This window comes from Vanessa atalanta, chromosome 24, assembly GCF_905147765.1.
Source record: "Vanessa atalanta chromosome 24, ilVanAtal1.2, whole genome shotgun sequence".
NCBI classification, from domain to species: Eukaryota; Metazoa; Arthropoda; class Insecta; order Lepidoptera; family Nymphalidae; genus Vanessa; species Vanessa atalanta.
In genome coordinates, this window is record NC_061894.1 from 1336062 (window position 1) to 1480240 (window position 144179).

General features: G+C 32.9%; 4 protein-coding genes and 1 non-coding gene across 6 annotated transcripts; 1 reads left to right on the top strand and 4 right to left on the bottom strand.

Annotated features, from left to right (window-relative positions):
• Positions 1-5546: 5546 nt before the first annotated feature.
• Positions 5547-85289, bottom strand: LOC125073347 (serine protease inhibitor dipetalogastin). 2 transcript variants are annotated; one of them, XM_047684138.1, is made up of 12 exons: positions 85174-85289; positions 39137-39281; positions 10584-10724; positions 9948-10095; positions 9117-9278; positions 8542-8685; positions 7809-7973; positions 7376-7537; positions 7015-7140; positions 6488-6664; positions 6141-6299; positions 5547-6010 (listed from the first exon to the last, which is right to left on the bottom strand). In XM_047684138.1, the coding sequence occupies exons 2-12, from the start codon at positions 39183-39185 to the stop codon at positions 5932-5934; spliced, it is 1512 nt and encodes a 503-aa protein (XP_047540094.1). In that variant the 5' UTR covers positions 39186-39281; positions 85174-85289; the 3' UTR covers positions 5547-5931. The 2 variants fall into 2 exon arrangements, with proteins under 2 accessions (XP_047540094.1, XP_047540095.1); XM_047684139.1 differs by having other exon boundaries at positions 5548-6010; positions 6488-6543; positions 7038-7140.
• Positions 85290-93918: 8629 nt separating this feature from the next.
• LOC125073307 (facilitated trehalose transporter Tret1-like) lies at positions 93919-108771 on the bottom strand. Its single transcript, XM_047684084.1, has 10 exons — positions 108606-108771; positions 103556-103788; positions 103016-103169; positions 102322-102491; positions 101438-101561; positions 100761-100850; positions 99993-100051; positions 99022-99180; positions 97981-98163; positions 93919-94216 (listed from the first exon to the last, which is right to left on the bottom strand). The coding sequence occupies exons 1-10, from the start codon at positions 108640-108642 to the stop codon at positions 93989-93991; spliced, it is 1437 nt and encodes a 478-aa protein (XP_047540040.1). The 5' UTR covers positions 108643-108771; the 3' UTR covers positions 93919-93988.
• Positions 99673-99744, top strand: Trnam-cau. The gene has a single exon. It is a non-coding gene; the product is annotated as a tRNA-Met (tRNA).
• Positions 108772-121412: 12641 nt separating the features above from the next.
• Positions 121413-128443, bottom strand: LOC125073413 (facilitated trehalose transporter Tret1-like). Its single transcript, XM_047684233.1, has 8 exons — positions 128353-128443; positions 127552-127781; positions 126769-127089; positions 126357-126486; positions 123783-123869; positions 123217-123434; positions 122556-122738; positions 121413-121688 (listed from the first exon to the last, which is right to left on the bottom strand). The coding sequence occupies exons 1-8, from the start codon at positions 128411-128413 to the stop codon at positions 121440-121442; spliced, it is 1479 nt and encodes a 492-aa protein (XP_047540189.1). The 5' UTR covers positions 128414-128443; the 3' UTR covers positions 121413-121439.
• Positions 128444-132429: 3986 nt separating this feature from the next.
• LOC125073484 lies at positions 132430-137428 on the bottom strand. The gene is made up of 2 exons (XM_047684333.1): positions 137353-137428; positions 132430-134142 (listed from the first exon to the last, which is right to left on the bottom strand). The coding sequence occupies exons 1-2, from the start codon at positions 137426-137428 to the stop codon at positions 132593-132595; spliced, it is 1626 nt and encodes a 541-aa protein (XP_047540289.1). The 3' UTR covers positions 132430-132592.
• Between the last annotated feature and the right edge of the window lie 6751 nt (positions 137429-144179).

A 144179-nucleotide genomic window follows, 5' to 3' on the forward strand; every position in this document is an offset into this window, starting at 1 on the left:
CGAGAAAAAAAAGGATATAATTTGACGAATACGAACGCTTTTTTATTATTTATGTGTGTCCACGTTGTCAAAGTTGGTTTCCATATATTTTTCTTAGACATAAGACCGTATGCGGTTTGTCAGTAAATCGTTGAAAATCTTACTCCATGATATGAATAACTTTCGAAGACGACTGTGTAAAGAAATGAATGTAAAGGAAGTTTTTGAGGTAGCTCAGGCCATTAAATGTAGATTTCCTGCTGTGTGACATTTAAAAGCGAGTCAAACTTTTTCTCTAGAGTTGGGTCAAGTAAGGTCGCTATATAGCTTCGACCATTTTTTTTCTGTTCAAAGACAGACCGCGAGCAGAGTTGAGAAATAAACTCCTCCAAGTGTGCGACATTAATAGTATATCACTTTTATTCTTTAACAAAGTTTAACATAAACAAGTTGTTATATTATTATACTTATTAACATAAAAAATGCACATATTAAACTTTGTCTACACAACTTATCGATAATGTTTGTGTAACGTGACTAAATCAAATATTCATAAAGTCTTTCACTTTCTGTTTGATAAAAATATATGTTTAAACTTGTATTATCCTTGTAACCTCAATATACAAACAACAATTATATCATACAAACGACTATACGCTATTTACACGGATGATTAGATGAAAAAAATGATAATAATTGAATACTGAATATTTTACCGTTTTAGCCGTTTTGGCGCCACAGATAAAAATAATTAGTCATCAGATATTCTACCGCCGTACTGCATTGGTATTGTTGTTTTCCCGTTTGAAGGGTGAGTGAGTCAGTGTAACTGTAGTTACAAGACATTTCAGTTTCCAAGGTTGGTTTCGCATTGGCGATGTTAGGAATGGTTAATATTTCTTACCGCGCGTGGGCGTGGGCTATGGGCGGTGGTGACTATTTACAATCAGGTGGCCCATATGCTCGTCCACCAAATAAAAAAATGTATATAATTTACAATGTATATTTGAATGGTATGGTAAAATATTTAAATGAAAGTACAAATTTCAAAATGATAAAAGAACTAAAACTTGATTTTAGAAAACCTTTTCAGTCGCGAATTAAATTTTTATATTATCATCAGTCATTAGAACGTAGGCCCCTTTTTAATTTCTTTATAAGTCTGAAGTCAAAAGTGAGTACTGTTGTTTGGCAGTAGAATATCTGATGGTACTTACCCAGACGGGCTTGCACAAGGCCCCTCAAAGTAGTCAAAGCTAATCAAGACTTGATAAAAATTTACTTCATAGTGCAAGATAAAATTGATGTGGAATCTTATAGAAACGAATACCTTGCTCCAGGAAGGATGTATTAACACTGCGAAGTGTGAAACTAGGTGTAATCTTTCCTCTTCGTTTTTATATAATGATAGTCAGAGTTTCTTTCAAAAAGATTTAAATTATTGTGAATATATATATCGTTGTTGTAAACATGTTATGAAGCAACTTTTGACGACCTCCGTGGTTGAGTAGTGTGTACACCGGTTTTCATGGATACGCCACTCCGAGGTCCCGGGTTCGATTCGTTTTAGTAAATGTTCATTAGTTTTCTATGTTGTCTCGGGTCTGGGTGTTTTTGGTACCGTCGTTAGTTCTGATTTTCCATAACACAAGTGCCTTAGCTACTTACATTGGTATCAGAGTAATGTATGTGATGTTGTCCAAGATTTATTTATTTATAGTATACTTTAATAAAACATCCCGAAGAAAGTCTCGAGCTGCATTATAAACAGACCGTTTCAATATCTGTAACGTTACACCAAAGCAAAATGCCATAAGACATAATACTACGAAAGTAACCAAAGTATACTAATCGAGCAGTATCAACATCGGCTAAATGTCTAACTTTTTTAACCGCGTCTGCTGCGGAGCTGAATCTTCCTATTAGGTACAATAGATGAAGACACCGCTGAAGTTTAGAGTCCAATGCTATTTTCAAAAACACCGTCATACATCAAGATAGCCACCGTTTAATGATATATTATAATTTTGCTTTCTAACATTTGGTAAGATAAAACTACACGTTTTGTTTTTTGAGCATTCAAAGCTTAATTAAATATTTGTAAACTAATTGTGTTAGCAAAGCATATAAGTCTAGATGATCCTTTATTTTTACTATATTTGATTTTTGAACGACATATTTGTGTCATGTGACATTGTCAGACAAAAATATATGTTTAGAACAGAAAAATTGTTTGCTTAATTCTAGCCTTTTATTGAATTGATGGCTGCACAGCAACTTCTCCTCGAGCATAAATTTGTAAGTAATGTGCTGTTAAAAATCAACTGGGCAAAGATCTTTTTTATTTAGTACTTGATGATTGATGTATCATTTCTCTTTAAAGCTCGACATTTGTGTATTTACGTTCTTCTCACAAAGTTACAAATCACGAGGTTCCTTTAAAGATATTTAGAGCTAAATTTAATCTACATTTCGTCTACTAATTTTACGAATATCATAATGAATATGTATCAGGTTCAAATTTATAGAAAAAATAAAGTGCAAATAATGTTATAATTATTGGCACAAAACAGTTATATTAAATGTTTTTTATCAGTAAGCCCGAAAACCGATTCTCCGATATTTGACGGGCTTTGTCGTTTTCAGCAATATATAAAAGTATATCTTTAGGACCAATGGCTTTGATATGGATGTTTACATACATATTCATACTTGGTAAGTAATCATTTCACCAAACAGTTTTGAACAAGAAACACGGTGTTGTGTTTAAAAAAAAAAAAACTACATTTATTATTTGTTTGTTTTGCAAATTATGTTGTGGAATAATATAAAAGTTTTTTTATGAAATTGGTAGGTGGATTCGCTAATATAAATGGTCACCACTGTGGTGATAAATTTAAGCCATTCCTTTTATCTCTAATATGCTGCCAACCTTGGAAACAGAGTTGTTATATCCCTTGTATCTCTAGTTGCACTGAATTACTCACCTTCCAAATCAAAACAAAACAATACACAGTATTGCTTATTGGTAGAGTATATGATGAGCGGATGGTAGCCAGACTTGCTACGCTTGCACGAAGCCCTAGCAAACAGTTTCTATGCGATTTATTTGTGTTTATAGTCTCTTGTTTGGAGATGAAGGTAAACTAAGGAAACCTGATTGTGACGTGTGAAATTCTACCATACGTGTATCGATCAAGACACATTGGAACAGCATGCTTGAATAAGCTCTGAAACTTCTCTTCAAGATTAGAGGACTATTTCATAATTTTTTTGCAAATTATTACCAAAAATGGCTAGAAAATTCTTCCGTTAAAATAAACTTTAAATACCTATCAAGTCTTCTTGAAAAGTTTTTTTTTAAAAGAAAAAATATTTTTTAGCCATTATCTTGAGATGGAATGACGCTCTGCACATGGGGACATTTACAGAATTCTTAAATAATCTTAAATGTCTGATACAAGAACTGTCTGTCTATTTTGAGCCTTGCGGATCTCCCATCGAGCTAATGGAAAGGTTTTATACAAATTCACTTAATTTGAATGTATATTTATCAGGGAAGCACCACTGAATTTTTATGTGCTTAATTTGTCTCTATAATTCATCTCATGCTCGACGGTGAAGGAAAACATCGTGAGGAAACTTGCATGTGTCTAATTTCAACGAAATTCTGCCACATATGTATCCACCAACCCGCATTGGAGCAGCGTAGTGAAATATGCTCCAAACCTTCTCCTCAATGGGATAGGAGAGGCCTTAGCCCAGCAGTGGGAAATTTACAGGCTGTTAATGTCTTTGTGTTAAAATCTCAAATTTTGATACGGTGTAAGATTGTAAAACACTTGTATTATAAAATAAATGAAATTATTTGTTAAGCTGAAGACGACGGGATGACGAGCAATTAATGAGGAGATAAAATGAAGCAATCGGATGTTTATTAACGCATATGCGTTCGTACTTTGAAAATATTACTGTTAATTATGTTAAATCGTATTATCGGTATAAATATTATATTATTTTAGGTATGACATCGAACATGAATTTCTAAGAGCGGATCGAAAACAATAAAATTAAAAGAAGAAATCATTCATCACATAAATAAATTAAAAACAATAAAAGATACAATAATTAAAATTATAACACGCGTAATAAAATAATACAGATCTTATCGTAGTAAAAGAGTTTCAAACAACGAAGGGCTTTCATATTTTAGTCAATCTGAGCAAGATACCGTTTCACAGTCTACAGTAATCTCCAGGTGACATTCTGCTTTGGTTATTTGCGTATTTGCACAACTTATCCGAACATGATGAAAAGTACACATCATATTTGCCTATGTTTATATAAATATTATATTTGTCGAAATAAAGTTAATAATAAATACGTGATATCGTCATCTTGTCGGCTTTTAGATACACATCAAAGGAGATCAATAAGGTAAATGTTTGCGTTTCTTGTCCACATTGTTTGCTAATGGCATTGCACGACTCTTGTGTTTATTGTTTTATGAATAAGTAAATATTTCGATCGAATAACTTTTTGATCAAACGAAGCGATATTGAGCGAACTGACTAAGCCAATTGGATATCGTATCGGAGCTTATACAAATCTGGACACGACCAATCCTGTCACGATTTGATAGCGTCAGAATTTGTGGTGGTGCGTGTGACTAGTGTGGACAGAATTGGTTTATATTTTATTTTTAAGTGAATATATATGTGTCCTGATAGAGTGTTGCGCTACAAAAAAAACTAAAACAAACGAACCAACTTTATTTTGGTAGGGCGTGATGGCGATGCTTGACACAACCAAACGTCATGCTACTTTACTGGGGCGCGTGTACTTAGTGGCCAACCGTTGGCCACTATTTTTCCACCTCATTCTCCACTTTGACAGTTCATTTATTTGAAAAAAAAAACAAAGGTTGAAAGCATAAATAACGAAGTGGACTTTTATCAAAGTACAAATTAAATATTTTTCACACCCCGTCAAAGGATAAATCATCATCGAAGGAAAAAAAATGCCATTATTATTGAAATTCATTTATTTATGGTTTGTTAAGACACCGTATACATCAAGTATTTGAATATGATTGGAAATATATGGGGAATATTTATTAAAAAGTCTTATATTATACCATGAGTATCGAAAATAATCACGACGATAATAAACGTCGATGATCATTTTCTAAAGTGAAATACACAACGCCAACCATTATATTTTTATATAAATCATTATAATACTGATTTTAATACGATGGCCGGCTTTAAACTAATTAAAAAATAAATAATTAAAAGTAAATCTTGTAGTTTATCTATGCTTTGTGACAGTTTCAGTTCAAAAATTAAGATGGCGGAACGTCAAACACTATTTTTATTTACACCTCACTAACTATTCAGATAATAAATAAAGCAATAAATATAAACAGTCAAATCTTATTAAAGGATTCTAAATCTATCTTATTTTATATAATGCTAAAATAGAATAACAATTTTGCCGTTAAATGCACAGACAACAAAAAATCTAAATGCAAATTAGAGCTATCATTATTTATAAATGCAATTACTGACATGTTTTTTACTGTATGTTTAAATATTAAGTATATTAGACTACATAATTTATAAATAACGAAAGCATTGAAAAAAATATTAAACTATTTCATTCAACCTACTCAATTCCACACTTAAATATCACTTTATAAAATTCCGATTGGCGCCATTTTGTGACGCTTAGCCGCCATTTTGAACACATTTGTACTGACATACACCGATATAAAAATGACAAACAATCGAAAATGGAAGACAATTTACATTGGTCTCTACTCGAGTAAAGATAGCTTATTTTATTTATGTTGGCACTAATTTTAAAGTGGACGCGTAGTCCAAAATGCATCGATATGTGAAAGCGAAATATGTTGATATGACTTTAACTATTATAAGTTAGGGATGTAGTTTATCGATAAAGATAGTTTTTCGGTTCCTCTGCGATCGGATCCGTGCATGTTCCCAAATGTTTCTGTTGTACGAGACTTCTGTAAGAACACGAAAGGGTTAATATTAGATATGTTTTCAATACTTTACCGCTTTATCTGGGTTTATTTTTGTTGAAATTGTGTTTTATAAAAATTTTTTTTTTTTTTAAATAAACTAAACATAACAAACCGTGATCTGCAATTCTCCATCTCCAAGAAGCATCGGTTGGAGTAAGTCTTGTCGTCGGTACCACAGACAGGATCATATTCCGGAGGGCAAACGCGTGCACAACCTGAGTACTGGAAGCGCGAGAGACAGCGCTTGAGAGGTACTACGAAGACGTGCTTCCTAAAAAGACATCACAGTTTTATGATCTCCTGGTACTCGATTTATTGAATGGGAGTAAAATATTTAACAAAATATTTATTATTTGTCAGTTTAATATTAATTTGAAATATTAATAAAATGAAATAAATACTTTAACAAAAAGTGTTTATTATTCTAGTACTCGTTGATAATGTACTCAGCCAACGTACCCACAATTTTCCTTCTTCATAATACATTCATTTTTGTAGAATCTGTTATCAGATCCGCATACAAAGGCCGGAGTCTCTGGACATTCTTCATGACAGAGCGCTGTTGTCCTGCAATGTGCTGCGGAAACTGAGACGACGTGCTGACCGCAGGTAAGTTTACGAAGTTCGCATTCTGATCTGTGAATTTAAAAAAACCTTCGTCAAAAAAATGTCTTCAACTTTACAGTCATTTTTCTCCAACTCTATGTCTTTTCACCTTTTCTTTAAAGTCCAAATAATGTTAATATTTTAAGAAGTACGTCAAGTAATAGAAAAATGTAGAAAGTCGTGACAATTGTTACAATACAACTTGGAAAGTTATACATTGAAAGAACTCTTCGTAATTACATTATTTGTGTGATCTAAATAAAAAAAAAAAAACGTCCAATTTCGAAATACTGATTTGTTTTTGAAATTCGAACAAAAATTTTTGAGAGTGTGGCTATGTAGTTGGATATATATTTATTTTGAACAAGAAAATAGCTGACTTGTAAACATTTCCATCAGATCCACAGAGAGGTTGTTCAAGTGCATTGTCACAGTTTTCAGGACAATCGGTCTCCATTCTTGGCAGCAATGTGCAGTTGCCAAAGTGTGCCAGCTGTACTCCTTTCCTGTAATATATATTATCGATATAGAGTAATGTAAAATCACATCAATTTCTATAAATACCAGTTAGCATAATTGGAATTAAAAAAAAAAAAACATTAAAAGTAAACAGATTAAATTCATCATTATGAAATTCAAATATTAGGGTAAGAATATTTTTTAATTACTGTTTTATTTCCGTTTATAATAATAATGTAATATTAAATTTCACGCTAAGCCGAATATAAATAACAAACTTACAGGCAAGTAGCGACCTTCAAGAGGCAAGGGTTGGTATACACGTTGGCATCAGTACCGCAAACCGGGTCGAACTCACTGGGACACTTCACTTTGAGGCACTTACTCATCTTCGACTTACATTTGTCCATATCGACTTTTTTCACTATCTTCCTATTAGTGGCTCTGTAATAATTTATAAAACGATGCAAATAATTTTTTTGTAAACGTAAAGACTGAAATATTTCAGAGTTGTGTAATAAAAATACCTATATTTTTTTTAATTTATGAACTGTATATCTGCAGTGAAGCCTTTATGCATATAATGAAAACTTACCACGTGTTTATATTTCAACCAATCAGCAATAAGGCAACGATGTGAAATAAGCTCAAACATACAAAGAAAGAAAGCTTAAGACTAGCATGAGACTTTAACAGTCTCAACAGTTCAACTTACCCACAGTTTAACATTTTCATTTCACACTCGTTCCTATAAATGTTTTCATCGGATCCGCAGACCAGCTTCTCCTTTTGTCCAGAGCAGTCGGTAGGACAGGAATCACCTCCAGACGTACGTTCTTGAGATACACAGAACGCCATTGGTACCTCGAAGACGTGCTTTCTGAAAACATTTTGAAAAGGAATTATAATTTCTGATGAAATAAAGATTTCTATTGTGATATAAAGATTTTTGATGTACAGAATAATCGACTTAAAATTGCGTTTTTTCACACACACTTAATTTTCCTTTAAAGACGTCTAATGAGAACCTATATTGGTATCAAATTACATGACATCAAAATCGTCAACCAAATCCTCAATAGCTTAGAGAACTTTCTAAAGAATAACAACCAAATTAATGGGTGGCAATGCTAGAGTTTTATATTTTCATTTTTGTTGGTGATATTTTCTTGGTGTTTTTGTCATTTCTTTTTATCTTCATTTGCTTGAGTGGCGTTTCAATATTGACTGTATTATTGTATGTATGTGTGACGATGTATCACACTCTGCTATTTGCTATGCTTCATCATTTTTTTTTTCATTTGGGAATATTCCAGTTCAGTTGACTGATATCAATTAATAAATAAAACTATTTACACATGAATTATAGTGAATCTTACACAATGATGTAATTATACGCAAGTATGTTTTCAGTTTTTCTTGCTACAAATACTACACTAGTAACTCACCCACAGTTAGTTGCCTTCATTCTACAAGCATTCGCGTACAGCTTCCCATCAGAACCACAAGTTGGTCGAGATGCTCTCCAGCATGATTCGCGACAGTGACGTGTCGTTTGACAATGTTTCTTACTCGTTTTTACAACGCCTTGTCTGAAAATTTTCTATATTATATAACGGACAAACTTAAACGTTAAATTCAAAAATGGAAAATGGCTTCCCGCCAAAACAGATGACGGAGCAGATATCTGGATACAATAAACCATCAGTACATATATGCAGTTAACAAATGTGATAATAAACTGGAACATGTTTTAGGATTTAAAAAAAAAGTGAATAGACTGAATTAAACTGTAACTCTAAGAAGAAATATGAACAATAATTTGGTCTGATACGATACGTAAATAATGGAATATGGAAACAAATGTTTCCCGAAATACAATTTTCTAAATTTACGAATCAAATTCAGGTCTTTATTATCATCCAAGATGATTGTGAAAGGAATAATGCAATAACAATAATAATTACTATTAATAATAAAAAGAAAGGAGAAGATGTAGATATCAAATATACTTCCAACTTACCCGCAAGTGAGCAATTTCATCTGACAAGTGCTTTTGTAAACATTTCCATCTGATCCACATATGGGTCCATCAAACGGCGCTTGAGAGCAGTCGACTGGACAGTTCTCTCTGTGTGCGCTGATGTTGTTACAAGCTCCCAAATGAGACAAACCGATGCCAACTCTATCAGTAAAACAAACAAACTATTTAGAATCGTTTTAAATGATTTCCAACTTAATAAAATAACAATTCATTGATTTTATCATATAAATGTAAGAGGTCTGTTAGTTGGAACTGTGCATTGCCTTGCCTCGGAAAGCCACGTAAAACCGTTGCTCTTTCTCTTTCCGGTTCTGTGAGATTTGGCGACCCATCAGATTATGAGAGTGAGGGGATAGAGATTGCACATATTTGTTTGTTCACACATTTGTGCACTATAATTTGTCTTGCGTTGTTGGCTGGTCTCCCTTGATATTGATCGACGTGGCCGAAACAAATTAAAACGCCATATATTATTAATCATATCACTATAAAAATAGCAAGACTTTTTTTGCAACCTTTACACATTAATATCTTCATCACTTTTCTCTGAATTAATAATTTAATATATACATCCAAACAAGTTTGACAATATCACATCTAACGATGCCATATTGTTTTTTGATGACTAACGAAAAAAAACTAGTTGAAGAAAAAAGCTAAATATACAAAAAAATGAGTCAGACACAAATCTCTATGGTTGTATCAACAATAATCGGAGCAAACAATATTGAACTTTAACTTGTTTGATTAGAAAGGCAATTGCCAAATTTTCTTCTGGTCTTTACATTAAAGTGTAATAAATTTTCTCACCTGCATATTTCTACTTGTAGCATACATCTGTTTAGGTAAGTTCGTCCGTTGGTTCCGCACACAGGGTCACGTTCACCGGTGCAACGATGTTCACATTTAGAGCCCTGTGCACGGGAGCAGGAGCCTTGATCTGGAGCTAATCTCACACCTGTAATAATTGATATAAATAATAATGAATTACTGCCACCACTAAAATATACCCGAATTCTATGGAAATTACTGAATTTAGTGTTGATGAAACAGAAGTTGTTCGTGATGAAAATACAGTTTTAATCACAATTAAAATCGTTAAAAATAACCCGAAAATCCATATTAATATCCCGTTTGGATGGCTTTATACGAGATATCCAAATAAACTTTATGGAGATGAGATAACTTTGGATTCAATATCATTTATATTCAAGATATGAGAGACCCGTGATGATGATGATTTGATCGATTATGACGACCACATTGAAGAGAAACGAGCCATCTGCACAGGAATCTATATTAAATAAATCAAAAATCTCATAATTCGACAATTGTAAACGTTGAATTTGTCACCATAGTATCAACTGTTTAATTTGCCACTTGAGTATAACCACCGTATCATAAAATAAATAAGTTAAGAGGGCAGTATTGCCTGAAAAAACCTACCTTTTCCACAAGTTTTCTTTCTCATTTCGCAAAGTGACGGGTAAATGTATCCGTCTGTGGCGCACACGGGCTCTCCTTGCAGTGTCGGGCCACAGATTCGAGGACAGGAAGCGTCTCTTGCTCCGTCACACCATGACGCAGCTAGAATAAAAAATATCAATTAAAGAAAAACCTCTTGAAACACCTTTCGTTACAAAAACTAGCCTTATCTATAATAGCTGTATACATAAGGCTTTGTCTTCTAATATTCTAGGCGTTAGCCTAAACTATTCTATTGTTTAATTATATCTTACTACCCTTTAAAAGGTTTAGAACTTCAACTCCGTACCGCTGTTCCAATACGGTTTGCCGTGAACTCTCGTGTCAGGTTTCCTCACAGTACTTTTCTTCGCACATGCATTAAGCGGCGCTCATCCTGGATTTGAACTAAGAATCATCGATTAAGATTCTCGTCTTCTAACCACTGGGTCATCACGGTTTATTTTAAACGATCTCATAAATTACAATGACAGAGAATAATTGAAGAAAGTATCATTAGAACGATTCCTTTCCTGCGGCTAAACGATTAAATACTTTCACAGATTATGTCGAACGAAATTGTATTACAATTCGCTTTTATTATAGATGACAGACAACAATAATATAACAATAATATTCCGAGATGGCCCAGTGGTTAGAACGCGTGCATCTTAACCGATGATTACGGGTTCAAACCCAGGCAAGAACCACTGAATTATCATGTGCTTAATTAGTGTTATAATTCATCTCGTGCTCGGCGGTGAAGGAAAACATCGCGAAGAAACCTGCATGTGTCTAATTTCAACGAAATTCTGCCACATGTGTATCCACCAACCCGCATTGGAGCAGCCTGGTGGAATATGCTACCAAACCTTTTTCTCAAAGTGAGAGGAGGCGTTAGCCCAGCAGTGGCAAATTTACAGACTGTTAATGTATTTAATGTAATTCCCCCCTTAATGACACAAAAAAATGAGTACTTCTAAAGTGTTTATATCTAATTTTAGCTTACGCTATCTATGTCTATAGATTATAATGAAAATAACTTTAAAAAGTAAAAAAAAAATAGCCATATTTTATAAAGTCAGCTTTAAGTTACTTTAAACAATACAAATTTACGATTTAATCACCGATGTGTGATAGATCAGTTTTTTAAAAGCACACTATGACTTATTTATTTATTGATATCAGCTAGGCATTGATCACACGAAGAGTGCAACTTCATCATTATCAATATTATCATTAGTAGTAAAATATTAACCTATACTTACTCGTATAAATAAATGCGAAAGTAACTCTGTCTGTCTGTCTGTTTCTTTTCAGGAGCTAAACTAGTGAACTGAATTTAATGAAATTTTTAATAAGTAAGTTTTAACTCCATAGAACGACATTTACTTTTTACGCCTAAGCCTTCACTTGTTTATAGGGTTGATCATCAACCAAATATAAGTACATACATACGTATTTTTATATAAACCTAATTAAAAGACAATAACGTGCTCCATCTGATTGCATTAAAAATCGCTCGAACAATAAAAACATGATCGAAAATTGAATAAAACAAAGGCGTTAAATACCTTTAAGAGCTTCTTTTTATCAAACAACTGCGTGGAGACACGCAAAAGCCCCACATACAGATCTAAAACGATAAAACATCCCGGCGTGCCATGCATTGTATTCATGAGGCCATTAAAACGGCGAGAAATTTTAATAGTTCATTTATCGGGGGAATTGTTACGCTTTCATAAATTATTAATTTTGTTAAGTCAACTGCACACCAAATATGTGACGCTTAAATGCCGAGGTATTCCAGTGGTTCTAACCACTGGAATACCACACCACATGAATATTGAAGGATGATTGCGCGTTCAAACCCCTTGAGCTCCTTTGTGTTTAATTTTTATTATTTACAGTTAAAAGGAATTAGAAGGTCAATTTTAAGTTTATCGATCCTAAAGTTTTGTAGATCGTGATGAGTGTTATATCGCTTATGTTTTGATGGATTCATCACGTTTATAGCAGTGAAGAAATACATTTTGACAAATGCTGCATGATTTAGATAAAAATCTGCCACGTGTGTATCTCACGGTAGAATCAGCTCCAAGCCTTCTCAAAAGGAGATAAGGCTCAGGTGTGGACCATTTTGGGTTATTTTCACATGGACATTTCTAATGCTTACATCGGTTTGAGTCCATGTTCTTCGGCTATAAATCACGTATTATAATATACCTATTGCACTATCTTAAAGTGCAACTACATCGTTTTTGTCCATAAAGTCAGACTTGGATGTTAAAGGTTAAATTAAAATGCGTAAAGTTGGAATTTAAACGCCATTAAAGTTATCTCCGTATAAAGCAGCTATTGTTTGATAACACGAGATCCTTATAGAGGCAATATCTGAGCAAATTGATACAGTCTGGCGCTTTGTCCGCCTGGGGCCAATAAATACGCGATTACCATTTATTTTAATATCGAACAATAAATATATGAAATATTTGTTGTCGCTCACGGCTTGATTTTAAGAGTGTTAGCCATAAAAATCCTATATCCTGCCGTAGGGCTTCAGTTTGCTTTACACAAAATTTCATTAAATGTGATTCAGTGGTTTTCCAGGAGAGGGTTATCTCTACTAGGAAACCAGATAGACAGACAGATTGAAAGAGTTACTTTGACATTTATAATATTATTATAGATTGAATTTTTTTAACCGTCGTTATTATTATTTTTTTATTACTTTATATGTTAATAGTTATCACTCCCAGTTTTTCTGTATGACAGATTTATCTGTATGAAGTTAATTCAATTGACCTAAATATAATAACTCAATGCACTATCAGTGTCTTATAGCTAGTCTTTACATGTAAATTATTATAGGACATTTAAAGACATTGGGTCATCGTTAAATTGGATTTTTAAATACAACTACTAAATAATGGCTAAATTCAAATCTACTATGGAATAATTGAAGAGAAATAATAGCGAATTGGTTTTAACATAACATCATCAGTTGTCAGCAAGTGTTTACTTATAATATTCTCTATATTACGAAACTTTTAATACGTCACTTATCATAAATCAATAGAATTACACCAGAAGCCTTCACGCTAAAGACAACATATATGTTTATTACAGATCATAAAATTGTGCGTATACATTGTTAGAGTTACACAGGGGACTCAAACGCAGGCAACGCCTAGTAAGAAATATATAGTTTCGTTAAGCTGCCAAGTATTGTAAATAATAAATATTTATTATAAATCCTTTCTCTTGTGCACAATGCTTTGCACGATGCAGTTTATTGTAAATTCAATATCGATCCCATTCTCTAAAGATTTATTACCTTTCTATATCAAAGTGTAGTTAACTATTCAATGCTATGAAATTGATGTGAAATATTTATTAATATTATTTATAACCATATATATATCCAGATTTAATACATACACAAAACACTAAAGTTACAAGGGACGTAATATCTTAGTTCCAAGATTGGTGGCGCATTGGTGATGATGGTGAGAATCTCTCCGTTCGCCTTTATACTAATTTAAAAAAAGAATAATCATTATCGTCCTTACTTTTAAAGGTTGATTAGCGGGAGTTTAGGTAAATAATGATCTCTCTTTCTCGCATCATCAATTCGAACATTCGAAAAAAGAAGACAACACATTATTTGAATAAAAATTTATAAATACTGTATATTATTTTTATTTGTAATAGATGGAATTGTAATTAACTTCACACGGTACCGCTAGATGTCGCTGCGCAATAAATGAAATAATCTGCTAGGCGTGGTAAGTGTTGAAATAAATAGGATGCTATAAATTATAAAATAAAGTGATAAGTTAGATTTCGCTTCATTAATATATTCTGTAATTAGGTACTCGATATATATTATATGAAATGATAGTTATACATAACAGATAAATTATAGTTTGTCATTAGAATAAATCTTTATTGAGAGTGATACATAATTATAATAATATCTTAGGTACGTTTACAAGAAACTAACATTAGTGTTTCATTTATTAGCTTAAGCATTATCAATCTTCTCACCATTGAAATAAAGTTTAAAATTGTCCTTGCGGTAAATACTAGACTAGCATCCTCAAAAGGTGTTTATTTCAAGGAACGATTTTTAACGCTTGTTTCGTGTCCCCATTGAAGTTAGAAAATGGCTTGCGGCGCTCTCGGCGACGAGGGAACTCCATTAGTATAGCGATCTACAGGTTTGTAAACGTACAGTGAGACGCAAATACGGGTTAGAGTTTTTAATTTGTTGGTAAAGTTTGGGAATTTAATTAAGGTATAATAATAGGTTTTTATTATTAAAATTAAGAGGTTTTTGTTTACTTTAAATTGTGTTAGTAAAGTAATTCGTTATCATTACCAAATTGCTGTATAAACAATACATAATGACTTGTAATTTGTAGGCGTTCGTTATGCAAAACCGGACTAAGGACGAAATTTGAAAAAATATATATTAAAAGATGTCTTCATTTTTGAACTCCATTCAATCAAAACTTTAAAAGTGTAATTTTTAAAATACACCAAAGCAATTAAATATGGAATACGACGTAGTTATTAATAAACGATATGTGATGAAAACGCATTGTGGGCGATGTCGCGTTGATTTAATAATTATATTATTATTTCAAAGTCTTAGAGTTTGTTTGTTTGTTGACAATTTGTCATTTGTCTCTAATACTGAAATCTTATAGTCTGGTTTTACATACGATAGCCAAATTTTGAGAAAAGTTATCTATACTAATATTATAAGTGCGAAAGTACACTGTCTGTCTATTTGTCAGTCTGTCTGTTGCTCTTCCACAGCCAAATCACTAAACCTAATTTGATGAAATATGAAACGAAACAAATTTGAACATACATACAACAACATAGGGTACTTTTTTATATCTAATTCCTGACTAGTAATTCATTTACTGTAACGCTACGACGAAGATAGTTTTATTTTGATCACTAAGACTTTATCCTCGATATCCCATAAATATAAAAAGTCTAATATTTGATACGATTTTTTGTATCTTCTATTACATCTCAAATATACAGGTTTATAACATTATTACAAATCGGTTTAAATATATTACCAAACTAATTTAAAAAGTCTATATGATTCTTGTATCAGTTTGATGTAAAGGAATTCTTAAATAATCCGGGTTTTCCCGTTCACGTATAGATGTAAATTCTTGGAAAGTAAATTCTCAGTAGAATACAATTATTTGTCAACTGTCTTCAACGGTTCTCAAGTTAATGTCGTGCATAGCGTTCCGGATTCTTGCTAAATGCGTTTACTGTGTCTTCAAGTTCAGTGTGATTTATTAAACTAGATTTTTTTAATGGTGGCAACATTGCTGTCTTCCATTATGAATGGCAAAATTGTTCTGGTTAAAGAATTTTTAAATATTCTTTTTTACTTTATTATGATAACTTTTGCGGTCGGTATGTTTATTCTTATAGTTTCGCATCGTATATCCGTTTGTCACATCCTATATCTGCAGAACATTTTGCAAGCAGCCGCTGTAATTTCTATTTAAGTAAATTTTTGTTCAACAATTTTGGAGACATTATGTAATTTAATTAACGGATTAAATCAAACTTATTACAGTTATTTATTTTAAATTCTATTCATTATCTGTGCAAAAAAAAACTTTTAGGGAGAAAAAATAAACTTATATTTGAGCATACAATTAAGCTCAATAATATGTTCTGTGTAGTGGTCTAGGCTTCCTCGAAAAGAGATTTGGTCTAAATCTGCCATGAGAAAAAAAACATCCCATAGAGTTTTGATGTTTTTTTTCTCGATAGAAAAACGCATTACGCGTTTTCCCCACGTGGAAGTGGGGGGGTATTTGGGACTCGCCGGTACCCTGGACGCCGATTGCGCCCCGGTACACTCTTCGGCGGGCGCCACGGGATCACTTATGCATGCTACCGTGACGTCCTGACGTATAGAGTATTGACCTACGGTAACGCCTAACCAACACTGAAACTTAACAAAAAAATAACATTAACTCTATTAGTAACTTACTCGTAGTAAGAGCCCAGCACCTCGTGGTCCGTGGCTTGATCTAGCCTCTAGACCACACATTCAAGTTGATTACCTCGGTGGTCATAAACGATCAATCAATATGACAAACTATAAGAAACCGCGAATGAAACCGCAAGGAGTTGCTAGTTAACAATGAATTGTCCAAATCGTCACCAACACCCATATACATTGGTATTGTAAGAAATATTAAACATCTCTTACATAGCCAATGAACCACCAACCTTGGAAACGATGTTATGTCCCTTGTGCCTCCACTGGTTTACTATTACAGCGACGGAATATATGATGAGTCACACATCCAGCCGGGCTTGTACAAGGCCATATCGCCAAGTCTTATTTACCAATGTTGGTGGCGCATTGGTGATGTAAGGATTGGTCAATATTTCTTACTAACACGTCTATGAGCATTTGTCATAAGGAGTCACATTTGTATATGTGTGCATTTTCCAAAACTAGAAGAAATAAGTTATTATTTCCTTTATATAATATATCAAGCCGACATTACACTCACTTGTTTTATCTAAAACGATAAAGTTTTTCAATTATTTTTTTAAGTTTAAAATAAATTTAAATCGAGAGTACCTTTTAGTTGCGTTGCGTGTCTACGCTGTTTTAATGGTGGTTTGTCCTTGGCTTTTTACTTTAGATTAAGAGTATCTCTACTCGGTATAAAACAAAGTCGCTTCCCGCCGTATGTACGCTAAATCCTTTAGACTATGCGTCTGATTCGGAAACGATTTTAAGCAATACAGCATTAATTCTTATCCATTTAAGTACCTTAAATACATTGTGCATTTAATATAATAAATAAATAATAATAAATAAATAAATATTGGACAACATCACATACATTACTCTGATCCCAATATAAGTAGCTAAAGCGCTTGTGTTATGGAAAATCAGAAGTAACGACGGTACCACAAACACCCAGAACCAAGACAACATAGAAAACTAATGACATTTTTTCTACATCGACTCGGCCAGCAATCGAACCTGGGACTTCGGAGATGCGTACCCATAAAAACCGGTGTACACACTACTCGACCACGGAGGCCGTCAACATCATATAGATCAATATAGCCCTTTACAGAATGTAATTTAATTAAATAATTTCGAAGATTATTAGAGATATAAATGGTGGACATAGCAGTGTGTATTGTCTAATGAGAAAAGACTGTGAACGTTATCTGTAAAGACATTCTGTAGTATATTTAGTATCAGCATTGAACCCGAAGCCGGGGCCCCACTATAATAAGTGCATATTAGAGAAAATACGAGAATTTCAACTTTCTCATCCATAAACACTTTATTTATATCGTGTAGTGGAATTAGGCGAAATATATCAACGACACTGTTTGATGAGCCCTTTCGTGTTACGTTATGAAATCAAATGTCAATTGATCCATTCATCTTAACCCTATCAACCTTGAAGTGTGAATGGAATGGGGCCATATCCCTATCAAAACACAGAGTGCATGTGCAGCGTCAAACATTACTATAATTTATACTATTATACTACTATATATATATATATATATATATATTTTTTAGCAAACCAGTCTGGGTGGAACTTATCAATCATATTCCACCAAACAATACCTAGTATTGTTGTGTTCCGCTTTGTAGGACAATTGGCTTATGTTATTTCATCTTAGTTCAGCCTTAATGCGGTCTATGGGCGGTGGTGGATGGACCACTGACCTTCAGATGACCCATTTATCCATCCGTCTACCTATTTCATAAATATGTTTCAATAACATTAAAAGTAATACCAATAATGACACTGCCTAGGCTTGAAATTAACTAAACTATGAAGAGAAGGTCGTGAATATCCCACGGGTGGAAAAAGGGTTTTAAGGCATGGGATCACTCAGATGCAAGTTTGAATAAAATCGTAGCAGAATATAATTGAAAATAAAACATTAATTACTCTATATAGAAGCAAATTTAAGAAGCGAACATATAAATACACATATCTATCCTTTTTTATGACATTCTTGAGAAAGAGCTAACGATAGTTTAGAGGTGAGTTTCCCAAAGAATGGACTCGATACGAATTTAATATATACCCGGAGACGTATTATTTTGTAAGGTACTAATTTCAGAACATTTAACCCATGTTTTTCTTTTATGTAAAAATAAATTCGCAATGTTAAATCAACGAACACACGTACACCATTTACTTTTATGGATTCCATAATAAGCAGAGATAATTTATGGATTCCATAGAATCATTATACCATAAAGGCTAATGATTTAAGCATTTCACTGGACACAGGGTTGCTTGAAGTATGCATAGGGTTGTAAGCGATTAAAATGTGATTTGACATAATTTTAAATAAATTAGTAGACTGCTTAACTGTTTTTACGAAATAAGATAAAAAAACGACGAAAAAAATTGACAAAATTGATATAAAAAATACTCAGCAAAAATATTGTACTTATTATTTTAGTGACAACACAGTTTGCAACTCCGCAAAGTTCGAAGAAATGTTTTATTTAATTTAATCTCTCGTTTCGATTATTTAAATTTTAAAAATGCTTGTTAGATATTTTATTTTAACAACGATGGCAACCCTGGCTGAAGATTCGTTGTTAAGTACTCATAAAAATAAACGAAACAAAAACCACTTAAAATCACTTTTTAAGTTATAACCTCTGTTCGTTAAAACGTCATATAAGATGTAGTACAAAGCGTTTTAAAATTAAAATAGTATTAATATAAAAAATGTTTTATAAAAAAATTACAACGTGCTGGTTAGTGGCCGCCCTCTTGTTTTAATGACGTCATAAATTTTATATTACTTGCAAGAGTAAATAATTATACGGAATTTTTTACCAGTATTTTATTTTTAGGTAGGATATGTAACATATCTCATATGTTAATAGCGTAAGCCGATTTTTGTCCCAGTGATTACGGGGCGATAGCTGCACATAAAAAATCGGTTTTGGTCTCATTTTGAAGAGCTATGCAGAACAATAAAGAGCATTCATGATTGTATTTTACTAAATTGTTACGATTTAACAATGAATTAACTTTAGAGAGTGGATAAAAGGTACTGACCGGTTAGAGCGGTACTACGGCTGTATAAGAAAAAAAAAATTAAAAACGTAAACAAAATTTAAGTAAATTGGCTTTAAAAATTTCTATTAAAAAAAGGTTCCGTAATTTTCGCGCCAAATGTAGATGAGTGACTGGCAGTTACAATGAAATGAATTCAAAACAAAACCATAGGTTTCGAATTTCCTAAAAAGTCTGTTGAATAAACGCGAAGTTTCGCGTGAGACCCACTCGTATCTATGTATACATTTAATTGACATACTCTGTAATTAAAATTATGGACAAAACTAAGCTTATTGTAGGTTAATTCAACACTGCAACATGCCGATTCAAAAGCTACACGAGTAAAGAAAATTTAGATTTTGATTGACTCGTTGTTGAGTAGAAACGATGTCAATGAACTCTCACTTGTAATTGAGGACCTGTCAATGTCAAAGTCAATGTCAAATGTGGAAATAATGGAGTCGATTGATGATTTTCCGGTCACAAGTACAATTGTAAACAATGTTGACCCAGCCGTGCGATTTCTATTTCACCAACGCACGTGAAAGTAACGTCTTGTGTGGCATGCAAATTTATTTTATATAAAGCGGTGTCTCGACGTAACGTTAATGCGTATACCACATCAAATTCGATTAAATAAAATATAACCTTTATATAGCCTTTATCTCCAATGCCAATTTTCAATGTACATATAATTTTTAATTTCTTCCTCAAATTATATGATAAAATATAAAAAATAAATTAATCAGTCACAATATACTTAATGTCAGATTTTCTAATGATATTATATATAGAGTAATTGTATTTTTTTTTGAATGTTTGGTGAAAAAAACGTCAGGTTTGTTTGGTAGCCCAATGTTGGGCAGAGTCTCCATTTTTGTCTGTGAGAAATGATATTTATAAACACGATGATGTCTCTGACCGAGTTTTGATTTTGATGGAGGAACGAAAAAAATACATCGTACCTACGGAGAACTCCTTGGCAGATATACTCTATAATTATTTACTGGTCCCACGCAGGTTTTAATTCAGGATCTCGGGATCTGCAGGCATTTCTGGTAGCTGCTTGACCAATGATGCAGTTACATTTGTGAACTTTCAACGTACTAACATGAACAAAAACAGACATCCATCTCAGTAACAAAAAATCAAAATCATAGTAATTTAACAACAAAATTTACTCCTTCGAAAGACTTATTACAATATCTTCCAACTAATTGTCCTATCTTCATATATTTGCATTTATTAGCATCATATATTCTAAATTATCAACACAAAGTTTATACTATACTAATATTATACATACGAAAGTAACTCTGTGTGTCCGTCTACTGTCTCTGGTGTTAATTAATACTACTATACATAAAGTTGCAATTTTAAGAAGACATTCGCTTGTTTATTTATTGTTATAAAATGTATATATATGTCAATTTATTGGCTTAAATTGTAGTGTTATTATGTTATGTCTATATCCTTACATAGGACACAACAAAGTGGTTATCCGCCGCCTATACGCTTTCATCTTATAAACTTTGCAACGGATTTCAATGCGGTTATCATCAATGAACATAGTGATTCAAGAGGAAGATTTATATGCATAATATAATATAGTAGTTTACTTTCCTAACCGGAAATTTAAAAAAAGCTATATTTTTTTATTTTTATGTAAGTTCTTTAATATAATTGTACGTGTTAAGCTGGGCCGACTAGAAAGCTGAAATTTGGAACGTGAGTTTACTTAAGCATTAAGCATACACTAAGTAAGGGTTTTTAAAGATTTCAACTTTAAGGGAAGGGGACCTTTAGGGGAGATGATAGGTGCTATTTTGTACTTAATCTATCGTATATGAAATGTTCTCGTTTCTATTCCGATCCAACTTCGAAAAATCACAAACAGTAAAATTTAAGTGGAAATAAGTGGTTTAGTGCAATAGTGTCATATTATAAATAAATATATATTAATCATGAACTCTTTGTAGTGCACAATTTAGCTGAGTTACTTACAAATCTCATGAAATATGTAAAACTAAGGTTTGTTTATCGATTTTCCTTCTTCCGTTGGAATAGACTATACTTATTTATAACGATAACGATACGATCCCGATTATATTCTCATCGAACTTCAACCGAACAACAACTACATAGTTAATTGAATAGGAAAACGGCTGAACGGCAACGATAACTTTTCGATTCGATTGCGTTAAGCTGACAATTTGTTCCTGGAATGGCCCCCTTTACGACTAAATTTACAATATGATAATTCTTAAATTTTATCAGCTTATCTGTACGAAGCTTAAACCAACGGTCACGGTGAATAGTGACTTCACGATGTGTGAATAAGAAATAACTTTAGAATGTTACTTTAACCGTTTTCTTTGAAGATGGAATTAGATTCGAAGCGGACGGTTTTTATCAAAATGAAAGTAATCTTGAATGGATACCGTTTTATTGAATCTCTAATTGAATTTGTAATTTAATTCATTGTCAATAGTAAGAATGGAGCTAGTTAAGAATTGTGTATTTTATACTAAGCTATAAAAACTTAGTCTCACTTAAGAAATGTGAATTTTATTGTATAATAGTAATGTTCCAATTTTGCAAACTTTTTTTTAAGTTATTGGCGGATTAGGAAGCAGAGATGAAACTATTTATAAGCCGTAGTTATTTTCGTAAACGGTTTTTATTTCACGGACATCGGTTATTATTTAATTGATATTTATATTTAAATAATAAGCCATCAAAACGATATATTAAGTTTTATTTTTTTTATAAACGAATAAAAAACGGATGAGAATAGAAAAAAAGATTTCCACTGAATCGTGTTATGCTCAAATTTCCAATAATGGTGGGTTTAGATATTCTACTGCCAAAGTACGTACTACTCAGAGTTTTTGTGTTCCGGTTTGAAGGTTAAGTGAGCCAGTGTAACCACAGGCACGAGATATAACTTCGAAACAAGGCACATTATATTAGTTCTCAAGATTGGTGGCGCATTGGCGATGGATAATATTTGAAGGGGCATGGTCTATAGGCGGTGATGACTACTGACTTTCAGGTGAACATTCGTTCGTCCGCCTACCCATATCATAAGAAAAAATAAAAAGATCTACGTGTTTCGTTGGTGGAAATTTCGTGGAATTCACCGAATGCTTATTTTTAAACTTGGCGACATTATAGCTTATAATTTGGCATACGTATATCCTGAAAACACATTTATTCCTATGAAGATACGCACAGACCGCCATACAATACCTTTATATAGCAGCCATATCCTAAACCATTCAAAATATCATTACAAGCCGCCATATTATTACAGGCAATACAATTTATTTCAATAACGAATGTCTGAACATCCTTAATAAATGGCCGGCAAGCATCGTGGGCGAGGACATGCGCGGGCGCAGGCTTCGATCCCCAACTACTATTTTGAATTTCATACGGAACCTGTTCGACCAGAACGAGATACATTGACATGGGTTTGATTCGCACGATTTAAGTGTGCCGATTTCTTCTCTACTGCATTTTTAAATGATTAAAAAATGGCTTCGGTTTGCAAGAGTACGGATAAAAGCTCTGATTAAAAGTAATTAGGTAAAATAAAACTTTCTCTATTCAGTGGAAATACTTGTTAATTTATAAACGTAATTAGTTTACTAAGATTCTTTACTTGAGTAAAGCGCTTAAGAAAAAAAACCTCTAAAGGCAAAAGACCACTTGGTTGTCTGCCTGTCCGTTTGTCTGAAAATCTATCATGAAATTGGGTAGCATGCCATATTTCTTAGAAAAAAACCGAAAACTGGTAAATCTTTCATTATTATTTGGTGGTACAGAACCCTCAGTGCGCGAGTTTGATTCGCACTTGTCGGTGCCTTATCCCGCCTTGTAAGTCAACCCGACTCGCATGCCGTGATGGCATGATGCTCTCTTATTTTGTCATACCCCTTCCCGCTCTCTTCGTTGCGTGTGACTGTCGCCTGCACTTATATTCTTAAATTATATGTTAATAGTTATTTATTTACTAACATAATTATAGTAGTCAAAAATGACAATCAACGTGAACGATTACAATTCATAGCATCTCATCTCTCAGCCGGAGGACGTCCACTGCTGGACATAGGCCTCTCCCAAAGATTGCCACAACGATCGATGTCAATGTTTTGGCCAATTTTTGATAAGTGACAACATTTTTAAATAAATTCGTATTGTAATTTTTTTGAAACGTCAACGAACTGTCAACGAGGGAATACAAGATGGTACGTCGTGTGCTTATAATGATATTGGCTTACTTACTATTCAAATAAACAGAGTAATACATTATATCACTGTTTTACTGGTAGAACAATTGCTGAGTAAGTGGTGGCCAAACAGCCCAGTCACCGTTTTTCTTAAATAAACTGTAAATTATACTAACCAGCAAAGTCAAACAATAGAGAAATAATTCCCAAATCTTTGACTTCGCTCAGATTGAGACATTTTTCACCCTTTGAGAATAAAAATTTGTAAATAAGTTCTTGAAGCATTTTCGTCACAAACTGAATTCCAATCGGGCGAACCACTTGTTCTACAAGCTTGTAAAGAAATACAAATAATAAATCATAAAGACTATGAATATGCCGTGAGAAATAAAATCATTGATATAAAGGTCATTAACCTCAATCTAAAACTAGTTTTACCGAAACGCCGAAAACCTTGTTTAATTATATAATCATATAACGTGACCTGACGTGACAAATATTTGCATATATTATACAATTTAGCTCGCCAAAGGCGTATCCACAATTTAATTTGCATAATAATAGCACAAAATACATCACATAGTTTGAATGGAATTAATGAGTAATTAGATTTTAAAATAGTATACGCTTGGTTTTTAATTTATCAAAGGGTCTATTACTAAGTCTATGATTGTGCAAATATACCACCCTCATAATCCGATGGGACGGCAACTTCAACTCAGGTTGTACGAGCTTTTCGCGGCACGGAAGTACACACTTTCAAATTCCATTCGCGCTGTTGCTGAAAAATATTCGTTAGCAAAAACCCAATCACTTTTTAACGGCCCGACCTGGAGTTTAAACCCAGGACCTGTATCCTTATATCAAGACCAAGGCACCATGAGTGTATAACAGTAGTAGATTATTTTAAAGTTCTTGTTTACCGCATCACGACCAATAAAAAACGGAATCTTTTGTCCGACTTATTATTTTTGCTTCAAGTGCGATGGAGGAGCCACGCAAGAGATCGGGTTGCAAATTTTAAAGTGTTATTTGATAATATGTCTGGAATCAAATTATTAAAACATAAATCAGTAGATAATATCTAAAACAACATACTTGAGCAAGCAAGATATATTCGATTTTTCCGCCCACTTTGCTGGATCTAAACTTGTAAGTTTTTTAAAAGGATTTATCTAAAACGATCTTGACAGACATACCGAGGATTTCACTTGACATTATTCAGGAACGTTAAGTCATACTTCCCAAAACATAATATGAACACAAAAAAGAATACCAAGATTTTATTGCGTTATCCAATTATGATTTCTGAATCCCAAAAATAAACCGAAATGTTTTGGAAAAATGTAGATAAATGTTCTTTTAAATCTGTTCAAAGAGAAAGGTCTGCGGTTCGTTTTGGGTCAAGAGTAATAAACAACTCTGTAAATCCTGATATTTGTAAGATTTTAAAGATTTTTTGTTCAAATATGTGATGTGCTAAAAACAAATAAAGGCTAATATTAAGTTTAAATAATAACTGTATTTTAGAATTTCCTCAGAAGAGACCAATTGATTTGCTTGTACATCCTGCCTCGGTTTATTTGAAAATGTTTTATCACGAGAGAGTAATAAAAGAAATTGGAAAAGGAATAACTGGTAAAGTACCTGACGATAACACATGCGTATTGCATTTGCTCCGTCAACGTTAACTAGACTTTGACACTAATGTAAAAGGAAGATGTTTGCCGAAACTTACACCAATCTTAACAAATTACAAAACAAGCTAAAGGATTCAATCAGCAATTGAATAAACTGCCTCGTTGCTCTAATTGGTTCAAACCCAGGTCGTGCCAGATTCAGATGGTCAGATTTTTCTGTCGAAATATCCTCAATCCAGGACTCTGGAATGTGGAAGCGTGTACATTCATGTGTCGAAAGAAAATAAAGCTGATGGTCCTGAGCCTGAACTCTTTTCGGTCGTGTCGAATTTGCCGTTTCATTGAATTAAGACAGTGAAGGATTAAAAAGTGCACTCATGTTGCACACACACTTGTACACTTGTATATACTGTGTAATTGTCTGGTCCTTTGAAATTTGCCTCCTGTGCATGTTATTACAATGGCCCATTTAAAAATATTGATCTTTAGACATAGAATACATAATGAGTTAGTTGTGCTCAGACACTTTATGGGACAAATATTGCAAGTGTAATGGCAAAGTCATATATGATGAATTATTCGTGAACTAAACTATAGAGTTAACACATCAACGATTTTAAATATGACATTTCATTTAAAGACTCAGTTCAAAACTTTTAATTCTAGCATTCGAATGTGAAAACCGTGCGTATTGTGAAAATACTAAAAGAATGCAAGTAACAGTAAAAACGTTTTTGGTAACAATGACGTGTATCGAATTATCGAGAGCTTGTGAATTGGAATGAGGCTTTCGAGGTTAAGGGTAAGCACACGTTTGTTTTAAGAAATGATTTTTTAATATAAATTTATCAAAAAATATTATTAACGTCTTTCATATTCGTGGATATCTTAGACAAAATGAACGGTGCCTATTGGCTAATTATTGTGCACGTAATATGGAATACAGTTCTAAATTCAAACCAGAAGTTCGATTTGTAAGAATACAATTCATATCTCACTCGTGAAATATTGACGAATTGATGATACGCCATTTTGATACGTGTATAATTTAGCTAATTTTACTATAACTTTGAAGTACTCTGTAAAAGCATCATTAATATGTTGTCGTATATCATATACAACATATATCTTCTAATGATTCATTGATTACAAGGATATCATGTCAATCTGATCATGTTATGGACATATTATTGTGTTAGAGTTACTTTTTTTGCACATTGTATAACTATAATTTATTAGAATAATTTAATTAATATTTTTTGACTATCTCCGATTGACTATTTTTAGAATATGTTGTAATGTAATATTTTAATTTTGATTAATACTGGCCGAACGTCCGATAATGGCCGGTAAGAAAATTTTAGTCTTGAAATCGAACGCGGCGGCAGTGTTTTGTTATAATGCTATTTTTTTCTAAATAATTAGAATTCAAAGGAGATTTGGAGAATACGGGATGTATTGTGAAACACGGATTAGTGGGTAAAATAAATGTTAAAATTGTGTTAATAAATCAATCAAGGATATCGTTGTTTGAACTTGCGACCATCCTAAGAATTGCTACAAGAAATATTCAACATAAATTACCAAGTTTCACTTACTCATTAGATATAGAATCGCCAAACAGCAATACTTGGTATTCTTGTCTCCGATTTGAGTGTGTGCAAGTATAACAGGCACAAGGGACGTAATATAACGTGACGTAGTTGGCGGCGCATTTAAAATTAAAGGAATGGTTAATATTTCTTACAGCGCCAATGTCTACGGGCGGCAGTGTATTACTTAAAAAAAATGCCGCACGATTCCAACTGCTGAGACTTTTGGATCATTAGAAATTTCTAGAAATAAAATTAATATTTCTTTGTTTTTACTGCTATTAATCTGAATCAGTTGAAACTTATTCAGTTAATATAATACTATCAATCTAGGGCGTTGACGCGAGTCGTAGATTATTAAAAAAAAATGGCTATGAAATGCATTCTGGATATTATTAGCTGGTATAAAATAAAAAATATTTAAGGTCATCGAATTAAGGCTTCTTTTTTGACTCGAGCATAAAAAAATATCGAGCTTACGGTATAGGTTTATTTACCTTTTAAAACTTGTAATTAAATGACTAAAAAGCGCTAACGGAACGTTGTTTTTGTAATTAATTATTTTATGGGCTTTTTTACGCCAAGTTCAATAAAATACAATGAACTCAGAAAGGTCAAACTCATAAATTTGTATGAAACAACTAAATTACATGATTGACTGTTTGGTTGTTTAGTGGGTAGCTGCTGTAATGTAGTTGATTACAGGGTCCTGATTACAAATCCCGGGTCGAGCTTGAATACAAAGTTAGACGAGTTCTTCTTTCGAGAAATCTCAGCAGCCTGGAGTCTCTAAGGTTATTCCCTTGCTTCAAAAACTTGAACCCGTTAGTCCAAAACATGGGCAAAAATTTTCTTAATTTATAACGGTAATCAGACGGTCCCGATTTTATTTAGTTCTAACTTCGACTTCACAAAAAAAACCCTTAGCTTAATCATTACTGAGGACTAATTCTAGTTATTTATATCGGTTAAGCTACGATCTCGATTCGATTTCGTATCGATTCGATTGGGATTAACTTTAAATTTGTAAGTAGAATTGGGTTTCCTACATACTGATAACTTTGCCGATTCATAAATTTAAGGCATATGTAAAAAATACATTTATAAAAAAAGCATATTATTTAATACAGGATTATATAGATGATAGAAAAGCATGGAGCTGATACTTGTTGACTTTCAGGCAGGATATATTATATACATATATAATTGTATTTAGCTAACATAACTTTGTGACCAAAGAAACGCTGGATGGATTGTGTGCAAGACGATATGACTGGAAAGAATGTTACTTGTGAGATGATGTCGGATAGAGAAGTATGGAAGAAGAAGACATGCTGCACCGACCCCAAATAAAATTGGGATAAGGGTAGGAGGATGATGATGGCTAATATAACTTATTATTTTAAATGTTGAAAAAGAGTAACTACTGAGTTTCTTGCCGGTTCTTCTCGGTAGAATTCGGTGGTAGCTTCACTTAATATAGTTTGTAAAATGACGATTCAAGAGTGCTTGTAAAAGCCTACTTGAATAAAGTTTATTTTGATTTTGTTCGATCGTGATGAATTTTCCGTAGAGGGAAAAGAGAGTACACACAGTTAGTTTGGCTATTCTTTGCTAAGACTGACCGCCGTCTCCGAAATCGGAGAGGAAGGCAACATCACACGATAGAAACAAAACTTTCTCTTTTAAATTTAACGAATGAGTATTTATTATCGCTTTTCTTAAGCAAAAAAATGTTCTTGCATTTTGTAGGCTATCGTTACGGTAACTAGTCGGGCCTACTTTGAGTTTGATTAATGAACTCATAATTTTCGTAATTAACATGGTTTCAAATGTAATTTCTCGTTTATCGTTTCATGTTTACAGTATCAGTTGATCTTGTAATGCAATCTCAATTATAATATTTTGAATTTTTTAACCAGTTTTTGTTAATTTTCGGTACATTTATCCTAGATTGTTTAATATGATTATACTATATATACCTCGATTTATAAGTGATTAATTAGTACTAATCATACGTGTTGCTTTGTGAAAGTTAATAAGATCGCTATCTTTATGTACAATTAAGATACCGATAGACACTAAAACTCGATGAGACCTCTTACAACAATAGTGAAAGTTAATTAACGCCTTAACTCTTTAGAACTGAAATGTAATATAATCTAATAATTTTAATATGAATAATATTATCTTCTACTTAGAATAACCGCTTTGAACTTGGCCGGCGCACTCTTCCGTGCTTTCTAAATTTCTAAATTTTTATAATGCTGTAATTTCAGTTTCTGAATTATACCCTGTAAAAATTAGCTTGATATTTTTGACAGATGAGCTAGTGATGGGAAGTAGTAGTCCAAAAATAACGTTTTAAAATACTTGTAACTGTGACGAAATGGTGAATTGTGTGAAATTCTTTATTTTTATTTAATCACAAGACATAAATTATTACGTAATTCAAAATAGAATTAAAATTTTTTTTACCTTATTTTTCTAAAAAGAGTTATACCAGCCAAAGAGACCCCAATCAATAGGACTCCCGTTCGTAACAATGACTTAACAATGATCTTTAATAATGTTTTTTTGTAATCGATATTTGTAACAGTTACAGTCTTATATTCGTATCCCATCCGTCCGACCGTTGTACCTAACATTGTACAAGCGTCTATTATTTTCAGTGTTCCTGAATTTTACTTTGAATCAATAAAAAAATTTAAAATTTTCTGATAACGCTTGAATCTTTAGGGACTTTTGTGCTGCATATATTTTTTTAATATTTTTACAATCATTAAATTAAGGAATATGTTCGTCATTGCAAAGCTATGTCGATCAAAAAAATTTACATCTGTCAAAAAGATCAAGCTAACTTGTACAGGGTATAGTAGGAAGTCTGTAATGTCAAACATGACCGTGCCCTCATACGAGACAGCTTTCGATGATCGTAATTCACAACTGCATCGCTTGTTGACTTTGAGAAAGTCTTAACGCACGTAAGCCAATATACACCTAATCCTCACAGATTAAAACTCAAAATTGTTTGAAATGGTTATGTTTTGTGTGCTTTGTGTTCAATAGACCTTCATTATTTGACTGTTAAATTATGTTAAGAGAAATTGCAAACACGTTAGCTGTTATAATATTGAATACGAAGGGCTGAGCTCGATCTAATAGTTGATGTGTGAACTTTAGTTTCTTAGTTAACCAAGCCACTGCCAGTGGAGTGAATCTTACAGGATATAAGTTTGACTATACCAACTAAAGAGATCCGTCATAAGGACTCCCGTTCGTATCAATAACTTAACAATGTTTTTTTGTAATCGATATTTGTAACACGTATGTATTTTTGAAATATTGATCTGACGGACGGAGTAGAAGCGTCAATAGCGCAATAGTTTAAGGACCGCCTTGCAATGTAAAAAGTCGCAGGATCGATGCTGAATTCCCGATCACTTGGGTTATTGTCGTCCCCAATACTAACACAAGGGTAATCTTAAATGAACGGGTAAATAGAAACATTAGTAATTCTTAAAAAAAAACACATTGCCTAATTGTTTAATAATTAAAATATGCGAACTTTTGATTATACATAATATGACATAGATATATATATATATTTTTTTTACATTAACAACCTGTAAATTTCCCACTGCTGGGCTAAGGCCTTCTCACCCTTTGAGGAGAAGGTTTGGAGCATATTTCACCATGCTGCTCCAATGCGGGTTGGCGGAATACACATATTTCAGAATTTCGTTAAAATTAGACACATGCAGGTTTCCTCACGATGTTTTCCTTCACCGCCGAGCACGAGATGAATTATAAACCCAAATTAAGCACATGAAAATTCAGTGGTGCCTGCCTGGGCTTGAACCCGAAATCATCGGTTAAGATGCACGCGTTCTAACCACTGGGCCATCTCGGCTCTCGATATATAATATATATATAGACAGTTCCGAAGACACGTTAGCTTTGAATCCACAAAGATCGCTAAAAAATCTCGTGTTCTAACCACTGAGCCATTTCACTTTTCCCAGAAACGTTATTACGACATTGAACTCAGATATTACAAAATTTCTCCTCGATAGGATGCACTCTCACTGCGTCGTTTCTAGTGTCTCTAGTTTTTATTAAGTCTACTATTAGCTTCTTAGTTTGTCCAGGAATGCTGTTTAGTCACTCCTTATAGATCTCGAACAGCGCTTGCTATTTGCACCTTTCTCATATCAAGTCTTGTCGAAGCTTAAATCTCATGTCAACAAAAACATCGCTTAACACGATACATTACTCAATAAAACATACAGATGATAAAAAAGCGTGGAGTTCGAATTCGTTGTATTACATGTAGGATTTATAATTGATAATTATGTAAGTTGAGTAACAGTAACTAATGAGTTTCTTGCCGGTACCTTTCGTTGGAACCTACATTTAAATCACTAGCTTTACATTTAATACAATTCTGTAACATGAGGATTCAAAAGTACTTCAATGAACTTAATTCAATGCAGAATAATTTGATTTTAAATAAAGTGTCTTCGTTGTGTTTAAAATTAAATTATCATGTATATGATCCACTGCTGAAGGCAGACCTGATATTCCTTGGGAGGAGGTTTTAGAGCTTATTTCTCTATAGTAATCGATGACAGGTTTTGTGACGATGTTTTTTTATTCATTAACAACGAGATCAGAGAATTATAAACAAAAATTAAGTATATGAAAAGTTGGTAAAGGTTTGAACTCGCAGTCTTTGGTTAAATTCTACGTTATCTAACGATTGTGATATCTCGGCCTTTTTACTAAGTTATATGGCTATAATATTCCATTGTTATATAGTCATATACTTAACTACTTGAGACAAAATAGTTCCCATCGTTTTATTTAATTTATTTTAAAACAAAATGCTATCTCTTTTTAGAATATATTTCATGGATATCAAGAATATGAGTTTATAGTAGGTTTTTGAAAATCGTGTGAACATAAACATAAATACATAATGTTTGTCGTGTTATATATGCAATTTATATGTAATTATACTAATTTAAATAAAATCATAGTATATATGTATATAAAATTCAAGTCTAAAATACATAAAAACACAAGCCCCAGGCTTTTATCGATCCGCAATATAGCTGTATAACTTAAACTTCCCAATCGGTTTCAACCTTCAATATTGTATTTAACTAACATGACTGTATTTTTAGATGTAGAAAAAGAGTAACTCCTGAGTTTCATGCCGGTTCATCTCGATTGAATCTACATTCCGAACCGGTGGTAGCTTTACTTAATATAGTTTGTTAAATGACGATTCAAAAGTTCTTGTAAAAGCCTACTTAAATGAAGTATATTTTTATTTGATTTAATACGATAACAATTACATACAAGGAGATTTCTTGTTTAATTAAAAATAATCATGTAGAATAAATACACTCATTACATTTACAGCTTAAACAGGTAATCGGTGATCTTATCTTAAACTTGGTTTTTACACGATTTCGTATTTAAACAAATCTAGAACGAACGGTAACTATACTTTCTTTCAATTTACATTCCTTCGAGTCCTTGTGACCAATTCTTGGCAGTTTCGTATAAATTTAACGCGATGTGCTGTCCGTACACTTGTATCTCTTCCATACGAACACTATATTATTGTTAAAAAATAAATAACGACAGTAAACCCGATTAAAAAGATTTGGAGCCGCTGCTCTTAATAATCTTTTGTTTAATCATTGTTAATATGATGTTAAATAATATTTGCTTAGTGGTAGGGCTTTGTGCCTGTAAATTTCCCACTGCTGGGCTAAAGGCCACCTCTCTCTTTGAGGAGAAGGTTTGGAGCATATTCCACCACGCTGCTCAAATGCGGGTTGGTGGAATACATATGTGGCAGAATTTCGTTGAAATTAGACACATGCAGGTTTCCTCACGATGTTTTCCTTCACCGCCGAGCACGAGATGAATTATAAACACAAATTAAGCACATGAAAATTCAGTGGTGCCTGCCTGTGTTTGAACCCGAAATCATCGGTTAAGATGCACGCGTTCTAACCACTGGGCCATCTCGGAAAAAAGGGCTTTGTGCATGTCTGGGTATGTACCACCATACGTACCACTCATCACATATTATATTTATCCAAATAACAATACATGATACTATTGTGTTCCGGTTTGATGGGTGAGTGAGCGATTATAACTACACCCTAAAGGTATATAATATCGTAATTCCAAAGATTGTTGGCGCATTACGTTATAAGTTGAATATTTGTTACAGTAACAATGTCCACGCGTAGTTGTAGGTAGTGTCCTACACATAAAAAATAACGTAGATCAGTGTTTCTCAAATTTTTTTACGTCGAGAAAATTTCGTGGTATTATGAAGGAACACTCAAAGTGACTTCACGAAGCACCGCTGCTGATTGACTGTCTCGTCTTACTTGATTGTCCGTGTTTAATATAACATATACAAATATACACCAGATAATCAATTTTATTTTAACCGCAAAACGTGTCAAAATGCTTAATAAATTCGACGGAAATATCGAGGTATTCGTGGCGATATATAAATATAATAACTTAAATATTGATGGTAGAATTTCATGATTAAATCTCTCTTAACTCATTATAAGTATTAATCATTAGAAATTATTAATAACATGACGTCATATGTATACCGAAAAAACAAATTCTTTAACAATTAAATTAAATAAGCTACTTCGTTAAATTTATTTTAATTTATTCATAATTCCATTATCAAACATTATCTTTTATTTCTTAACAACTCTAATAATTTAAAATCTAACAATGTTCGTTGAAAAAATGTTATAACAATAACTCTAAATAATGAAAGGGCGTGTTTTGAAAAGAATGAGGTTAGACGAGTCGTTTTATAAACGTGTAGTTTAATAATATTAAATTATGGAAACAGTTTAAAATGCCCAGTGCTACCATATATAAAAAATATACGGGACATTTTCAAATAATATTTATTTTAGGAAACACATTTTTTTTAATAATTACGAATGTATATTTCTACTATTTATTCGTATGAATTTAATCTACTTAAAAAATAACAATTATGAAACAAAATTTTGTAACTTGATATAAAAAAAAGTACTTTGAAACTTTTAGATTTAAAAATAATATAATATCAATTAAAAATGAGCAAATAAACTTGCATTGAATGCCGCCTAGCGATGTGAAAGTCTGACAGGTGACAAGGTTAATCCTGGCTATACACTCAATTGGATGGGTAAATTTAATTAAAAACAGGCCTTGCTAGATTAAAAAAAGAGTTTCAACTGGTGATAAATTTAAAAAAAAAACTAATCTAATCTCAAAACATGGACACACTACTGTCAAAATGTTAATATTCATAGAGCTACAGACGGAACGCAACTGCATACTAATCCGGTTATCTTCACAATTACCTAATTTTGTTCGTACGTGGCACATTATCCCAGCTTCACTGCACTAATCTATTTTAAAGCGGCTATCTTTTGACGTAAAAAAAACTAGTATAATTATGATAATCTAGAGGAAATATTTCGAAATGCTTTTTCTTTCATTGTATTGCTGATGTTTTTCTTGGTGGTGGGGCTTTTTGTAAATCTATCTGGGTAGTAGTACCACCCCCTCATCATATATTCTACCGCCAAACAGTAAGACTATTTTCTGGTCCGATAACATTTCATAAAAAAAAATGTTTGATATCAAGGTATTCCATTTACTTCTAGGTGTCTCGTGTGTCGTAAAACAGCACGCCATTAAATTTGATACCTTTCGCAGTAGCTCAAGTCTTATAAATACACACGCAAGTGGAGATACCATAATATAAATATAATTATATAAATAACAGCTGATATCAAGAAAAATTACGAAGTTTAATTAGTGAAATGGCGTTTAGGAAGGTACACAAATGATCACTCAATCCACTTCTATACACCACTACTTAGTATCATTAATTTCCAGCTTGAAGGGTACCAGGTACAGGCCTGAGGAACATACAACTTCTAAGTTTCCAAAGTTAGTGGAACATTGGTGATTTAAGGAATATTTAAGACTCCGATCCCAATTAAGAAAGATGCGGAACAGTGTAGCAATTTGCTAGTTCGCATTTGGAGTCAGCACAATTATTCTTCTTTCTTCCATGTCCATCTCTAGTCATGACATTAACTCCTTGAAAATATCATCCCTCACACAGACCATCTTCATTTAATCGTATAATACTCTTCCTTTAAATCTGTTTACATCGATGTTATGTATAATATGACAACGCAATCACAGATCAGCTCGTAATAATTCATATCGAGACTAGAAATCAAATCGACAGCAACCAGTATAAAATTATCTCCGACAGCACTAGTTGCTCCCATAATGTAGTACCTGATGTTATGCAAAGCTTAACTTATGCGATAAGTCCAAATGTATTACGGATAAATCTTCATCGTTTAACATAAACTTGACTAGTTGGCGAACCAGTCGCTAGATTTTATTTATTTTTATCTTACAACATTGACAGTATTTTGTGACTGATCGATTTGGATAAATTTTCATCGCTTAGCATAAACTTTAGTTGACCAACCAGTTGCTAGATTTTGTATGTATTTTTTTTTATCTTGCAACATGTACAATATTTTTAGTCACGCTTAAACGCTTATAAATATTATATAAGTTTTTCATATAAGGCTGGTTTATGAGTTACTAATAATCTCAAACACTGAACAGTTGGTGCTATAGACCACTAGAGTTTCTCGATAGAATCTACATCACGGACCGGTGATTTTACATGTAATATAATCGTTTAAAATGTGCGTTTATTCTAATTTTGTTTTTGGAATTATTGATAAAATACTTTTTGAAAGAACCCTTAATGATATGTTTTTATTTTACTTTTAGAATGTTATATTTTAAATATAACGTATTTCTTGTTTATTTATCGTCTCATACCAAAGACATTCAAATCTATTACAATCAGATGATAAATTTCCATCATTTATCATGATCCAGACAAGTCGGGCGACTGGTTGCAAGATTTATCGTGTTTTTCAAGGAAATATCTTGTCTGGATTTCTTTGGTAGATCTATTTATCCTGTACTGTTTGTTTATGATTTACTCATTGATAAGAATAACTGTAAAATTGTCTGTTTGTATTAAACATGTTGTCGCTCGTGGTTTCGCTCGCGTTTAAGGGTTTGGTCGTCGGGTGCTAGGCATAAAAAAGCCTATGTCCTTCCTTGGGATGGCAAGCTTGGTTCTTATAAGATTTCATCAAATTCGGTTAAGTTATTTTGTCGGGAAAGACCAACATTTGCATCATCATTTTTTAAATGCAAAGAATATAATATGATATAAGACTAATAGAAAAAAAAACACATGGTGCAAAAAACTGGTGTGATCGTTTATACTTTACAGCTATCTACACTCAGACAATCTTTAGTGGATGAAGTTTTAAAAGATCAGATAAGTGTGTTAATTTTTAATTTTAATTTAAATTATTGAACAAAATACAAAAATAAACGTAGAATTAAATATAACCTTATTTATGAAACATAATTTTTAATTTACTGTCTGGGTAGGTACCACCCACTCATCAGATATTCTACCGCCAAATAACAGTACACTTTATTGTTGTGTTCCGGTTAGAAGGGTGAGTGAGCCAGTGTAATCACAGGCACAAGGGACATAACATCTTAGTTCCCAAGGTTGGTGGCGCATAGGTGATGTAAGGAATGGTTAATATTTCTTACAGCGCCTTTGTCTATGGGCGGTGGTGACCACTTACCATCAGGTGGCCCATATGCTCGTCCGCCAGATATATATATATATATATACATAACAAAAGGAAATATGTATATATTTTAATAGATTTCATACACCATGTCTATAATACCGTTATAGTTTATTCGCTAAAAACAATAGTGTAACATGCACGTGTTACAACGTATCGTAATACACTGAACAGTGATAAAAGCGTACAGTGTGCTCATTCATTTACACATACATCTCCATTCATTATTTGTTTCCGTTGTATCGATATCTACGCTAAGAAAGAAAAGAGTAAACGAAGTAAGCGCTTCTTAAAGGTAAGATGCCGTATGCCGTGACCGTAGCCTAAATTACTCCTTATTACATCAGCTGTCTGCCAGTGAAAGTCCCGTCAAAATCGGTTCAGCCATTCCAGAGATTAGCCGGAACAAACAGACAGACAGACAGGCAGATAAAATATGAAAAAGATGTTATTTTGGTATATGTACCATGTTTACATACAAAGGCATTTAGTAAAAAGCAGTTATTTTAATAGTAAAAACAAACACTCCAATTTTATTATACGTACAGAAATACGGGCCAATGGGCCACGTGATTGTAAGTGGTGAACACTGAAAATAGACATTGGCGTTTATTTTGTTTACGTCATTCGGATACTAAATAAATAGTGTTTCTTAATTTATAAATTAATTCAATAATCAAAAAAAAAACAATTGACGGTGCATATTTGCCTGGCGACAACGTTTTTACTAGATGTAAACAATTATTCAACGTTATAACTCTTGCGCACGTATGACACTAGAGCGAGAGAGATAGATAACTGTTAACATTATATAAATAAAAATTGTAAATTTCAAGTAATAAAATAATTTCTATGAACTAAAATAGATAAATAAAAAAGCCGAATATGTTTTATACCTCTCTATCCATTAGTCAAATAACCATATAATCAATTCTTCAACCATTGATAAATCACTTGTAAATAACAAACATAACAGATCGAAATGTCACATTAACGGTCATTGTCGGTGCGCGTGCGCACGTCATCGATCACGTCCCATCGATCAATTATTTAGCATGATTAATGTTAGTGTCGGTTGTTTGTAAAAAAAAAAGAGGTTTATGGTACGATATATCAATAATTTAATATAATAATCTAATTTTTTTTTTTTTAATCATATCTATATGTGTATAAACAATCTAAGCTTTTTTTTAATATAATCTGTCCGATTTTTTAGTTCTTAAGTTTATTATTAAAATAATGCATAAAATTTCACATAAAAAACGATATCGTATTTGATAAAAAAATGTTTTTTTTTTAATTAAAGACAAGTGTGTCACCAGCATAACTATAAAATATCAATCATGATTAAATTGAACTCATTTTAACTTATTAAATTACAGTTAGTAAACTCGTTAACACGGCTTTTAATACAATAATTATCATTATAAAATATAAAAGGGTCAATAACTTTAGTATTTTTATTTGGGTTCTTGGAGACGCATCTTTACTTTAAAAAGAAAAATATAGTTATTTAAAGACATTTACATTAACAAAACAAATATTTAACAATGAAAGATAAAGGACACAAAGGGAAAAAGTTTTTAACAAATATTAAAACTTTCAGCCGCTTTCAAGCGCTGTATTGGATAAAAAAAATCTAATCTAATTGTTTTATACAACATGCTGAATTAGCTATTGATTAGTTTATCAATAAACTTTAAATTAAATTAATAACTTTAGGTTTGAAGTGCACAAGAGTGAAGCCAGTGGAATTACAAGACAGAGACACGTAACATCTTAGCGCCCAAAGTTGGATTAGCATTGGTATTGTAAGGAATAGTAAATATTTCGTGGCAGTGTGTCCAGTTCCAGTCAAGTGACCCATTCTGCCATTCACCTTTATTATTAAAAGACACACAATTTCCCTCGATCTTTTACAATCATTGACTAATGAGCGAACAACAGTAAAACTTAAATATATATTTTTTATGATTTAGGTAGACTAGCATATGAGACAATGACGCTGTAAGAAATATTTATATACTTACATAGCCAATGCGTTACCAACCTTGGAAACTGTCATGAAGATGTCATGTCCCAATACAAATAATGATACGACATTAAATACATATATATATTTCAATGTTTTCTTTTTTTAAATATAATATGTCACAAATAAACTCACCAATGATAAGAAACGTTGCAGTCGCTAGGAAGTGAGATCTGAACTCCATTTTGATCACAATAATTTAACACTATTAGTTTTATATGAACACTAATATCTTATAACAACACTTTTGATTATGGTCAGTCGTCCATGGTGTTTTGATCTGTAACAAAGGAAAGTATGATAAGTATACTTCAGTACCAAACACGTTAATAGCGCAGTGGATTGCAAATTGGATGTAATGAGAAAGTTACGGGTTGAATAATGATTGTTTTCGGCTTTTAGCCCAAGTTTAACACAACAATATTTATAAAAATAATTAAAATACCACTTTAAATGTCGAGCTAGGTGATAAAGAGCCGAGATGGCCCAGTGGTTAGAACGTGTGCATCTTAACCGATGATTTCGGGTTCAAACCCAGGCAGGCACCACTGAATTTTCATGTGCTTAATTTGTCTTTATAATTCATCTCGTGCTTGGCGGTGAAGGAAAACATCGTGAGGAAACCTGCATGTGTCTAATTTCAAACGAAATTCTGCCACATGTGTATTCCGCCAACCCCCATTGGAGCAGCGTGGTGGAATATGCTCCAAACCTTCTCCTCAAAGGGAGAGGAGGCCTTTAGCCCAGCAGTGGGAAAATTTACAGGCTGCTAATGCTAATGCTTTAAATGTTCGAATGCTGGTCAATGATCTACTCCGCTCTTGAGAATATCCATATTTCAGCCGAACCAACACGGCTCCGTGCAGGTCGTGATCAAACCTGCATGTATCGGATACAAATATGTCACATATGAATCCATCAATCAGAAATAGAGCAGCGTGGTGGATTAAGCTTAAAGCCTTCTCCTCAACCAAGGCCAGAGGCCTAAGCACAGGATTCGGATGTTACTTTACTTCTAGTTTATTCCAGTCAACGCAAGATATATATATATATATAGCTCAAGTTTATCCACATACACAGTTGCACTCTTTGTCCATGACTCTCTTAAGGCATTAGACTGCTAACTTATACGACCGGAATCAGTTTAAGCGTAGAACCATCGGTTTAAGTTGCTTCACAAACCACAAAAGTTCCAGTCAAAAACGCAAAACGGCTTGAAGTCAAGGCCTTAAAGTCGGCAACCTTACGAGGCAGTACTTGGTATATATGTTACTGTAAAAGCTCGAACTAAGGTAAATCTTAAGATTTTCCAGTAAAACCTAAGATTTACCGATTATGAATGGCAAATGTCCATAAATCTTTGGGATTCGAACTTTTACCATCATTCACTTAGTAAATCTTAGGATTTACATGTTAGGTTAGGTTAGGTTGGAATGGTAAAAGTCCGAAAAAGTCGTCCATTTATAATAAATACTTACATTAACCAACTCATGTCGGTAAATCTTAGGGTTACAGTAACATATACATATTCACAAGAACACTATATTTATTAAATTAAATTTTCGCAAGCAACGTGTATGTATAAGTTATCTAATTATAAAACTCAATAATATAACTGGCAAGCGAAAGCCGAGTTTTCTCCTAAACTCCGATTGCATTCAAAACACTCAGCCGTAAGCCCCATGCGGGTTACGAGTAATCCATCACTTTCTCTCTTGATTTAAACAACGAACGTTACAGTTTTTCCTGGACGACTTCTCACATTCCAATTAGATCAGTCGTGATGTGATTTACATTTGCTGTGACGTCACTGAAACTGAGCCTGGGCTTAAACGGCATTCTTGAATTTTGATATTGTTTAGGAATCTAGACGGTCAGCTTACTTTGTATAATTAATAAGTTGTGATTTTAATATTTGTACATGAGAGAGATAAGTGGATACTTGAAATTCAAGCTCTTAATCTCGAAGACACTTCGTAGGGATCGTTCCCTTGGTCTTCACAAATTTACGACAATGGATGGGTGATATTATTTGTAGGATAGAAGAAGGATAGTCTTTCGTTCCACTTACTTTAAAGCGTAGTGCATTAACGATACTCATGTTATCCGCGGCCTACACGAGAAGGGAAGTACGTTATACGTCAAAATCATAACATTGACAGTTATCATCGTTTCAATATACGCATTATCAAACATACGCTACAATATTTTACCGCATAAAAAAGGGGTGATTGGGGGTTTAAGGTATAAAAAGTAGTTTCTTTCCTTATTTGGGATTCCAGCTTACTTCATTTTAGTTTAGTGGTTTAGCCGGTAAACGAATTACAAGTTTAAGCGCTAATCAATCAATCAAAATATACTTCGTTCAAGTAGGCTTTTACAAGCACTTTTGAATAGTCATTTAACAAACTATTTCAAGTGAAGCTACCATCGGTTCGGGATGTAGATTCTACCGAGAAGAACCGACAAGAAATTCAGTAGAAAGATTTTCGTATTTACAATAGTATAGATTATACATTGCTTGGCAACCCTGACACCTTTGAACTTCCGTTTACAAGTACCATAGACTACACTTGCAAACGTAATGACGTCTCTCTCAATAAGGATTCAAAAAAAGAACATGATAAGTTGAGCTGCATTCGTTATTCGATCACTAATCCAATTACGGTAATAGCATTTTATAGGTGGTCTAGAAGCATTCGCAAGCTGTTGATTGGCTGGATAAATATATCGCAGAATCAGATTATGTCGTAAAGCAATCGATTCAAATATTAATATATTATATATAAATAATAAATATTGGACAACATCACATACATTACTCTGATCCCAATGTAAGTAGCTAAAGCACTTGTGTTATGGATATCAGAAGTAACGACGGTACCACAAACATCCAGACCCAAGACAACATAGAAAGCTAATGAAATTTTTCTACATCGACTCGGCCGGGAATCGAACCCGGGACCTCGGAGTAGGCGTACCCATGAAAACCGGTGTACACACTACTCGACCACGGAGGTCGACAGTTTGCGTCGATCGCTTTACGAGAATACTCATATAAAAAAATGGATTTTGTGATAAGTATTAAACTACTACTACTACTAAACGTTGGAATGGTATTATAGTTATACCATTCCAACGTTTGACGACTAAGGTGGTATGTCTCGCTCACTCGCCATTCAATTCGGAACACAGGAATTTAAATACAAAGTAACAAAGTAGCAGGCTGTAAATGTACCACGGCTGGGCTGAAGGCCTTAAAGCTTGTTACACCACGCTGCTCCAATGTGGATTGATGGATACACATGTGCCAGAATTTCATTAAAATTAAACACATGCAAGTTTCCTAACGATAACACGAGATTACAAACACAAATTAAGCACATGAAAATTCAGCGGTGCTTGCCTGGTTATGAACTTGCAATCATCGGTTAAGATGCACGCGTTCTAACCACTGGGCCATCTCAGCTTAAAGACAAAGGAGAACGTCAATTATTTTTTCTAACCTTTCTATCATTTTATAATATTATTTTTATTTTTTTATTTTAAAGGGAGTAACAGTTACGTAATAAAAAAACTAAGCTAAGCATAAACCAATTAAGTCATCTCAAATTATACAAATAAATAAGACTTACAAAAAAAAAACGTAAAAAATTTAATATCCACTTTAAATTTTAAGTCGAATATCAATCGAGTAACAACAACAAAATTGTGTGTTATTTCTGACGGTACATTTTTTTATATTTTAACAGATATCTATTTTTGTTCTTTTTTTGAGTCGAATATATAAGGAATATGACTAGACTACAATAGACTGCTATAAACTATAGACTATCCTGGATATTGCTGATTTCGTCTGGTGCAGTAGCAATGACGACAGACGGTGTCATTAAAGCTTCACGACGAGACATGCTTAATGCTTATCGTACGGTTGTCAGAATAATGACGTTTATGGTATGTTGAAATAAAACTATCGTTTTTCGACGTTTCGAGCACTTTGCAGTGTTCGTGGTCACGGGCAGACAGAAACGTCGGGATGTTAAAATAAAATAATTAATATACGCGATTAAATCCGTTAAAAACTAGTTTTATTTCAATGTGTAATAATAGCGAAAATCTAAGACAACATTATGGTATGTTGGTTTTTTTTAGAATACATTGTCTACGTAGATGCTTATTTGTTGGTTTTTGTAAGATCCCGTTTCAAAATTATTTAAATAAAATTGTATGGACTTCTTTAACAACGTAACAATCGAGCAAAAATATTAAAGAATCACAGCATTGAGCACCTTATAGTCTTTAAATTATGGCCTAAAATTCCGTAACCTTGTTTTGTATATAGCTGGTTAAAGTTGTCATTGATAATTAGTTCTTCAGAAAACCAAACCAGAATGAAGATTAACATTACGGAATGTTTCGTTATTTCGTCCGAAATGAAATAATAAGTAATAATTATTTATATTTTGTAATTTGAAATAATGACCATTTATTTTGGCCGACGAAAACTTTAATGGTACGACCGGTAGCAGTTTCTTCTTAAGGACAAGATACAGATTTGAATTCCAGATAAATGCAAGGAGAGTTAATCATTTCTTTGATTATATAATTGAAAAAAATATAGTTTCGCTGATTTTTTTTTTCTTTTAGATTTAACAGTTTTTTTTTTTTATATTGACAATTTATTATTATTAAATGAAGACTTTTGACTTAGCTCTCGAATATTGTTTAACTAAGACAATGACACAGAGGCACAACTTAGGACAAAATATCTAAAGGTCAACTATAACTAAACCCGATGTCTAGTTAATTTCATTGCTAGCATCAGGTTATATTAGTACCTATTTCTCCGAGCATACGTAAAGTAACTACTGCTAAGTGTTTATGAGTTATGAGGGCATTTAAGACGTCGTAAAACGCAGATATTATAAATATTTATAACACATGTAAATTAAAATAATATGAATCCGTCTTGAGTTAAAATTGAAATACGATAGGAAGAGACTTGATTAATTCTAAGCGATTACGAATTTATAAAAACTAGTGTTTAATAAATAAGGTTCTAATGTGATACATTTTTGATAAAGAGCTTGGATTTAAATTCAATTTGCATACAGGATAAATAAGTTTAACGGTAAATTACGATTACTACATTTACTATGATTTAATAGAGTACTGAGCTCCTTGCCAGTTCTTTTCGGTAGAATCTATTGCGTGGTATTAGTATTTATTAATTTTCGTGTATATATATATATATGTTTTATTTTATTTAAATAAGATACATAAACTTATGTTAAGTAATTACTGACTTTATTGAAATTAGTGATCGTTTTAAATTTAATTCAATCTTATCTCTTATCTTTTGAAATTATTTTTAAAATCTTAGTTCTCTTATGAAACTATTGCGTCCGCTTTCAATCTTTTTCGTATAATAGTGAATATAATAGAAAATGAGTTAGAGCCTGTTCAATGATGGTTTTTATTTTTTATTAGTATGTATGCATTTAAATCTAAAAAACATTTTCATCCAAATTAAAATCACGTGTGCTCTCAGCGGAAATGCTATTAAAACGACCAATATTTATCGTAATCGTAAAAGCGTTCCTTTTCTTCTATACAAAATGCTAAATAATATTTTGAAAAAGTAACAACCGTGTAAAAGTAACATTATAAAAATACCAGCAAATAAAATTAAAGTATTCCCATAAAACATTCACACGACAAAGTCTTTACAACTACGTGAAATTTTTTACTCATTAAGGAATGTTTGTATCAAAAACTTAGTTAAAAAAATAAGCAAAAACGTTTCAGACACAAAGTAACATAATGCTGCCAAAATAAATAAACGCGATAAAGTTTAGAAGTACACATATTCAGCATACCGACTTTCCGAGTCGCATAATTTTAAAAGCTGGTACTTGGATAGTAACGCATCCCTAAGTCTGAAAGATGAGAGCTAAGGGTGCTTGGTTCAATGAATATTCATTGAAACCCTTCAACTTTAGCTTTTTGAATCGTCCGTTACTTATAGGTATGAAAGAGTACTTTTTATCTGAAAAAATCTTCTAAAATAGTTGCTGGAAAAAATTATAGTAATTTCCACATGGCCGAGACACGTGAAATTCAACCGATGATTGCGGTTATCTTTTTGTAAACGGCGGCGAAGGAAAATTAATTCTGTAAGTTTCAAATTTGATTCTGCCAGATGTGCTATCTATCCGGATAGAAGATAAATAAGTTACTACATCCGGAAGGAGGTGAAACTTTAGCTAAACAGGTGGACAAATAAAAGCTGTAAAACTTGCCTTACTGTAATTTCCTTTGCTCATTTATAATAAAGTTATGTGTACGAGCAAATAGGCCATCTTACGGTAAGTGGACATCACCACCCATAGACAATAGCGCTGTAGTAAATATTGAGCATTCCTCACATAGTCAATGTACCACCAACCTTGGGAGCTAAGATGTCATGTACGTTAGCTATTCATCCTTCAAACCGGAATACTATATACTAGGTACTGATACTGGGCGTTACTGTTTGGTGGTAGAATATCTGATGAGTGGGTAGTGCCTATATAGACAGGCTCGTACAAGGCCCAAGTGAGGCCTTGAAAACCATAGATTTCATTTCATTTATTATTTAAGTTTTCTAATAATTTGTAGAAGGTTCTTACGGAAAGTAAAGTGAAAAACGGAATGAAATTTTTCATACAATTTAAGAGCATCTAGTTTTAACATTTTACAAAATTATGAATAACGTCAAATGACGAAATCAAAGTGACAAATTTGTAAGCGCATAAACAAAGCATTTTTATATAGACGAGTACGAAAAGGTCGCGGTTAAAATTTACAGTTAAACAACTTGGCATGTCATAAACGATTTGAAAAGAGTCGTCATTAGGGAATCATAAACGCATAAGCGTTAAGTGCGTCGTAATATACGCATGTAAGGGCAATTCCATAATGTCGTTACGACAGTTCAAAACGTAGTCTCATAACATTGTTTTATTTTTTTTTTATTTTAGAGATCTAATTTAGCGGCAACTTTGGACTAAAACCTTTCTAGCAAAAGAGTTTTACTTACGTCACAGCTTCACGAGCTTTAATTTTGTTCGAAGATAGAGTTCTTATCTTCGAAACCAATCAAAAATACCCAATAGAGAAAGCCGTGTACCAATTTACAGAAGAAAATGATTAATTTCGCTAATTTCTTGTACAATTTCTCAAACACGTAAAAGGGAACCGATTTATAACGAACTCTACAAATTCTGATAAAAATATAGTTATTATTTTACTGCACTAGCTGCTTCACGCGGTTCCGTTTTAACCCCGTTGGTTACAGTGGTAATATTAGCGTCAAACATTTCTCAATAAATGTGCTATCCAATGTTATCAATTTGACTGATAGTTGGTATAGGCTAGTGGTCTAACAGTCATGAAATTTCGACCATAAATAATCTTTATTGAGAGTTGTTTTTTCTACTCTTAGTTTTTATTGTGTTAAAAAAAAGATTAAGTTATCAAGGTACTGAATTGAAAAGTAATGTCATCATATATATTCTTAATCATCGTTCATCATGAATAGGGAAAAAGGTATTTATTTGTTGAATAAGCCAATGCGATTGTGATCATGGCCTTAAGTGCAAAATAATGATGTTTACAAAATGTGTGTCGGTGGACCAGGGTAACATGGTTCGTAAGGAGGCCGTGCGAATAATATCTTTACCCGAATGCCCTGTAACGGAAACCTATTTTGTACTTTGTAAGCTGAATTTAATTCCTCAATAATATAGTATACATACTAGTGATAATTTTTATATATATATTGAATTCTTAATTTAAATCTATAAATAATTTTAACATTACTGTCGTGTCAAAATTTTTGTAACAGTATTATTGCTTAATATCATTTACAGCATACGTATTGGGTCGATATACTTAAATACAAACTTATGTAAAGAGATAATGCTTGCGAACAGCACTAAATATAATAAGTAACAGCATGTGATTGTCCCACTACTGGGCTAAGGTCACGTCCTCTGCACGTCTTCTAACCACTGGGCCATCATGGTGATAGCACTAGATCTATTTTAAATGTAAACTAAAATGTATTACTAACATTATTAAATCTGCTCTATTTTATATCAGATTAAAAAGTCAATAAACAACTTAAATTAAACATCGCATTAGATCAACTAGTACAGAAAGTATTAAATAACAATCAATAAAAAATAATCGATTAATGAAATTATCTACCTACACATAAAATAATATTTATTTTCGTACGCAAGGTTTAAAGTACCTTTGTTCATTTCTCACTCTACCTGTATAATCTGTGCTTTTAATTGACAGTTCGTTGAAAAATGGCGTCTCGGATTGCTGTGAAATTACAATCGTAACTTAGGAGTAAAATTAAAGCGGATTTGAGTAGTTTGTTCAAATGTAAATAAATATATACAGTGTAAATATTATAAATTCCTTCTCGATAATACTATTCCCCGAAACAAATTCGTGCGAAGGTAACGGTATACGGACCGGATAAGGAAAAAATCACGAGATACCCAGCAGACGTGAAACATCGCCATTGAAAGGAAATAATAATAATTAAAGAAATCTAATTAATTTATTTACTCGCGAAATAAAAAAAAAATCTAATCTGTTACAATTGTAAAAAAAAAAGTGTGTTGTTGTACCAGGCTAACAGATGTAACGAAGAGTTAGCGGAATCACGTACCCAAAGGCTTACTTCATAGTGTAACTAATTGCTTAATATTTTAAATACCGACGTTTATTTTTACAGTGTAATTTTTATTAAAATGAAAGAATGTTCTGCATATTTTATTAAATATCGTATAAATAGATTAGGCAAAGGGTGTTTTTTTAACAAAATAGGCTTTTTCATAAACGATGTCTAGAAAGTGCTTAGTTAAATTAAATTATCTTTCTATCGTAGTTCTATCTAAACAACATTTACTAGTATCCGTCTTAGTCTTTTCAGACCAAATAAGCAACTTACTAATGATAATATAATTACTTGCATTCCACAAAAACAATTATAATAATTAAATTTATATTTTTTATAAAGAATAATATACATATCTTAATGGAAGTCCACTTCAACAGATCGTCTCAATCGTAGCGTATTATTTCACAAAAACCCATCGCATACTTGCAAAATTAAAAATCAGTTCGATCAGTTACAAGTAGGTATATCTTACATTTGCATCATAATTTTTTTGGTAACAAATTACACTGATTATGAAACGTAAGCGTTAAAAAAATCGCCAATAAACATCAAGTACATATTGTTACTAAAGCATCCGATAATACCTACTCATCAGATATTTTACCGCCAAACAGCAATTTTTAATAATAAATATTGGACAAAATGTATGTGACATTATTCTGATCCCAATGTAAGTACTAAAGCACTTGTGTTATGGAAAACCAGAAGTAACGACGTTAACATAAACAACCAGACCCAAGACAACAAAGAAAAATAATGAACTTCTTCGGTGTGGCGTACCCGAAGGCCGGTGTACGCATTACTCGACCACGGAGATCGTCTATTTGCCCGTCCGCATACCAAATCAAAAAATAAAATAAAAAAATAATTTTATTATTTTAAATCAATCAATCCCATTATTTTGTTCGGAAATAAATGTAATATATCTTTGTTTATTGAACAATATGATTTAAAACCTATGCATTGGCCCGAATTCAATTCGATTCTATTGTTCTCACTGCAGCCCAGTGACCTCAATGATACACAATCAGACTTTCGTATGACTCTGTTGTTTACGCGAAATTGGAAATGTTCAATTGTTATCTGCAACATTTTAATCGTCCATTATAATATATATTTCCAATGACTGCCTCTTTAGTCTAGTGGCTAGATATAAGGGCATACTTTCTGAGGTATTGGGTTCAAGCCCCAAGTTGGTTCCCAAGCGATGAATTATTATTTCTATGTAAAAAATCACAGTCGCAGCCCGGAGTCTAGAAGTTGGAAGTGACCACGTAAAGGCCGTTGGTCCTGTGCTTATACCGGAAAGATCCGATCGAGCCAGATTTGCTGTCCCACCAGATTATGATAGTGAAGGAATATAATGTGCAAATGCGCACACACATGTTCACGTATGATGCACGACCTCCGTGATCGAGTAGTGTGTACACCGGTTTTCATGGGTACGCCACTCCGAGGTCCCGGATTCGGTTCCCGGCCGAGTCGACGTAGAATAAGTTCATCAGTTTTCTATGTTGTCTTGGGTCTGGGTGTTTGTGGCACCGTCGTTACTTCTGATTTTCCATAACACAAGCGCTTTAGCTACTGACATTGGGATTAGAGTAATGTATGTGATATTGTCCAATATTTATTTATAATATGTCAAGCGTAGCTGGATAGTTGTATAAATCATTCAGGACATCATCATCTTCAAAGGACATGTGAATTGGCTGATTTTCAAATTTAGTAAAAAAAAATAAGATAAAAGATAGGAGAGTCGAATTCACGCAAAACCAATATGAATTACTAATTTACTCATTTCATCATTTATTAAAAATCTATAACTCACACCATTATTTTCCGACGTATTGACTGGACATACAGACATACATACTGGAAATACAATCGTTTTTTCTTTAGTAATATTTGAAAAATACAAGAAAAAGTAAATAAAATCGTGCGTGTACGTAACGATGGTCACATGTCCTAGTTGATTTTAAAAATAATAACTAATACGTTTTTTGCCGGTTCGTTACGGAAGAATTAATACGTATTTAGAACAGGCAGTAAAGCTGGACGATTGAACAGTGCACGTCAAATAATATTTGTAAAAAAATAAATTTTGGTAGTCAATTTCATTGATAAATTTATTTACCTACCGCGATTTTAATGCATGAGAAAGTAAAAAACAAATATTTGGTATTCAATTGAAAAAATCTAATTTACTTAGGAAGTCTATATTTTAAAGAAGTAACCTTTATAACACAGACATATTTATCGTGTAGGAAGACATATCAATAAAATATCAGCCGTGCGATAAATAACGCCCCTAATATTAAGTTAGTGATTACTTCTCTTTTTTTTTTTTTAATTTATTAAATTAGTTTTTTAAAAACTTTTTTTTTTTAATGTTTCCAAATTAGTGGCAATGAGTTTATTTTTTTGTAATGGATGTCAATAATCTTTAATGTATATTTTTTTATAGAAAACAAAACCTTTAAATCAAATTTGTAACTTGTTTAGAATTAGGAGCATTTATTGTTAACTAAATTATGTTAACTAAACAGCTGTCCAACTTGACCTTATCAACTTCAGATGACCTCAAAACTGACCTACATTCGAACATCGCTACGAGGAAATCATAAACGCAAGGAGGTCGAAACATACAGCCTTGAGCTTGAGAGGCCATGACCTGGCGGTAAGGAAAGTAAGATCGGATACTTATTACTTTCTTGTAGTTTATGATTGCCTGGTACATGAAATGTTTGATTTAAAATGTCGCCCTGGTTTTCTTTTTTATTTTTAGATTTTATTATTTAATTTTCTTAATTTATTTCATTTATTTTCATTATTTTATAGCTTTTGTTAATTAATAATCAAGATAAAAATATTTGTTAACTTAAAAATTAAAAAGTATAAACAATAAAAATGCGTATTAAAAAATAATAATAAAATATACAATAATATATTTATACAATACAAATATATACAAAGAAATAAAGTTTGAACCTACAAAATAATACTCTACCACATACATCAATATAAAAAGTCGTACAACGTCGTGGGCGTATCAATGAAAACATTTCAAATATGATTGACGCAAGCTTTCAAAAGATCTTTCGCTCATAGCACCGAAAACCATTTAACCGATTCATAAATCAGCACACCTCAAATCGACATTATTTACTAACGAGTAACGACGTTAATCTCATGTCCATCTTGACACACATATCTTAATGTAAGTAAAAACTCATTGAACTCGACACATAGCAAAAAATCCATTCAGACACGTGCTGATTATAATCAAAATAATAACATTTAAAAGGATTTTAAGAGTTATACCTTTGTAATTGAGTCGATTTTCGTGTGTGTGTCGTGGCGTCAGCGGCGCGCTGAACCGTTAGGAGTCAGATTTAATATATTATTAGGTTAGTGTTTGACAAATTGACCGACAATCATAGTTTTTGCGGTATACTTTTTCTACGATGATATAATACAATTTTTGTATAGATACTTTTTTTTTTAATTTATTGAAACTTCTTTGTGATTCTAGTATTTGAATCATTTTTCCTTATCAATAACACCTTCCTTCACAATATAAAAAAGGTCTTAAGGATTTATCAATTACTCTATGATAAATTTTATTTATTTAACGTATAATTATTTTTTTATAAACAATTCTATATTCAAAACTTTCGAACACAGCCTAAAATCAAGCAAAATTAGTCACGATTATGAAAAATCAGATATGACTATTTGCCTTATAAGATAAATAGTCATATTTAAAATTATCTTTATTATATATTTATAAGAAACAATTACAATACATTAATACACAACAATAATCTTTTAAGTATCTCACGATCATTATTATTATTACACTATCAACGCAGAACGCTCAAATTATACACGTATTTAAAAAAAGATGTAAAAAATCGCGCGTTTTTAATGAATCGATCAGATTTGCTTTACGCTTTGCTATTTTAAGCATTTAATTAGGTCTAATTTTTACGCTTTTTAGATTTCCGACTGTAAAAACAGAAACATACTACCAATCATTGAATTTGTCTCTTGTTTTTTTTACTTTTAAGTATATATCGTTCGTGCCTTTGGTGTATTCATTGGATCTATATTATTTTAATGACTGCATTGAATTTAATCGCTAATCATTATCAACTTTAAACTTTACATCTAATGCATTAATCTATTACATAAATAAATTTTAGAGTGTATAAAAATAACCACATTTTACTAAATGCAAATGTATGTATACACGGTATATATACCAAAATAACCGTTTTTAGAATTTTTGTCTGTCTATCTGTCTGTTGGTTCCGGCTAATCTCAAGAATGGCTGGACCAAATTTAACAGGACTTTCACTGATGTAATAAGAAGTAACTTATGCTACTTTTATTCTAGAATTATATATAAAATAATAATAAATAGGCTCCCCTCGCGGCGCCGTCACGTCGGGTCTAACAAACGACTTAATATAAAAAACTGCCTAATACAGAATTAATAATTTATTGTAAAATTTGTGAACTGAAGAACAACTTTTTTGTTAAATTCAAATGCGCGCGAAGTAACACACGCACGCGGGCACAGCTAATCTATACTAATATTATAAATAGTGTTGCATATCGATAGTCCAGTATCGATAGACTATCGATAGTTAAGGTGTTAGCGATAGTATCGATAGCTCCACATGAGCAATACTATCGATAGTATTGCAAAAACTATTACTTTTAACCGAAACTATCGATAGTCCGAAACTAACGATAATTCTGCAACGCAGTTATAAATTCAAAAGTAATTCTGTCTGTTTGTTGCTATTTCATGACAAAATGATTTGCCTTGCTTTTATGGCTATCAGACGACCAATTCCTAAAGCAAAGCCGCGGGCGATAACTAGAGTGCTATAAAAAATAAATCAAATTACGTGTAACAAAATGATCTACTGCGGGACGAAAGTCTTTCCTGATATGGAATTGATTTCCCCCAGTTGCTACAATTCGTATTGTTGGATATAATTAATATATTTTTTTATTTGATTATCATCAGCGGTCCGAGATACATTGGCTGCTTGTTAAGTCTTTGGTACTACTGGGAGCCTGGTATGCTAGGTTTGAGTTTTAACAAAACATCCTTACTTTTCACGAATTGAGCTGGCTGCTTTATTATAAACCTAGTACCCGAACACAGCTTCGTCTGCATTTGAGGAGGTAGGGGGGTGTCTTTGTCAGTCGTAAGAAACCCTAAGACCTTTTCTTTACCCCTGACTACGTGTATGAAAAATTTATATATATATATTTTTTATGATATCGGTAGGTGGACGAGCAAATGGACCACCTGATGGTAAGTGGTCACCACCGCCTATAGACAATGGCGTTGTAAGAAATATTAACTATTCCTTACATCACCATTGCGCCACCAACCTTGGGAACTAAGATGTTACGTCCCTTGTGCCTGTAGTTACACTGGCTCACTCACCCTTCAAACCGGAACACAACAATACTAAGTACTGTAATTAATAGTCGTAGTTTCAATTTGAAATATCGTATCGCGTTTTGTTCATCGTTAACAGAGCGTTTAATAACTTGGTTTATGAGACATTGAATAACGAATTGATAAGCGAACACTCATTAACATTTTAAGTCTATAAACAGTAATCGGAGCCAACTCTAGTTAATTTTAATGAAATGATCAAAACCACTGGCGCATACAACGGTTACAGTTAGCGAGTCGGAACACCGTTGGCCATCTAACGGATTCATAAGCCACAGATACTGGCTTGGGATCTCGATAGGATGAAAGGAGATGAAAATTTAAAAATCGAATATAGATAATATGTAGTAGTCATTGAATTAAATAAGGCATTGTAACAATTACCAAAAGACACGATAAATGTTGAAGAACAAAAAAAACAAATAACTATGATGTAGCTCTACATTTAATTCTATACTGAAATATCAATCAAAGTGCCAATAGGCCTTTTGATTTAATGCTAATAATTAAGAATGTACGAAGCATCTTCGGACATTCTTCATCTCATTTTATTCATTAATAATACTCGGTGGTAGGGCTTTGTGCAAACCCGTTTGGGTAGGTACCACCCACTCATCAGATATTCTACCGCCAAATAACAGTACACTGTATTGTTGTGTTCCGGTTAGAAGGGTGAGTGAGCCAGTGCAATCACAGGCACAAGGAATCTTAGTTCCCAAGGTTGGTGGCGCATAGGTGATGTAAGGAATGGTTAATATTTCTTACAGCGCCTTTGTCTACGGGCGGTGGTAACCACTTACCATCAGATGGCCCATATGCTCGTACGACAACCAACGACATAAAAAAAAAAAAATCAAATTATTTAAAAAAGTTATATTAAATTGGTACTTGGCTTTTTTCAAGTCAAGTCACGTCTTTTCTAGTTTGAAGGGTGAGTCAACCACTGTAACAACAAGGGCCGTAACATCTTAGTCTCCAAAGATTGGTCACGCATTTGTGATTTAAGGAATTTTTAGGGTTAATACTTCTGTCTATGGGCGGTGATGACCACATCAGGTGGCCTATTTGCATGTTCGACTACCTATTACATAAAAAAATAAACGAAGGGGCCATCTAATCCTACATCTTCTTCGCCCATAGACGCTAAGGAATATAAGCCACCCGCTAAGGAATATTGTTACCCTGCTAATTCACCGGCATCCTTGGAATCTATGATTTTACGTCCCTCTAAACTTCAAACCAGCTGTAGAAAAACTAGTGAATGTATCAAACCAGAGGCTCTGTAATATAGACAATAAAATTTTCCAAAAAGTACGAATCGTATAGTATCGGTTTGTAATGCGGTCTTTTTATGAAACCGCTACAGCAACAAGTCAAGGAGCTTAATGAAGCCTCACATTAAAAATAATCGCTACGATTTAATCGTCCGGTAAATAAACGATGTAAGGCTTGATCGTTGAAAGGAATTGCCATTAATCCAATGATAAAATTATGAAATATTCATAAGTCTCTTATGACACTGACTTTAATTATTGTTTTTATTTTTAGTTTAGCTGTAACGTAGAGATATTACGTTTATAGAATTTTATAACCAATTTTGTTTGAATTTGGTTTGCGTGATTATGGGATATAAATATTCAGTTATAAGTGTATAATAATCTATACTATATATATATATATAAAATGTCAGAAACTATAACACCTACAAACTTGAAATTTGTCAGTTAGGTTCCTTAGGGTGTAGACATCCGCTAAGAATGGATTTTACAAAACTCCATTCCTAAGGAGGTTAAAACGGGGGTTGAAAGTTTGGGTTTTATAAATTTCGCGCGTGTAAAGCCGCAGATTCGGCTAGTTTTATTATATAATACATTGAATGAGCTTATAATTTTAGAGATAGATGTGAACCGGGGCAGGGAATATAACAGTGTGCGTAATCACTTGTTCTACTGCAAAGTATTATTTCCTGGGCAGTCGGCTAGTCCTCAGCATTTTATTCTGGTAACATGTAAGTGAGTAAGCGTTACATTTTCCTAATTATCTCACAAATAAGCAACTGTTTATATTTAGATTCTTATGAAGAATCATCTAGATACAAATAAAATGAGTGATAGTCGTTTATAATTTTTTTTATTGTCATGTTTTTATATGGTCTATGGTATCTTTAATTTGTAAATTTTTATTTCTGTGTGTTGTATATTTTTATTACAAGGTATAACGAAATAATTTAAATGATTTTTGAGTCTACACAATTGTGAATTATGGTGTTCTTTTTTAAAATAAATGTGCAATTTCAATAAGCGTAACTTCCTCTTCTAGTCTTTAAAAGCAAGTGTAACTATTATTTTGTTTAATCTGATACTTGGTGACTGTGTGTATAATTCCTTTAGACGCAGCTGTTATAAATGCTGCTCCATTTAAATAGTCAGATGACCGATAAGTTGTTGTATGTCTGTTTATAAATCTCAACTTGAATCTGAAACAGGCACGTTCTTATCGTAGATTAATTCTAGATTGAATGCCATGTAAATGTACAAACAAGACTGCTTGGTAATTTTACTGATAAGAAATTGTAATAAAAAATAATTAAAAAATATATTTAATTTTATTTTGAATGTTGTTTTTTTTTTTCATAAAATGGATTTTAATGCAACTTTTATGATAATGTCTGATTATGACTGGATTTCGAATTCGTCGGACAATTTTAAAGAAAGCCATTTATCTATGTATAAGTTCGTATATTATACGAAATATCATCATATTTATTTACGTACTTTTTGAAGAATTAGCATTTATTTTTTAAGCAGATAGAGAACACGCATAAAATTTAAAACAAAAATAAAATCACAAACAATCAAATCTTCACAAATAAATAAAACATAATTCTTAAATAATAAAATTAGAATTTATTTAAAATTAAAATTATATTAAATTACACTACCCAACTCCAACCAGCTACTGAGGATTGCTTGAAGACAATTCTATAACTTTGCATTGAACGCGCCAGGATTCAAGTCTTTGGGATAAGTTCGTCACTATACTGATGCAGTTTTATGCATGCATCAGACATACAAACAAGTGTAGATTCAAGGATTTACAGTTTTTACGTACTTTCCCAATTTACCGCTTGTGATTACGATAGCGATAAAGTTTATCTTGATTTAATAAATTTAAAAGTATTTTGAGTATTTATCTTCATTAGCTTAGCTTCATTAAAACAGTTTTAAGCACCTTTTAAATATTCACGAACATAAAATTTTATGTTTTTTTTTATTAGCATTTAAGGATATATTTATTTTTTATAAATATTTTACATTAATTATTTAAAGTAAACTGACTTTATCTACATAGTTTCTAGTTAAAAGGATTAATTTCACCTCCTTAATTGTTATTAAATGCAAAAAACTGATTCGAATATTTTTTATATGAAACATGTTTTTTTTTTCGATGTGTTTTTGGACTAGCATTTGAACTGTCTATTACGCGTTTAAACTTTTTGTACTGAAAATAGCTTGAAATACTGGCAAATAGGGCACTTAATGTTCACAATCCCAGATAGACATTGGCATTGTAAGTAATATTAACTATGCTTTACATTGCCAGTGGTACCAACCTTCAAAATAAATTTGTTACGTCCCTTGTGCCTTTAGCTACACTGAGCCGGGAACACGACATTATTAAGTATGGCTATTTAGAGATAGTACGATGTGTGATACCTACACAGATGGGCTTATACAAAGCCCGACCACCATATAAACAGAAAATAGTCCACATGCAATACAAAATAGAATCAAATATTTACTTTATCCTAAAAAGATACACTTACTATTTTGCGTAAAACGTATTTACGTAGGTTAAAAAGATACTCGAACTCAAGTTGAGGGTGGGATTATAGTCTGAATACAATTAGACAGGCCTAATCGCACGGCTATTTCACGGATCAAAAAATGAATTTCTGTTATCACTCAAGCGCGTCTAATAAATCTGATAAAGTTGACGTTAGGTGCTGGTCCTACTACGTGCGATAGCTTGCGAATTTCCTATTCTATGAATTTATTATTTTGATAGTTCATGTTATAAATAACTAGCAAACGCCCCGGCTGCACACGGGCACAATAACGATCTATACACAAATTTAGATTGAAAAACAAACATAAAAATAAAAAATCTTGTTATGTTCCAACGAACGTGGTCCATGTGCTCTGTGATTTATCTAAGGCATTTAACAATCATTCGATTAAGCTACTATATGGGCTTAGAGCTTATAAAATCTTGTCTTGATATTAATTCTTCTGGATCTATTGTAAGAATTGGTGTTCCAGAGGGTTCAATTTTGGTTCCTTTTTTATATTAACGATATGCGTTGAGAGAATCTGACTGAAATTAGATATCGCATTCACATTGCTGGGTTAAATACAACACCTACCTAAACTTTGCGGTACAACACGGTCATTGTTGGAACGATGTACCGTTTTTACCCCCATCGAGACGGCTACATCTAGATAACTCGATAACTCGAATAATAATGGCTTTATTTAACATTAATTCGAAATGAATAGGTCGTAAAAATTGAGTGAAATAGCTAACTACTTAAATAAACTTAATGTTACGGTCCGTGATAGTTTGATCGACTTTTTTTATTACTTCTTAATTTAAATTATTCAATTATAAATAAAATGACTTGTATTTTAATGTTACACAACTAATTAACGTCTTAAGTAAATGATGAAGTGATGATATTATTATAGTAATTTTATTTTTTTGAGTATGTACGACTTCATTATTTTTTTATTGCAATAAATGGAATGACAATTAATTTTTAAGCTGTTTGTTTGAAAACAAAAATTTTTAGAGACTGTTCAATATTGTGTCGTCTTTTTATTTTTTAAAATGGTCAATATGTGTCCTTGGTCCAAGTTATTAAATGGGCTTAATCACCTATCAAATCTCAACCAAATTTAGTCTTTAAAACTGAGCAATATGAACTATTACCATTTGTCTCCAAAATAGCTGATCAAAATCAAAAACATTAGTAGTTTTTAATGTTGACACAATCACGTCGGCTTATGAATACAAGTCTATATATCTATCCTTGTCTCTCATTTGACACACTGTTAACATACCGCGCGGCCCTTTCGTTTATCGGATTCTGTGGGTGGTCAATAATGAGAATGTAATGGGATTACTGTTGAGTGGAATTAAATACAGAAACTGGTTGATATAATTCTTGCACGATCGTTTTCCGCGTTCTCTGTGAACTTAATAATTTCTCTGTCATACAGATGTTCGGAAATGAACTTATTCTAAGCTATGTATCTATCAATGATTTCATACAGAATCTTGAATAATTAGTACAAATCTTATGATTTTTTTAAACAATACGTACTTAGTCTATTTGTTAAAATAAAAACGCTAACGCTTATAACACATATATTTTAGTCTTTAATCAAAAGGTCTATGTTGATTTAGATAAATAAATTGCTCTAAGATGTGATGCAGTTGTGTATTGTTTTGTAGTATATGACGTCATTATACGATTACCATTGCTATTATACAAATAATTCGGTAAATACTGGAAAGAGAAGTTTATTTAAAGTTGTAGTTAAAATCTTCTAATAAATAAGATATTTTTTTTTGAAAAGGCCAATTAACCAATATTTTAGTATATATATATAAGTATTAATACATAAGTAGCTGCGCTTCGCGGTTTTCCTCGCCTTTAATTCATTCTATTGACGTAGCGTAATTTTTAATCTCTCGTAACATATAACAAAACGTTCGAAATTTAAAAAACTTCAATATACTAAACATAACAAATAAATACATAACTGTTTATGTGTGTTTGGCGAAGCTTTACGTTACAGTAAGTTAAGCTTAAGATGTCTCTATAACTCGATCCGTGTATCGTGTTCAAGATTGTGGTAATCACGTGTAATGACCCTCGATGAGACTTCATTTCGCAATGTAATTTATCAAAACGCAGCTTATTGGTAGACCCGTTATTTTTTAACTTATTATACAATTTTTTATCCGATTATAATATTTAATAGGGATAGACTAGTGAGTATGAGCGCATCGTTGATGAAATGATATTAAAGTTTTATTTTGGAGTATTCCTTTCGAGATATTTAATAGCCCGTTTTCTGACTGTGGGATATGTTTACAATCCCGTGGCTTTCAATCGAATTCTCTCCTATCCAGTGGATGTCCCGTTCGATTACAAAAGTGAGAATAGAATTGCATTTGTGTTTCAGCACACACTTTACTTGGCAGGGCTTTATACGAGCCCGTCTGGGTAGGTACCACTCACTTATCAAATATTCTACCGCCAAACAGTTACTTAGTACTATTGTGTTCCGGCTTGAAGGGTATATGAGTCAGTTTAACTACCCGTACAATATAACATCTTAGCTCCCAAGGATGGTGGCGCATTGGGGTCATGTAAGGAATGGTTATTATTTCTCACAGCGTCAATATCTATGGGTGGTGATGACCACTCACCACCAGGTGGCAAATTTTCCCATTCGTCTACCTATTACATAAAAAAAACACACACATATAATAATATCCCGGACAGTTCTAATCTCTCGTGGAGACCGTCGCCGGTCAAGAGTATATCACTCAGTATGACGAGCTATATAATAAAAACACAATAAACCTTATTCGCGGAGGCTTTTACAAATGTAAAGCTACCGGTATAGAATTATGGATCTACCGAGAAGAACCGGCGATAAAATCTGTTGTTAGTATTTTTAACCGACTTAAAAAAGGAGGAGGCTTTAAATTTGGTTCTTTATATTTTTTTTATGTGTGGGTATGTGTGTGTCTGCGTCATGTACGGATGGTTTATCCCGAAATGATGATAATTTTCGAAGGAAAACGGAACTCTTGTATTAATCTCTATTAAATTATCAATATATTTTTGTATGTAAAACTTTGTTTTTGCTTTATTTATTAATCGTCAAAGATTAAATATTTTATTAAAAATGCTTTGGGCTGAATTTGGTTTACCCATGCCTTAAAATCCCATTCTTTTTTTTATTGTATTTAATATATTTGTGTATGTGTTATAAATGAATTTCAAAAAACGTCAATTCGAACAAAGGAATATTTTAAGTAACACAGATATGACAAGCAGACGGACGTTAAATATTCGATATAAATGTCATATCGTGAAGACCGCTGCCTGACCTATAATGTTATTAAGCGCTTTTCAGCACTCGTCAAGCGTTTTTTGCAACACACAAAAAAGTATAGGTACAATGTTATCGTCGATATCAACGCGGACGATCGATTGCCAAGTAACAATATCCTAAGCTAATTTAATTTGTTTTGATTTTAAAAAATGTAAATACGTGTTGAGTACATCGTCCCAGTTAGCTTTCATTTAATTTACAGTTATATCATGTATTTTCATCGGCGAATAAATCGAACATCTTAACGAAGATTGCGGACTCAAATACGAATGAGTATCTATGGATTTTTAATTAGCTAAATTTAATTGATGTATTTAGGCAGACTGGCGAATAACCTACCCAATGGGAAGTGATCACCAACATGGTCACCAAAATATACATATGTATTTAACTTTAATTACACTGGCTCACTAACTTTTAAACTGGTATAAAACAATTCTAAGTATCGGTTTTTAGTGGTGAAATGGATTCTAGCTATCCAGTCAGACTTACACAAAGCCCTAAATATCGACAAATTCGCAGAAGTGTACTGGTTTGAGCTTCACATTGCTTTCCCTTAATTAACCCAGAATTGACAGCAATTAACCAATACCACTGGCTGACTCATTATGAGAACTTCGAAACGATAGGTCCGATTGACTACAAATTTAGCTATACTTTTCGTGAAGTAAACACTCACTAAGAAAGGATTTCAGAAATTACAACTTCAAGGGGGCAGGGGGAGGGGTAGCCTAGTATAAATTTTATCCGTACGAAATCGGAACGGACAACCACTTACATTATAATTAAACATAATATATTATGTGTAATAAATTTACGTTAATTGTTAAACGTAATTAATGCAATTAAATCAGAAAATCAAATGGCGCTATAAAACGAGATCTCGTGATGTTTATGTTCTTAATTAAAAAGTCTATCATTTACAAATTAAAAAATTAATTATTATCTAGATATACGAATAATTACACCTAAAGCTGTATATAATTTACAACATCCACGGGCTCACAGTTGCAAATACTAAGTCCACGCTATTTTATCTTTATTATAATCTTGTATTGAGTAATACAAGATCTTCAAGACCTATCAAGGTTTTTTTGATATGAGCTTTAAATTTTTAATATAAGTCTTACTTCAATAAGTTACTAAAAACTAGCGTTGACATCAGGACAGACAGATATTTTTTTGTATAGTATTATAAACTGAAGACAGATTAACATGAATCTGACAAAACGAGTCGTCAGTCCACTTCACACGTCGATGCGATTCGAATGAATTTGAAAGTGAATCGTTATAATTACGGTATTATGAAAAGAAATCGTACAGAATTATTTATAAGTGACGCTTTCGATGAACAAACTGACAGGCATCGATTAGCTTTTTTGTAAATATTAAATTAGAAATTTCTTAGAAGAATATTTTTAGAATTTTTTTTGTGTAACTTTGTCGAGGACTATGTGTGGGCATTTCTTAAAAAAAAAAAGAATTTTATATATATATAGAAAAAACTAATTTCGATCCGCGGCAGTATGTTAGGTAAGAGCAGGTCTTCAAAATCATAATCAAAATATACTTTATTCAAATAGGCTTTTACAAGCAATTTTGAATCGTCATTTAACAAACTATTTAAAGTAAAGCTACCACCGGTTCGGAATGTAGATTTTACCGAGAAGAACCGACAAGAAACTCAATAGTGACTCTTTTTCAATATCTAAAAATACAGTTATGTTAGATAAATACAATTATATATGTATGTTATGTCTCCTGCCTGGAAGTCAACAAGCATTAACTCCACTTCGATACTCTGTCCTTTTCTATTCACACAACAAACAGACAAATAAACGCTTTGTCTCATTTATGATATGACTATAATTCACGATATGTTTGTTAATATACAATTAATTTCGTTACCACAACTATGGGCCATATAACAATAAGGTCGTACATATTAATGGTTAAAATACAAATGTCATTTGCTTGCTATTATTATAATAGACTAACTGTGCCCGCGACTTCGTGCGCGTTGTTGGAATTTAAGTTATTTGGATATTGTAGCGTGATTTAATTTTTATTCTATATATAATTCTAAAATAAAAGTAGCCTAAGCTACTCCTTATTATATCCCCTATCTGCCAGTGAAAGTCCCGACGAAATCAGTTCAGCCGTTCCAGAGATTAGCCGGAACAAACAGACAGACAGAAATTGTAAAAAATGTTATTTTGATATATGTACCGTGTATGTATATGCATTTAGTAAACATGGGTTAATTTAATATTACAAACAGACACTCCAATTTTATTATATGTATAGATAGAGTCACAAAAAATATTGTACGAGTCACACTCCAACTTAACCAGTTTTTATGAAAATCAAAACTAATTGGCAGCATGACTGGTACAGGAAATTGGAAGCGAGAGAGAAATTAGGCACCTACCAATTGCTAGTAGTGTAGCCAAAGCTTTATCGCAAACAGGTCTCTATGTTATTTCTTGTTGAATACGTTGATGTAAATAATTAGTCTTTAAATCAAAGAGTCGAATAGAGGACTACGGAGTCAAAGCCAGATGATATACATAATCGACTTAGACGACCTCCTTGGTCGAGTAGTTTGTACACCGATTTTCATGGGTACGCCGCTCCGAGGTCCCGGGTTCGATTCCCGGCCGAGTCGATGTAGAAAAAGTTCATTAATTTTCTAAGTTGTCATTGGTCTGGGTGTTTGTGGTACCGTCGTTACTTCTGTTTTTTTATAACACAAGTGCTTTAGCTACTTACATTGGGATCAGAGTAATGTATGTGATGTTGTCCAATATTTATTTATTTATTTAATCATCTCTATTTATTTAATCAGCTCAGTATTCGAGAAAACATCGTGAGGAATATGTCTGATGAAATTGCTATATATGTATGTAACTGTAAACCTATATTGGGCCCCAACTTGGAATAATCTCCAAGCCTTAATAAGATATAAGACTTTTGGAACACATGCAGGTTTCCTCACGATGTTTTCCTTCACCGCCGAGCACGAGATGAATTATAAACACAAATTAAGTTCGAACCCGAAATCATCTGTTAAGATGCACGCGTTCCAACCACTGTGCCATCTCGGCTCATGTTTGAATTATTGCGAATTAAATATAGCTAAAAAGCACAAAGCCTGTCGGTTTTTGCGTTCAGACTGCTCTGATTAACTATACGATCCGCTAATTGCAACGAAAGCGATTGCAGATAGCGCTACAGACTGAATAGAATCAGTGAAAAAAATATACAAACAGTTACTTATATTAGTTTGATAGCTCGCTGTGATTATTGAGTCAGTGATTTTGTTTATCTGGGCGTCACATCGCTATATAACCTTTTTACATAATTTTACTAGTTTCCGCTCACGTGTGAAGAAGTACTATGTTTTTTCTTTACTTCTGACCACGTTTATGCACAATTTCATGATGATTGGCTAAGGAGTGAGGGTGTTTTAACGTAACAAACACACCACATTTATGATATGAGTTAAGTTGAATCTTTGATGAATAAACATCCATGTTCCTTAACTTAGTTATGAAATTGTAATTTTGTTGCTATTCACTATTTTAAAGTGCCCTTGTTTCAAAACACTGTTTGAGTATGTATTCCTTGAGACACAGGTTTTCCTAGTTGAAACGTCACAATTCCAATATTTTTTGCAATACTGAGTTTTACAAATATATAATTCTTATTCAAAAAACAATGAATGCAAATTGCAGCACCGTTACTCGGGAGTTATAGTTCTAGCTTACAGTAAGCGCATTATATTCTTTAAGCCACCCTTCTGTCAAGTACGGGTTGAATCAATGAACTCCAAAAAAAAAATCTAAATCAAATAAAATATTTATTCAAATAGCCTCACAAAAGCACTTTTGTATCGTCATGTTCCAGTGTCGAGTTAAATGTAAAGGTACCACCGGTTCGTAAAGTTGATTCTATTGAGAAGAACCGACAAGAAACTCGTAGTTACTCTTCACCACCAGAAATATACACATGTTCCATACATTTGGTAATATCTACTATTCTATACAAATAAATAAAAAAACTTTATACTTAGAATGAGAAACGAAGATACTCGTACGAGAATTTTACTTGAGCCGAAATTTTGAATTGAAAAAAAAAATAGCTATGAAGACAGTTGTAATGAGAGAAACACGAGCAAACAATGGAAGGAAGACAATACACGGACAGACAAAATGGGGATGTTGTTTTATTTTGTTAGCTTCTGTTATGATTAGTATATATATTTCTATAAAACGCGGATATATTTTAAACTTACAACATATATACATAAAATCACAATATAGTATATCTGTGTCTGAGAGATATGAATAGCATGACGGATGATACTCTAGTGACCTAGCAAATAAGCATTTTTGACGTCCATAATATGAACTAACATAGGTTAATAATTTCTCTATATTAATAAAAAAATATCGATTGAAGAACTATTCTGACTTAAATTATTATTATAATATTTTACGTGGTGGTAGGACTTTATGCATGTCCGTCTGGGTAGGAACTATCAACTCATCATATTTTACCGTTAAACAGCAATACTAAGTATTTTTGTATTCCGGATTGAAAAGGGAGTGAGCCAGTGTAACAGGTACAATATCTTAGTTCTCAAGGTTGGTGGCGCATAAATGAGAAACTATTAATATTTCTTAAAGCACCAATGTCTATGTGCAATGGTGACCACTGTTAAGAGGCCCATTTGCCAGTCCGCCTGGTAGGAGGTGTCATATAGGTAGATGAGACCAAGTAAAATTTGTTTACGTGCCGGTATAAGTAAATACGTCGATCAGCTTTATCACCATTTTTAAAAATTTATAAGTTCAATGAAGAGTGAGTAAATGAACAATAATTTTAAATTATTCCTTTAAATCTATTAATAATACATTTTTCCTCTTAAGGTCCTAACTACTGTTCAAACCCTTAATACAAGAAGCTTCCAAGAAAGCCAATCGCATCCGAACATCGATAAAAGAATAAAAACAACGTGCGAATCGTATCACGGCAGATAATCAACTTAACAAAAAGTCGACCTGGTTTGCGAGTTGATTGTAAATTTTATTTCAAACAAGTAATTGCATTAAGAAATAATTGAGTTGATATTGTCATCGTTTTATACTTTGATACAAATATGCTGCTAACATTATTTTGATATTCAAATATAGGTAAAATGATAGTTATCAGGAATCACAAACTTGATCTCAAAAATCCTATCAAATCTATTTGATAATTAAGAATAATTCCAATTTGTATGTTGTGGAGAAATTATACACTTTTGCTGTCTTTTTTTTTCATTGGGCTTCACGAATTATAATATTTTGGAATATATTATATTATTAAAGTTCTACCAACTAGTTTAATACTTCTAAAATTGTATATATTTTTTAATAAATTAGCTTTTCGAGACACCTTATCTAATGTACATTGTAAATTTAAATACTTAAAATTATATTAATTTTAAGTATTTAAATTTACAATGCTCTGTAACCGTTTCAGTAGTAAAAGAAGATATAAAAATCACAAAATAAAAATGGGGTAGCATTCGGTGTTAATAAATTTAATTCAATTTCATCACTCCAATTTTTCGAACGTCTACAATAAAACGATGCATGCCACTCAATACAGTGAAATACCGGAGCATTTCAAATATCTCTTGGTATCCGACCATTTATATAAACCGACCAGTCTTAATACCACCCCAGTTCACATATAAGATACCTAACGAAACTGGTACGGAGTCACTTGAAATGGATAAAGCAGGTCTTCTTAAAATGGACGGTGTGTACCATGATATACACCCCATTGTTGTCAAGAATCCTGAAAGACTTATTGGCAAAGCGACTGATAAACCCCCGTCTACTATACGTCCTGGATGCAAAATAATGGGAATAGTTTGAATTGCGATGATAGAACCGTGGTTTTCAATAAATGCTTGAAAGAGAACTGGATCAAGCTACTGATGTATGTTATTTTGACATGTATTCATATAGCCATAGGAACCAAATTCGCTTGGTAACGTAATCTATGAAAACTTGTAACTTACTGTTCTGTTACTTCCAAGAATAGAGGTAACGCTTTCGATCTTATCTATATTTCTCAGTACAAGTGAAATGAAAGACCGTATGTAACAAGATGAAATATTGTGATATAAATTCATATACATTTTAAAAAAATGGTTCGTGCTCCATAAAAAAATATGTCTCAGATTAAATAAGTATCAAAACAATTTCGCAAAATTAATACATATGTAAATATACATTTATTCTAAACTGTTTTCAATAATGTAATTTGCGTTGGTAAAAAAAAAAACGTTTTATTTCATAAAAAGCGTTCAGGTTATGTAACAGTAAAATAATCTGATTAGAGCTAAAACTAATACCACTCAGACGAAGCCATAAGAATTAACTATTAACTCAATATATATTTACCTTCGTGAACTTTTCATAGACTAAAATTGAATATCAAATATTCCCAAGATAGCATATTAAAACGGTACTCTTGGGGACATTATTTGCAAATCACTAGCAATAATCCCCACAAAAGATATTTTATTGGTTGCAATTGTGGGACAAGCACTTAAAATTGAAATTCAATGCTAATATCTGATATAATACCGGGAGATACGACTCAGAATGGACCGTGATTAAGTCGAAATCAAGATACAATACAGAATTCTAAATTATTGTTGAATACTTTACAAGTGGTCGAGTACGTGGATGAAATTTTGAAAACGTTTGTATTTATAAAACGCTCGCATTTGTTCTTTTAAATGTCCTTAAAAGGACATGTGATTTGTTTGGTGAGTGAGTTCTTCACTTATACGTTTATTAATGTTTTATTTTACTTTGTTATTGATATCGTTACAATATCTTTAGATGTAGTGATTGTAAATTTTGTAATACTTTTATTATTATTTTTTTTTTTTATTCCACTTGAATATCAATAGTTTAAATTTAAGACGTTAGTCTATAATTGAAGAATGTATCTCAGACAGACATGTAGAAATGTATACAAATATTATACTTTACCGTCCGTGTCAACCATAGATCAGTTTTCAAAGACATGATTAGTTTCAAATGCTATCGCCTACTTACCTGCAAAAGAGAAAAATCATAAATTAAATTAAAATCGAGATTAATCAACATGTGTAAGAACTAGAATAATACTATGTTGGACATAAAAATGAAAAAAAAAGAAATGTTTTTTTTTTTTTAAACTAGTAGTTATAACCTATATAGCAGATATTCAGCCAGTCAGCTTAAGCGGTAGAAATAAGAATCAAAAATTATGGATTGTAAGCATTATTTATTCATTATTATGTTTCTATAGTTTCATGTTAATGTATTTTTGTTCTAATTTAAAAATATAGAACATTGGCTTTTATGTTGTCTTGTGACGTAATAATGTGTTGCAAGACTAATTTCAAAATCTAAAAACTCTTGGTTGCAAAGAAAGCTATAACATTATCCTTAGACTCAAGACACGTTGTTGTCAACTAAAATAGAAAGTGCGTAGGTCTCCAACGAGCTATACAGAAGTCTGTAGCATTTTAATAGTAGCCTACATTTTTATGCATATAACACGTTTTTCGACAAATAAGAGGCATTTGACCAAATGCAGCACGCAATTCTACCCCTTAAATATCCGTTGATACACATTAAATTTGCATATCCCGTGTTTTAACATACTAGGTAGTTTTAGAAAACGATCTGAGGTAGCATTTAAGATTCACATCTCGTATTTATTGGAGACAGAGGCGGGTGTGCCGCAAGGCAGCGTACTCGGCCCCACATCTAATAGCATTTGTTTGTTTCAAGCAAAGTTAACAATAAACGGTTTAGTTCGTTGCCAGCGTAAAGTACACTTTACGGTACTGATTTAGCGCTTGGATAAGTTTCTGCATGAATTCAATTACAGCTGAGATCAGTGACCCGACCGTTGGATGCATTGAACGCGGCCAATGGCTAAAGGAATCTACTATAAATTTTCAACCATTAATTATACCTATTCTGTCATAACATTCTGTATCAGAGCGAGATATACGATTGTACGGTAACGTCAGTTATACAATTCCACTGAACGCTTAATAGTTTTACAGACGTATACGGTAATACAATAAAATTTATATTCGATTTGATTTTATAGACTTATTTAATGTATGTTTAAATCGACCTTTCAAATAAATAACAGTAATAAATTAATCGATATTCAGCTCGCGAATATGCATTTTATGTCTCCTTAACACGCATACTTTACAATAGTGTAGTCCTTATCTATAATTATTGTAGTCTTCAGATAAATTCCGAACGAACAATTTTAATTGATCCGGCCGAGTTGTAATTGATACCTGAATATGCATAAGGCAAATTATGTCACCGTCCATCATTGAAATAAGTCAACATTCATTTCAATTGAATTATGCATGAGGAACACCTATTGGCTCGTATTGGGGGTAAGATCGTTTCGTACGCCGCGACGGCAAACGGCGTAACCTCTCCTATGCCGTCTACGGCGACGTTCTCTACTCCTTCATGTGTGCGGCGTGTTGTTGTTGCACTTCCATGCTAAAATTAATATAATAACCAAACATTTGTTTTATTAATTGTACCATTCTTTTTTTGAATTAACATCAATTTTGATGTTTCAAATACAACGAAAGGTAATGAACATTATTACTAGACTATTTAACAATAAATATAATCAAAGTAGGTAAAAATCGCACATACATTAGCTGATTATTTTATCGTATAAAAACTTTTAACATTATCATCATTTATTTTGTCAATTGCAATTTGTTTAATTTATAAACACGTTCATCGGTATTAATTTATAAATTATGCAAAATTATCTTCTATAAAATGTTGTCTAATAAAAATAGCAATAATAACAAAAAATAAAGCAACAAGTAAAACGTAAAGCGCTTCATTTTTTTACTTCTTATGTGTAATAGCTCTGCTGGAGTTGCTTGAATGCGGGTTGCCTTATTAGATAAATACGTTCTTATTAAACTAGCTTATACTTGTCTGAGTTTACATAACATTTTTTTTTATTATACTTACCTCTTATATACCTGCACATATACTAAATATATATTATTGTAGGAAAAAGTAAGGCGGTCTTAAAAATGAGACACCTAATGGTAAGTGTAAGGTAAGACTACCTCCCATAGACTTCGGCGTCCTAAGGAATATTAACCATTCTTTATACCGGATCACAATAATACTAGGTGTTGCTGTTTGGCGGTAGAATACCTCATGAGTGTAACTTACTATCATGTATGGTTACTTCTGTAGTTACAACAACAGCAGAGGAACGGATGTCGGAACACCTAAACTTGAAGTAGAAGCAATTAGGTACAAAATAATTCTACGCTTTAATTTTTTCTATAATCAAATCTAAAACGATCATAAAAGGTAAGAACTATACAAATTTATTATTAATAACAAGACCGTTATACAAATGATACCTAAAATGTCGTTTACGATACAGGATAAATTAATTTGATTGGCTAAAATAGGTAACAGATTTAAACTAATTAATAACATTTTTTATAGTTTTTTTAAGTATTCCAAATCTATTAATATTTTAAAAATATTGTTAAGAAAAAAGGAAAATTTTAATACAGAAATATATTTCTATTTATTTTATTGAGTTCATTCTTTCAATATATGAAATAAACATATAAACATTGTATTATACCATAAACGCCCCCCCCCCTCTATTTCCGATTTGCCTACAGCTCGACTAACAGAGAATGCTTCTAGGCATTCGGTCGGCTTTGTTTCCAACTACACACTTCGTTTTTGGACAATAACTTTTTTAAATAAGATAAAATACAATCAAAAATGACTTTCCTTGTTGACTTTGAATTCTTTGAGAAAGAAGACATATCTTCCATCAATTAAGTCAATCTTTCCGAATTGGCAACAGAATTATACGTTCTAAGACTCTCTGTCTCCGATTCGAAGCGATGAAGATTCACGACGACACAAGGAGATACGTCGTACTCGTTCATTTGAATAATGAATTATAATAATATGGTACTTATTTGCAATTCTAACTGCAGGTCACTTGCCAACTGAACTATCAGTTAAGCATCGTAAAGACTTCACGAAAGTTTCTGGACTGTTAGTATACTATAAAGTTTGCAAAATTGGCGCTACTGAATTTAGGTACTTCATAATGCTATATTAGTTGAGTTGTCTAGTTCTCAGTTGAGAACTATCATCATTACAGGCAATTATAACCAATTAACAGTCTTCCAAGTTTACCTACAGTTAAGCACCTTTATCCGGTAATAACAATTTACTAATTCTAGTCCATTAATACTAAACAAACGCCCAATTTTCATTACACATGAAGAAATATGGGGGACGTAAGTGGTATTCAGTGAGGTGTGATCGTAAAACTGTAGAAGCGGATTAAATACTTGTAAACTATTTAAAAGATTATTTAACTTACTATTAGCACATGTGAATCAAAATTAAACATTATGCCACCACAATAAGGTCACCCGAGTTCTTAACAGTTCTCTTTAATGATAATAATAATTTGAACTAACTCTTTGGAGACTTTGGGAAAAATTATGTGCATAGACTTTAATAAATAGGATATCTCTCACAAAACCCTTATATATTTTCCATATTTATATATATTTCCATATATATAAACTTGCAATTTGACGCTAAATTGCATGCTACTTTGAACCGCAAATGACTCGTATCCTGACCAACTATAATATCGATAGCAAAAAAAATAATAACAGTAACGTCAAAAAGAAATAACATCGATTTTAAAATACCGTTACAAATAAAAGTCAACGACGGCATTAAAGCAATTTCGAAATGCATTGATGGCTTACAAGATATAGCAGAAATAATTCATGAATACCTCGAGGCCAACGTGCATACATATTAAAGTAAATAAGTTGAATATTTCCGGCACCGTTGTTGATGATCGGACGTATAAATAATTTATTTAACAGAAGCGTAAAGCTGCAGTTAACTGGGCTTCTACGTAAACGATCTTTAATCTCTATGGAACAAATATTTATAATTCCCTACGTAATTGAACATTAGTATTCAGATTTGGCCACCATTTTATCTATTGTTAGGGAATTATCTGATGTCGTCATAATTGAAATTTTTGCTTCAAATGTGTGAAGTATTCAAATAATAGGGTGTAAGTTCATTTCGTTTATTGTCCACAGACTTTATTGTCTGTGTTTGTGAAGTACTGATCAAAAAATAAACACTTGATTTTATATATACTAATATAAATGCAAAAATAACTCTGTCTGTCTGTTTGCTTTTACGGCCAATTCACTGAAACGAATTTAATGGAGTTTGGAAAGAAGCAAGCATGAACCCTACCTATCATATGATGACTAAACCGTAAGCAAAGCCGCGGGCATCAACTAGTATAAAATAAAACAGAACTACGTTAAAGCTGAATGTAAAAACAAATAAACAATTACTATTCCATAGATAGCTTTATTAAAACGCAATTTCGCTCCGAAAACCGCGGAACTGATAAAATATAAAACAAAGAATTTATATAAAAACTTTTTGTTTGTTGTAATAAATTATTACTCGATGACACAACAGTTTTTTTTTTCAACTTTTTTTAACGACTGCAGTGCGCAATGGACCGCATCGCGAGCCATGCATATTAGTGATTGATAGTTTTTGATATTGACCTCTTTGTTTCGGATTAAAACCTTTTTTCACTTTAACCATTAAATTCGTCAAATACTTTTATTTACGTAGGAATTATTAACATTGAGTAATAAATCAACATGTTTAACCTGATCTTTGGGAAGAATACGAGCAGTATTTCCCCGATGAGTCGCAATTCTGATCCTCTGTGCGAAAATTTAACAAGCCCTCGTATTATCAGTGGAGTCAATTATTATTAGGGAATAATTAGTTCAACAATGCTACGACTTCTTCTTTCTAATGTCAATTCAATGATGACAGAGAGAGAGAAAATAAAAAAGTAAATGCAAATGTCCCACTGCTGGGCGTAGACCTGCGGAGGTTTTGAGCATTTTCCACCATGCATTAAAAGCGCGACCTTAATCCGAACATTGATGCTATCGGGCACCATATTTATTTGGTGGTAGGGCTTTGTGCAAACCCATCTGGGTAGGTACCACCCTCTCACCAGATATTCTACCACCAAACAACAGTACTCAGTATTTTTGAGTTCTGGTTTGAAGGGTAAGTGACCCACTATAACTACAGGCTCAAGGGACATAACATCTTAGTTGCCAACGTTGGTGTTAATAATTCTTACATAACCATTGTCTATGGGCTGTGTTGACCACTTACCATCAGATGGCCCATATGCTCGTCTGACAATCTCTGCAATAAAAAAAAAAACGCAGAATTTCATTGATATTAGGTTTCCTTGTGATGTTCACCGCAGATCGCGAGATGAATTATAAACACAAATAAAGCATCTGAAAAAGTCAGTGGTCCTTTGGACCCGCAGTAATCGGTTAAGATGCATGCGTATATCAAATAAGGCCGCTAGTATTTCGACAAAAGTAACTTTGTCGAGTATTTTTTTACTTATTTAAATTTTGTAGCGTATGTCACGTACGATAATAAATTACCAATACGAAATACACGAGAAAAATAAACGTTCCATTTTTAAAAATCATATTTATATTTACATTTTATTGAAACGGGCTTTTGTATTTTCGTTTTTTAAATTTATTATCTGTGTTCGAAATATCGGCTCAATATTTGGACTATGGAAACACTAATGGGTAGAATATCAGAAATTACTTTTATTTATTTTTTTGTACATTTAATGCATATGTTATCAAATATTTATTAAAATTAAAAACTATGATTAATCGTTTACGTAAAATATTTAATAAAAGAACTGGAATGTTTTAATAATGTTTAGTACATAACAAATTCGCTTGTGAGAATTTAGGAAAGTACAGATATTATTTATATACATTATTATTATTAATAGTACGTGGTGGTAGGGTTTTGTACAAGTCCATCTAGGTCGGTACCACCCACTCATCAGATATTCTACCGCCAAATAACAGTACTCTGTATTGTTGTGTTCCGGTTAGAAGGGTGAGTGAGCCAGTGTAATCACAGGCACAAGTACCTACCCAGACGGGCTTGCACAGAGCCCTACCACCAAGTAACTTATATTATCTTCAACTAACATATAAACCGTCGCAATTGAAAAGCAATCGTTTTCTATAAAAACTATTCCTATACTATTCCAAGAAGAAACCAATCGATACTACGATCTCATTCACCAATTGATTCAATAAGTATTTAAATTAATTCATAACAAGCCGTCACAATTACGAGTACGTTGACCCCGATAGCATCGATGTACAGATTAAGGTCGCGCATTCAATGCTGTGTTTGTAAGATCGGAGATGATTTTAGGTTAAACAAGATATAAGTCGGTCAAGTGTATTTATAAATTTTTAATTTCACTGTACTCGAAAGCTTGCTTCGATTCTATTATTATTTATCTTATCTATACTTATATTCTAAACATTTGTCTGTCTGTTTGTATGTATGAATATATTAAATTTGATATGAACCAAGCTTGAACTCCAAGGAAGGTCATGAGCTTTTAAGCCCCACAAATTAGTATTTAATATTGTAAACAGTGTCGATACATATCGACGGTAATAGATAATCAACTGCTTAATTATTGTTTAATGTCAAAGGTGGTGGCAAATGATAAGTAGACATATCCCTCCCCATAGGCTTTGTACTGTAGGAAATATTAATTTCTCCTCATATTGTTCATGAGTATGTATCATGCTCACTAGAGACCCAACCTTAAATATACTATGAATGCTGTGTTAAAGTCAAAGTCGAAGTCAAAAATCTTTATTCAACATAGAAGTGTTTACGCTTGCTTATTGTTAGATGAAAATCCACCACCTGTTCGGAATTTAACACCTCGGACCTGAGAAGAACCGGCGAAAGAAACTCAGCGGGATATTTTTATTTTTTTTACTTTCCTGTTACATATATAATAATGAACATATTTTTGATTTTTTGAAGAATTTACTTTTGTATTTGTATTGCCAATGCGCAACTAACCTTGAGAATTAAGATATTACGTCCCTTGCGCTTGTAGTTACAATGGCTTAGCTACCCTTCAAGTCGGAACACAACAATATTAAGTATTTATTTTTGGATATAATGGTAAATGGGTGGTACCTACTACCTAGAGACGGTTTGTACAAGGCACTACCAACAGTTAAGTAACTAAGTTTATAGGCGTTGATATACGCGAAATAACAAAGTTTGAGTTGCGTTGATTCCTTTTTTCTCAGTAATCGTTACCGGAAAAACTTTATATATATTTAAATGTTAACCTACAAGACATGTGTCATATCCTGTTCATTTCAAAATAATATAAAAACAGTAAGAAATGATAGAAATAAATATGCTAATTATATTACTTTGCATTCGTTTCTGAGGTCATTGTTATTAGCTTTTTTTTCCTAATCTATCTTTCATAAGATTTTTTTGTTTACATCGAAATGTTAATTAGCACAATATTAAGGGAGCCTTCGGATAATTTGTAGGAACACGTGATCATTGTGATTCGTATGCTCCTGCAAAGTCCTGCAAGCCTAGTGAATCTGTGCGGGGCGAGTCGCGTTGTACTAACCGGAGCTATCTCTTCTCTTCTAGAAGGTGTGAGATTTCCACGTAACATATTTCAAAATCAAAATCATTTTTTTTTATATTGATTTTGAAATATTATTATTTATTCAATTATACTCAAAAAATTACTTTTGAATCGTCAGGTTACACTGTTGAATTAAATGTAAAGCTTCTAAGGGTTCGGAAATTAAATTCTACCGAGAAGAACCGGCAAGAAATTCAATAGTATTACTCATTTCTACTATTTTAATTACAAAGTATGTCAGTGAAGTTATCGGTAACACCCAATGGAGTACATTCAACGTATATACACTCTTAAGAAGTCCAAAATAGTTTATACAGGTTCGTTCATACTCATATATCATTTTTTTTTTTTGGACAACATCACATACATTTCTCTGATCCCAATGTAAGTAGCTAAAGCACTTGTGTTATGGAAATCAGAAGTAACGACGGTACCACAAACACCCAGACCCAAGACAACGTAGAAAACTAATGAACTTTTTCTACATCGACTCGGCCGGGAATCGAACCCGGGACCTCAGAGAGGCGTACCCATGAAAACCGGTGTACACACTACTCGACCACGGAGGTCGTCAAATGTTATTTATGTTATATACATTATTTATAGACATTTATTAGTTCTACATAATTTAAGGTGTGATTCACGAAACATAAACAATATTTATAATGAATTTCTCACGGAATTGATACATATATATTGCACAAAAAAGTTCGTAACGTTTTTATCAATACACCGGTTTCTGTGTCGGTGGTATTTCCTTCAAAACGAGTTATAATAAAATATGTCATAAAAATTATGAATATAATATTATATCTTGTAAGAAAAAATAATTTATTACGTTTAATGCATTCCGAAATTAAAGAATTCGTGTCAATTACGCTATTGGCCTGCTCTACTCTCGCATATATACATATGAAGGGAATTTGATGATATATATGATATGATATACTTTATATACTAAGCCGTGACGAATAGGCCCAGTGACAAAACTTGAATCGAAACCAGATCGTGGGATCCAATCCAAGGAACCACCACTAAGCATTATGTACGTAGTTCGTTTTTTTATGTGTCAACTCGATCTCTTCCTTGGAATCCTCCAAGGTAGTTCCCTTAGAAATTCCCCTGAAAGTTTTGGATAAAATTCTAAAAGTGTCCACTACAGCGTAACAAAATAATCTCCTCTAGACAGGAAACATGGACTTTACATGGACAATTACTTTCTTTTATTCACGTAAATACGAAAATATTCAAACTTTAAACAGCGCCATCTATCGGTTTCATATTGTACTTTATCACTAAACCAAGATATAATTTGAATATGATCGATATTCATTATATATAGACTTGTTAATAACTTGACTGCTCGCAATCTATCTGATCGTGGTAATATGACCCGTCGTCTCGTGAAAACACCAATTATACTGTGACCCCAATCGGTCAAGTTGTTGAGAAGTTGTGAGATGACTAACAGACGCGGTATCAATTAAATATACTTACACATTATCTTCACTTGGTGGTAGGGCTTTGGTCAAACCCACTCTACCTTGGTGGTACTACCGACTCATGATATATTCTACCGCCATGTAACAATATTTTGAATTGTCGTGTTCATATGTTACCAAAGTTGGGAGTGCATTGGTGAAGTAAGTAACGTATGTCTATGAGCAGTGGTGACCAGTCACCAGCAGATGGTACATTTGTCCTTGAGCCTACCTATACTATAAAATAAAAATATAATTGAAAAGAAATATTCGTCGTCAAATAATATAAACTATTCGTTAAATTAAATTTAAATAAGAAATATTGCATTGGTTACATAAAACATTTAAACAGTAATAAAATAACAATTTTTATGACAGATTTTTTGTAATTAAACATTTTGAATAGGGGATTGGGGTCCATTTAGATTCATATTCGTATATTGCTTCAAATTATCCCTTTAAATAAAAACAGTAAGTTTAATCATGTTTTGTAAACATGAGTAAGTATTGTATAATCTCTTGTTGATACTCCAAATTTAAAGCATGTGAAAATGTAAAGTGCAGCCACTAAGGCATTCCAAACCGTGCTGCATCTTATGGTTTAAGTTTTACTTATATTGGTTTAATAGTTACGCATTACAAGGCATACGCAGACAAAAATACTCCACTATTATATCAGTATAGATATTGATAAACTCGTACATAAGTTTTCAAAACATATTTAACATCTAGAACTTTCTCATGTTATGTTTTGAAGTCACTTGTACTTTGAGCTAATAATAATAAGAATCGCATTAAATCTCATGTACAATGTACAGAACAAAGTACACACATTAACTGTAATCATTATGTCCAGTAAAGTCTCCGAGCTTACGTGTGTATTTAAATTTATATATATTATACAACAGTAGCATAGAAACTCAGCGAACCATCTCGCCAGGATTTCCGTATACATTGTTCAACGGTGTATGCATTTAGAACTGTATCACTCTAACTTCATTGCAATTATATTTTTTGCATGTCAAACCATTTTATACAAGAGCAAGCTCATTCTTAGGGTCAACTTCCCAAACAGTGAGAGCCATCTTCCAAGGCTCGTAAAACAGGTATTAATTGGGGCAATAAAATTCTAATCAAAATTGAAAAACGATGTAAATTTTTTTTATTATATGTACGTTGTTGACTTGCTCGATTGGGCATTACTGATACGCCCCCCCCCCCTGTGCTCTGTGTTGGTGGAGCAAAGTGTCATAGGTCCGTTCAGCGCAACGTCTTCTCTTTCAGTATATATGTATTAACTATGGTCTCCTCCCGTACTGATTTATACGCGACAAACGATTACGTAAAAAAACCGTTCGACAATATTTAAAAAATAGTATCGTGTTATATTGCATTGTTATTTAAAAAAAAACTCATGCTAAATACTGTTCAGTGATTTTATAAGTATAAACTTGCAAGACACGTGAAAAGTCAAAAAGCGACAAACGAAATTGACTGTAATATAAGAAAAGGGATACGGATCAAAATAGCGTATCACCGTAAGTTGGTTTTCAACATTTTACAAGTGAACGAGTGACGTCTCAAAGAATAACACTACTCGCCTAAATTGCGTAGCTTTTAAGCTTAATTTTTATTTACAGTGAAATCTTAAAATTAATATATTGATTCTGTCTGGATTAAAACTGTGATGGAAATTAGGATTATATTTATCGTTGATTTAGTTCCGTTGTTATAAACATTAAAATTATTACCGTAGATAAATACATTTGCAGCAGACGATAGCATAAAATCGATATAAAAATCTATTTTATGGTTTTCGCATGTTTTAAAATTGTTTGCAAAAATTCGCTTACAAAGCGCTCGCAACGACAATTTCTATCCATTATATAATATATATAACATTGAAGAATTAAAGTGAGTTTGTAAATCTCCTACTGCTGGGAAAAGACCTCTCACATTTGAGAATGGATTGGCTTATTCCACAATAACACCACAATGCTGATTGGTGGATATACCTGACGCAGGTTTCTACGCGACGTCTTCACCGTCGAGCAAGATATAAACAGAGCGATGTTCCGATGGATTTTTTATATAGAGATATATAGATGGCCCGGGAAATGATACTTAATACAAGAACATAACCTAGTACAGGAAATACGTGCGAAAGTGATTCCGCGGGTTCAGACATGTTATATATGGATATGATTACGATTCTATACCACAGAATTTCACTCTCTGTTAAGAAAAATTACTATACAAGATTATTTCGAATTAACAGAATAGGGAAACCGCATACATACTTCTCACAATTGGAATCCTGATGGAACTATCATACAATATTACGTAAATGTGTCTGCACACGCACAAACACGTTCCGGTCATTGACAGAGATCTAAATGCTCGTATTACCATTTCGGTAACCAGTTAAGTTTCATGTGGGTGATAATGTCAGTTTTGTTTTATTTAAAGATATCATCGGCTCTTTATAAAGAGTCGAAGTCCAAAATTAATATCTGTATGCAACATAGAAGGATTACGATCACATTTTCACAATAACACCAAATGCCACCAAGCACAGCAGATTTGAGAATATTGGTGAAAAATTTATAAGGAATAGTACTAATGATATTTGACCGATCTTGAATGGAGATTGCGTTTCAGATAAAAGGCGTAAACCTAGCGAACCTTTAGAGGATGATGAATGAAAAGAGTGCATGAATTTAAGGCAACGATTTCGCCTCACTCAATTTGGTGCAGAAGTGGAAACAAATAATAAAACAATTATTAAAATTCAAAATGAAAAAATATATATTAAGAGATAAATTTAATTAAACAAATTATTTTAATTCACAGGATTCTATAGATGATGAAAGAGCTCGGATTTAGTATTCGTTGATTTTCATACAAATAAACACGAAAGAGGAAATCCATTGTACATGGTTGTTACGGGTATATTTTTGGATTTGATTGAGTTTCTATCGGATATTCTCATAAGATTCTACATTGTGAATGAGTTGTAGCTTTCCATGAAAATTAATCTTTCTTTTTAAGGCTTTGGTTGGCGGACGAGCATATGGGTCACCTGATGGTAAGTTGAACTAAGATGTTGAATTAAGAAGTACCCTTCTAACCGGAACACAACAATATAGAGTACTGTTATTTGGTAGAATATCTGATGAGTGAGTACCCAGACGGGCTTGCACAATGCCCTACCACCAAGTGTGATCTCGTGAAATGACGATTCAAAATTGCTTTTAAGAGCCTATTTGAGTAAATTTAAGACTAGCTATCGTACGCCGTATAACTTAGCTCATATCTGTAGAAAGATAGTGATCTATAGAAAATAAATAAAAATATAACGTCATTTTAAAATAAATTATTGCAATCGTTATAATATCAACGACGTCTAAAAGTCGATGGAATAGCTAATTAATGTTGTAAGCCGTAAGCCATAGCTTGTTAAAGGATATGAATTAACTTAAATTACGTGCTAAAAAACGTATTAAGAACATTATTTTTATTTTGAAACAAAATTAAACTCTCATTAATATTTAATTGACAATCCATATTTATAGTAGTGACCAACTTTTAACCCACCGAAACTAGTAAGCTGAAATTTTGTCTATTTTTTAAAGTAAGCAGCCAGTGTTGGGCGTTTTTGAATGAACCTAAAGAGGGGAGGGGCTTTGTAACAACTTTTACTAAAGTCCCTTTTGGTAGTTATTACCAACGAAGTTCGTTTCTTTTTATTATGCTAGACTGTGGTTTTTTTTTAAATTACTCACGTTATAGACAAAATGATATCGATTTCGAACCAATACCATCCAATGCGTCAAAAATCTTAGACCTTTTGGTCTTCGAATGTGGACGACAGCCGAGGAGCGAGCATACGAGTGCTGAAAATGGCTTTAGTGTGCCGAACCACGAGCTCAGCATGTAAGTAGAGACGGATAAATTACATCTGAACATTTCCGTAACCTCCCAGATCCATAAGACAGCTATCGCTGTTACCAGACCGCAGTAACGGCGCGCGTACCTTTCTTGGGTGAAAAAGGACCTGACGAGTTATTATCCAGCTATCAATAACTCTCTCTCCTGTATTGCTCTTTTCGTTTTTTTATTATTATACAAAACAACACCGCATATATGCTAATAAGAATACTCCTATAATTATGGGCACAGCAATTAATACGACATAAAGATGAGCCCTTTTTTATTTCATTTCAACATAAATTATTGGTCTTGAAAAACGTGTCAATGGGAATTTTTATAAGTTTATAAATATGCGTCAAACGAAACGTGTTTTCCAGCGTTGATAATTGATTTCGAGATCTCGACGGGTCCAGGTCTAGTCCAGGGACTGTTTTAAATTAATTATAATTTCTGATCGGTAATCGAGTGAGCAATTAATGCATTCCTGTGTGTTTTTATCTTTTGCGCTTTTCTTTTTTTTCATTTACTGCTTGAACAGTTTTAACGCATCATTAATGTAAATTGTTAAGTACAAATTATACATCGCTTTTAAAGTTATTTTTGTTTGCAATCATGTCTAAGGAGACGCGTTATTTATGAGTCGGGTGGATATTTTATGTAATTTGGTCGTACATTATTCTAAAGTGCTCGTTAAAGATATTTACCGATGGTAGAGCTTTATGCATGACCGTGTGGATAGGTACCACCTAGTCCAAATTTCAGTATCGTTTTGAAACAATTATTACTCATAAACATCTCTCATAATTCGATGTGATGGTTATTTTACACGACTGACAAAATTTAGCACAAAGTCAATGACATTCCATGGTAGGGGATGTTAGCACTGCTTTCCAAACTTGTACTGATCCTTTTTTTGTTGTCTCTCTCGTCCCTCTTGAATTTTTAATTTTAAAGAATAAATAATATTACTATTTACTATTCCAATTAAGCTTAAAGTTTGTGCTGAGTTTGGGAACGACATTAGATCAAGGGGTCAGGATCGAAAGTGCGACTTTTTACATCGCTAAACCGAAAACCGAGATGATAAAGAGCCGAGATGGCCCAGTGGTTAGAACGCGTGCATCTTAACCGATGATTTCGGGTTCAAACCCAGGCAGGCACCACTGAAATTTTATGTGCTTAATTTGTGTTTATAATTCATCTCGTGCTCGGCAGTGAAGGAAAACATCGTGAGGAAACCTGCATGTGTCTAATTTCAACGAAATTCAGCCACATGTGTATTCCGCCAACCCGCATTGGAGCAGCGTGGTGGAATATGCTCCAAGCCTTCCCCTCAAAGGGAGAGGAGGCCTTTATCCCAGCAGTGGGACATTTACGGGCTGCTTATGTAAACCGAAAACCATTGCGCTATTGACGCCAAATAATATACTGACGTTTATATGAGTTTACTTATCTGCTTTGAGTTTGATAAGCCTGCAAGCTTTAATCTCCAGTAACATCCCATCATAATTTTTGGATTGCAATTTTAACTCGTCTTCTTGGTTAACTTCTAATTCTTTCGAACTACTATTGAGAATTTATTGACTGAAAACCCCATTAACTTTTTATTGATCCGACACGGGATTTAAAGCCCGGACCTCGACATCACAGCCCTATGAGCCACTAAAATAACGAGGCAGATTATCTGATGTTCTTTTTTTATAATTAATTTATTGTAAATCTAAATATGGGTAACCGCTCTGTACGAAAGCCGATAGTTCTGTATTTATAAGCCAACACGCGAGCAGATTTGTTGCTCAGGCTTCGAATCAATTACCTTACCTATTAAGGGAAGGTAAGGTAAGGTAAAAAAGAGACATTAACCTCTAGTAACTTTATTTCAATAAAGCAATAAGCCTTTGATAAAGGAAATAGAGCCGAGATGATCCAGTGCTTAGAACTCTTAGTGGATCTTAATCCAAGATTGTTCGATCCGGGAAAAAACTACTGGATTTTTATGTGCTTAATTTGTGTCACTAATTCGTTTCGCGCTCGGCGATAAAGCAAAATATATTTCTGTTTTATTCGATCTCCCACTATGCAATGGAGCAGGGTGGTGGCAGAAAATCAATCTAAAGAGTAGGCTTTAGCCCTCGAGTGTGATATATAAAGGTTTTTACTTAGGGCTATTATGTTCTTTACTTTTTGTTGAGTATATTTACTTTTGTAGAAAGACTATATTCGAAAAGGTATCTAAACTTTTGAGCTAGCGTAGAATTAATCAAAAGGTACTAAATACATTAAAAACGTTACCTAATGTTTGTTTGAAGTGACCTTGGAAGGTAGATAAGTACGGGTTATCGATCTGTGGTAAGCTGATAACTTGTCAATTTTGAGTCAGGTAACGTCGAACTCCGTTCAGAACAAACGAACGCCCAAAATAAGAGAAAATAAAATTCTAAAAGAAATAAATCGGCTTTATGTAACTTAAATACATGTAACTTGGAAAATATACTATTTTTGGATGAAATTCGAATTTTATTTAACTTTCAGAGTAGAATAGAGACAGCTCATATAAAATAATTAATTTCCTAAGAGTTTTTGTCTAAGCCGTAAGCGCCTCACTATCTTTATGATATGGTTATCGCATTCCCTGAGATGAAAGATGGGGCGTTTGATAAAAGTAACCAAATATCATTTCATGTAATGGGTAACTGCGGTGACAGCCCCATCTTAAGCACAACAAGAGCCTGGGTGCAAGCTGTATCAGGAAATATCAGGAGATAGAATATTATAGGATTCCTTCTGGGGGACTTCACCGATTATCAAAGACATAACCGTCATCAGCGAGAAGATGCTCATACCAACCAACCTGGATTTGTAACTGAAAAGTAAATATTGATTTTATGAATTTTACATATATTTTAATACATTTGATGTAAAAAATTTTAATTCAATTATGAGACGTATTTCTTTATTATTTTAAATAATAAAACAAATGTAAGCTATTAAAATTATTTTCTTAATATCATATATATCCGAATCAAGATAGTCGACAGAACACGCACGCACGCGGATCTCGAACGGACGATGACAGTTAAAATCCTGGGAAGCGTTATTTTTTGTGTGCACTTTTTGTTTTATAAACGTGCTTATCATGAAAGCTATAGAGTAAAATATCGCGTAAAAGAAAATCTAACGCATTAAATACGGGTTATAATTTGTATTTTAAATATTTGGTGCATTATTCTTTAAAATAAAAACTCGCAATCGTTTTCATATGTTCTAGATAAATTTGTAATCCGCCATGGACTAAAAGGCCTCAATTATTAATCATTATTACGCACAAATACGTTGATTTATAAAATATCAGACAAAATTATCTTAACTAAAATTTCTAAGATGAATATCCGGAATTTACCATTTTAATCAACGATTACCGATGTTATTAAATAAATTGCTTTTGTGTTTAAATTAGACTCAATTATACACTTTTGACAACCACAAAAAATTACGAATAATGGGTTTTTGGTTTTACGTCGACTTTATAAGAGTTGAGTATTTTTTTTTTAAGCGGTGGCAGATATGCAAATGGACCACTTGATGGTAAATTGTCACCAACGTCCATAGACATTTACGAAATATTAACCATTAACATCACCTATACGCCACCAACATGGGAACTAAGATGTTAAGTCCCTTGTGCCCATAATGACACTGGCTCACTCACCCTTCAAACCCGAACTGTTTATTAAAATATGCGATGAGTGGGTGGTACATTCCCAGAAAGGCTTGCACAAAACCCTACCATCAAGAGATATTAATATCGCTATGCCCATATTATTGTCTACGTTTTAGACATTAAATTAACATCTACTCGCTGAAATTGTTCGTGAATGGTCATAAAACAAAATTTAAATTACACAAACGGTCCCATATCGAGATATAAGTTACCTTGTTTTTATTACATCGGTAATCAATTCCCGCAAGATGGTCGATTACAGTAATATATTCATGGTTTATTCCCGTGTTGTAGGACAGTGCGATTCTATGAATTCAAAATAAACGCGTAACGTTCAACGGCTTGATCGAGGACAGGTTTATAAAAATATTGTTCTCGTCTGAAAATAGCTATTCCCTTACGGTTAATATTTATTTTACGATTTACTTTTTTATATTTATCGTTTTTAATTATTGAAGTTTTCAAAAAATTTGTTGTATTTCAGAAGTGATTTATGGTTTATTAAAATTACAAATTAAAATGCTTATTTTACTATCAATAGTCACCGATTTATTTATAAATATTATTATATAGAAAATTAAATATATATAATTTTTTTTATATGTATTATATACATTAAATTATAACATCGTGGAGTCCTGTATGGAGTCCTATGTAGAGTATATATACTTATAATAAAAATTAAAAAAATTACTAAGTACTAAACGACCTTTCCCAACTTAAGAAAGAAAATAACTTAAAAAAAAAAACATAATGATGTTCATATTGATAAACGCACGAAATTCACAAAAAACTTTTTTAAATTAGTTTATATTTTATCGGAAAAATAATCCATACATTTCAATCATAAACTAAAAAAATAATACATGTAATTGGAACTTACTCAATATTTTCCAAAACCACTCGCTCGCACTGCACTAACGAAATAACGTAAATAATTTTGAACGTTCACGGCACACGTCCGTCCCGGTCGCCGACTCGGAGCAAACTGGATCCGCGAAGGTCTCCTCATCGGCTATTATACCTCGTATACTAGTTTCCATCGTCTTTCACTAGTAGTCAGCAGCGCTTTCTGGGTTAATGAGGAGTCCGATACAACGGCTGTTCTCAGTTTTCTAAGCGTTTTCGTATGACGATGGGTTAAGCCGCTAAGTTGTTATGCTGCCCTGGTACTTGAGCTACAGGTACTTTATATTATTTAAAACTTTCGTCGTTTTATAAAAAGGCTTCAACAATTTAATTGTGTTAAACCATATATCTTCTAAATAATAATAACATTCCATATATGTCCCACGGCTGAGCCAAGATCTGTCCTTCTGTTGAAAGGTGAATGATTAATACCATCGCGACATTCGAGTGATTGACCAAAGTTGTACGAAATAGAATACTAATTGCTTCGAAGAATCGAATCCAGCTGGTATCGGTGGATGTCCGATTCTTCCAAGTCATTGTCTTCACCGCCAGCTTCGGAAGTCCGAGCTTCTATTCGAAATGTCTTGTCTTTACAACACTTGCTCTATAATCCAAGCGAGATCAAAATGTATTTCTTCATTCAAGCAAGTTCTTTCACTTTTTTGACGTACGTACTTTTTTGTACGGGATGAACTTAGTCAGCAAACAGATGCACAGGTTCAATGTTAAAAGGATCTTATAATCATTATTAGATCTTTTAAACAGATTTTAATACATTTTTCATCAATAAGGAATGATTCCAGAGAAAGATTTTTATTTATAATACATCAAAACAAATCATATCAAAATATACTTTATTCAAGTAGGCTTTTAAAAGAACTTCTGAATCGTCATTTAACAAACTATTTAAAGTAAAGGTACCACCGGTTCGGACTGTAGATTCAACCGAGAAGACCATGTACATTATAGTAGAGAAAAGCCGAATTCAATTTTCCTAGCCGGAACAAAAACAAGATTATTTATTATATCTGTGTGTGTGTTTTTCAGAAAGAGTTGTACATACATAGACCCTTCTCGTAACCGTGTGAACTAGGTATAAAATAAAAATATAGAACGGTATAAAGATATTATTATGACTACAAATAACTATAAAATTTTTACTCACGTACATTAATAAAGTATAAAATTAATTAATTGGCAACACATAATCATGGAATTGCCAGTCTTAATAATTTAACAGTATCGAGTGTACCTGTTTTGGGTTAAGTAATAAATACTTTAAAAGGCAATCGATAAAAAATATTATTTAGGATAATTCGCGGAAGGGTTCATAATGTTTATTTTTGTTACTAATTTGAGTCACAAGCATATTAAATATTCCTTAATACCTATATACAGTGTGCTCCTTTTATTGAAAGAGGATGGGGAAATCTTAAGCTATTGTATGTAAAGGATGTAATGCAAAAAGTAATACTAGATACTTTTTTATGCATTTATGCTTAAGAATAATTTAAACAATATTATTAAAGACATTTTTTATTGCTACGACTCTATTTCTTGTAACTAACGTTTCACTTTTAGAAAAAAAAAATGGACCACAGAATATAACATTCGTTAAGATTTAAAAAAAAATGTTAGCGTACAACAGTCGATAAAATTAACTGATTTTAATTTCTGATTTCTTACTCTATTACTTTGACAAATAAGTAACTGTTGTTGCCGTGAGGTACCGAAGTCAGACCACAAGTTGTTCTAAACATAGTGTATGACAGCACGTGTACTTTAAAATCAGCGTATTATAAGCAGAGCCGTCTCAAGCTATGCTGGGGCCCTGGGGCACCCATGTATTTGGGGCCCTTTTGCTAGATATATTTTGATTAAATTTGGTAAATTGTTGGTTCTTCGGGGCCCTCTAAGGATGGGGACCCTGGGCACGTGCACCATGTGCCCTATGGTAAAGACGGTAATGATTATAAGTGCAAAAGTACTTCCATCTGTTGTTCTTTCACGGTCAGACCACTTAACCGAATTTGATGAAATTTGGCACGAAGCATGCTTGAACTCCTTTATGCCTAAAAATTATTATTTTCAAATTTGTAAATTTAGTTTTTTGTTATTTTCTTTTATTTTATATTATTTAGTCTCTGTTAAAATAATGACTGATTGGAAGATAATGAATTTTAGAATTTTTAAAATGTTTGTCTATTTGAATAATTTGTTGTTTTTTTATGGTATCGACAGGCGGACGAGCGAATGGGCCACCTGATAGGCGGTGGTGATCACTTACCAAAGTGGTATAAACAATGGCACTATAAGAAATATTAACCATTCTTGTGCCTGTAGTTACACTGGCTCACTCAACCTTCAAACCGAAACATAGCAATACTGAATACTGCTGTTTGGCGGTAGATTATCTGATGAGTGGATGGTAGCTACTCAGATGGGCTTGCAAAAAAATCCTATAATAGTCCAGCAATCAGACATACCCAGAGAAACATCTCTTCAGGAGTACGGATTTAGTGTGTTCTGTTCTGTTCTATTCCTAAACTATTTTCTGTAGGCACAGGAAAATAAATCTTTAAAGTGCGTTAAATTAATGTGCTTAGTTTAAATAATGAAAGTTTGCCGTTATGTCTTCACCTGTGATCGTCTGTCGAATCGATAATGACTGCATAATACGAAGTTACTTAAGTGTTTGGACTAACAAGTAATCACTGATTAAATTTAAACGATTTGAAAAGAAAATTTTCCAAAATATATATAATTTTCATAGTATTCTTTATATATTATATCTTTCCGAGATTTTTTCCTTATATCCATGTCCTAGATGGAGCGCGCGGAACATTATAGTGAAGCAACAAAACGAATATCCTGAGAGGGCCCCGATGAACCAACAACTTCTGTGACTGCTATGTATATTTTCGAAAGTGATATATTTCTAAGAAATACCTAACATATTTATCAAAAAAGGCTATAAAATAACCATAAAATTGTACAACCAATCAGATTCAGTTTTTTTGAAACTATACTTAAGGTCTGACCATAAGCAAATTATTTGTACATGGTAGTAAATATCTACCAAAAGAGCCCCAAATTCATGGGTGCCCAAGGACCCCATAGCTTGAGATGGCTCTGTATTTACCCCTCTATTTGACCTTAAAGCTTGTGTTAGAAGTGGAGATGACAATAAAACAAGGGGCAGGATCGATCTTGCGACTCTTTACATCGCTATGGGGCCCTTGAACCATTGTGCTATTGACGACTTAAAAGATTCCCTGTGGTGTTTAACTAATAATTAAACTGATAACACTTGTGGCGTATTAACAAAAAGATGCGTCATTTCGCACAACTGGCAATTTACATGAATTGTCCATGGACGATGGTAGTCACTTTCCATTAGGTGAGCCTCCTGCTCGTTTGTCAACTATAAAAAATCTATTCGCTTTTGTTACTTCATTATAATGTTCCACGCTCTCCGTCTAGTATTTGATTTATATTCTGAGATTAAAGTATTCAATCTGCCTGGCTCTAAATGAAATGAGATAAATATCAAGAATATTACGAAAAAAATCTGTGTTTACGAACCATTTACGGTGGTAGCTTTACTTTAAATAGTTTGTTAAATGACGATTCAAAAGTGCTTGTAAAAGCTTACTTGAATAAACTATTTTTTGATTTTTGATTTTTGATTTTGACTTGTACACTGTATTTTATAGTGTGCAGTCATTACATTACATTACATTAACAGCCTGTGAATTTCCCACTGCTGAGCTAAGGCCTCCTCTCCCTTTGGGAAGAAGGTTTGGAGCATATTCCACCACGCTGATCCAATGCGGGTTGGTGGAATAAACATGTAGCAGAATTTCGTTGAAATTAGACACACGCAGGTTTCCTGACGATGTTTTCCTTCACCTCCGAGCACGAGATGAATTATAAATACAAATTAAACACATGAAAATTCAGTGGTGCTTGCCTGGGTTTGTACCCGAAATCATCGGTCATGATGCACGCGTTCTAACCACTGATCCATCTCGGCTCAGCTAGTCATATTTGTGACTACCTTATATCACAATAATCGATTAGGACTTACTAATCAAACATGATTATAATGTATTCAAACAATTTAATATTTGTTTATCATACCAAGGATTTGAACTTGCAACCGTAACTAAAATCATCGCATTCAATTCCACTGAGCTGTGCATCTTCAGAATATTAATATATGCATAAGAAGGAAGTAAGTTATTTATTAGATGTTTGTTGTACAGACCGATTAGTCGGAATGTGTATCTTCGAACTAAGTTTCCCTTCCAATGATAAAGGCTTTTCACACTGTGAACGTTTCAGTTGAATTTATACCTATTCTGATAACCGTACTTATATCAAAATTTATAAACAGTGATATTCATAATTATAATACACTTAGAACTTAAGATTAAATATAAAATAAATTACATACACAATTTATTTATTTTAATTTTTATTTCAAGCGTTCAAGTGTGTGTGTTTTTAATATTTTTATTTAATCGCAACAGACTAAGGGTAATTATTTAATTGATATACGCATTGCAAAAAAACTTTATCCCAAAAAGGTAGACAATCATATATAATTATATAATCATAATATATAATTTGATGACCTCCGTGGTCGAGTAGTGTGTACACCGGTTTTCATGGGTACGCCACTCCGAGGTTCGGGTTCGATTCCCGGCCTTCTATGTTGTCTTGGGTCTGGGTGATTGAGGTATTGTCGTTACTTCTGATTTTCCATAACACAAGTGCTTTAGCTACTCACATTGGGATCAGAGTGATGTATGTGATATTGTCCAATATTTATTTATTTATTTATAAAACATTACTATGAAATAATAATATATGTAAAATAAAGTAATATACAGACACACATGCATACAATATGTATGTATATAATTTGATATATTTAATGTATCAAATTAAATTGATTTTTCAATCATGAGATATAATCAATTTTCAACTCAGCTGGTCTCGACTCCACGCTTTCAATGTGAAACCTCCTTTAATATTAAAGTCAGCAGATCGGATCGGTTCGGTTAAGTTAAATTGAATTTAGCCAAACTATGGCTTAACCGACAACTTTGTAGGATTAACAGAGAATGGTTCGAGTGTATTGACTAGTGGTTAAGTTTATATTGTGTGTTATCAGTTGTAACAGTGCCGGTTAAACAGACAACAACATTATAAGTTGCTCTGTGTGTTTGTGTTTCAAGTAAAGACACAGTGATCCATTTGTTTGATTTTTGATTCGTGTCTGTTCAGATTTACCATTTGTCACCAGGAAGACTGACATACGGGTTACCAAATGTTAAGTTAGTAGTTGTCACCAGTGCTTACCTACCTTAGGAACTAACATGGAATTGCTATAATGTCCTTTGTAACTGTAGTTACACTTAATCACAATACTTAGTTTGCAATTTGGCGGTAGAATATCTGATGAATGTGTACCAATCCAGACGGGCTTGCACAAGAGCCGAGATGGCCCAGTGGTTAGAACGCGTGCATCTTAACCGACGATTGCGGGTTCAAACCCAGGCAAGCACCACTGAATTTTCATGTGCTTAATTTGTGTTTATAATTCATCGTATGCTCGGCGGTGATGGAAAACACCGTGCATGTGTCAAATTTCAACGAAATTCTGCCACTTGTGTATCCAAGCCGCATTGGAGCAGCGTGGCTAAATGTGCTCCAAACCTTCTCTTCAAAAAGGAGAGGAGGCCTTAGCCCAGCAGTGGGAAATTTACTGGCTGTTAATGTAATGTAAATGTAATTGCACAAAGGCCTACGACCAAATACGATAAAAAAAACACTGCATTTAGAAGTATTATAATCTGGTAAATACAGTTTTTTTTTCTATGTAATGTACTTCAATTTATACACGTATTCGTATCCAACATAATCGATTAAAACGACGATTTTTTTTCCTTAGCTTCATATAATTTATAGGTTTATTAGAATTCGTTGTTACATACATATATATGTGTACGAAAATATTATGTTATATGTATAAATAATATTGAAAAAATTATACTAAAAAAAAAAACAGTCTGTAAAAATCATTCTACTGTCCAGAATCTTTTCTTTCGAGACTTTGGAGTTTATTCCACCACGATACTAAAATACGGGTTCGTGGATACATATATGGTTGATTTATAAATGTATGTACATATATGAATTATCGACAAAAAGTATATGAAAATAGACAACCAACAAATGTCTTAATTGTCTACAGTTGTTCCAATTTACTTACCCATACAGCAACTGTAAAACTCATTTAAATTATGATCAGTATAATATTTACGTTAGATCAGAACGACGATACTCAAGCAACGATAGACTTGCACCTGCACAGAACATATTATCATTATCACAGGAGATCCAACACAAGATATACTTTCCAACTATTATCTCAATACTACCAACATAAAAAATCCGAGCTGATAATTTCTTGAGCGAAAATTCCAACAACCATTGATTATATAATATCAAAGCCGGGCTTTGAACTTCGTTTTCTGCCTCAAAATTAGCCACTGAGCAATCGAGTAATCCATAATAACTTCAGTAGAATGTTCCTCTTCGAATTCTATGAACAATATATATTACGAGTTCCTCAACTGAGTTCCATTGTTCGAAAGTAAGCCAAGTGTTAGATTTACTGTTGAAGTCGGTCGTAAATAATATTAAGTAGGTCTATAGTAAATGCCATTTATGCTGGACTCCATGATCTTATTTATCTTTCCAATAATATAAATATAGTTTAAACACTGCTTACTATATATATATACGGTCGTATATATACATAACGTAAATTGCAGCCACTAAATGTTCCACTTCTGGACTCTCCCATCATAGACGTCTCAAGCTATGCTGGGGCCCTTGAGTACCCTTGAATTTGGGGCCATTTTGGTAGATATTTCCTACGATGTACAATTAATTTGCTTATAGGCCTTAAGTATTTTTTCAAATAAACGGTGCGGTAATTTTCTTAAATTCGTAGGAATCTGATTGGTTGTACAATCTTATGGCTAAAGTATATCTATTTCTATCATGAAGAGCAAGTCTATAGCTTTCTACTTTTAATATCGACTATCGTCACTAGCCTTTTGATAAATATGTTAGTTATTTCTTACAGATATGACAATTCCGAAAATATAATGTATAGCAGTCAACGTGAGCATAAGGCTGTGAAACAAATTGTTGGTTCTTCGGGGCTGTCCAAGGATGGGGGCCCTGCCCTATGGTAAAGACGGTAATGTCTCCCATTGAGGAGAATGTTTGTAGCTTATTCTAACAGGCTGCAACAATTATTTAATAATTTTGAATCCACAATTATCGGTTAAAATGCCCACGTTATAATCAATGGGACATCTCGGATCTCTTATACATATATGTACATAGCCAGCGAATATTGGATGGGCCTTGTCTATTCTTGTCTTTGCTTGACTTTCTTGTTAAATTGGTAACAATTTCAAGTTCCACCATCCATTAAGTACCTTATATACGAAGCTAGATTTTCGACTGATCGATATTTAAAATAAATAGATGTCTAAAACTCGTTGCTATTAAAATTAACTCAAATTGAAGTATATGCTGAAGCTATAATGACAATATATATATATACACCCTTCTCATTCAAAGAGTAACGTCCCATTTTTTATGAAAATAAAGAGGCGAGTTTCGAATTTCGAAGTTTTAGTTAGTTCGACTTTGGGAATTACTGGGAGAACATGTAAGTTGTTCTGACAAACACCCTCAATCGAAAAGTAAAGGAGTGTAATAATAATAATAATAGGTAAGTAAAATTATTTTATATTTCAAGACTTAGATTAATTACATTAGCATATATTTAATACAATTAAAACAAAATTTGGCCAATTTCCTTATAATTAATATAACAAAAGCCCTTGACCTTCGCAGAAGACCAAAAACTATTTATACATCTCTATATTTGTATAATATTTATCAATAACAAAGGAAGGTTTATATACATTGACTGCTTATTATTAAATGGTCCAATCTGCCTGAAAAAACTAAGAAATATACGTCCTTTCTAACACGGTGACCAGACCAACAAAATGGGATTGAAGATTTATTACTATTGCATACTGGTTTACTAATCCCGATATGCTCTTGTTGTTGTTGAAAATAATAAACAGTTTCTTTATTATATGCAAATGAAAAAACAGGCTTTTTAATTACTTATACAAGAAAATGAAAGCGTACAAAGGTAGTCTTATTCCAATAAAACATTTAAAAAAATCAGTAAATTTCTCATACTAAATATAATTAACATGCTAGTGGTTTTTATAAATCTCTCCACTCAAGTAGGTGCACTTTCAAATTTAATTAATTTAACAAATATAATCTAAATTGATTCTTTTTTTGCTGACTCTACTCTTAGCCGTCTCACGCACACTAATACATCTTGTTAGCACGAGCGTCCGTCATGCTAACGCATGACTGATATTTTAGCGTGGAGGGGAGCGCCTTCGTGAGTGAATGGGTATATACCCAGACGGGTTCACAAAGCCCTATAACTGGTAAATGAAATGTTCATAAAATCATAATTAAACAAAACATTTACAACATACTATTACAACTAGTTTTCGACAATAATCGTTTGAGTATTGTCTGTTTCGAGCATATTTGTATCCAAAATTTGAAAAACGTAACGTGATCAAAAGTTACAGAAGTGTTTTGTCTTTGTCTATTTATGTACTCTATATATTTATATATCTACAATATAATTAAATTTATTTCCGTCGCCTCAAAAACATTTCCTGTATTTGTTCATTAGTGAGTCCCTTTGTTTCCGGCACTAAAAATAGGCCAATGATGGTGTCTATAACAGCGAAGCAAGCGAAGCTGTAGAAAGATCCGTGGACTCCGAAGAATTTGACCATGTAGGGGAAGACGCCCACGATGAAGAAATTGAGGAGCCACACCCATTCCATTAACAGCATGGAAGCGAGGCTTTGTACCTGATGGAGAAATAAAAACACATCGGATAAGACTAGTACAGTCTGAGCACTAACGTGTTCCTTACGTCAGTGTGTTGATCATGAACACACAAAAAATAAACAGTTGACACAGCCTGTAACAGCGCAATTTTTCAATAATCTTTCTTTATTATTTATAGCCAAACTTTAAAATATTCATGATTAGTTGATATTTATATTGTGTTAAATTATATTATTATTATTTCTTTATAAAAAATAATAATTGACACCCTTGTCATGGTAATAGACAACATAAGTCGCCTTAATTAAATTGAAGAAAAAAAAAATGTCAGTTTGGGCCACGTCTTCCAAGAAGACGACAAGCTCGAAGTCCAGCGGAGATATGCTGATTTTCAGTAAAAATATAAAAGGAACGGGAAACTGTGAGGAGGAGAAACGAGGATGTTGTAAATTAAATAAAAGAAACATACGTCGCTACCGACTAATATGTTAGTGTGATGGCAGGTACAAGGGTCATTCGACCTTTTAACCTGAACACAGCAATAATAAGTACTAATTTTTAGCGGTAGAATATCGGTCGAGGGGCTTACACAAAGTCTTACCACCAAGTAAGTTTTTTTTATGGTATATATTGACAGACGTGCATATGGGCCGCCTGATCTTTAATAGTCGCCACCGCCCATAGACAATGGTGCTGTTAGAAATGTTAACCATACCTTGCCAATGCGCCACCAACCTTGGAAATTAAGATGTTATGTCCCTTGTGCCTGTAGATACACTGGCTTACTCTAACCGGAACACCACGATACTGAGTACTGCTGTTTGGCGGTGGAATATCTGATGAGTGGGAGGTACCTACCCAGACGTACTTGCAAAATGCCCTACAACTCAGTAAGTTGTTGTTGTTAAGTATGGGAAATATAAGATAATAATATTCACTTTGAGCCGAGATTGCCCAGTGGTTAGAACGCGTGCATCTTAACCGATGATTTCGGGTACAAGCCCAGGCAGGCACCACTGAATTTTCATGTGCTTAATTTGTGTTTATAATTCATCTCGTGCTCGGCGGTGAAGGAAAACATCGTGAGGAAACCTGCATGTGTCTAATTTCAACGAAATTCTGCCACATGTGTATTCCGCCAAGCCGCATTGGAGCAGCGTGGTGGAATATGCTCCAAACCTTCTCCTCAAAGGAGAGGAGGCCTTTATCCCAGCAGTGGGACATTTACAGGCCGCTAATGCTAATATTCACTTCACTCAAAGTACATCCTCATGTCACAAATATTTTTCGATCTGGATTACTTCAAGTAAACATTAAACTATAAATATATTTCCTTAATTACCAAATCAAAACCCCGAAAAAATCCATTGAGGATACATTAATTACATTACTTAATGTGTTTTTATTTCGTGCAAAAAATTGTAAATGCCAAATTTCTTGTTCGTACCATTTATATTTAATCAATAGTATTCGCATTTCGCATTTAACCCTTAATTGACTAGAAGGTTTTTGACCTACTGTGAATGAAACACTTTCAGAATTAAGTACGAAACACTAACATTTCAGATCTATTCTAAGATATTTAATAATAAGCATAAATGTGCAATAATAGAAATCAGTGCCAAAAAAGTTCTGTGCATAAATTAACTAAAACATGTAAAAAGTCGATTGAGTTATGCGTATAACCCTACTTAAATGAAAGTCAATTAGTTGAAGTCAATTTGATTAAGTTTTAACATAATAAAAATGCCCAAGTCTTATACAAAAACATAGAAAAAATTAAAGAAGAATATTTACTTTTTTTTTTACACAGAACTAAATGTGATACGAAATTATCTCTTAAAATCATGATTGATGACTTCCAGGCTTTTTATATTCCTTGTATGATAATGATTCATGACCAATAATAAAAAGATTTTCGTTCTACTAATCCAATTTATTATAGCTGAATGTTTTTAATGATGCATGACATTTATTAATTACTAGACCGTCCGCGGCTACATCCACGTGTGAGGGGGGCAGGTTTTAGGTTAGGTGGGTCGGATAAATGGGCCACTTGATTTTAAGTGGTCATCACCGTCCATAGACATTGGTGATGTAAGATATATTAAGCATTACATCGTCAATGCACCACCAATCGGAACTTAGATGTCCTCTCCCTTGTACCTGTAGTTACAACTGCTTACTCACCCTTCAAACCCGGAAGTATAATAAGTATTGCTTTTTGGCGGTAGAATACCCGATGAGTGGGGGGTACCTACCCAGACAGGCTTGCACAAAGCCCTACCACCAACTAAAAGTCTTATCTGTACCCCTGACAGACTGTAAGATTTCATATTGATCTCGATCTAATCATTGAATGAGGTACTGTAGTTAAGACTTGAAAGATAAACAGACAAGGCTCTTTCTATAATAAACCCTCGGGTCGTGTGTTTGATTATAAAAAAAAAATAATCACATACAGCCGCTTAGGAATTCGATGACATACAAACGTACACAACGATTATATGTATATAAATATATGTATGTATAAAATAAATATACAATCTCGGCGCCGATTGTTTAAGATAAAATATTTATTCCTCAAACTCTGCAATGAAGATAATGTCGTTATTTTTATCTAAATGTAAATTTATTTTATTTGATATTTACAGAACTGTGACGTCATATTTCAATTTGAAGTAGCATTCTTATCAATATTTAATTTGTATTAGTTGGTATGTCAGTTTGTATAAAATGTAAAAAGAAGGAACTACTAGCGATGCACCCAGGCCTCGCACGGGTGCAGCTTAGTAAAAAAGATAATCCATATTATCTTTTATAATACGACGATATACGGAAGGTGGCCGATAGAACATGGATGAGAAGGGCCGAAGATCGGGCTCAGTGGCGCGCCTTGCGGGAGGCCTACGTCCAGCAGTGGAATGACACAGGCTGGTCATGATGACGATGAAGATGATCTTTTATAAAAGCAGTTATGCCATATCCATAAATATAATTATGCCATGCGCTCAGGATTGTGGTATTTTTTTTTTATAATTGAATCGTTATATGATGAGATTAACTCTTACATACAAATACACAAATTTTACCTCTTAATAATATGAATATAGATGTTATAGAAAAGGACAAATTTTAGGCAAATAATAATAACATCCTACTCAAATACTACTGTAATTAATCGAACTTCTAGAAATTATTTTTTGACAAATATGTTTCTAGAATAATGTGTGTTCTATATTTGTTTATAATTTTATTGTGATATTTAGTAGAAGAAAATATATAAAGCTACGTCTAGATACGTGGTTTTTTCCGTGTCTCCGTTTCGTATCAGCGTCGCGATCGAAAAACTCTAGACGCAAAGTTAGAATAGACCGTAACGTCGCTGCGATCATCGCGTGTACATTGTGTGAAGTTTTGTATCACCTTTGACACAAACGAGTCATGACGCTGAGGCCGTATATCCAAACATCCAAAAATCCAATCAGTTTGGAGGTACAGTACGGACAAAAGATCTGGAGGCAGCTTATGAGGCACGTAAACTCGTAATATCGACACAGGCGTATTTGTGTAAGCATGTCGGTGTATTTTTAATAGTGATAATGACTACAAAATGTACCGTTATTATGACATCTAAGATGTCAAATGTTAGTGCACATAATTTGCACAACTGAAAGCCAAAGCCAAAGTATGAATTGAATTAATACAGCTCACGCAGCCTTTCATTGGAAATACTCATTTATAATATATTCATATGTTTTTCGATGACATAATAACTACATACCTCTGGTATAAAAGCTTCCGCTAGCAACACGTATGGTACACTCCCAGAGCCAAACATGAAAGAGAAGCAGAACAGCAATATGAGCACGGCTGTCACCCATGGGGGTAGAATGCTGGTCTGAATAAGTACGCCCATCCCTGCCAGACAGAGCCCCACAGCGATTGAAGAGGTTACGAGAAGGACCTGTTAAAGAAACTGACTTTAGTAGAGGTATTTGACTGCTATATTGAAAAAGTCAAATTTGTTGCCTAAATAATTGTTTCTAACTCTACCAATTTATGTATTGGAGTTCGTTGCTTCAAATTACGTCGACAGCCTCATCAGATTTCATAATACGACGATATATGACACTTGGCAATATTCCAAACCATAAAACGATATTACCACAATCATTCAACGCATCAGAAACTATTTGGAATCACACACGAAAAAATCGGAACTCACTTACTCAGCAAAACGATAGTGAGAGTGATTTTAAAGACTATTCACTGAAGCAAGGGGCACTTATTTTTAGTGATTAGATAGTTCAGTGATGTTTTCGGATCGCACGTGAAAGTACTACTTTCATTTCTTGGTCTTGGAACTGAATGAGACGACGCAAGTGCTATTCACACATACTAATGCACCGATTTGTATCAGGTCATCTATTTGAATCTAGATTGCGTTTTTTACAATGTAATTGATTTTGGTGAAATCTATAATAATCGGTTGAGCGTATTCTGGACAAAATAATCGATTATTCGAGAATATTGAGACGTCAATTTTCAAATTTAGAACAGCTGAATAATAATAACTTTTTTTTAAAATAACGCTATACAAATTTACATCCTTAGGTTGTTGATAAAGATTATGCGCAACTCTATGTAACAAGGTCATACCTTTATTTACCAAAGTTATATGCAATTACAACCGCGATCATAAATTTAGTAAATTTATCTTTGCTAATATTGTCAGGTTGGTTTCAGCTATAATTTACTTATTCATTCCAGTTATTTACAAAACGAAGTCTTGGCTTGGTGATAATTTTGTTCAAATACTCACCCGTCTTCCAAACTTGTCGGAAAACAAAGCACTTAAAAGGCTTCCAAAGAGGAGGACCAGCGCAAACATCACGGAGCAGAAATGTGAGGAGAGACTGGGTGCAGCACTCCCGAATATGTCCTTGGCATAAACCTGCACCGCTACCATACCCATCATCACCTGTTAAAATAAAACCCATCAACGATAGATTAATTAGAATTAAATTGAACCTTATGACCTTGAAACTCCTTGCTTCTGTACCTAACCGCTCATCGTATACCAAAGGTGTGTTCAATATTGCACGCACTAATCTAAAGTGCTTTTAGAACGATTTGTTAATCGTAGAGAAAGGTTAAACATTATATTTATATGACGACTTCTCTCTGTTCTAAATTGATTTAATTTTGTTTTAAAATAGTTTTTTTTTGTATTATTGTCATAGCACAAATACAATTATTATTGTACCTTTAATATTGAACCATCCCAGATCCCAATATTGAGTTAAAAGATAGAAAATAGAACAATAAAAATCGCTTATATACATAGATACAAAGAAAACAAAACACTCTCCTTATTTCCAATCCGTTAAAAATAAAAAATAGTAAAGCTAGTAAAAGGCGTTTATGTTTACAATGTTAAATAATCTTAAACAATTTCAACTAAAACGTCAAGAGCAGAGTGGCGCAGTGGAAGCGTGCTGGGCCCATAACCCAGAGGTCCGTGGATCGAAACCACGCTCTGCTAGCATCATTTTTATTTTTTATTAACATATTTTTTTTGTTATTTTTTATATCGATATAACACATAGCATTAACCACAATTCTATTTATTTAATTCTTTATAAATATACATTCCCATGTACAAAATATCATCACTAACATTCAGTTATAAGGACTGGTGTCTTGTATACGTTAAAATATTAAATTTGAAACACGTATATTCCGAACAAATAAAATATATAATTAATAATGTATTTAAGTTTTTATACTTACTTGTACAGACAGCGTAAGACCAACTACAGTGAAAGCTCGTCGCGATGACGGGGAGACGACTGTGAAACAAAATTAAAGTTTCAATTACAGATGGCGCTAGTGTCCGTACAATAAATTTTAACCGTGTTTTTTTTTAGAATTGTCTTCAAACTATCACGTATTATTTGACTTAATAACTTAGTTGAGTTATATATTTTGACATAATTTTAAATTTTATATCATTGCTCAATATTATAGTAAATTAGAGTCAAACATATTCAATTAAATTCTTCAATTTCCCCGTTTAAATCTCGCTGATAGCTTACAAACTTTATAATAGTTGGTACAACTAGCGCCATCTAGGATCTGTGTTTGAAGTTTTTTTACTGAGACTATGATTGCTTGGTCTAACAATTTGCACAACATTCTTTAAAAATGACGTTGACATGTCTGCCTAGGGATTTTCAGACATCTGATGGTAAGTGGTTACGACTAACCATAGATATTGGCATATAAAGAAATAACCATTCTTCCTTCCTCCATCGCCAATGCACTACCAACCTTACGAACTGAGTATTATGTCCCTTGTGCATGTAGTTACACTGGCTCACTTGGAACACATCAATACTAAGTATTTGTACTTAGCGGTAGAATATATAACCGCAAACAAAACACCAGGAGAACAGGATTAAAATGAATGAATCTTTTCAATTCATCATTTCAGAATGAGTACTCTTACTAAAATCTATTTTGAGTTGCGTCTTTTCGTTATATAAATAAAAAACTCACACAACATTTTGAATGATGACATTTTCGGATTCTCCTCATCGTCATTGTTCAAATTCAGTTTTTCTTTTTCCGCTTCATCAGCCTTAGCATCTAAAACATAAATAAACGAGCGAAAAAGATACAGAGGGGCGATGTTTAATTTTATTCTTAAACTAGCGACTTTGCACATGTGGAATTTGTCAATAAAGTAATGAGCTGATACCAATATAATCCATACCATATAGCACTCAAGAATAATGAAACGATCTACCAGTGCTTTGTTTTAGAACTGCAACATAAGTTCCGTAGATTTTACCTCTTTATAATATTATAATATACATACATCATTTTTCAATTCATTATCAGAAATTATGATATCCAAAATGTAAGTCTATTTGTTCACTCTCGTAATATATCATCTTTTTGTTATTCTCTTAACTATGTCACATTCAGCTGCCCCGTTTTCTGTACTTCATGCTGACGTTACCAGCGTGTACGATAAAAATAAATAAATCCTAATTTAACTTTTTGATGCTTCGACATATATATGTATGCCATCTGATGGTTAGTAGTTAATATCAGGCATAGACATTGCTCTTTAAGATATATTAATCATGCCTTACGTTGCCAACGCGTATAACCTTTGGCGTTATAAAATACTTATCATTAAATGGCATAAAATAATGCAAAACTTCTACCAGAATCAACTGCTATTAGTTCCACGGCAGGCGTTATCTGCTGTTTTAGTCTTGAAAACTCTTCCATCACAACTTTTGAGGAGATCGACGCTCCTCTGTAATGAGCGATAGCCAAACGAGCGTCCTGCAATAAAATACCTTCTACAATTAATATCTGTATAGTCTGCATGTGAGCGGTCAAATAACATCAACATTTTATTCAAGTGGGCTTTTTAAGCACTTTTGCATCGTAGTTTTACAGAACTGTATTAAATGTATTGCTTCCAATAGGAAGGCAGAATTTACCAAGAAAAACCGCGAGAAACACAGCAGTAAATTAAATACAAATATTTTTATATAATATATCCTATCTACAAGTGAACTAGTATGTGCATATTACCTTTATGCTTTTTTATCCTCTATATATTTTTTTGTTAGATGATGTGTCTTATTTATTAATATATTTTTTTTACTTAATGTTCAAATATATAAATCGGCAAAAAAAACATTCTATTTTACTAATACAATGATCCAGTTGCTGTTCAATCGATGTAGGGACTATGAACGGGATCATATCATTGGCTCAAAGTTACGATTAAGACGAGTTTTATATTTTTGGGAAACTTTGATTGGAATAGAACCGGAAATGTATCCTAGACGTTATATAGTAACAGAATTCACCCCGAAATTTACGAATACTTTCCAAAGATTAATTATATATATTATTTCAAGTATGATCAGCTCTTCTGCAGAACTCATTTCGTCCGTCATTCGTTATTTTTTGAAACATGACATTTTGTTTTTATGCGTACTTATTTTAAACGTTAAGGACATAATTACTTTATGATATTTCACTAGTTTGTACATAGAATAATGTCCAGTGACACGAACTTTCGTCCACTTACCTCTTCCCGCTTTTGTCTCATTAGGTGTACAGGACTCTCGTTAATAGTCATCATAAGGCCCACGTAGATCAGACAGCAAATAATATTTGCCCATATAATATACCTGTACGTTAAAAACCATCCGAGGAGGTACGAAAGGAGGACCCCTAGACAGTAGAAGGTGATCGGTGCTGTAAATGGAAAATTAAAATTGAAACATATCTAAGGAACTCCTTCCTTCATAAATTTTCAAATACATACTAAATATTACTTTCATACAGCACATGCAGTTTTCCTCGCTGTGTTTTTCTTTACCGGCGAGCATGATGGGATAAATTCGAAAAATAAATTGGGCTGGGCTGACCCATATTAGGCTCATAGAACAGTACGTTAACCAAAAATGTACTTAACATACGGTAAGCAATGTTCTATTAGGTAAAGATGCCAATAGTCTGTCAAATGCTTAGAATTATCGGACGAGGTGAATTGGTGTTGCTGAAATATTTACTGAAAATATTTTTCCTCTTTTAACTAAACCACGGGTTGTGTCTTGCTTTCCTGATACCATGCCAGCAGTCATGATCATGTCATGTTGTCTTTAACTGGACTATTAACTATATTAAAAAGTCACAAAAAAATGGAAAAAGAACCAATTAAATCTTACTTAAAGTAATTTTGAAATGCTGAGAATAATGAGTCAATTATTTAAACTAGCCTGATGTCAAGGTCCCACGTATAGATTCTTCAACAACTTCAGATATAAAGATGGGCGAGTGAACCATAATGGCACCGCCAGATGTACCTCCAATGAACCTCGCAATAAGTATGACAATTGATGAACTTGTCAGATCGATCATCAACCAAGATATCTGGAACATAAGAATATTTTATTTATGAATTGATCTTTGCAGGCATGAGCTTGTCTATATGAATATCTACTTAAAAATTTGCTATGAAAAAAATATGTGTCTTACTACGCTGACAGAACCATGTGGTGATCATCCCTTAATTTAAATCGCTCCAAGTTGTACTCTCTTAATGAACCTAAGACGTGTTCTAATGATTCGATTTTAGCCCATCAATTTTTAAATTGATTTAATTTTGAATTTTATTTTATCATTTCCTTTACAAACAATTCGATGGGAGAAGTCAACTATTTATTAATAAAGGCCTGACTATACGATGCATTGACAGAATTTTCAAATATCATTATTATCAAGTATTTTCATATACTGTGTATATCCAAACAAGTTACCATAAGTGGCAGAGCTATGATAAGTCCACCCTTCTGTCTTCCGAAGACACTCAAAATCCAACCAATCATCGCCGTTCCCGCCATCGCTCCTAATGAAGGCAAACTTCCTACTAAGGAGCTCTCTAATTCAGTCATTGGTGAAGAAAGCAGAGTTGTATTTTTGTCTGTGTATAATTGTAGCGTGTATGATGGCCACACATACAGAAGACCAACCAGCATGTTCCCAATGGAACCTAGAAAATGAGAAAAATGATATAGGTATAATATAAAAAAAAAATCAGGTTGTTCACCTGCCCTGCCGTTATTGCCATACGCTGCCATTGATCACTTTCAAAGATGTTATGTGTCTTGTGTTTATTATTAATTACTAAGCAAATATTAGCCCTTGGGTTAAAAAATAGAAGCGCGTGGAACAGATAGTGATGCAACTTTAACGCAAATTAATAAATGCAAATTTACTTGGTGGTAGGGCTTTGCAAGCCCGTCTAGGTAGGTACCACCCACTCATCAGATATTCTACCACCAAATAACAGTACACTGTATTGTTGTGTTCCGGTTAGAAGGGTGAGTGAGCCAGTGTAATCACAGGCACAAGGGACATAACATCTTAGATCCCAAGGTTGGTGGCGCATAGGTGATGTAAGGAATGGTTAATATTTCTTACAGCGCCTTTGTCTATGGGCGGTGACCACTTACCATCAGGTGGCCCATATGCTCGTCCGCCAACCAATGCCATAAAAAAAAAAGAATAAAAAAAAAAATGAATACAAATTTCGACCGTTTTGCATTCCCTTTTCTATAAACAGAGTTGCTAAATTTCTTATAAAATGTTAATAAAGTTATGCTGATTGGTCTGATTGCTGGGCTACGACCTCCTCGATATTGGAGGAGAATGTTTGGACCTTATTCTACCGTACCATAGCTTACCATAAAAATGGGCATAAAATTCGCACATCATATCTAAATAGACTAAATTAAAAGTGGGTGAAACTGCAAAACGCACCAATATAATAATGTCCTATACTATAAGTTTCTCCGATGCGTTGCGTCTTTAGAGTCAAAATTTTGTGAAAATCGGGTTAGAAGTTTTGCAGTTGGGCATTACAAAAAAAAAACGCCTCCTTATTTTTTTTACGAAAGGTTGATTTGGTATTCTTTTAGTTCAATTCGAAATTTAAAAATATCAGTATCATCGGACTTGTTGTTTTTGATATCCATCTCTAAAGCTTCATGGATTGAAATATTTTATAAATAACATTGATAACAACTGGTAATTTATTAATTAGTAAATATTTGGTTAAAGTTATAAGTACTGCATTCTACAATTGACAATTCGTTATCACACGTAGAATTTATTTCAATCATAGAAAGAGGGGTTTTTATAAATATAACATTATTCCATTCGACCTACAATCATATGACGTCTGATAAGATCTCGGAAATATATGACAGGTGGATTAATTCATCATTGTACTGATTGTGTCCAGTGATATAAATTTACTAAAGGAAATAGTCTTGTATATAATATAACTATATCTATACACCTAGAAAAATATCTGGGTGCTATGAATTTACACATGAGAAATTCCTTCGAAGATTTCTTCTGTTTGGCGAACGCCCGGTATCCATAAATGTGAAGAAGTGGAGAGGAGAAGAATAAGGAGTTTTCACATCAGGTAAACGGAAAGAAGATGTGCAATGATTATGTTTTGAAAACATTATAAGATAATGTTATCAAAACAATATATATACATAAATGTTATAATAATAATCTGTCAAATATATTTAAATTTGAACTAGTTCAATCTGGTAATTCCAGGTCTCTCATTCTAGTTAAAACTGGTTACAACTAGATCATTAAAATTGTTATCATGAATAAATCAATTTTATACAATTTTATTAAACTTATCGTTGAAACAAAAATAAATATGATTTAATGATTGATTGATAGGAAAAATACGAGCGGCACTACTAAAGAAGTCATTTTGGTGCTGTGTAGATTTATCAGAAGCGTAGTAAATGAAAAACTATTCTATATCTGTATAGCTAATAGCTGAACCTGCTTTCCCGCGTGAAATTTATAAAACAAACTTCCAACCCCTATTCTACCCCCTTTCAAGTTTGTAGGTGTTATAGTTTCTGAAATTTCGTCATTCATTATCATGAGTGGTATTTCGCTTTTATATATAAATATTTATTTAATATATAATATATTAAATATTTGCTCATATCGAGAATCTAGAAAACGACTTGTCAGAGTTCAACAATATTGCTCTCGACCTCATTTATAGTAAATAAAATTTCAATTGACAGATTAAGAACAAATAATTAATGATAATAATAATAATGCGACCAATAAACAGTTCTTCATTAATAATGTTTTTGTTTTTTATATTAATCTTCACTTTTTTTCATATTTTTATATTCATATTGAAATTTTTGGGCTACGTTTGTTACCTTATTTATGAGGCAGTTATCTATACTAATATTATAAATGTGAAAGTAACTCTGTCTGTCTGTCTGTTGCTCTTTCACAGCCAATCCCCTGAATCTCTTTTAATTGGTACGGAGCAAGCGTGAACTTTAAGGAAAGTTAGGACTACTATTTTATGCCTTACGACCAACGCCTAAAACGCAAGCGAGAATTAGGCACATAAGATTAATCCATTTTGTTATTTGTCTTTATTTCGTCAATTCCGTAATTAAGTATTTGTGTACTTTGTTGGTGATATAATTAAAAAATACATTGCATACGATTGATGTTTTATTCCACCAATGAGTTTTTATTATGTTTTATCTGTGTTTCTTACGCGTTCGGTGAAGGAAAACATCGTGAGAAAACCTGCATGAGTCGTATGAAGATCTGCGATATATGTCTGCTCAAACTCATATTGCATTGTGTATTGAATAAGCTCTACATCGTCCTCCTCAAACGAGAAACTGAACCCAGTAGTGTGACATTAAAACTCTGATACTTTTTTTTGCATGAAGCTCTATCATCTCAAAGGTATGCCTGTTTAGTAGTACCAACTTTAACACGAGTTTATTTTAATAGTTAATATCTAGACGCTCTTTGAAACAGATTATTTAAATTAATATTAGAAGTAATAGATAAGTTATAATCAGAAAATGTTTAATTGTGTAAGTACAAAAATTTTAAAACCTTCTTACAGCTTTAGAACGTTTTAACTTACTTTATAATGACATTTCGTCTTCTTAGAGGTTTTATATGATGATGGCGAACCGAGCCCATTTACTAGTGGATCCGCAAAAATCCTTTTTTTTTTTATTATCTATATATTAAGAAGTGAATAGAGATATCTGTACTTACTTATTCCTCTTAGGTATCTGCAAGACCTCGCTCATTTCCTTATTAATCTATATATTAGGAAGTGAATAGGGATCTCTGTACTTACTTATTCCTCTTTAAGAATATTGCGCAAGCGATATAGTAAGTTTAGATTGATTGATAGAATATAGGTTGTCGCCCGCGGATTCGCCCGCGTTTTAAAGTTAGTTCGTTTGGTATTAGGAATAAAAAACCAACTAAGCAACGTGGCATTAATACTTGTCGAAATAAGCCTTATGTGAAATTGGGTATATTTCTTAAAGTCAATACCTAAGTAAAGTTTTTTACGAACAGCCTGGCTCCTTGTACTCAGTTTTAGTTAGATTTAAGTACCAGTATTTGGTAACAATATTTCAGTCTATTTATGAGATTTTATTTTTCATATTTATAGAGAATTAACTGCAGCTTCGCTCGCGTTTAAGGCCTAAGTCTATGTCTTTCCTTGGAGGTCAATGTTGCTTTGTGCCAAATTTCGTCAAATTCGGTGTAGATTGGCTGAGAGATTAGATGATTCTCTGCCATTCACAATGAGAAAGTCAAAATCATGCACCTTTATTAGCACGACTGAGAAACTGTTATGTGGTCTGCCTGTGTCTTAGAACCGACCTATGTGTCCGCTTTTGTAGATATATGTATATAATAATAATATAAATAATATATATAAATTTCAGCCCTGATGAAGTAACTTAATTTTTTGTCAAATTTAAGTAGCTTTGAAATTATAAAAAAATATAGAAGGAACCGGAGTAAGTGTCTGCCATTGAAGTTTTCTATATATTTTTTATATAATTTAAGATATCAAAAGGGCAGACTTGCTGCGATCACGTTTTGAAAGTTAATTTTTATGCTTTTCGACTCCACGGCACGCTCAAAGGAACCCTCGATGGGAATAGTGAACCTCCATTTCCCCAACAGCAGGTGAAGCAGTATATCTGGCAGTAATATGGAGCTTGCTACTATACCGTAAGTTTGCCGATCTCTGGTTCTCAGTCAGTCAGTCATATTAATATTGAAGTTCTCAATTTATATTTTATTACAATGAACTACTATCGAATTTCGACACTAGATCAACATTATTACCTATGGGCTAACTTATGGGAACTGAGATGTTACGTCCCCTGTGTCTGTAGTTACATAATCTTTAATTTATTTTATTTATTTTGTATTTTATACATAAATTGTAAAAGTAAAGTATTTATATAATTTATAATTTTATTATATTTTGCCACTAAGCCTTTTAGTTCTGAGTGTCTACTAATATTGTACACATCCTCCAAAATTGTTGGAATTAATTCTTAAAGATCCAGAATTGCAAACAAATATCTACTAAACAGTTTATCTACTAAGAAATTGATATTTGCTAACAGTATTTTTATAGTATAGTTGTTTTATTTAATAAATATGATCTATAGTAAATATATTTTATTATTTTTTTATTATTTGTGGAAGTATAGGATGGCTTTGTTCTATTTTTTTTGTTTGTACAAAAATATCAAAGTTTCATTTTAAATAACGCTTTAAATGAACAATGACCATAAAGCATACACAACGTACACACTTAAGCTTTTATTTAAATTAATAGAAAAATCCTAATAAAAAATATATTTATTTAAATAACGTTATAATTCAATAATGACCAAGAACCCTATTAACAAAATATAAACTTAAGCCGTTTTTATATTAAGTAATAATTAAACTCACACGCTACGCTTGTTTGGGCTTGATGCAACTTTCCCATTTTTGTACCGCACTTACACTGAACAACTGTCTACCATCACGTATTATCACTCAGTTAAAACATTTTGTGAATGTTTAATTACATAAAGGTATGGTAAATGTTTGAACATCACAACGCGATAGCGAACTTTGTGTAGTGTAGTCAACCGTCTACGTAAAACAAAATTATCGCGATTCTATTTTCAAAGCAGTCGATATCGATATATTATTATAAATGAGAGCATATTTTACTGTCGACTCGATTTGAATATCGAATGTCGATTTTAAATTTTGGTAATGCTTGCTTGTTAATTTTATGTTGGTAATTGTTTTAGATCGTGACGTGATCGTGATCGTGACGTGGTGCAATTCGGTACACTGTAAACAAAAAAGTTATCGCGGCTACAACACACAAAATCGAATCTTTATGTGAAAACCTAGGCTTGGTTAGATAATCTGGTAAATATAGATAAAATCGACGTTTTTTTATTTTTTTTAATAATACTATGCAATTAAATAGAATTACATATATATTTATGAAGCTACATCTAACACTTTTTATTAGTATGCGAACAGAATCATGAGTTCTTTTTATAATATGGTACATTTCTTATAGCACATGATAGTACGATATTTCTTATAATTACTAAATACTTACTTGAAAGATTTTAATGCGTTCGTCATCTCCTTCATTTATTTGTTTACAGCCGTCGTTCATATGATCGACAAAGATTTGGCAAACTCATTATGATTGCGACACTTGGAATATTGTTGGATAATAGTAAAAAATATATAATATGCTTTTTTATATGAAATGGGACAAATGTGCTACCAGGTCATCATCAGGTCAAATGTCTATTATTGGAGTTGTAAGAAATATTCATCAAAGCGCTACTAACCTTGGGAACTAAGATGTCATATTCTTTGTTCCAAAACATCTTATTTTCCATTACATTGGCTCACTCACCCCTTAAACTCAAGCACAATAATTCTAAGTATTGCTGACGGTAGAATATAGTCTGGCCACCCAGACGGACCACCAAGTAATTCATACCCTTTAGCCTTTATATTAGACGCATAAAGAACCATTAAATAAAAAAAAAAACATGCCCATCCATATGTCCTGAACATGTACGTTAGGATATATATTATAAAAAAAATAAGACTAGCTGATTTAAATTTTGCAATAAAACTTAGTATTTAATTTAATATTCGATTGAACGTTTATGAAATGAAATAATAGTTCTCAGACTAGTTTTGAGACGGCACAGTGGATATAATCTACATATCGTGGCGATAAGATCCAAGAAAACATCGCGGAGTTGCTGTGTTAAATTTGCGTTCACAATTTATCTTGAAGTGCCGCTGAAAAGTTTAAGTTGCAGAGGAGCAGACTTATCAATAATCTCCGAATCTTTATTCTCGATTTAAGAGGAATACATTGTCTAGTAATAGGATTATAATGTTAGTGTAGAATGCGTTAATGAACTATAAAATATGTTTAATTATTTTATATATCACACAACATTTCAATCGATATAATTACGAATAGTTTGATAATAGACCATTGCAAACAATGTTTTTTAACTATATGTATTTAAATTTATATTCATAAACGAGTTTGAAAATTTTAAACCAATATTAATAAATACATGGTATTATATATTTTTACTAATTAGGACAACGAATATAAATGATTATTTTGAGTGTGGCAGAACGGACATAACATCTCAAGGACTAAGCCGTTAAGTTCATTGATGATGTATGAAATTATTAACATTCCTTACAGTTAATGGACCATCTGATGGACAGTGGTCACCATGGTCAATAGATTGCGGCGCTATAAGACATAATAAAGATTCCTTACATTGCCCATGCGTCAACTTTAGGAACTAAGCTGTTATATTACTTGTGACTACAGTTACATTTTCTGTATAGTGTTTGGCGGTAATATATTACATTTACATTACATTAACAGCCTGTAAATTTCCCACTGCTAGGCTAAGGCCTCCTCTCCCTTTGAGGAGAAGGTTTTGGAGCATATTCCACCACGCTGCTCCAATGCGGGTTAGTGGAATACACATGTGGCAGAATTTCGTTGAAATTAGACACAAGCAGGTTTCACCGCCGTTGGGGTGAAACGCCGCGCACTAGGCGCGCTTTCCATGAATATTCAGCCGCCTCAGGGCGGCTGCCGCTGGTGGGGTCGCGGTTGTATGCCCTTGGCGATCCCGTGGCCTCACCACTCGGCGGCATGGTGGAAACCCGAGGATGGTTTTAGTGGGTAGGACAGGGCATTAGCACTAGCGTGCCCTGGCACGGGGCATTAGTTCCCGGTTGAGTCCCACATACCCGTCCCGGTCCCCCGACCGGGCGGCATGCGTAAATGCATTTCCTCCTCGTTAAACAAAAAAAAAAAAAAGGTTTCACCGCCGAGCACGAGATTAATTATAAACACAAATTAAGTACATGAAATTGAGTGGTGCTTGCCTGGGTTTGAGCCCGAAATCATCGGTTAAGATGCGTTCTAACCACTGGGCCATCTCGACTCAATTAATGGTACCTATGTGAGACTGACTAGACTGTATCTTTTTTAACATTATGTATGACTAAACAATTTAACACTCATATAAAAATAACATTGATAAATAAGGCAATATTACTCAATACAGGATTATATTAAACATTAAAAAGCGTAGACTTAGTCTCTATTGACTTCTAGACAGGATATATAAAAATATTTCGTTTACATACATATTCTGTTATTAAAATAGAGGAAAAGAGTAACCACTGAGTTTCTTGCCGGTTCTTTCGGAACTGGTGGTAGCTTTAAATTTGATTCAACCGTGTAACATGACGAACCAAAAGTGCTTTTATGAGCCCACTTGTATAAAGAAAATTTTGATTTTGATCTTGATGATGTGTTATCAAAAGGGCATTATTCATAAAAAAAAAAAATCAATGTTTACCATACTTTTGACATCATAATTCCGAAACATTTATTTAAAAAAAAAGAAAACAATTTATTTTATTAACAATTGAGGAAACTGTAAATTTAGTTATATGATAAGAAAAACATACGCATTATTTTTATTATACCATCGTCAATGGAAATTAAAAAAAAAAAAAGCTAATTAATGGAAAATACGTTTACGTACATTATATCTAATGAATACTCATTAGATACGATAATTGATATTTGTTTGACATAACAAGTTTTGTTTTTTTTTATGGCATAGTTTGGCGGACGAGCATGTGGGTTATGATAAGTAAGTACCAACTGATGGTAAGTGGTCACCACCGCCCATAGACAATGGCACTGTAAGAAATATTAATCATTCCTTACATCGACAATGCTCCTCCAGGCTTGGGAACTTTGATGTTATATTCCTTGTGCCTGTAGTTACACTTGCTCACTTAACCTCCAAACCGGAACACAACAATAGTAAGTTGTAAAGCGGTAGAATATAGGTGGGTGGTACCTATCCAGACGCACAAGGTTTGCACAATGCCCTACTACCAAGTAAATTCGAATTACAAATGAGTTACACAAATGGTACCAGAGTTTAAAACCGTTTACATAAGTAATGTATTGTTCTTAGTCGTGGTACACAGAACACATGTCGCAGCCAATTTGTTAATTAAGTTTTGTCATTAAAAGCCTAGCCATTTTATTAAACGGTTTTATTCAACCAGTGGGCTGAATGGGCTTAGCCAACACATCTCCCATTCATAGAATAAGTTCCAATTTCCAGACACCGGGTAAAAAACAATAGATTTTTAAATACCCAAATGGGCTTTGAACAGTACACAAGAATCAGTGGCTTTATACGCTAACCAAACCAACGAGGCTGTCAGCATCGCAGTCTTGCCAAATTATTGCCTATATAGATTTTTTTTTTATTATAAACAAAACAACTGCTTGTTCGTTGAGAATGTATAAAAAGATTGGCCTACTTATAAACGATTGTACAGGGCACTATCAGTATTATAAAATACTTATTTTGTACAGTAGAATGCAATAATATGATTATTGTAATATTTATTAAAGATAAGTTAATAAATAATAAAGTGCAAAGACCTTTAATAGTCGCAACGCTACAAATTAAATACTGATTATATCACTTTTCACTAGATGGCGCTGTAAAGTAAATATTAATTTATTTCTAGAAATTATTATTTATTTTTGTTTTGTTTTATGCCAAGGGGACACAGATTATTTCGCTAATGTCACGTGCTATGGAGATTGATCGGTACGGTCGAGATTACAGGCTTAATTTAATTTTCAAAGCATAATAGTATAGAAATTACTTATGCCAAATTTCGCTTGTCAATTTTTGACATATTTAAGCTTGTGTGCGTTTAATTGCGTATGTTCGTTTAAACTAATTGAACCATTGGTTATAAAGCGTCATGATGTTATTACATTATTAATTCCGTACATATTTTCTATGGGTTTTATTTTTAATAAATAAAATAATTATAATATATATATAGATATAAAAAAAATAAAAAAAATGTGAGTAAAATATTAAAATCGATTGTCTCTTATTGATACTTTTTATGTAATAAGCAGACAAATCATAGACAACTTCGAGCATGTAATAATAATGGATAACACAAGTAACTTCGTTTTTTACATATTATAAATAACGCAAAATTATATAACATTTTTAAATTCAATTTTTTTTTTTTGAGTAATACAACATTTTTAAATATAAATCTTAACGTACTGATTTTTATACACTGTGACAACGAATAAGCATTTCTTATCTCGATTCAATATTAGTTGTCCCTAATTTGAGGGTAGATCTGTTAAAGTGGAATGGAACTGTATTTTAATAATGTAAATAGTCTGAATAAACTATTTAAAATTGTAAATTCATTGTGCAGTGATAAATAAAAATGCTCAAGTAAGTGAAAAGTATATTTTTTTTTTAATAAATAACTTCACCCAGTTTAATAATAGCTTTCGCTCTGCTTTAACTGTGATCGAACCCCTATTAAACTCAATTTCTCATATTGTTTAACGTTATTTATAGTTCCTTAATCATTATATTGTAATATAACCTACAACCTTTCTCAATAACAGAGAGATAATAAAGTATATGGATGTTATATCATTGCATGGCAAACAATTCTCATATGCATAGATTATGTTTATAATTCGTCCATTCCTTTGTGGACCTCCAAACCTCAAAATCCGGTCTTGTTCAGGCGCGCCCAATGATTCCACTATAGTGACAAGTCTTAAAGTAATTCCTAAAAATATTGTAGCATCAGTTAAGATCAAATTGTTTAATATTAGCATAAAATTTAGCATTTTTAAATTACTTAAGGTAACACAATTGATATCTTTTAGTATATAAATCTAAATTATTTGTTGTAAACAAATTGTGTTTGTGATAACATTGTTTACATCGCCATCATTTGACTGTTCTCTGACAACTTTAAAAAATAAATATTTAATAATTTTATAGCTAGAAACTCGTAAGTAATACCTGGATTTACATTGAGTAAAACATCTTCGACGCGGTCGACAACAAATATATCTAGAACATTCATAGTTATATGACGTTTGTATCGTAAAATAAATTTTAGATGATATTATTTTTAATAATGGAAAAAAAAGATGTCTCAGCAGTTAGGACACGTAAAACTTAATAGTAACTGATTATTGCGGGTTCAAACAAGCTAGCAAAACACCTGTTTAATTTGTGATTAAACGTCATCTCATATTGTGAAGAATGCATGTTGTACATAAATCTGTGGCCGAGATGGCCCAGTGGTTAGAATGCGTGCATCTTAACCGATGATTTCGGGTTCAAACCCAGGCAGGCACCACTGAATTTTCATGTGCTTAATTTGTGTTTATAATTCATCTCGTGCTCGGCGGTGAAGGAAAACATCGTGAGGAAACCTGCATATGTCTAATTTCAACGAAATTCTGCCACATGTGTATTCCGCCAACCGGCATTGGATCAGCGTGGTGGAATATGCTTCAAACCTTCTCCTCAAAGGGAGAGGAGGCCTTTAGCCCAGCAGTGGAAAAATTTACAGGCTGCTTATGCTTATATATGCTTATGTTATATAGATCTGTGACCACAACGCCTTAAAGCAGCGTAAAATAAGCTCCGAGCCTATTCTTTATAAAGTAGAAGAGGCCTTTAGCTTATCAGAACGACAGACCATCATGAACCTTGTTTCCAAACTAATTTTAAATACTGTTTTTATTTTAGAGCTAATTAATATACTAATTACTACTTCAGTAGCCTCCGGCATACCCTAATATAACTTTCTGGCGTACTGTCAAAGACAATAATACACAAACGTAGACAATTGAATTTTTTTTTAATAATTGTGATATTCCTCACTCTATATGTCACACTTGCAGCTGAATTTAAAACCAGTGAAATAGAACTTTAATTTATCTATTATAATATTTAGTATATATAATTGTCTTGTATAGAATAATATACCTAAACCACAATCGTGTCTCAATTAATAATTCGAATTATATATACTAGCAGAATTCGTAGATAGAGTCCTGTCTGTCGATACTAAGAGTCGTAGCAATGTGTTGAACGATATAGAAGATTATCAGGGATGTTATTATTTTATTTTTGCAAAGTACTGTACTTGATGAGAGTAAGTAATTAATTTTAAGGCTACTTGTTTTTTCTGTGAAATACCTAATGCCAAACAATAGCGTACAAATAGAAGAACTCTTTCTCTCTCAATTTAATTAAAGTAAAAATTACAAATACTAAAATTAACCATACATTTTGCAACTGACAGGCACCCAGTGACAACAGTCTCGAATTCAGGGCATCTCAATTAATCCGTCATAAATCTAAAAAGAGTCGAGAAAGCCCAGAGGTTAGAACGCGTGCATCTTAACCGATGATTTCGGATTCAAACCCAGGTAGGCACCACTGAATTTTCATGTGCTTAATTTGTGTTTATAATTCATCTCTTGCTCGACGGTAAAGGAAAATATCGTGAGGAAATCTGCATGTGTCTAATTTCAACGAAATTCTGCCACATGTGTATTCCACCAACCCGCATTGGAGCAGCGTGGTGGAATATGCTCCAAGCCTTCTCAAAGGGAGGCCTTTAGCCCATCAGTGGGAAATTTACAGGCTGCTAATGTAATGAAATGTAAAAAATCTTAAAATGAACTTTATAATTATTCATTTATCGAAACTTTAAACAAAATACAATGTAGTGTGCATTCGTAGAGTTTACTTTACAACCCTGTTTCAATCAAATAAATCTGGATCCGCCTTTGAATAACGGCCACATTTTTGTTTCAAATCGGATCGAATAGTTAAGAGATTATCGTGTTCAAATAAACAAAATTATCATCCTCATATTACTAAACATACACAAAACAGTTGAATTACACAAAATATTGTATCATCAAATAATTTAATTAAACAATGTACTTAGGACACAATACTGATAAGGCGAACTGATCTTGGAATGCTATGCAATATACAAAACAGGTTCGCGTCGTTATAAATAATTCAGAGATAACACAATCACGTGCAGTAATGATAATATGAAGATCGTATTATTTAATTTAAAATTATAATTGATTAAAGAATTAAAAAGTTATATATAAAATCGGGTTCTTTTGAGGTAGGTTTTTGCAGATATTATTTCGACTGACTTATAAATATTGGACAACATCACATACATTAACTCTCGGATGATTGACTCTGAATGTCTTTAAACTGAAACCGAACCGAACCGAATCCCCGTGTATCTAGTGTTAGACAGTAAAATAATCCTGTACGTCGTCATCATCCTCCTGCCCTTATCCCAATTTTATTTGTGTCGGCGCAGCATGTCTTCTTCTTCCATACTTCTCTGTCTGACGTCATCTCACAAGTAACATTCTTTCCAGCCATATCGTTTTCACACAATTCATCCATCGTTTCTTTGGCCTCTATATCCATCCACATCCATGCTCAAGACCTTCCTAACAACGAAAGGAATCCTGCACGTATACGATGGAAATCTTCCACGTGTGTATCGACGAATCAATGATTCATCCAATGAGAAATATAATTATTGGATTGTGTTGGTATATTCTAGCCTGATTATAGTCTTCTCTTCGATAGATGAACAGGTTGTCCAGCAATAAGACATTAATAGACCACCAACACACTTACTTTATCAATAAGTTCAACGAGGTGATCAACGATGTTTGCTTATACAGCCCGTCTGGGTTCTTCTCCCACAACAATACTTATTATTGTTGTGTTTCGGTTTGATTTGTGATACAGGCACAAGATGCATAAAATCTTAATTTAATGACTTTGATCAGTGGTGACCATCATATACCATATGATGGTCACCACTGATCTACCAGTCCGCCTATATGACATAAAACGAGATTATCTGGAAGGGATGATTGACAAAAAAAAATGTCCTTACGTTTTAATTTCAATAAAACGTCTAAAAATAATAATTTTTATCATATATTTGAACAAGCTTGGTAAGATTTGCAAATCTTGAAGTCGCGATGTTATCTAACGTTAGGTTTTTCTGTATTGTTATAAGGATTATGTAAAAGGTCAAAACCTTGATGTACTCATTCGTTATTAAATACTCTATAGTATATATTATACAACGGTTATTAAATATATAAATATATAATATAAACAAAGTACTTAAGGGTAGATCAAATAGTGTGACAATTTACGCCTTTGGTATGACAGGATCGTATCTAAATTACTTCAAATATACTGAAGAACATTATTGTAAACCAAAATTATCTTTGGCATAAAATTATGAGCCTTCATGGAACTCGGCCGATGAGAAACATCGATATTTATTTAAACATGGTGAGAAGGCATGATGGATTTATTTATGATTTAGGTAGGTGGTCTAACAAATGGGCTATCTATGAGAAATATTAACCATTTCTTACATGAACACTGCACCACCAACATTGCTAAGATGTTAAGTCCCTAGTGCCTGGCGTACACTGGCTCACTCACCCATCAAACCGGAACACAACGACACTAAGTATTACTATTTTGCTGCTGGTGGTAGAATAGATGTAACAGTGGGTGCTACATACCCAGACGGGTTTGCACAAAATCCTACCACCAAGTAACCGTTACCGTCATGCTATACGCGTCGGTCTCACCTTCAAGTCCTGCCATTAGATGTTTCACATTCTAAAAGCCTAGCGTGTAAAACATTTATATTAAATAAAGATTTTGACTTTGACCTTGAAGAAATTTCTCTTAGAATAGTTCGAAACCTGTGGAAAAATTATCGTCGATTCATAGTTTTTGAGGAAATATTCAATAATACTACAAAACTGTTTTATTACGTAATTCAATTATTAGCATTTTTTTTTTTTCATTTTTTTTTTTTAATTTAATGGCAAAAGTAAATTCCCCAATGCTAAGGGCTAAGGCTTTTTCTCTCTTTGAGGATTAGATTTGCAGCATTTCATTTATTAAATATCTTACCAGAATTTTATTTCTGTCCAATACTGAAAATAGCCTTTTACTATTGAAATGAAACAAGAACATTTTACCCATCAAAGGCTGCCATTTTTTTTACGTTTGGTTTCGACAAATCAAATTTTAGTTAACTAACGTCATGTGATGTACTATATGTACATATAATATATGTTTGGGGAGCTTACGTGTATTATTATTTCGCTATGTGTACAATAAGGAGTCGAGATAGCACACTGGATAGAACACGTGTAGTTTTTAATGTGATTAATTATTAAGTTAAATGCTTAAAAAAATTATTATTTTATTTGTTTTGATTCGTTCAAGCCGGGAATTCTAAGGATTCATGTGCCTAATATGTTTTTGTGATTTATCTAACTCGGCGATGGAGTTAAATATTAATTAGATAAGGAAAATAAAAGAAAATAATGCGTAATAATTATAGTGTTGTATTTATTTTGACGATCGAAAGTATGTTACATATTCCGGTTGAACTAGTGAAATTACAATGAATTTATCATTGACGATGTGACGAATGATACTTCTTGAATTGCTAATGTTTGTAAACGACAGTGACCATTCAGTGGTGACCTGACTTACTTATCAGGCTGATATCGAGGTGGTCCGTTCAAATTGCCTGAAATTTGGAAGTTGTCAGAAGTGTAGAACTCTTACTGATCGTGTTGCCGTCCAATCGGATTCTTAGAGTGAATAAATAGAGTGTTTGATACTTGTTTGCGCACACCTATACAACATTACCTGCGTAGTTCGTCTGCGTTGAGAATGGTAACCATTTCCGTAATCGATCAGAAATACAACGGTAAATCATCAATCACAAGTTGACATATCCGCCTGTGTGCCTTCGTCAAAAAAAGATAACGGATTCTGAATACTAGATTACTAGATTCGAATCACAATAAAAATTCGACGTCATTACAAGGTTGTATTTTTTATAAGCGTATCTCTGCTGTAAATATTTATTTAAATCACTTTAGTTTTGATTATCAAAATTTAAATAGGTATCATAATTATTTTAAGGTAAAGTTTACTATCGTAGAAAATATAATAATTAAATAACTACAGCTTTTTTTTTGGCATTGGTTGGCGGACGAGCATATGGGCCACCTGATGGTAAGTGGTCACCGCCATAGACAAAGGCGCTGTAAGAAATATTAACCATTCCTTACATCACCTATGCGCCACCAACCTTGGGAACTAAGATGTTATGTCCCTTGTGCCTGTGATTACACTGGCTCACTCACCCTTCTAACCGGAACACAACAATACAGTGTACTGTTATTTGGCGGTAAAATATCTGATGAGTGGGTGGTACCTAACCAGACGGGCTTGCACAAAGCCAATTTCAATTTTATTTGGGTGAACTTCATGTTTATAGTATTTTTTAATTTTCGTTTTATAGAGAGGAAAACAGACGAGGTGGCTAGATTTATTATGGACTAACTATTGTGCATAAAATTGTTTTTTTATGGATTTTAATTATGTCGAAAAGGAATGTTCTGTTCTGAAAATTTCTCGTCAAGCTTTTATCTTATATAAAATTGAACAATGTAACAACACAACGAGTGTTACTTACTTCAAAATTTATTAGGTAAAAGGTAAAAGGTCTTATACAATTATAATATCCTATAATATAATATCGCCGGTTAGGCAATTTTTACAATAATCCTTTATCGTGCTTTATATGGCTTATATGTACTAACCCATAAATCACAATTTAAGCTATAAGGTTCATAGGTTATGCTCCTTATGTTGTACCTTAACATGGATATAATATTCATTAACAATGGATTGTTATAATGTTGTCTTAGATTTTCGCGATTATTACACATTGAAATAAAACTAGTTTTTAACGGATTTAATCGCGTATATTAATTATTTTAACATCCCGACGTTTCGAGCACTTTGCAGTGTTCGTGGTCACGGGCAGACTAAGGTGACATTTGTCTGTTCGAATTAAAAAGAAATACTCAAGATACCAATTAAGAAATCGTTGGCGGTAGTTGTAAATAATATTTCTTTTTAATTCGAACAGACAAATGTCACCTTAGTCTGCCCGTGACCACGAACACTGCAAAGTGCTCGAAACGTCGGGATGTTAAAATAATTAATATACGCGATTAAATCCGTTAAAAACTAGTTTTATTTCAAATGGATTGTTATTGTATTGTTATATATACTGCAAAAAAATACATAATAATTATATTACGAAAGTTTAAGTTTAATTTGTGGATTTATCCTGCTATCAATTTCGAAATTCTTTTTAAATAGAATGTTTATTATTAATAACCATAATATAAACTATTTAATTAAAATGATACAATATAAAAAGCTATTATTGTTTTCAACTTAATTGCTAATTAAATTAATCAGGCGCTATATTAATTTTATATTATTACAATTTTACTTCTAAAAATATTAACAATATAACTATGTACGTTTTAAATTAAAGTATTATTATTTTTTCTTACTATTTATTTACTATTTACTTCACGTTATTAATAATCAAAATATTTTTTTCTGTAATCCAATAAAACATATTACGTTTGCTATATAATGGTAGGGATCCCTTATGAGTTATAAACAATAACAATTTACTTGGTAGAAGGGCTTTGTGCAAGCTCGTCTGGGTAGGTACCACCCACTCATCAGATATTCTACCGCCAAACAGCAGTACTCAGTATTGCTGTGTTCCGGTTTGAAGGGTGAGTGAGCCAGTGTAACTACAGGCACAAAGGATCTTAGTTCCCAAGGTTGGTGGTGCATTGGTGATGTAAGGATTGGTTAATATTTCTTACAACACCATTGTCTATGGGCGGTGGTGATCACTTACCATCAAGTGACCCATTGGCTCGTCCGCCTAGTGATATAAAAAAAAAAAACAATAAATAGCATTTCACTCAAACAAAATTAAAGAACTGCATCTTCCTAACGGAAAAATCTTTCCGAATAAAGAAATATTATTTAGTAAACTTTATCTTCATTATGGAAATTCGTTGGAAACCGGTTCTAACGAAGCTACTTTTGTCATATATTATGTATGAAATAACACACACAATTAAAAAAATTAACAAACAGAATAATTAAATAAAAAGAAATATTTTTGCTATTAAAAATCTCTCATGAATAACAAAAATAAATTAAAATGATGTTATATAATACCGCATATAATAGAAAGAGACAATGAGAAATAGTAAGAGAGGCAATGCGATTTCGGAGATTTTTCTCTACTGTAAGCCGCGTAAAGGTACTCCGTTCCATAAAAAGGGGGTTAAGCAAAATAAGACAATGGCTCTTAAAAATATATAATTGACAGCTACACTCGCGGTTGACACCTCCTTCTACTTTTCTTCAAAAACAGCGGCTGTATTGCATCAGCTGATAGACCTTTCGTCTCGGGAAGGCAGAAGTGACTGTAGGCTGCTCCTAGGAAGCACACCACTGAGAAGCCGTAGAATATAGGTCCAAGACCAAAGATTTTTACTAAGGGGTAGAAGACGATGATTGTACCGAAGTTCATGATCCACATACATGCCATTGAGAAACTGTTGCAGAGCCCGCGAACCTGAAATACAAAACACTTTAATATGGTGGACAAAGTCTTATCGCATTGACGACCTCCGTGGTCGAGTAGTGTGAACACCAGTTTTCATGGGTACATCACTCCGAGGTCCCGGGTTCGATTCCCGGCCGAGTCGATGTAGAAAAAGTTCATTAGTTTTCAATGTAGTCTTGGGTCTGAATGTTTGTGGTACCGTCGTTACTTCTGATTTTCCATAACACAAGAGCTTTAGCTACTTACATTGGGCTCAGAAAAATGTATTTGATGTTGTCCAATGTTTATATCGTTTCATTTGACGCAACATATTAGCGTATTTTATCATTTATATTATTATTTATTTAGTCTCATATTACCATAACAATCTTAAAATCTAAGGACAGTTATTATTTCTTACAATGCCAATTTGTATGAGTGGTAATTACTTTCCAGGTGGGTCTATACTGGGATGGGAATATACTGTTCTTTGCCTCATTATTAGAAAAGGCGTCGTCAACAATTTACTTTAACCGTCCACATATGGTTTGTTTAGAGTCATTGCACAGCTCTTGCGTTAAATGTTTTGGGAATGAGAATAATATTTAGTATGTTTGAGTTATTTTCCGATTCAGTTAAATCAATTATTCATTAGTGTATGGCTAGTGAAATGCTTTTTCAATCAAAAGTACTTGTCGGATCCTTCTTGTATATTCAATAGTGATGGGCCGAATACGGTTTGAGCCGAATGCGAAGTTCGGCCTAACATCCGGTAAAATTGAATAGTTCGACCGAACTTCAATTTCGGCAATTGCAATTTCGCCCGCTTTCCCTTTAGACTATTGTTATGACAGTGATCATGTTTTTGTAATTAATAAAATTAATTAACTCTCTTACCTCAGGTAGAAATACCTCAGCGGTCAGTACGAACGGGACGACGGCTGCTCCAAGGTTATAGACTAAGGAATAACCATATATACAAAATGCTGTGAACCAGTGCGGCGCCCAGTGTACGTGGAGCTGAGAGCCGAGTAAAGACGTTAAGATGCCGGATAGCACAGATGTGACTGTCATGAGTGACTGAAAACCAAAAGGCAAACATTCTTAATGGTGTCTTCTTCTATGCCATTCAACGGTAATATAAAGATAATCGTTAGGTGTATAATGGCATTTAGTATTTCTGGCTCATAGCCTTCAAATCGAAACAAATCAATATATGTTACTGCTATTCCACGGCTCTTTAAGTGATGAGTAAGGTTTACTTGGTAGAACTTCATACACTCATCAGATACTCTACCATAAAAAAGTATCACCTTAGTATCGTTTTTGAAGGGTGAGTGAGCCAATATAATTGCAAGCAAAGAGGACGTAACATTACAGTATCATAGATTTCAAATTGCAACAATGTTTATATAGATATTTACACTTTTGTATTCTAATTAAGGAATTAAATTATTTTATTTTAGTATCTATTTTTATAATTAGACGCTTTCTATATTTTGTTTACTTTTGAACCCTTTAAAAATTGTATTATTATGAACCAAAATAAATAAATTACCTTTCTACCGTATTTGTCCAACATACAACCGCAAACCAAACTTGCGACCAAGTAGTCCACGGCCAGTAATATAGAACAAGTATTTGGATCCATCGTGGGCAGAGCCTCCATAAATAGAGGTTCCGCGTACACTTGCAAAACAATGGAACCCATTGAAATCGTTATAGCCATCACTATAAGAACTGCGAGCAATGCGTTTTTCGATGTTTCAGATCGTCCTGCAATTAAAGTGTAATTTAACCTCCTTATAAATATTATTGGTGAGATGGTTTTTTACGCTTTCATGTCCAAACTGCTTAACTGATAGCGAAATTTTGTATAGGAACTCAGAATAGAAGGTAGTGCACCTAAAATTCTAACGAATTCCTCCTCCCCCCCTTCACACGTGGGCAATGATGCAGGTGCAATGTATAAGTATAAATACCTTTTAATATATTAGGTGGATTTTAAAATAATATTTATACTTTTAAGCTGATGATGATCAGAAAAGCGTACAACATAATATAAAGCTAAGACCTTTGCGTACTTGTCATCAACGTCTGTTCTTATAAAAAAAAAAAACATACTTAGAAACTGCCACGCTGATTCTCGTTTTTCATCTTTCGTAGTGAAGCTTAGCGGATCGTTCAAAAGTTCAGCGGTTACTTTCGCATCTAAAACATTTCAAAGAAAAATAAGATTACATAACAAACTGAAGCTCAAAATATGATTTGAATCCTGATCCAATTTTTTGTATTACCGTTGAATGGAATAATCAGGTAGCATGATGAATAAAAAGTCTACTTAAAAATATCAACCTGTGGTAGGATTTCGTATGACTAGGGTCACTCACTTAGAATCCACGCTACTCCCCCGCCAAATACTACTATTAGCTCGTCTAGTTTTCTAAAGTAAATTGACAACAAAGTTATATTGGTTTATTGAACTAATTTGTGTAGCTGGCATGAATCACAAATTTTATTGAATTTTATTGAACAACAACATCACATACATTACTCTGATCCCAATGTAAGTAGCTAAAGCACTTGTGTTATGGAAAATCAGAAGTAACGACGGTACCACAAACACCCAGACCCGAGACAACATAGAAAACTTATGAGCTTTTTCTACATCGACCCGGCCGGGAATCGAACCCGGGACCTCGGAGTGGCGTACCCGTGAAAACCGGTGTACACACTACTCGACCACGGAGGTCGAGTAGTGTGACTTTTAGAAAGAAAAAAAAAGTTTACATTTAAATGAATAAATTAATTAAATAGAACCAGGATGACTGTGGCAGGATGATTATAGAAGTAATAATAGCTTCCTACTTTAACTAGTAAACTCTCGTACATTTGTATTAGAGAATCAGCGGCTACCTCGTTGCACTAATGGCTAGATATAAGGCTGCAGGTCCAGAGGTTTCAAACATCAGGTTAAACTCAGCCTGATCTGAATTCAAGCGCCAAAAAAAGTAGTAACAGGATTGCGTCTAGAAATCGGAAGTGCGTATTTTCCCTTGGTTTGGGAATCAAGTGAAGCCTTAGGTCCTGCGCCTGATCTATCCCATCGGATTATGACTGAGAGAATAAAAATTGCACCTCTATTTGCGGACACACTTGCGCACCGTAATATCATGCGTACCTGTCTGGTCTCTGGTCTGAGATTAACGACCGTGGTCGAAATTGGTGAATCATCACCATTGGAGAATTTTTTTTGAGCTTATCGTGCCAAATTTTTAAATAGCCAAAGGTGTTTAGATGGATATAAGCTGACAGGATTTAATAAAACAGATTCAGATAAAGGTCCTATGTGTTCGTTTACACTTGGCTTACCTTGATTCTAATCTGCGATTCTAATCAATGTTTACACGTATTAATTATATAATATTCACACGTGTTACACACATTAGCAATTTAGCTGAAAGTGTTTTCATATCATTCAAACAAATAAATTAAATCGTTGAAGCATATTATGTCAATACGTTTAAAGAGACAGATATCTGACATCTAGAATCAGATAACTTTTTATTACTGATATCAAAGGTAGGTTGCTTTGAGTATGTCTCGCGCTTATGCGTTATTTAAATTTTATTTATATCCTTCTGTTTGTTTAGCTACTTAAATTTTACAACGAAGTTTTATGAGAGTTTTTGAATAGTCTTAACGGTCGTCTGTTATCAAATTACGTACGGAAAATAGTTTTATTTGAGTTACGCTGATTCATTTTTACTAGGTAATCGTTAGCGGAAAAACTTAAATAAAAATATATGTTAACCGACAACATATAACGGATTTCCACTACACTGAAATAATATATTTAAGCCAATTAGAAATGAAAGAATATATATAAAAGTTACCCTCTGGAATTGTTATAATATTTGCTTTTTTATCACTGAGGTTTGTACCTTAAGGATGTTTTAATTACGGCGAATGATTAAAAACACAGTTTTAAAGGAACCTTTAGCTTATGTTAGCATAATAAAATTTATAACGATTTTATTTACATAACACGTACGCCAAAATCACAATGCAACCTTTTTGTCACCGAATAAACTGGTTCGACACGTTATACTGAACAGACCTATGGCACTTATTTTCTTACCCATAGAGCACAATGAGTGTTAGGTCTGTGCGAGATGTCTTTTTAGAGAGCATGGTCAAAGATGTACTACATCCTAATCTTAAAACACCAAAACCGTTGCCCTTTTACACCCCTTGGTTCAATTACAATATTCGTTTCTTTTTTAAATGTAATTTGTCTTAATTTTATGTTGTTCATTATTACTAAATATTGGTCGACCCATTACATATTTCTTTTACATTAACAGCCTGTAAATTTCCCACTGCTGGGCTAAGCCTCCTCTCCCTTTGAGGAGAAGGTTTTGGAGCATATCCCACCCCGCTATTCCAATGCGGATTGGTGGAATACACATGTGCCAGAATTTAGTTGAAATTAGACACATGCAGATTTCCGCCGAGCATGAGATGAATTATAAACACAAATTAAGCACCAGAAAACTCAGTGGTGCTTGCCTGGGTTTGAACCCGAAATCATCGGTTAAGATGCATGCGTAACCACTGGGCCATCTCGGCTCACCTACCCGACGTCGACTCATTAACCATTTATTAAATAGAATTTATCGACATCTAAACACTCACCATCGTTTCCAGCTTCTAATATTAAATTTATCTTTGGATCCAACTGTAGTTTAATTTTTTTTATCTCAATTTCAATTTCTTTCGAATTTAGTTCGAACCGATGATAGAAAGCAATCGACTCTGCAGCTTCCTAAAACAATATAACCCTGTCATAAGCTGTACCCTACTAAAAACTTCACTACATTCAGCAAAGAAAGAAAGCGTATTAATTTGTACTATATGACTTTATATAGCAACATAAAGCGCTTTAAGAATTTCAAAATACCTTGTATTTAAGTGCATTACAATATAACAAAAAAAAAAATTAATTTAAATTCAACTGCCAAGTCTAAGCCTGCTAAGATCTCAAAACGTTATCATCGCAGTGTTGCAATAAAATCTTTATACAATATTATAATAATAAAAAGATTACCTTTTCTTTACCACATTTTAATAAAAACACCGGTGACTCCTTCAACAGCGCTAACATCACTATATAAAAAACTGACAGTGTTAAATGAACATACAAAACATTATAGTAAGATAAATATCCCCCCAATGCATAGGAAAATAATAATCCAACGAAAAATCCAGACACAGTCGTTGACGTTAGACCTCCTCTAATGGAATCGTGGGATATTTCTGATATGAATACAGAGGATACTGCCTGCCCTGCGGCTCCAAAGCCTGCTAATCCAACGGCAAATATTATCAAGTATACGGATTTGCTAACAGAGATAAGCGCCCATGTCATCTGAAATTATTAAACCTTTATTTAATATGGCTCATAGACATCTAACAATATTAAACCTTAATTTAATATGGCTCATCGTGTTTCAAACTTTGGCCATGTCATTAATAAACTATGGGTGGGTAGTAGGTATCAAAACAATGTTAAATAAATTATAAACAAATAAGAAATAGTAGAACTTTAATGGTATTAAAAAAGTAACACTATTAAATAATGTTTCTTTGAAATCCAACGAACACTATCGATTAGAGGGAGAGATAATTAGAGAGAGAGAGAGAGAGAGAGAGAGAGAGAGAGAGATGAAATAAATATTCTTTTATCATGACAGTATAAATATATTTTAACTGGTAACGAATGCCGAGAAAAAAGAATCGATTCATGTCAAATGAAGTAATTTCAGGTATATCCACGTATTGTTTATCTGCCGTTGTTTGTAGGCTTTTTATATAATTTAATGTTACTTACCACATATGGTAAGCCAAAAAGCATAGCGGAGTATTTCCTTCCGAACTTGTCAACAGTGTATCCACAAAATGGCGTTGCGACCAACGCTCCAACGTTTGTAATACTTCCCAATAGTGATAATTGCGCAGTCGTCATGGGTGCGTCCAGTATTGTTTCGTTTGATTTAAATACCGCAAATGTGTATGATGGCCAAGCATATATGAAGCCAGTGAGAGATACGAGATTGGCAACTAGAAAGACAAAAATTTGTTCGATGTTGTAAGTCACTTAACGAAGACGTTTAACTAATTATAAAAAAAATATTTTCAAAAAAGCCTTTCAACACTCATAAAACACGTAAACAATTGGTTTTGCGCTTGATTCGATCGATTCGGGATCCCCTTTTTCACCTTCAGCGGTATCCGGCTCCCTTTGGGGAAACCGGCTTATGGTTCCCACCCACTAAAATCACTGCGATGGCTGTCCTCGACACGAATTGAATTGGTTGTGGGATGATCGCATCCACGTCCCGTGCAGTGCTCAGGGGGTGACAGCAATCTCGCCCCCCCCCCCCCCCACTCGCTTCGCTATTGCGTACGGCATCACGAGGCCATCCCGTCTGCCTTCGTCCACAAGGCAGTCTGAAATCGGAAACGTGAGGCCTCACGCGTCCACGACCAAGGGTCACGTCCTATCGGGATCCCGTCCCATCAGACTTGTGTGTGTGATCACTTTAACACTATAATATCTGTATAATCTATCGTCGTGATTGTACTCTAATAGTAAAATTTATTTATAAAGTATTTTAGTAAATCAACTAACTTATCATTGTTGATGCAACTTGCACGAAAAATGCAGATTTTTTCAGTTTTAATTCCTCCATTTTGTTACTCAATCGAGAATCGACACTACAATGAATACTACTCCTCGTACATATGATGTTAAATTACATATATTATATAAATTACATAAAACTATGGTTTATTGTTTCGGATTAGATAATAAAATATCACTCAAGTCTGTTAAAATTTATTTAGTTTCCATAACCTGACTTTGCTTAAAAAATATTAGAAAAACAATTTCGTTAGAATTAATATTATTGATAATGATGATTTCTTTTCTGATAGATTTTGATTTGAAAAATATTTAAGGTACACACGTATAATTGTACAAAGTCTAAATGTTATTGTACAATTTTACGAACAGGACTGATGCCCTGAAGAAGGTGGGGCTACACTGTATGCGGAAGGAGAAACTGGGAGCTTTGACACAACTTGGGAAAGGCCTATATCCAGGTGTGGACTATGATTGGCTAAATATTGATGATGTGTCTGTTAGGAACTTTTTTGCTACCTTATTGGTCTATCGGCTACATATAAGGCCGCAGATCCCGAGGTCAATTTTTAGATAAAAGTTATTGGGTTTTGTACAATCGGTAAGCCGTTGGTCCTGCGCCTAAACTCTTTCCAGTCGTGTTGGATTTACCGTTACGTTGGATTGCAGGAGTCCACCTGTGCTTACTCACACACTTGCGCATTATAACACAACATTGCAGTTAGCTGGTCTACTTTGAGGTTCTCCGCTATATATATTTAAGATATCTGAAAAATATCACTAAAATGCAAGTAGCACAATTTTCTGACAACCGATTTCTCAGACTCGCCTTGACATCTGCGGCGCGCTGACGCGAAGTGGCAAATTGAAAAATAAGCATTCAGAGCAGATCTAGAGACATTAGTATTAGCTGTGCGCTCATCGAATATAGACGAGGACGAGGACGAATTGTTAGAATAAGAGTATAAGGAGAAAATAATAATGAGCATTATTTAATAAATGTGAAAGCTTTGGAAAATTTATACAGTATTCTTTTATTTTCGTTTGTAATATTGAAGGCTCTTTGTATCGAAATGTAAAACGTTTAAATTTGGACACAATATCTAAAAGAACAAAGACGCTGCAAAACTCCACTTACCCCTTAAGAAGGTTTTGGGACTATTCCTATTTGTAATATAAATGTTATTAAACATTATATTTGAATACGATATATACTTAACAACATATATGTTAATATATGTTGTAAATTTTTACTTGGTGGTACCACCCACTCATCAGATATTCTACCGTTAAATAACAGTACTCTATATTGTTGTATTCCGGTTAGAAGGGTGAGTGAGCCAGTGTAATCACAGGCAAAAGGGACATAACATCTTAGTTCCCAGATATAAAACAGACTTTAGATATATAACGTAAAAAATTGTGACCAAAACAGTTAAATGACTTGAAAGATTTTTTCCCCATGACAAATGTCCTATCATAGTTTATACATAGTATAATAGTTATTAGATATTATAAAAAGAAAGTTCGGAAAGGAATTCGATTACTTCGAATATAGGAAAAATTGACTTGAGTCGGAGCAGACTATAAATTGGTACAATAGCCTGTCTACTGACTATTAATAATTATGTTGAGTCTATATTTGGCTACCGAGCGATGTAAAAATTGAACCTTTGCTATTGTCATAGCTTAAGTTAACCAAATGTCGATTTAAAATTATTTAACCTTTAATTTCAATATTTTAGATTTTAATTACCTCAGATACAAATATACTTTTGACAATTTTAAAAATATTTTTGCTTTATTTTATAATTAAGAAATCGTTCAAGTAACAGACACTCTAACGAATCGACATTATCTTGTTTAATTCATTGCTCCTATCGTTCACCCCTTAACAAATGTCATATTATAGAAGAACTCGTATCTGATAGAGCATTCTAACCTTTATAGCTAATAAAATAAGGTTCATTGTAAATAATTTAAATTTATCCGTGTCGCCTACTTTACGCGTGTTGTGAACGATATCTAACAGCAAATAGTTTTCTGATAGTGTCATTTCATCTTTATGTAAATATAATTACTCCAAAATGTACAGTTAGCAGATAAATGCTTTCAAACTATTATTAAAAAATATAATCATGGGTATATTTTATATCGATGAATATGACAACGCCTGCCAGGCGATTAGTACGGTTAGTACGACCATATCTTTAACTAAAAATGAATTGGCGAAAACTTTACAATTTTATATAAAAACTAAAAAAATATATTGTCTTACGAAGACGAAATTATTTTGCAGAGAGATAAATTTTCATTAATTTAAATTTGTTGTATTGCGGTACTGTTAAATATTAGTATTATTATTGTATATGATATTATTATTACTAATTATGTTTATTTATCTTACGTCGTAGTATGACGGGAGCTGTCTGTATAGACACATTCATAGTCCGATACAACTACAAAGGGTACAATTAAAAATCTGTGCTGAATGGTACTCTTATTTGGGAGATAATCGCAGTCATTGTTGTTTTAATCATTATTTTTTTATAAGATTTAGATTAAGTAATGTTTTTTTTATTTATTTTTTGTTATTATTTAAATATATAATTTCTAATTATTAAGTGCTTTGCATATACAACAAATTTCTAAACGATTCAAAATGGCATCAATTAAATTATGAATTGTTCCGAAAGAATTCTTCTGCCAAAAATTGACCTTCGGTCTGACACTAATTGTAAGCGACCTCATTATTCATATTATGAAAATTATACACAAATATTTATTGAGACTTTCTTTGTAAAATATAAACGTATTTTGCTGTCGGTACCAGCCGCGCAGGATTTGCATACGTGGCATAATTATATATATCATAAAATAATTTACTGTCCAAATAATTTATGTTATCATTTACAGTAAAACTGTTTACATGTATGTGTATTGACGTCTTGTAAGTTTTTAAACATATCCTTAAGCAAAGCTTGCATTCCAAGATCTACGATACAGTTATTTTTGATATTCTAATTATAAATTTTATAATCAATTCGAAACAATAGAAAAAGGAATTTATAATTTCCTAAGAAATGCCAGAATTCTAAAATAACATTTAACGTTGACAGTTAACTTTTGACATTGACAGTTTAAATTTTCGGTTTAGAAATTAGAATCAGTATGAGTCAATTATCTTGTGAACATTCGCAAATATTAATTGTGTAGGCTCTTTTATCTGTATAAAATTTTTGACATTAATTTTGGTGTTACCAGTTTATCTTCAAAGGCTACTTTAAAATTTGTTATTATTCTATTATAATAATCAATGTTATTGTAAATAAACATATTTTGTAAATGTATCGTGACAGAAATATCACTATCGTTTAATGTTTGCTTAAATGCTTTCCAACATTGCGGAACACAAATTAAGTTCTAGATAATTAAAAAGAAAGAATTTAAATATTATTTAAGATAACAATATTTTGTTTGTTTAATATTTAATTTATCATCGAATTGTACATGTATGTCGTCAAGCCTTTTGTAATTATTAAAAAAAAAAAGAAAGTATTTTTGAAAAAACATGTAGTGTAGTCTAGCAGCACAACATAAACAATAAATTGTGTATTAGAGCGTGTCAATAAATATAATTTTATTATCAGTGTATACGAGATATAATGGGAACATAGAATAAATAAAATGTTATATTTTATTATTTATTTTAATTAATTTCTATAAACAATATAATATTTACAAAAATAATATAAATAATCATTTCAGTTACCAAATCCAATTAGGATATATTCATTGATTGATGTTCTATTATTATTTATACGATTTATATATCTTTCATATAAATTATTATAATTATAACATACATAATACTAAACTAGATATATCCATAGGATTATAAAGACAATTGTACAATCGATATTGCTATGAAGATTATATTGTTCCCTTAAATATATCATAAGTTTGTTCTTCTTCGCAATTATTTTTTTAAGAAATTGTAGCAAAGATCTTTGTTTAAAAGATCATTAATAAGATTGTTCGATTGTATTTAATTAATACTGAATTTGAGAAAATATTAATGTGTCCAAATAAATCATCATTTTTGAACGGATATTGAAAAAATAGGGTTTTCTTTATTACTCAATTAAAGTCCTATACAATAACCTTAGGAATGCAATTATTAAAAATAACTTTAGTACTTAATAAATAAGCATAAATTAATTGTTTATCAAAATTTAAAGGATGCATGCGATCTGTGCCAGCAGAAAGAGACAGCTAAACTACTTATTAATGACCCAGCTAAAACTAGAAATCCACCCCATAACGCGGCTGTGGACGAAATGCATATACCGGTCTCATGTGGGAGGTCTTCAGCAAAGACCACTCTCAGACCTTTTTCGATAGTCGTAACTGGTTCATAGGTTCTATTACCAACGTGGATAATATCACGTCTTTTCCTCCTCGGCTCTGTGCTTCCAGGGTTCGGGCAGACTTCGCAATCAGTCTTACATAGTTCAACTTCGCATTGGATTATCAAATCCATTTCATCAGGAAACTTGAATGCGTTAAAATAGGCGTAAGCTATGATGGAAGCCCCTGTATTACCCGTTTCTCTTGTCTTCTGGAATGATCCGAAGAGTTTCGGCTTGAGTACGCAGCCGTTAGAATCGGTCAATGGTACGACGTGATTGTTTCCAGAATCTCTAGCTATGCACTCTCTTACTAAAATATCGAAACCTGGATCCCCGGTAACAGATACTACTAATGTCATTATTTCACCGATTTTGATTAAGCCATTAGCTTCAGGTGCGAACGGTCCTTTTCCTGTTTGAATATCCAAACGAGCCATGGCAGTGTCACCGCTGAAGTTACTTGTAATTTGATTGAGCATGCCGACACTAAGTGATGATACTAGCTGCTTTGTTAAGTTTCCTTCCCAGAGACATCGGACTCGACGGATATGATCCCAGACTTCCTGTATACCAGGTTCGTTTTGAAGAACTAAAATATTCTCCAAGTAAGCTTGACCTTCATTTTCGAAATCACTGAAGAATTTTGTACCACATTTGTCAAGGTTGACAGTAAAGGAGTATTTAATTTGATTGGAGTTTTCTCTCACGTAAACACAATCAGAGTCTTTGAAATGGTCTTGAGAATATATAATACCATTATAGGCTTTGTTGAATTCTATATTAATGGTCATCATTTGCTTGCCGCAGGCAACTGTTATATCGTGAATATGTGGTGGGTGACGGTCATCGTCATCTGGCCCAGAAGGAAGTTGTGATGGTGGGGTTCCGATGTTGCCATTGTCAGGATTTTCAGGCTGTTGCGTAGGGAAATTAGGCTGAGTAGGTTGATACGACGAAGTTACTTCATTATTAGGCTTGGAAGGTTGACTAGGTTGGTAATCTGGCTGAGAAGGTTTGCTTGAATCGTATGGAGATTGGGTTGGTTGACTAGGCTGAGAAGGCTCTGATGGTTTATACGGATATTGGGATGGTTCGCTTGGTTGATAAGGTGGTGAGGTTGGCTGACTAGGTTGATAGCCCGGTTCACTTGGCTGGTACGGCGGTTGGCTTGGCTCTGATGATGGTTGCTCTGGTTGACTTGATAAGAAAGGCGAGCTAGGTTGATAGTTTGGACTGGAAGGAGATGGACCCTCACTATAAGAAGGTGTCGGGCGATTTCCTGATGGAGGGTAACCAGTTGGAGGTAGATAAGATGCAGGTTCGAATGGCCTCGGTCTCTCTGGTTTGCCCCCAAAGTATTGTCGTGCTGGAAATATTAAATAATATTTAAATATTTAAACTATAAAATACAATTTAACAAATGTGCATGTTGTGAATCAGTGTTTTGTGAACTCTCGTAACCAGCGTGATAAGCGTGACTTTTGGATTTTTGTGTTTCGAAAAATATCTACTTCATACAACAAACATCTTAAATATCGAAATAAAATTTTCAGTCAATAATTATATAATCCTCCTGGGCCTCCTCTCTCTTTTGAAGAGAAGGTTAACAGTATGATATGACCCTATAATATTTTGATGCCTTTTACGTCAAATTATTTGTATATCACACGAGTGTCATTGTCATAGTCTATGGTCTTCTGAAATTTGCTAAAAACGGACCTTTCCTATTCTTCTGCTGGTATAAACCTTGGATCCATTGCAGGAGATTGTTGACCATTTCATCGCTATCCGCAGCTTGTCCTGGTTGATATTCAGCTGGAAACCACTCGATTATCAGTGGAAATATCCAAGAAGATCTTATGATTCCAATTCCATCACCGGATTATTCTCATTTATGAGAGAAGACAATATGGTTAAATTAGAATTTCATATTCATAGTTATGTAAACAGTAGAAGGATAAGAAACGAAGGTTAATGATGAAAGATAGATAAAACCTAAGTTAAGTTTCATAAGATCTATTTATAATTAGTTTCAACGCACATATTAGGGACGTTAGAAGTAAAAGGAGATCATCTTTACTATAAATAGGAAAATTAAAAGTAGAAAAACTAGAAATGTGTAAAACACAAGGAAAAATTAAGACGGAAGTGTACAAGAAAAATTGAGCTGAATATAAAAATTCAACTCATTATGTTCTGTTAGTTGACAGAGAAACTGTTAGTCTACCTTATTGTATAATCTCGGGGCTAATTCTACTATTCCGATCCAGATTTCCAATTTCGACTTTTCCTCACAAAAAATCAATTCAGCTTAATCGTAACTGATTAACTTTATTCATATCGATTACGATACGATCCAGATTATATTCCAATCGAACTTTAATCGAAATACAACTAGAGCGTTGCGTTTGTAGAATAGAAAACGTCTGAATGATTATTTTTCGATTCGATTGCGATACGCTGTCAATTTCTTAGTAGAATTTAGGCCCTGTATGGTTAAGTAGACCTCACTTTGAAGACACATTGTTATTGGTTAAAGTCGAAGTCATTTCATCATGCAGTTTTTAAAACTTGAAAATGTTAAAGTAGATTCTATTAAAATATTTATAAAGACTCATAGAACCCTTAACTACAAAATCGCAAAATGTAAAAGCAATATGTATGAATTAAATCCAGTTTTTGCAATGGCTAATCAAAATCGGATTAACTTGACTGTAATCTACATAGTCATTGGTCGATGAAAGCTGATGACGTAATAGGCGACCAATGAGCGTTAAGTATTTAGTTTCTTAGTTAATCTTATTTTGGTTAGTCTGCATATCTTGACAACTGAAATTTAGTAAGTTACTCATCTCATTTACATTTGGAAAGCGTTGAATTTCGCATCGCATAGTATATTTTTTCGTTGCGTGTAAATAAGCATAAGTATATATGAAAACAAGACTCGTAACCTGAATTATAACAAAAATTGTTATATCATATGTCATTTTTTTTTATATTAAATCGTATTCAAATGAAACATTACGTGATGATATCAAATAGTCACATAAATATATAAGTAGACGTACAAAAGCCGTTACCGCTGTGAATAGAATTACATTGTGATGCCTATTCCAATCACAGAAGGACAAAGACAAATAAACACCATTATTATTGAATTCACGTGATATTAATTGGTCATGATCTTAGATAATCTGTTGTATTAATTATGGATTTGTTAAGACATGACGTTTTGAATGTCGGCGAATTTTTTTGAATTATATAAACGAAGTAGTTCTTAGGAATGGTATTTATAATACAACAATATTCCTGAGGTGAAGATGATGAAGATGAGAAAATGTTTTATTGATGAATAAATGTTTGTACATTAGGTACAAGCACTCATTGATACTACATGCTCATCCGCAGTAAACCTAAGGTTGGTTTATCTTTGTTCCTTCTTCGCTTGAAATAAGCTATAAATACGTATTATCATGATTGAATTGAATTAAACAAAATTTAAATTTAGAATAGATTTTGCGTCAGAGAATTTAATATATTTTTTAAAACAAAATTACAAGTCTCGTTTTACACTGTTTTTAAATCCACTACACCATAGTGTATCGTGTTTACGTACCGATCCTAGGCTTTTTCGGTTCTGTAAAAATGTTAACATTAAATAAGTGTAATATATTATATATGTACAAATTAACTTAAACTAACATTTGTCCCTTTTCCACATTTAAGGTTAGAACGAGATAGCTATAAACGTTTCATGATTACTAAGTTCATTTAACAAACATCGAATTTTCGAAATGTTTTCAATTACGTGTTACATGTGTAGAGAATAGTAATGTTGTAATTGTTTAATAATAAATATTTTTTTATTTTGACTTTTATTTGTGCCGTGAGAGTAAATATTTTTCTTATTTGCCTCCACTGGTGAGGGCTGGTTCGTTTTTTTTGCCCAGAGAGTCAAGATTTACGCAGTACATTTTTAATTCGTAATTGTACAAATTTAAGGACTTAATATTAAGAAGCTTCTTATGTTAATCTTATTCCCGACAAGACATATTATAAAACAGACAGCACTACGATATTTGTCAAAGAACTAATAATCATGAATCCACTATTCGAAATAAATACATAAGAATAAATGATGATAACATAAAACTAAATTTATTTTACGTTAAATTGAATAAGTATTCAATCTCCTTGGTTTCAGTGATTGTTTTTAAATATTAATTACTTGTAAGCTGTTTAACGATCGTTGTTAAACGATAAGCTTCAACAATAAGCAACAATTGTAATTAGATTAAAACTGTAATAGAATTGTCGTTGTAGAAGAGGTCAGTCAGTCAAAACTCAAATCATTTGTCAATTTTTTATTTTTTTTTATTTAATAATGTGGCTAAAGAAGCTGACTTACTAATTCTTAATTTAAAAATAAAACCTGTTCTTTTTTTTTTAATTAGATAATAATACAATAAATTCGTTATAATAAAAAATAATTTAAACACATCTTTACATTGATTTAAATTTTTAAATATTAAAAACTATTAAAAATGCTTTAAGTTTTTGTTAAATTATTACTTACGAAACCGTGAAGAAGTGTCGATTGCATTTGTGAACACGACAAGCGCTGTCAGCGCTAGCAAACTCCACCCGTACATCTGAAAATAAATATAACAAATTTATTAAATCTTGAGTTTCGCTTTAGTAATGAGCACGCATGATTCGAAGCCATTGATGCTTTAATTAAACAGATAATATATTAAAATTAAATATCAACATGTTTTTTAGTACATTTTTGATGATATGTTATGATTAGACTTTTATAAATGAAACATATTATGTCAATCGGTCGATTTTAAAATAAACGTAGCTTTAACTTTATTAAGTAACATTTCAGGAAATATTAACTGCTGAGTGAAGATTCGCTTCAAATTTAACATATATTATATTATAAATAAGTGTATGTTTGTCCCTCTTTTCGTTCCATGTGCGCGTGTTCTATGTACGCAAAGTTTCCTGGAGCGCGACTTTGTTCCTTCGAATCTCACACATCATTTGACAACCGATGTACGGCGATACGCCATTTTGATACTTGTATTGTATATAATAAATTTTGTAATTATTATAGTCAATGTCGCATATCACATTCTGACATTACGCGCTTTTATTCTTCAGCGAGTTTCGATTTTCTTATTACAGAATACCTTACTGGCTATCTGGCTGAGAAATACAAGAATCTACTATGTATATTCGTTTTTCATTTACAGTTTATGTTGGCTTATTCTATAACTAATTATATTATCAAAGTATTTTCCGGATTCCTGATCTCTGTTATTGTTATTATTTTTTTATTTATTTTTTTATGTCATAGTTGGCAAACGAGCAGGAGCTTCACCTGGTGGAAAGTGATTACCATCGCCCATGGACATCTGCAACACCGGGGGGCTTGCAGATGCGTTGCCGGCCTTTAAGGAAGGAGTACGCTCTTTTCTAGAAGGTTCCCCATATCGGTTTTGAAAAACGTTAACGAACGTATACTTGTAGGTACTTGACATTTAATATAATCTTGTAAAATGTCGATTTTATCAATCGAACCTATTTAATTAACATACACCTATTTATAATTAACAACATATAACTATATCTTTATCAATTCAGTTTTATTAGAAACGTCTAATTTGAATAAAATTTCAAAATTAACAAACCAATGATGTTACATTGTCTTAGTCTTAAGCAATTGTGCATTGTGGTCGCGAGTTCGATTCCCAGAGGTTGATTTATCGCTTAGGAACAATGGCCCGTATCGCAGCTGTATGTTAATTGATCCTTGACATAGTAGCTAGTTTTTGTCTTCCTCTTCTTAATTAAATATAAGGACTTCTTAAATTAGTAGCTTATATTCTAACATAAGTTTGTATGGAACATTAGTGAGCAAAAAAAAATCAAAACTAAAATATACTTAATTCAAGTAGGCTTTTACAAGCACTTTTGAATCGTCATTTAACAAACTATTCAAAGTAAAGCTACCAACGATTCGGAATGTAGATTCTACCGAGAAGAACCGGCAAGAAATTCAGTAGTTACTCTTTTTCAATATCTAAAAATACGGTCATGTTAGTTAAAAGAGAGAGCGCTAGAAGGTCCCTTAAAAAGATTTTTTATTAGCCAGATCACCGCTTAGACCCAGGCGCCTGTTGTGCTTAAGACGAGGCTGTTTGAACCCGAGACACTATAGATTTACGTATCACACACATTGGGTCAAATGACATCTTACACAACGATAGAAAACACACACACAAAGTGTTACGTTATGTATAATTTAACGTCAAGTGAGTCTAAAAAGTAAATAAACAATTTGTAACGTGTTTTATAACTAAACAATAATGAGTGTTTAAAATGTTTAAATCTCTAATCATTATTATTTTTTACGTTTGACGTTTCATTTGGCGCGACATATTAGCGCTGTAAGAAATATTAACTAACCTTAAAACGTCATAGCGCTATGGACCTTTGGAATTATTATTATTATTATTGTAAAGGGTAAGTAATGTTACCAAATATTACTTAAATATAAAATAGAAGACGACAATATTAAGACCATGGTACTGTGTAATGGTAAAATAAATTTTATGTAGGTGGTATATACCCAGACTTACATAAAACCCAATAAATTTGGTCGCATATCTTATGAGGGAATCTAATGGCGTAAAAAATCGTCTCTAACTATAATCATTGTGTCGATTGCAATTAAAACACTAGGATTTTATCTTTTAGTTTTCCGACCGAACTATCGGAATGGCAATTCAACTATGATATCAGGAAATGCTGCCAGTATTCTTACCACGACTCCTACAATAGTTTTTTTATTATGAAAATAATTGTAAAAAGTTACATAAATAAATAACTCCTATCATAATGTTTTAATTATAATTATAGTTTTTAATGAATATATGAAGTAATGATTTGAGTCCATTCACAGCGGCTATTTGTTATTGAGCTTACAAAGACTGCGATATTTTATCTGTGAGCGACTGTATGTGTGCACGCACACAAGTTCATTCTCTAATCACTCTCACGATCCGATCGGACGAAAATTCGACATGACCGCAGAGAGTTCAGGTGTAGAGTCAAAGCTTAATGGGTCTTCCTAGCTAGGCCAGATTCAAGGGCTTGGAGGCCCTAGGAAAGATAACAGATTAACAGTGAGAATGAAAATGTTTTGATAAACATTTTTTTTTTCTTATCTATAACAATATACCATACTACGAAGGACTTTTTCTCGTGGAAGACTCTGTTGATTTCTCACGGGCTCGGGAGTTAACACTACCAACTTCCAAAAATCGGACTATTTTAAACCTCAGGCCTGTAGACTGTAGCCTTTTAAGACCAACGTGACTTCATCATTGAAAAGTTGAAATTGGGTATCATTTAAAAATATATGCAAAAACAAATATTATTAATAATAAACTCATGCAAGCTTCATATATTCACGAGTAAAACCAAACATAGAAACACGTCAATATAGGAAAGTCATAACATTGGCAAGTCATTATTAGAAAATTCACATTTTATAACTGTTTTGTGCGTGACCTATTATGTAAGCTTTGGCCAGCGTTGACCGGCGGTTATGACGCTGCGTTTTTTTTTATTACATAAAAAAATCACTTTCAAATTTAAAAACTATCAAAGCATTGATCATCTTTCTAATATAATGAACTGTCTATTTTATTATTATAGAATGTCCTAATTAAGATCAACAATTCCAGATTAAACAAAAAAAATCATGAAATTTCAAAAGTTTGATCTCCATGCGAAAAGACAAATTAATATTTATTTACTTTTTTTAGAGATTATAAGCTAGATTTAATTATTAGTTATTCTAGGTATGCAAATATGCAAATCAAATAAAAGTAAACCAATATAAAAAATAAAAATATTTGAATAGTATTTTTATTGTGAATTAAAATATTAATTAACATACATATATAATGACAAGTTATGTCATTTTTATCATTTATAATTTATTTAAAAATAAAAGAATATATTCTAAACGAAATTTTATTTACATAATTCATTAACATAACTCATAAATCATAATAACTCGTAACATCTATAAAAAAATTATCAAAATGTTAATTATAATTTCAAAGACATTAATTGTTCATTAATTAATTAAACTAGAGTAATTGGTGGAAAGATGAACGAAATATTTTATTTTAATATTTTCACTTAATGATGCACTTCCGGATAAATATCAGGCATTGTAACATAAATGACGTAAGTGAAGCGGTACCATATTCAATACAAGAAGCGTAATAATATTCTATCTTCACAAACAACACACACCTTGTATAACTTGATAGACTTTTTTTAAATTGCTTACTCACACGCAATGTAAGGTTTGGTTAATACATACAGTGTAACTTAAGGCACAAGGGACATAACATCTCAGTTCCCAAGGCGCTTTGGCGATGTAATGCAATGAAACGTATTGGAATGGTGGTTTTTTTACGGTGCCAATGGGTTAATCAGGGCCAGACCGTAATTTAAGGGGGCCTGTTCTAACACTTCTGAGGGGTCCACCTAAGACATATATGAACTAGACTTGAATTAAATTAATTGAATGGGTTTGATTAATTGCAGGACTCGCAGGGCTGCAAATCATACGGCCTGTTTAATTTAATAAAGTTATGGATTCTTTCGCATTATCGTCTTTCTTACTTTGACTTGACTTAGCTGGGGCCTCCTTGAATCCACAGGGCCCTAAGCTGAAGCCCAAAAAACCATATGGTAGATCCGGCCCTAGGATTATTATGACCACTTACTAGCCGGTAGCCTATTTGCCATAAATATATACATCCTGGGCCAACATTACAGTGTAAGAAGGCAACGTAATGTTTTTCTACTAAAGAAGCCGTAAAAAGGTAGTCTATATATAATATCAGAAAGCAACTCAAGCTGGCTACTTGATCTTTACATTCTGGTTACATATTAAGCATTTTCAAATTACATACTATATAAAATGACGTATGGCCAGTATATTAAACGAATCGCTTATGAGTTACAAAAAACAAGCCGTTAAAGTTATCCCGTAACTCTTACGTCACGTGTGCTTTTTCGTCAGCGTCCTTTATTGCCACCTTTTAACATAACCTTTTACTGAAGATTATACTACTTGTAAGCAGAACAAATTATTTATATATATAACATAGTAATCAGACATTATTAAACGTCACTGTATAACGACTTGATCGTTTTTTTTTCACGCAAGAAGAGCGTCCGAACCGCCCGTCTGTGTGAATTTACACATTACATAATAATACGCGTACGTTTCAACGTATTGAAGATGTGTCACTTTATGTAATTCCTGTTGTATACACTGTAATGTCATTCATCAATGATTTATGAAAGAGCTTAGTATTTAAAATGAAATTATTATTATTAACGATGACCATTGAACTGATACAATAACATCGAAATAGCGTCATACAAAAACTTATGAGCAGTGGCGTAGCTATCGTAGGGCCAGGTGGTGCAGTGCACCAGGGCCCCTGAGGTCTGGGGGCCCTCTAACCTAAGCTATGAAAAGAGCTTTGAATAGAGATGAAGTATGGTTTTAACTTACTAATGATATGTTCAACTCACTGTATCCTGTATCCCATTCTTATTACTATCTATAATTTTGAATGCCAATATACGTTAAAGAGGGGGTGAGGGACCGATTCTTTTTCTATGCACCAGGGCCCTAACCCACCTAGCTACGCCAATGCTTATGAGTCGTTATTTTACTGGATTAAATCTAATTTAAAGCTACCACCGGTTCTGTTTATAGATTCTTTATTCAAGTAGACTCACAAAAGCACCTTTGAAATCATGTTACAGAGTAGAATTAAATGTAAATTTACCACCGGTTCGGAAGTCCCGAGAAGAACCGGCAAGAAACTCAGTTGTCTTGTCCACCATTTTAATTATAAAATATGTCAGTAAAGAACAATTATTTTTTTATATATCCTGCTTAGAAATCTATATATACTAAGTCCACAGTTTATTTATCTTTAATCTTGTATTGAGTACCTAACATGCCTTATTTACCGTTTCTTTTTTTTGACATAAGCTTAAAAATTTAAATAAGTAATATATCGTATTAGGTAGTATATAGTAGTAAAATTACTTTCTCAAAATCTCTTTGTGTGTGTCATGTATAAAAAAAAAAACGAATTCGTTCCGTTCGTTTTCTATTCGTTTACGCATACGATCAGATTAACACTGCAAAGTCGTACTTAATTAAAGAAAGTCTCCAACAGTATCGAAGCAAACCCAGAAGAAACCAAACCAAAATAGGACGCGGAATAGTTTTGGCGCCAATTAAAATTCCCACAGACACACAAACAATACGGAGATAAGACGACTAAAACACGATGCTACCTCTATACAAGTACATCTGTCCCTTTTTGGTATAATCTTGTTAGTCTCAGAGAAAGTTATTATTTTGAATACGAGACTATTTCCGTATTTCCTTTCGATGTTTTATTTATAATTCAAATAGACCCTTAAATGTAACCGCTATAATTTAATGGTCTAAAATTCAAAAATAGAACCCGTTTGAAACTATATCATACATTTTACTCATAACTAAAATGCAAAAGTATTGTATTGTTCCGGTTTGAAGTGTGTGTGAGTAACTACACGTTTAGAGATTTTGTAACTACATGCCTAGAGATTTTATATATATTTTTATATGTATACATATAAAGGTCAAAATTCAAAATAATTGCTTTTTAGAAAGTAAAAATAGGCAAGGGCAACACTGAAAACGAGGGTGTTGTTATATTAAAAAAAAATGTATAAGGAACATATTTAAGATGGCCCAGTTGTTAAAACGCGTGCATCTTAACCGATGATTTCGGGTTCAAACCCAGGCAAGCACCACTGAATTTTCATGTGGTTAATTTGTGTTTATAATTCATCTCGTGCTCGGCGGTGAAGGAAAACATCGTGAGGAAACCTGCATGTGTCTAATTTCAACGAAATTCAACGAAAACGCGTTGGAGCAGCGTGGTGGAATAGGCTCCAAAACAAAGGGATAGGAGGCCTTAGCCGAGCAGTGGGAAATTTACAGGCTGTTAATGTACCGCAAATCGGCCAAAGGAACATCAACTCATCCACTGACAATACGAAGTTACATAAAATCTCTTTTCGATAGACATATTACATTGCTTGCGACGTCTCACTGTTCAAATGATATTATTACATAACATGATCACACACAATATCGATTGTCACAGATCCAAAAGGAATTATGTAACCCGGACAATAGATCATTTATCAAATATTCGAAACGATTCGATCGCTTTCATGTTAAAATTGCGCTTGAAGCTAAAGGAAGTAATCATCATAATTGTTATGTCA

What these genes read in the sequence shown, in the direction of transcription:
- LOC125073413 (XM_047684233.1), bottom strand. Translation starts at nt 128,413, where the DNA reads ATGGAGGAATTAAAACTGAAAAAATCTGCATTTTTCGTGCAAGTTGCA. An exon ending in AGTTGCATCAACAATGATAA is followed by an intron (nt 127,782 to 128,352) that starts GTTAGTTGATTT and finishes TTGTCTTTCTAG; the next exon opens with TTGCCAATCTCGTATCTCTC. An exon ending in TGGACAAATACGGTAGAAAG is followed by an intron (nt 122,739 to 123,216) that starts GTAATTTATTTA and finishes TTTGGTTTTCAG; the next exon opens with TCACTCATGACAGTCACATC.
- LOC125073484 (XM_047684333.1), bottom strand. Translation starts at nt 137,428, where the DNA reads ATGTACGGGTGGAGTTTGCTAGCGCTGACAGCGCTTGTCGTGTTCACA. An exon ending in CGACACTTCTTCACGGTTTC is followed by an intron (nt 134,143 to 137,352) that starts GTAAGTAATAAT and finishes TAATATTTCCAG; the next exon opens with CACGACAATACTTTGGGGGC.
- LOC125073307 (XM_047684084.1), bottom strand. Translation starts at nt 108,642, where the DNA reads ATGGGAAAGTTGCATCAAGCCCAAACAAGCGTAGCGT. An exon ending in GTCATCATTCAAAATGTTGT is followed by an intron (nt 100,052 to 100,760) that starts GTGAGTTTTTTA and finishes TTTGTTTCACAG; the next exon opens with TCGTCTCCCCGTCATCGCGA. An exon ending in CGGAAGCTTTTATACCAGAG is followed by an intron (nt 94,217 to 97,980) that starts GTATGTAGTTAT and finishes TTTCTCCATCAG; the next exon opens with GTACAAAGCCTCGCTTCCAT.
- LOC125073347 (XM_047684138.1), bottom strand. Translation starts at nt 39,185, where the DNA reads ATGGAGTTCAGATCTCACTTCCTAGCGACTGCAACGTTTCTTATCATT. An exon ending in ATGAAGGCAACTAACTGTGG is followed by an intron (nt 7,974 to 8,541) that starts GTGAGTTACTAG and finishes AAATGTTTTCAG; the next exon opens with AAAGCACGTCTTCGAGGTAC. An exon ending in TTGAAGGTCGCTACTTGCCT is followed by an intron (nt 7,141 to 7,375) that starts GTAAGTTTGTTA and finishes TATATATTACAG; the next exon opens with GAAAGGAGTACAGCTGGCAC.